General features: G+C 37.3%; 3 protein-coding genes and 1 long non-coding RNA gene across 11 annotated transcripts in view; 1 reads left to right on the top strand and 3 right to left on the bottom strand.

Annotated features, from left to right (window-relative positions):
* Window positions 1–14,741: 14,741 nt before the first annotated feature.
* On the bottom strand, window positions 14,742–15,931 carry LOC148845940 (uncharacterized). The gene is made up of 2 exons (XR_016102545.1): window positions 15,727–15,931; window positions 14,742–14,993 (listed from the first exon to the last, which is right to left on the bottom strand). It is a non-coding gene; the product is annotated as an uncharacterized LOC148845940 (long non-coding RNA).
* Window positions 15,932–22,636: 6,705 nt separating this feature from the next.
* Window positions 22,637–94,375, bottom strand: LOC148845939 (Rhodanese/Cell cycle control phosphatase superfamily protein). Of its 5 annotated transcripts, XM_088954442.1 has the most exons (15): window positions 93,958–94,358; window positions 93,778–93,833; window positions 84,689–85,744; window positions 83,949–84,049; window positions 83,709–83,823; window positions 83,301–83,378; window positions 65,658–65,750; window positions 65,467–65,550; window positions 64,132–64,230; window positions 55,785–55,847; window positions 55,634–55,664; window positions 33,976–34,022; window positions 32,299–32,357; window positions 23,066–23,357; window positions 22,637–22,926 (listed from the first exon to the last, which is right to left on the bottom strand). In XM_088954442.1, exons 2-14 carry the CDS (start codon window positions 93,820–93,822, stop codon window positions 23,123–23,125), a joined length of 2,106 nt encoding a protein of 701 aa, XP_088810568.1. In that variant the 5' UTR covers window positions 93,823–93,833; window positions 93,958–94,358; the 3' UTR covers window positions 22,637–22,926; window positions 23,066–23,122. The 5 variants fall into 5 exon arrangements, with proteins under 5 accessions (XP_088810568.1, XP_088810567.1, XP_088810571.1 ...); XM_088954441.1 differs by having other exon boundaries at window positions 22,637–22,944; window positions 93,778–94,375; XM_088954445.1 differs by lacking the exons at window positions 22,637–22,926; window positions 23,066–23,357; window positions 32,299–32,357; window positions 33,976–34,022 and adding an exon at window positions 44,572–44,727 and having other exon boundaries at window positions 93,778–94,358.
* Window positions 94,376–100,815: 6,440 nt separating this feature from the next.
* GRX4 (glutaredoxin 4) lies at window positions 100,816–124,040 on the bottom strand. Of its 4 annotated transcripts, XR_016102162.1 has the most exons (8): window positions 123,922–124,040; window positions 117,346–117,503; window positions 115,719–115,847; window positions 115,478–115,577; window positions 111,205–111,271; window positions 105,106–105,206; window positions 101,173–102,036; window positions 100,816–101,091 (listed from the first exon to the last, which is right to left on the bottom strand). XR_016102162.1 is itself a non-coding variant. In XM_088954439.1 (7 exons), exons 2-7 carry the CDS (start codon window positions 117,418–117,420, stop codon window positions 101,044–101,046), a joined length of 498 nt encoding a protein of 165 aa, XP_088810565.1. In that variant the 5' UTR covers window positions 117,421–117,503; window positions 123,922–124,040; the 3' UTR covers window positions 100,816–101,043. The 4 variants fall into 4 exon arrangements, 2 of the variants coding, with proteins under 2 accessions (XP_088810565.1, XP_088810566.1); XR_016102161.1 differs by lacking the exon at window positions 105,106–105,206; XM_088954439.1 differs by lacking the exon at window positions 105,106–105,206 and having other exon boundaries at window positions 101,173–101,251.
* A 10,238-nt stretch (window positions 124,041–134,278) lies between these two features.
* Window positions 134,279–135,375, top strand: part of LOC148845937 (large ribosomal subunit protein uL18-like) — a 3,682-nt gene continuing 2,585 nt past the window's right edge. Inside the window, exons 1-3 of the mRNA XM_088954438.1 lie at window positions 134,279–134,335; window positions 134,999–135,068; window positions 135,157–135,248. Coding sequence (XP_088810564.1) covers window positions 134,333–134,335; window positions 134,999–135,068; window positions 135,157–135,248 — 165 coding nt within the window. The 5' untranslated portion in view covers window positions 134,279–134,332. The remainder of the gene's footprint in view (window positions 134,336–134,998; window positions 135,069–135,156; window positions 135,249–135,375) is intronic.

Here is a 135,375-nt window from a genome sequence, read left to right as displayed (position 1 = left end):
TGAAATGTGTCAAATAACGGAGCACATAGTGGAACTTCACCTATGTGAACATAAAAGTGGTGCCGCTTCTCATGAGGGTTTGGGTTTGCTCTTGGGATTATTCATGAAACCAGGAAAGAAGCACATGGCCATAACAACGCTGAGCAAAATTTGAAACTCTTGCAGAAACTAAACATTTTTATGTGTATAGGTGTCTCCGGTCTGTCTTGAGAGTAGTTGGTTTAAGGTCTTACCACCAATAACTTTGACAAGGCTCTGAGATAACTATACTAACAAGAGGTTTAAGTTGATAAACACCTTTTATATGCATAACTGTGTCATAGTAGTTTGGATTGAGAGACAACTATGTAATTGATCAATCAATGTGGGGGATTGTTGGATTTTAATAATCCAATGGGTTTGATTGGTCAATTACATGAGAAGTTGCACCTGTACACTTGTTTGAAAAAATTAATTTTTCTCTTACAAAACTCAGTTTTGAACTTGTCCCACATTGGAAAATTATAAGTTTTGTTTTCATTATTTCAATAGGAGCTGATTTACACTCCTTAGAATTAGTAGAGGAGAGTATGGGGATTCGATACCGCGCAACGCGCGCGCACCCGTGTGCGCGCGTATGTGTGGCGCAATGAGGCGCTTTAGAGGCGCACCCGCATGGCTTGCGATGGGCGGCTCTAGTTTTGGTACGTTGATGACTGTTGATCACCATTGATGAGATCAACGGTCACGATTCGATCGGGTGTGATCAAGAGGCACAATTCAAAGTTAACAGTCACCAACTGTTAACAACTTTTTAAACAGTCACAATGGTTGAAATTGCATTGTGACTGTTCAAGGTGCCTTCTCTAAACCAACACCTACCTTTTCCTCATACCTCTTCACAAGTTATTTAAGGAGCATGAATCAGACTCCAAAAACACAATTTCGAATTCACTATCTCTCTCTCTCAGTCCGGTCTGCTACAGTCTCACAGAAGGTTTCTTTGGAGACTCTTCAACTTTGCTGGTTGCAGATTCTCGCCCAAGGCTTTGTTGTATCCTGGGAACAAATTTTCCTGTAACCAACAGCAAACTTAGTAAAACTGAGTGGGGGCAAATAACGTTCTAAAGACAGTGTCTTCAGACGCGTCTCAAAGCTTCTCCTCCTAAGTTACAGTGACCCCATCTTCCCAAACAGTAGGAGATTTGGGCTCTTCATGTTAAAATGGCAACATAGGTGTTTTGACATGAAACTTGTTTGGGACTAATGCTGATAAGGCATTGAAGAAGTGTTTTGAGCAATATAATATTATGATACCTAAAATGTTTAAATGAAATGTTTACATCCAATGTGGACCACCATATCAAACTGACTTCCATCCAATGGTCAAATTTAAGAATAAATTTCCTGATGATTGACTCATTATTTACACAGATTAGCATCTAGATGCAGATCTAACGATTCTAGAAGCGTAGAACAAAAGAAGAACCTTTGTTTTGGAGGTAGGGTTTATTGGTACTTGATGGTGTATATACATTTTTTCTAGTATGCATGCACCAGATGTAGGAAGCCTACTAAGAGCCAAGTCATTGGACAGCTTTTTCATACGGGCAACTAATGGAAGAAACATCAATTTGGCATTTCTCTCAACACCCTCAATTTATATTTCTAGTAGAAATGTTTTATTTATAGGCATTTTAACACAAAATAATCTCAAGCAAATAAAAAATTGATGTTTAATCTCAAAATTCCAAGGTTGTTCTGATGTGGTAATATAATGTTCCAAGTAGAAATGACAATGGAACCAAACATCACATTGGTTAACAAACCAAAGGACCTTACTGTTTGAACTACTTACCTATTTAACCTAGTCAATGAGCCTTGGGTAAGACATTAATTGTATATTTTTTTGTACATTTAGCCATTTCCATCATTAATAACAATAATTCTCAGCTTTTTACACAAATTTTTGTTTAACATGACAAGTACATAATATTAAAAACATGCTCAAAATTTTCATAAATTTTATAAGATTTTTATATTTTATTTTAATAATTTAATTAATGACATTGCAAGATTTTTTAAAACCCAAACTTTACCCTCGGTGGAGGGATGGTCACCTAAAATTTTATTAAAGAACCAAAAAAGAATACCTATGGGAGGAGGAGGGACATAAATACCATACCCCTCTAAGAATCTATACAAAGTAGGGTCCAGCTCATACGTATACAAGTGTTTATAGTCTCCTGAAGTTCAAAAAAAAAAAAAAAAAAGAGCTAGGTTATTCAAAGCAAAGATAAAAAAGGGAAAGTAAATCATAAAAAAAAACTCTAATATGCACGGTTTTTAAAACCAGATCGGACTGGAAAAATCGATCACCCGATCGGTTCCATTTTTCCCCAAAACCATTAATTTTGGTTAGAAAATTGTTGAACCGGCCGGTTAACCATTCGAATGGTTTTGACCATTTTTTAATTTTTTAATTTTTTGTTAGAACGGGCCAACCGTTCGACCCGGTAACCGGACCCCTAACCGGTTCGGTCGCTGGATCGGTTTTAAAAACCATGCTAATATGCATAGAAATCTCTGATCCTAAGTTGAAATGTGTTTTCCAAGAAAGCCACAAGCATAATTAGCAATTGTCTTCAAATATAGTTTCCTCTGCACAAAATATATGTGAGTCACATGGCGATCATGAGAGAGAGCATGACCCTTCTCTACCCAATGAAGAGTCCTCCAAGGCGGCTTGTCTAAACCATCAAGTATGAGAATCACCTTCTATGTAAATGCTATAGAAGTCCATGGATATCAGCAAAGACTACCCATCAAATACCCAGTTACCCCAATAGGCCCGGGTTACTCAGGCCCCCATCAACACTTACCTTGATTAATCCAGTAGTTTCTTCTCTCCACCAAACCAATCTCATAGTTATGACATCATAAGTAGACTACTTGCATTAATTGGGAAGAAATGAAACACAATTCAAATCAATTTTTAGAATAATTGTCTTTCATCAATGTTTTTTATCACCCGACCAAGATTTTGGGTCCTTTTACCACCACACTGCTTGTCTATAAAAAACCATTAATTCAGTCAACACATCATGGCGATCTAACTAATAATAAATCATTGAACATTTGACCAATTTAATGAGGTCATGCGTTGGACATTAATTCTCTTTTTTCTTAAATTTTGTATTTCATTTTCGTTATTAATAACAATAATTCTTAATTATCACACTTATTTTTTAATTTGATGAATATAATATTAGATAAGTGTCCAACATTTTCTACAAATTTTCTATGTTTTTATAAATTTTGCGTATTTTTATCTATTTTTTTAATTTTAGTAGCTATCTAATTATGACTTCATGGGTTAAACCATTTGACCTAAAAGTAGGAACATTGACCCACTACCTAGACAAGAAAGCAAGTTTCATTTGGTATTTCATTTGCATCATTAATAAAAATAACTATTGTTTATAACATTTTCTTTAACGTGTCAAAATTTTTCTATATTACTTTTTGTACTTTTTGTTATCCCTTCTATTTTATATTTATAAAATTTATATTGTTTAACTATGACAATTGATTTTATCCATTTGACCCAGTTGGCTGAGCCATTAACTCATCATGTAACCTAAAAAGAAAAATGCTTTCACTTCTAGGTTGGCTTTCAATATTGTACTCTACTTCCGTCATTTATAAAAAGAATTCTAATTCATCACACTTACTTTTGTCTATTATGCCAAAATTTTCTATGAACTTTCTTTATTTTACAAGTTTTTGCATTTTTATCTATTTTTAAATTTTTATTATTTAATTATGGCATCATGGGTTGACCCATTTTGACCTAAATGGTTGAATTGACTATCTACCACTTGGATAGAAAAAATGATTTCGTTTCTAGGATAGTTAAAATATAGATTTTTATACTATCAAAAGTATTGTATATGGATTCAGTTAGTGGGATTAATAATGAGAAACAAAAGTACATTAAATATAGGGTTCAATAAGAGAATTGGGAGTTAATATTAATACCTTGAACATGGGACTTAATAATAGGAAATAGAATGAACAGAAAAGTATTATTCAAACATTTTCAGCCCTCACAATAAAAGGGACCAAATCCATAAAAGAGTGGAATGTTAGTCATTGATTATGCGCTGAATGTGAAACTGTTCTCAAATGCTCCAACAGCTTCCAGGTATTCTATTTCCAACTCGGTCCTGATTCATTATATTATTGGTGGTCTGACTTCCAAGTATGACACTTTTGTCATCTCAGTCACTACTCAATCAGATAAGCTCACGCTTGTAGGTGTTCAAAGGCTCTTACTCACCTTTGAAAAAAAGACTAGCTTGATATTCTCTCCTTAGTGATGGTCCATTTGCAAATCTTTCTAGCAAGAAGGAAAACAATTCATTGACTCAGCATGATAACAACAAACCATAGCTTCCACCCAAGGTTCAAAGTATCGACACAGGCCGATACACTGGTACCTAGGGCGGGCGTATTGGCTTGTATCGGTGCTCTTTTTATGCTTTATTTTTTTTTTAAATTGGTTTAGAGGGGTTGGTTTAAGTCTAAGCTACCCTCTGAACCATGGTCTGACCTGATACAACCTTGTAGGGGCGTATTGGGAAGCTCCCGTCACGACATGTATCGGCCAAAACGGGCTGATACGTATCGATACTTTGAACCTTGCTAACACCTCTTCTAATGATGGTAATAAACCTTGTTATTCCAATAATCGCAAAACTAATTTCAAAGATTCTCCTATTGTTTGCCAAATCTGTGGTTACAATGGTTATACCACTAATGCTTTTCTTTTTATCTAGAACTTTTAGTGTGAAAATCCTTCAAAGAAAGACTCAGCTCTTACTATTGCTTTTGCTAGCTCTAGCTATAATGATTGAACTTGGTACCTAGAATCCAGTGCCACTAATCATCTAATAGAAAATCTCAACAATGTTTTTATTCATGACTCTTATCATGGATCAAATGAAATTATAGTTGATGATGGTACTAATCTTCCTATCTCGCATATTGGTTCTACTCATTTTCACACCCCTATTGGTTCTTTCTTATTGATCGAAGAATATTTTATGTATGCCACATATTAATAATAATATTCTTCCTATGAGCCAATTTTGCATGGACAATGATGCAACCTTTGTTTTTCATTCTCTTGGGTTTCCTGTTAAGGATCAAGAGAATGGGAAACTACTTTTTCAATGACCAATTGAAAATGGCCTCTATAATGTGCTTCCCACTTGGAACTCCTACTCTTACGCTTTTCTTGGTTAATGAACTAGTAAGGATGTTTGGCATCAACAACTAGGCCATCCTAGTCAATGCATCATATTTCATATTTTTCTACCTGTTTCTAGTTCATGATTCACTTTTTATATTGCCTAACCATGTGGCAAGAGTCATGTGTTTCCATCTCTATTAGTACTTCCTATTGTTGCTTACAAAAATATTGGTCCCCCTCCCCATGCAAAAAATATTGTGGGAAACCATTGGGTATTTAAAATTAAAAGGAAACTTAACGGGTTTGTTAATCGCTTCAAGGCATGTTTGGTTTCCAAAGGGTACACACAGGAAGAGGGAATTGACTTTTCTATGAGTTTTAATCCTGTTGTTAAGTCCCCAACTATTTGATTGATCTTCTATGTAGTATTATCTTTTTAGTGGGAGATATGTCAACTAGATTTAAGCAATTCCTTTCTCCATGGAATTCTCAATGAGGTATTTATGCACTAGTCGATCGGCTTTGTTGACCCACGTCACCCTAGATACATGTGAAAACTGAACAAGAGCCTCTATGGTCTTAAGTAAGCACCCTAGGATTAATTGGCATAATTATGAGTTTGCATTTATTATTTTCCAACTGTTATAATATTTGTCTAACTCTTTCTATTCTTTAATTTGTTTCAAAATTTATGTCTATTGCTTCAGAAGGAGATGGGAAATATAGTGCCGAAAAAGATAAATAGTATAAGATGGAGTAAATTTAGTGATCACTCCCAAAACAAGCCAAGAAATGCTTGTTTCAACTAAGCTGTGAAGCTTAGCATGTTTTTAGGTTTAGTTGGCATAGTTAATTTAGGTATAGGTTGTTTATTTTATAACTAATATAATGTTTATCCTCTCATCATCTGATTTTCATATCTATTTGTTATATAAGCTCAGTTTGGAAAGAGAACAAATACAAATTTGTAGAGTGTAAAACCTTGTATTTTGCATCATTTTGTATGTATTTGTACTATACATATTTGTACTTGTACTCCTTCCAAACTGAGTCATAACTACGTGTTTTGATGAGATGGAAAAAGAGAAGGATGCCATATTCTAAGCAAGGCGTTTATGATAGGGAGAGCTTAAGCTTCCAAGCCTCAAAGCATTCCAATGCTCAAACCAGTCAAAGTATTTCCCTTGAAAAATCAATTTGAATGGATTATGATTACATGTTTTATTCTTACAGTTGATATATTATATGAGTGGCTTCTCACCTGAAATTAACTTGTTATATATTGTGATGACAATATCTTACTTACAATTGGCATGTGTTGATCCTATGTGTTTTAATGATAACAAACACATTGATCGAGAGTACTAATAGTGTATCTAATTAAATATGCAGAAATCTTTAGTAAGATTTTCTATGCTAAATGAGTATCAAAGCTAGAATGCTACAAAAGATGAGTGAAAACTCTATTGAATTGGATACCTATGCTTCACACTCATCTACACCATCATCATCAACTCTCCAACTAAGGAAGCTCCAAGCAAATCAAGGTTACTAACTTTATGGTTTTGGAGCTGCTCCAAGACGATCTACTACAACATCTCAACAAGGAAATGACTACATTAAGTTCTACTTAGTTGTATTTATCATTTTAGGATCTTGATGTAATCAATTGTATGATGCACTCTTTAGATGCTCAACAAGACTAAACTCAGTAAATCAACCTTAGAAACCATAAACTTTTATGGGTTTGTTTCCATGTCTTTCCTAGCTTAAATAAGAAAGTCAAATCAAGAAAATACTTGTTAAAAGACATTGGAAGAGTTTACAAACCTATGGTCATAATGAGCCAAGGTTTATAATTGTTGGGCTATCTATCAAGTTTGTTTTGACTGAAAAAAGTAATCAACTACCCCAATAAGATGTATTGATTAACTATGACAACAAAGGCATGCATTGCCAGGCTTGTGAAGATTACTTGACTACCTTAGAAAGATGTGTTAACTAATTGTGGTAGTTGATACATGCAAAATGCCCTATGTAAGAAGATGTGTTGGCTACCCATAAAGGTAGAGTTGACTACTAAAATAAATTGAGTTCAAAGCTTATCATTCAACTGATAAGGAGTAAGAAAACCAAGAGAGAAAAAGATTCCTCCCGAACAAATTAAGTAGACGACTAATATGAAGAAAATTGACTATTTGAAGGATCCAATGGCTACTATTATCTTTGGAAAGCCTTTTAACATGTTAGGGGGTATTTAAATCATTTTCAAAGAGAGTAAAACCCATCAAATGGATAGAAAATGGTCACTTACACTTACATCCTCTATAAATAGAGCTCACCTTGATTCAAAATGAAAGAAATAATAAGAGATTTTGAATCAAGGCTTATAAACAACCTATGCACTACTTGTACACATTATAAATAGTTGCTTTCAAGAAAGCAAGCCAAGTCAGAGTCATTTTTTGAAGTAGATATCCCTATGGTCAATCTTTGATAAAGGGAAGTCATCCTTTCGGTTAGGCCTTGTTCTAGTTGGTAAAGTCAATGCATATCCTCTAGTATCCATTTGCATTATTCACCATCACCATGTTTGCCAACCAATCTGGGTAATCAACCTCTCTGATGAAGTCTTCTTCGAGTAGATTTTCAACCTCCTCGTGTATTACCTACCACCTCTCTTGGGTGAAGATCTTCTGTTGAACAAGGTGGTAGCGTGGATCTACACATAGTTGATCAGTTATGATTTTGGGTTTAAACCTATTTGGATGGTTTTCTCTAGTTAACCATCAAATATATAAGGGTACCTGAATCTAACCCTCAATAGAGTCACTACACTAAATCTAACCCTCGATAGGGTACCATCAATGACAAGAGCAAGAGCTTCTTAGGAGATCACCTCCCCCTCTTTAGGTACAACATAAAACTACAAAGACATTTGATGTTTTCCGTAGACCACAACACAAAGGTGGCATAGTCAACTGAAAGCTTTAAGGCCAAGTGGTAGGTGGAAATCAAGGCCTAGAGTGCATTCAAGGTCAGTCTGCTAAGTATGACACTGTAGGGAGAGGGGACCTTCACTACCATATAGTCCACTGACATAGTTGCCTTTTGGGCCATTTCCCCCACCTTGAGTAGTAGAGTAACCTCCCCTTCCAATTTTATGCCATTTCCAAAGAATCCGCCAATGAGGTGTGGATGCATTGTAAAAACTTGTGGATGATGATCATTTTGTTGAAGGCTTCATCAATGATGATATTTGTTGATCTACTTGTGTCGATGAGTACTTGGTGCACCTCATAGTTGGCAATGGTAACTGTCATCACGAGTGTGTCATGATGAGGGGACTATACCCCTTTCAAATCATCCTTGATGAATGTAATGGGCATTGATTAGACTATTATTTAATTGTTACATGGCTTAACCAGTTAGGGTTAACGGCTGAATTAAAAAAAAAAAAGAAAAAGAAAATCAATCTAAACTTGGAAACTAATTTCTCAAAACTTGGAAAATCCAATTCTCTAGGGATCAATCTAGCACTATACTGAACCATATTTGAAAACTAAAATTAAATTGAGATTACCTAATCTGGAGTCCACAAATTGTAGTTCCCAAAGTGGTTTTTCACACCCAAAACTCAAACCCAAATCAGCCTCCTAACTGAAGATGGTGCAGTTGAATCTAAAGGCTAGTCCTGCAATAATCCTTCAACCGAATTTGATCTCTAATAAGTGTTGCTTATGCATCCCAATTCAAATATGATGTTTTTCTTCAAAAACACAAGTAACGATGGAAGAACAACCTCCTCCTTGGCTGGTTCAAACTAGGGTTTATGGGAAGCAAGGGAAAAGAGAAAAAGTGCAAGAGAGTGACTAGAACAGTGAAGGTCGACCTCCTTCCTAATGTAACTAGGACTAGTCCAAGTCTAATTTGGGTTAGGTCTCTAATTACATTAATAATATGGAAATCCAAACCCATATCCATACTCATATTCGACCCATATCACATGACTAGTTTAACTAATCTTACTAGTCAATGGGCTAAGGCCAATTTCTTTAAGTGGTTTATTTACATAACTATTGCAAGCCTTGTTTGGTTTAAATAATGTATGGAGTTGTCTCATATCAATCCATATGGCTTCAACCCATGTCTAGAAACATATGAGTCGAATTCATTGTACAAAGATAGTGAACCCCTAAGTCAATCAAATTAAACTCAATATGGGCCCAACAGTTAAGTCTAAGTGATCATTGGTTTCAATCACTCTATGAAGCCCAAGGATAATGGATTTATGTAAAATAAAACCCACCAGGTTTCAACCATGTAATGGTCTCTTGTCCTTAACCCTAAATGACAAAAAAAATATGTTTATAGGGAAGGACATCTTCCTTGACTACAAAGTACAATGTCACACCCTCTGCTCAGATGAATCCTATGATTAAAACCTTTTTCATAAAATAATATAATATAGATATAAATATATTTCAAAATAATTGAAATCAACTTCCAATAGTTTTATGTTTCCATTAGAAAGAGTGTAAACTCTGGTGTTCACTTTGCTTGACAAAGAGGTTGATCTTATAACAATGATCACCCACTCAAATAATATCATAAGCTACTTCAACATACCTAGGTATTTGACCCTAAGAGAATCTCATTGGTTGGCTTATCAAAAGTAGCTTAGTCCAAGACCTAGAACAATATCATTATCAAGTCTAGGGTTAAGTGTAACTTTCCAATTTTTGCCCATCTACCTCTAAGGTGTAGAGCATAAATAGAATTGATCCATATTCAATGCTTCTTCCATACACCCACTGGTTGTGCATAAGGTCTAGCCTAACAGCTAAGACAAGCTACTCCACCATTTCAACAATACATCAGTGTTAACTTTATTAAGATAATCTCCCCAAATTTATCCAATGGCTAAGAATTTCTAAACTAACATAAGTCTCATAGGTGTCCAAATTAATGGGTAATTCATAGAAATATGTCAATCTAAATAGAAAATCAATAATGAATTAATTTTATTAATACATAAAATTCAATATACATCAATCTGACTAGATCTAAGAGCATGGATTGTCTAACAATGGAACCATCCACCTTGGTCTTCTTTTAAGGTTGATCGTCCACCCAATTAAGCCAAGAATAAGCCTTTTTGTCGAGGAGCTCTCTCCCTCGCTATTGTCCCCTCAAGAATGACAATGATGACTTTGCAAGCAGGAGATCCCAATCATCTAGGGTGTCATTGTAACTGTATCTAGCTTTGTAGAAACCTTAGCAATCAACAACATACAAATCAATGTATCTTTGTTGAACAAGGTCTTCAATCTAATTGCAGAGGTTCCAACAATCTTCTATGTCATGGTCATGGTTGCGGTGGAACCGACAATACTTGTCCTGACTTCTCTTGTTGCCTAAGGACTTCATATTCTCAGGCCACTAAATATAGTTTCTATCTTTCCCATGCATCAGGATCTTGGCCTAAGAGGTTTTGAGCAATGTGTAGTTGTAGTAAGTCAAAAGAGAAGACCTTGGCCTACGGTCCTAGCACTTGTTTCACCCTATTCCTTGTGCTTCTGATCATGGTGCTCATTATTGAATTCCCTCCTTCTGGCCTGAGCTTCATCAACATTCATACACTTTTCTATGCAAGTGAGGAGTTTAGACATATCCTTGGGGTGTCTTCTTAAGTGAGGAGTTGAAGTGAGAGGTGCATCTAGGTCTTGCGTGCACCTAGATAGACTTGACATTAAATCTCACCAAGATTTCTCGAAGGGTCTTGTCCCTAGGGAGTGTCGTTAGTCTCCTCACATGTTATGCTCCGAGGTGGCCACCATGCACGCCGTTGGATGTGCTAGCACTGAATCTAGCGGTTTACTAGAGCTCAGCCAGCATTAGCCACATGTCCTCACCTCGTCTGGGGTCGTGATGTACACCAATGTTAGCCTCTCAGCTGGATGGGAATGCACCACCATGTCACTACTGCTCATTAGTTAGCCTTTCAACCTAGGCCCAATTTGCAACCTTATCAACATCCAAATGTGATCTTTAATTTTTAAAATCAATGAAAATTAAGATGATATGGATGGGTTTGAGAGATTGAATTTAACTCTTATTAGGAGTCTAACACATAGAGAGTGTTGAACTGAGAAGAGTTTTAATTGTGGAAGGCACTAGTATGAAAAGCTTGGTGGACAACAAGTTATATTGGTTTAATCCTATATAAAGCCTAGTGCCCGGGCAATGGGATTTTTTTGAGAGATCCATCACTAAACATCCCAACCAGTGAAGGAGTGGAACTGAGGTTTAAGACATAGAGATGAACCCACTTTCAAAGGAGAAAGATGGAAATTTCTGATTTGTTTCTTCATACAGTCATGTGTAGAGTTGATATGTTATCGTTCATGTTGTGATTAGATTCTAATTAGCTTAGAATGTTTACAATGGTATATTTAGAAATTTAATAGACATACATATGGTGTCCAACAATATTAGAGTATGATTCGAGCTAGTTTGAGGTAGAAAATGAACCTACATTTGAGAAGTTAGGCTTTTCTAAGCTAGGTTTGCAAGAACCTGATCAAGAAAGGCTTGTACATTGCAACACCCTTGCTGCAACGTTCCGGTCCAAATAGGGCTATCAATTGGACTGGATTTTGTCCAATATGGTCCAATCCAATATCAGTCTATTTACAAATGGATTGGACTAAATTCAGTCCAAATTCATACAAGCCAAGTCCAATCCAATCCAAATATAATGCAAATGGACCATATTGGGTCTAATCCAATCCAAATAAAATGCAAATGGACCATATTGGGTCCAATCCAATCCAAATAAAATGCAAATAGACCAGATTTGGTCCAATCAAATCCAAATTGAATCAAACACCAAATAACATGAAAAATCCAGAAATATATATAAAAAAACTACAATAGTTGTTGCAATCCAATCCAGTCCAATTAAAATGCAAATAGATCGGATTGGGTCCAATCCAATCCAAAGTGAATGAATACGAATACTTTTGTAAAAGCGCTTTCATAAAAATACTTTGATAAAAAATTTTCATTAAAGTGCTTTTGTAAAAATACTTTTATAAAAGTACTTCCGCAAAAGTTTTTTTATAAAATTACTTTCATAAAAGTGCTTTCATAAAAATTCTTTCATATAAAAGTACTTTTACAAAATTACTTTAGTAAAAGTACTTTTGCAAAAGTATTCTTCATAAAATTACTTTCACAAAAGTATTTTTTTAAAAGTGCTTTTGTAAAGGTGCTTTCATAAAAGTATTTTTATGTTGGCTTCAATTTTGGTCGGTTTCAAATTGGAAAAGTGTTTGGCCTCATGATCGAATTATTAAGAATTTGGCTTAGGTCCATTTCAGAGTGATAAGAATATGGACCAATTTATTTTGGTTTGGCCCAATCCAATAATTATAACAGATCATTGACAATCCCTAGGTCCAAATCAGGTATACTTTCGGGTAGTAAGTCCATAATTGATTAAATTGCATTGATATATTAATTCTTTATATTTTGAAAAGTAAAAGTTGATTTATCATGAGCATGTGGGGTACCTAACACTTTCCTGTAACTTAATAACTCTATGAAATCTTCAACATTTGAGATTCATGTGTCTCTCCAAATCTTTAAATCTTGGGCCATCTTGGCCACTATTAGCCCATTCTGGATCTCCTACTCATAGATTGTTTTCACATCTTGTCATGGTCTTAAATTTTAAAGTGCTTTGTTTGAGGTATTATATCAGTCTTAAGGGTTTTGGTATATTTGTCAAACACACAACATTTGATATCAAAGCCTACCATCATGTCTCAAGTTTGAATCCCAGAAAGAGCTTTTGGTATATTGGTCAACTCACAATATTTTGTATGGAAGTGTGGTGGTATGTTATGGTCCTAAATGCTAAAACGCTTGATTCTAAGTGTTTCATTAGTCCTAAGGCTTTTGGAATATTGGTCAAGCACACAATACATCCATACCCACAAGACACTACTGATGCGTGTTGACAAAGGAGATAATACCAATTAGGGGTGAGCATTTAATTTATTTGGTTAAAAACTTAGCTGAATAAACTTGATTTAAAAAAAAAAAAAACGAACTTGTAAAATATAAAACCAAACCAAATCTGTATTATTGAAAAACAATAAAAAAAAAATTTCAAAATTTTTTATTCGGTTTTCAGTTGTTTCGGTTATATATATACCAAACACACTGAAATCGAAATCTTCGATTCGATTTTTCAATTTTAACCAGACAAAGCTCACCCCTATTCCCAATGCACACCTGTGTAATGTGGGAATTTGTGGGTAAGAGATCCTAGCTCCTATTTCCTTCTCTGCCAACACACTTCTCCAACCAACGAGCCTTTATGGTTAAACTAATCATTTAATAGATTTCTATCGTTAATGTATTGAAATGGGAATTTCTTATTGAATCGAAAATGGATATACCCGTCTGAATTCGCTCTAATCCAACTGGACAAGTACCTCAATATAATTTTCATGATTTTCAAAGTCGGATCAGATCGGATGGTTGGATCGGAAAAACTAGAAGCTGGTCAGATGATCGGTTTTGTTCTACCACAGAACCGTTACTTCGTCAAAACTGTTGATTTGTCAGTAAATCGCTGACCTGGTCGGTCAAACCATTTGAACCATCCAATGATTTGACTGTTTTTTATTTTTTAAATTTTATCAGAATAGGCCATCCATTTGATTCAGATGATCGGACCATTCGACCTAAGAATCGGACTCCTATATAACCGATTTGTTGTCCAATTCGATTTTAAAAACCTTGATAATTCTGATCAAAGCTCGACCTAAGAATCGGACATTTTCCTTGCATGACATTAACCATCCAGAGCTGAAACTTTTAATTAATAAATAACCATCCAGAGTTGAAATTTTTAATTGATAAACTACTGTCGAAAATGGACCTATTATAGGCAAAAGATGGTTTCATGCAACTGAAATCATGCGGAAATTTGTTTTGTCAATTGTGGGTTAAGAGCAGGTGAGAGGTGATGAACATCAAGAGAGATTACATATATATCCTATGACCAATACTTTCTTACTACCAACCAATAAAAAAAAAGGACACACATCAGAAATTCAGAATTAGAATTAAAACGCATATTATGAATCTGTTTTGAATTAAAAAAATAATAATAATAAATGGGGGATAATTAATTTGTGTCGTATTTTATGGGTGGTTGCACCAGATGTGGGCTTAAGATACAGCATTTTTTTGGGCCTAAAATCAAAGTTCAAAATTTTGATACAATACACTCCGTATTGGGTGTACCATATTGCCTTAGGGGCTTAACAATATACCCCTACAGGGGATAGACCATCCTTAGCCCAATCCTTTTGAAACAGTTTCAAAAAAAAAAAAAAGATGGGTGAACAGAACATATCGGCCTCGGCCTGTATCGATATTTTAAACCTTGCCTGAAACCCTATTAATGATCAACAATCTTGCTTGATTTGGAGAAAGAGAGAGAATCTGCATTCCTTTTATTTTTCCACTAATGAAGTAAGTAATGATCGACAAATGAAGACACAAAGACCATGACTAAGTCTCGTATCGATCCCACTTTATTTAAGCTTTATGGTAGAGCTGTTGAGGTATGTATGCTCATCATCATCTCAGCAGCAGTGCAAGCATAATAGGGTCTCACACTTCTTGCCTGGGCCTACGTCACAACACCACTGGAGTGGGCAGTGCAAGTCGCACACTGAAATGGAAGAAATTACTGACAAGTTAATTAATAAAAGAAGCTTTGGTTGAACTGCTTTCTTTGGAGAAGTTACTAAAAGAAGCTTCAATAGAAAGCCGGTTTTTCCTGGCTGAACAACAGCGGAACTACTTAGGGTTTCTGGGTTTTTCATCCAACATTACTTATAAGATGTCTGAATGAGGTCCACCCTGCAAAGCCAAAAGCTGCTACAGGAAAGCCCTTCTAAACAGGCATTAATGGAGTGAGGACTTTCATGCAGTGGCTTCTGGCTTTGTAAGGTGGCCCTACACAGATAGGGGTGCAAATGGACCGGACCATGATCCAATTTAATTCGAAGTCCGATCCTATATTCTCCAATTTGGATCATTTTTCTATACTATCCGAGAAGATCTAATCTGATCTATATGTTATTTATTTATTTATTGATTTAGCTATACCCTGATTCAAATCTGATTCGATCCATTTGCTTCCCTATACACAGAAAGCCTAGAACCTCTGTTAGTTAAAAACCCAGAAAATCAGAATATACTTTAATAAAACTAATTTATCAACATTCCGATAAAATTAATTTCAGTAGCTTCTACAAAGCTGAAGCCCTACAAAGGACTGTAAATTTATTTGGTGCCCTAAAAATGTTGAAAGAATGGAGTGAAAATAAAAAAGTTGCCTATAAGGCCTCAAATTGTGCACTTGGACCAAAAAAATTGTGTAATTGGAAATTGGATCTTACCCTTATCTTTTTGTTCAAACTTGAGGCTGTTGCCATCAACAAGAACTGGGAGGCGTCCGGCTACAGACTGAAGTTGCATAGAAGAAATATAGAGAAAGAGGAACATGCAAATGAGAATTTTGAAGCAGCCCATTTTGCTGAAGTTTTAAAGATGGAAGAGTTGGACGATTTCAATGGTGTGAATGTGTGATTTGGAGTTTTTCAGAATTGAGAGTGTTTTGCTATATCTTAAATAAGGTGATGATTTAAACAATTTTAGCATTGATGAAGTGTATCTTTCTTTTCTTCCAGCAAAAGACAGTGTTTAATGAAAATTAATGACAGAGGGATGTCTAGAATTCAATTCCCCCAAACGGCCAAACCTTTTTAAGCCTTTAATTTGTATCAGTGTCTAACACAACTTTCATAATTGGATTGGGTTTGGCCAATAAATATACATGACAAAAACCTGCATTAATTAGATATTAATTAATCTGTTATAGGCTTTTAATAATAAATTCAGGACAAAACCTGTAAAAGTTAACCAAAATTGTCTACAGCATGTCTGTCCATACTGGTTAATGGCCGTCCTGATCCTACTTTTCATCTTTTCGGGGTCTCGGATGGTTTTTGAACAGCAGTTGAACTGGATGGTTGGACCACACCGCCCGGGAACCGTTCAGGCAATTGGTTCCGTTTTACTTCAAATTTGGTCTTTGTCCAAAAATCATTAAATCAGTCAATGGCTCATTGATGTAGGCGGTCGAACCATTGATCCGTTTGACCCATTCAATGGTTTTTGGCCATTTTTTATTTTAATTATTATTTTTTAATTTTTTGTCAAAACAGGTCATCTATTCGAACCTAATGATTGAATCATCAACCTGGAAATTAGTAGCTAGAATGGTTCTGATTTCAGGTCTTTTTTTTAAACAGTGTTTTGTGCACAAAGGTTCTCTCTCAACTGTTTATTTTCCACTTGGATAATGGTTAACAGAACTAGAATTAAGGTGACTCATTAAATTGTTTTTCTTTTTTTTCTTTTTTTTTGCAAATAAGTTGATTTTTGGTAAATGTTGTACAATAACTTTTATACCCCTTCTCAAATAAAGAAATAGAGGGTAATTTTAGTATGTATTTGGTTTCGCTTACATTTTTTCATTCAACATTTGTACTTTATTTGCTTGCAAAACTAAGAAATGTAATAATTACAACCATTTATGACAATTAACTACCACTAGGCTCCACATCAGCATAACAATGAAAAAATGTAATCTAACCGTTTGTGGAAGCTTTAAAAAATAAATTCCACAAACGGTAGGCGTGCACCAAAACCACAGTTAACTTTTGCCATTCTCGATGCGTACGGAAGAGCAAGAGAGGGGAACTGCTGAAGTGACAACTATGTGGTAGCATTTATTGAATAAACGCCCATGGAACCAAACACCTTGCTAGTCGAAAAAACTTTTACTCTTCATCCACACTTTTATATAGAGTATAGATTTACCAGGTAAATGTATCTTGTGGGATCATTTTTTACCACTTCAATTTTTTTTGTTTACTCTCCACTTGGGAAACTCAATTTACCCAAGTCTGAGAAAAGTATCACTTACCCGAGTAAATAATATATAGGAAAATCAATTTTGCCATGAATCTCACATGTTTCTGAAATAAGAACATAGATAAATTAGTCAACCAAAATCCCATTGACCGACTCCCCCTCCCCTTTCAAAATATCAAAAAGTGGAAGGAAGATGAAAGCTTTGTCACAGGCTGGTTGGGGTCAAGCCATCCCTATTTATGCAATGCAAAGGCATCTATTTGTAATAAATTTGATGAAATTTGTAGGGATTTTTTTTGTGGGAACATAATACTGAGAAAGGAAATTCCACCCAATCTCCTGTTGTAAAATGTTGAAACACAAGATGAAGGTGGTTTTAATTTTTGTAGTGCTGAAGTCTAAAATAGGACCCTCTAACCAACTTATATATTACGGAGATTTCTAATGGTCAAGAGGGCTCTTTGGGTGAAGAAAATAGTTGAAGCTAAAGAATTTAGGAGTCCACTATTTGGAGTAGTAAGAAGACTAACAATGTTACTACCATACGGGCTGGGATAGTAAGTTGTAGAGAGATTCGACAGGGAGCTCTTCATTGGTTAACTAGTAGTGCCCCGTGCGATGCACGGGAAAAGCCACCGTCCAATACGATGATGGAGGGGATTAAAATTAAAGTGAAAGAGCAAACTAATATTGTTTTTATTAGGAGAAATTGAAGCAAAAGGATTCCAATTGGGTTGTACTGGTCCAACTACAGTCCAAGTATTATTTTTTGGTCAGATGAGCTTTGTTAATTGTTATTAATTATTAATAAAATTAAAATTTTATTAATATTTTAAAACTTATTAAATTTTAAGATTTGAATTTATATTTATATTTTATTAATGCAGTTATTTTTAATCAAACTTATTTGAAATAATTAAGAGTAATTTAAATTTACACATATTATAATTAATTAGATTTGTTGTGATATTATTAAGTAAATTTTGTTAATGCAATATGTGCTAAAGTTTTGTTACTTAATTTTGAATTTTTATTAATGAATTTGTAAATTACTAATTATAATAAAATTATTTCGCGCTTGCAAAGGACATGGTTTAACTCACACCCCATTGTATAGCCTCGTGAAGCTAAAAAGGGAAAAAAGAAAAAAAAGAAAGAAACTCACACCCATATACCATATGGATAATTATGTATAATAAATTAAGTTACTACATTTAATTAGTTAATTAAGTTATTAAGTAATTTTTCTTTTCTTAACAAAAAATTAGTTTTGAAAGTTTCCTTCACATGAATATGGCTATTGAGTTCAACACTTCTAGGTGTAAATACAACAAACAAAAAGAAGATTTTACTTGACAAAAATCTCATGTCTTCCCTCCACCACCACCATTCTTTGGACATTTTGAGTCTTAGCCATCAACTTAGCCTTCCTCTCATCCTTTATTTGTCTTCGTCACATAGTGCAAATATATAAAAATAGTACTATTTGGCATTCATTATCAATAAAAATAAACATAATATGAAACAAAAATAAAATTTATCATCAAAGAAATTTAATTATAACATATTTGCATCATAAAAACATGTACAATTTCAAAAAAAAAAAAAAAAAGTTTCTATGACTTACTTGTCGATGATGGCACAAAGCTTAAGGTAGACAAAAAACTATATAATAGAAAAAAAAAGCAAAAACAAACGTAAAAATATATATTTAATGGTCATTAATGTATAAATGCATGTTATGCACATTTGCTGACAATTTTGTGTATTATTGTATATTTTATTGCAAGTATAAAATTTTTTGTCAAAATATCTATGATATTCAGCAAATTCTACATTAATTGGAAACTTAGCATTTTTCAACAAATTCTATCCAAATGTTTATGATAAGTACCATTAATCTTAAGTAAATATCAGTAATTTTCATTATTTATTAATTCTAAATTATTTCTTTAAGCATTGACTAATAATTATTTGTGTAATTAACATTAATGATAAGTAAATAGATAATTAATGATATTTATTTGAGTAATAATTTCAGTAATGATATCAATAAATAAATAAATTTATCTGAGTAAATTAATTTTCAAAAATATGTGTATTTATAAATAATTAATTACTAAAAAATATAAAAATAAGTTGATATTTTAATTATTTTAATTTTTTATCAATAGTAGAATTTCATTAGAAATATTAAGAACTACAAGATAGTGAGAGGTAAACTATTTTAACTCTCTACGTACAAAAGCACTATTACAGTTGAGCACAAAACAATTGGTTCCTCCCCACCCCTTGTTTTACTAAAACATCAGCAAAACCATTTGCTACCCTTTTAACCCAACTGAATTGTACTTCCATATCTTGAATCATCCACTTGAAAATCTTTTTTCCATTATTAAACATCCAGAATCCTTTATCATCCTTTTGCAGCCAATCCAAAACCAGCTTTGAATCACCTTCTACAATCAGCTTTCTGGCATTCAAATCTGTTGCCTTTTGCAGACCTTCCATAACTGCCATAACCTCGTCCTCTTTTCTTTTAGAAGTTTCCGCCCTTGTTACGATAGTGAAATGGGAGGCAGGGTGACATGGCCAGAGGCTAAGAGGCCGATGATGAGGCAAAATGAGGGGCCTAGGTAGGGTGAAAGCAAACTTGTACTGAACTGGATATGTTGTATTTATTTTTCATTATTTTAAAATTAAATTTAAATTCAATTCAAATTAATAACTTTTACTTTTATTAAATGTTAATTTTTTAATAAATTGTTGTTGATGCATAATTTAAGTTATGATATTATGCTAAGTTTATTATTGTTTAAAATTTTTAATAATGCTAGAATTTTTATTATAAATTAAGTATAACATTATTGTAATTAATTTTAACAATTATTATTGTTAAAATTAAAAAATAGTAACTTATTTTGAATTTTCTATTTAATCATTTTTAAATTGAAATTAAATTTTATTAATTTATAATTATAAAATTATTATAATTAATTAATAAATTTTATAATGGAAACATGAAAAGATTATTTATAATTATAATAATATTTTTAACTAATTATTTAAATTTTATTACTTTAGTTTTATTATTTGTTTTATTATATTATTTATTTTTCTCTTATTAGTATTTTAAATATTTTTTACTCATCATATTTCAATGTTTAATTTTAACTTAAATTGTTTTTTAGGTTTGGACTTAAATATTAATATTTTAATACATTGATGAAAAATTATATGCATGTATAATTAGAAGGTAGAGAGAGAGAGATATAGGAGTGGAAAAGAGGTGTTAGAATTGGATTGCTCATTGTGAGATAGATTAAGAGATGTTTTAGGAGGAAATTTTAGGTGGGAGAGGTAGTTTAGGAGAAATGTCAAGAGATGAAATTATTTAGGTTATTGGGAACGTGTGTGGAGAGAGAGAAAGAGAGAGAGAGAGAGAGATTTATGGGGAAAGGAGAGTCTCTCATTGGTTGTTTAAAAAATGACATGGAATAAAAAGACAAAAAAAAAGAAAAAGGGTATATATATATATATATATATATCAATGCTTCGCTCGTTTTACATTATTCAGATAAGGCATTTTTCCAGACAAGTGATTCTTGGGAAAATGTTACCGAGACAATCACAAATACATTGTTTGACTTGACCAAGGATTATCCAGATAATGCACGAGAGACATGGTGACTAACATGTTCGATGGATGAATAACTCCAAAAGAGGTAACCAATACTCTTCGGAAAAAAAAAAATTACCATGGGCCTCATTATAATAGTGGATAAACACGGGATTATTGTATTTCCATGAGACCCACCTATATATATGTGCATTTATATATATATATATATATATATATATATATATATATATATATATATATATATATTGTGCGTGTGTGTATGTATATATGTATGTATGAGTGAATATGTATAATCGGGCCAGGCTCAGGTAGGGACAAGATCAAACTGGGCTCAGGATACCTAAGAGTTAGGCTCAGCCAAACCCAAAAATTAAAAGCCCAAATTCTTGGTCCTGAACCCAAAGCCTATATAAAATCGATTCGGGCTCAGGGGCCCGCCCAATTTGCGCCCCTACTTGTCAAAGTCCTCCACACATTTGCAATGCTCTCTTTCTGGGGTCATTAAAATCAATATGGATGCCGCTGTTACTCTTTCTAAAACAGAATATTCTTGTATCAGACTTACAAACCCTGAATGAAAAATGAAATTGCCTACAGGTTATTTTCTGAAAAAGAAAATATCGAAATGAGCCAATCATTTAATAACACTTAAAAAAGATAATAATGGAGATACAATATTCTCTATCAATGTTTCAAAACTCCGACCAAAACAGATTGGATGGTCGATGGTCCAAAAATTCCTAGTCTCTGTCTAAAGTTGTGAGTTGGGTTGGTCCAGTCTCAAGTTAAGTTCGCCTAATTTGCATTCATATGGACCATCAACCACTAATAACATAGAAAAATAATTTTCTTGTCATTTGTTTTATTTTTTATTCTTTTTTCATCATAATGACTCTTATATATCACACCTATATTTGTTTAATATGATAAATACATAATATTATAGATGAACCCATTTTTTATACTTTCAATAATTATTTGTCTTTTTTTAAATTTCTGTTATTTAATTATGATATCATGGATTGTCCCATTTGACTTAAAAGGATGAACAATTGACCCATTGCTTATTTTGTATTTCATTTTCATCATTAATAAAGTTACTTCTTATTTGTCATACTTATTTTTATTTAATATAATATCTATATAATATTAGGCATATGCCTAAAACTTTTCACAGATTTTGTAATTTTGTAATTTTTATTTATTTTTAAATTTTATTATTTAACTATGAGACCATTGGTTGGCCCATTTTGAAGCAAATAGATGAACTACATACTCGCCACCTGAATAGGACACTTTAGCTTTCATGTTAGTCTTGAACATAGGTTTTATATTAGTAAAATTATTGAATATAAGATTTAATTAGTAGGGTTTATTGGAGAGAAACGAAAACAACTGAAATAAAGGATTTAAGGAAAGACAATTAGAGTTAACACCTTAATAAAAAGGGAATTGGATGAAGTGAAAAGTAATAGTACTTCAAAAGTTTAAATTACATTTTCTGCTGTCAAAGTCAGAGATGGACCAAATTCAAAAGTTTGGGTGTTTTAATTAAAAAAAAAAGCTCTACATAGCTCATTTATTTAATATTGCTTAAATATAGGATTTAATGAGGGAATGGGAACTAATATATTAAATATAGGGCTTAATGAGAGAGAATAGGGTGAATTTAATAAAAATAGTAGTTAAAAAATACCAGTATTTTAGTTAAAACAAAAAGCCCCATGAAACCAAAAAAATATCATCGTGATATGACTCTTAAATTGCCTTTCAATACTCTGTTTCTGATACATTGAATTTTGGTCTGCAGTCAAACAGTCTTTGAGCTGATTCTTAAGTCAGGGAAAACATTTGTTTTCTTCAAATTTCTTTTGGATTAAGATGGATAATCCCCAAATATGTAACAATATCAGTGACTTTTAATAGTTACAATAAATAAATTCAAAATTCCATGCTGATAAACGACTTTCATTGGTAACTCCCTGAAGTTGGTCCTCCCAATAGACTTATATTTCACCTGCATTTTAACCAAATCCTGTAAGAAAGTCAGATGGTTATAGGGGTAACGTAATGTAATTATTTACTAACAAGATTAGTAACAGTAAAATTGTGGATGCAAAACTCCACGACTAATTGAGAAATTGAACATAACTCACCCATGTATTGCATTGTGAATCTTAAAACCATAATTATACAAGAACAGAATCACAAATTTATGCTTCAGAAAGATCTACATTCTCATTCATGGGGGGTGTTGCTTCACGAGATGAATCCTGAATTTCCCCAGCATCAGATGGTTGGGATTCATGTTTTGCTGCTGCCTGTAGAACCCGATCTTGAACAGCTGATGATGAAGGTGATGTTGGCAGGCCAATGCGATTTGGTTCTAATTTGCCAGTAGCCCATGAAAATGCCTGAACACCTAGTCTAACAGGAGCGAGCAAGAGTCTGGAAGACCACAGTCAAAACAATAAAAAACAGGACTAATCAACATGTCATCATCACCAGGCAATCTTGCAAATGTGGTTATAGATGTGAAAAACAGTTATCAGATATGACTCAAACACAATCAGATCCAAGATTTTATGTTGTCCAGAGAACATCCTCAGTTTTCCCCACTTTAAATTAATGAAATTGAGAACAATAAAACAAGCAACAAATATGACAAAACATTAATTTGTTTACTACTGAGAAATATATCATCAACCAAAAGAAAATAACAATAAAACAGAAATGAAAAAACTCTCACTCTAGTCAATATATTAAAAACATACACGTAGGAATTCACTGCCTCCAAGAAAGTATGAAATTGTATACAACTGGGCATAGCAGAAAACCATAGAATATAAATATGGCATGATGAAACCAAAGAAGAGAGTCTAAACTTGGTTATTTTCTTGGTATGACATAGAGAGAAAATAATGATGGACATATAATACTTGGACTCAGTTGTTGTAGCAGTACAAAGCTCACACCCGTTTATCCTCACCATTCAGTGCCTCGGTACCTCCCTAACCCCCAAAATATTTAAACACCATTCATAACATTCCAACCCAGATTCAAAGATGGCAATGTGTCTGTATGACTACTTAGATGAAATATTAGAATGTTATAGGTACATGTAATTCAACAACCACATGTATATTTGCTAATCTTTTTTATCTGAGATTTAATCAATTAACTAGATAGTTAAAAGTCATACCCGACGATTTCTATATATTATCAATAGAATATGACTTCCCAGAGATCTCAAAAATTTCCTATAGAATAAACGTCCCTTCCAGAGAAAAGGTTTTCAGCACCATTTCTCATATAGTAATGAACAACTTTTCTTAAACGCAGGTAAATTCTCTTCAGACGTCAAGTGGCCACTTAGGTGTGTCCAGTTGGTATGCTTTCTACGTAATACCCATCAAGGTACATGTACATAATTGATTAAACCATGGGCTGTTTCTATAGTAAAGATGTAGGTAGAGATAATAAACATCATAACCAATTAAGTGCTCACAATCAATAAAAAAAAATACATAAATAAATAAATACCAGCCCACTAATAAAAATGAGACAGATTAACACCATGATAAAAATACAAAAACTCCTAAAATCAGAACGGTAGATGGGTCAGATCCTGAATTCAATCAGATTAATTTTTTTCTGCCTTTTTGATAAGCTATATCCAAACATATAAATTGAAACAAGAAAAAAGGGGAGCAAGCCATCCCAGCTAAGGATGTCATGTTCCTGAATATAAGACACCAGTACAACATTTGCATATTATGGTATTATACATCAGATGACTCCTGACGTATTACTGCCTGCTTCCCAGTGATTACAAAAGGATGAGAACATAAACCCATGGAATTGAACAAGAATGGAGGACCAAAAGAATATAATTCTTTGTTCTTGCTAACAGCCTTTCTACTGATAATATGTAGTTTTTGTTTCTATAATTTATTAGCAGCAAAGATATATTTTGCCATTTTGATTTTGTACATTTAGCAATACTGCAAGCCCCAGAAGAAATATATATGAATTTGGTACCTTCACTAACATAAGTGAATGAATGAATATCAGGTGTGATGCAACTCCCTAAGAGTGATTCATTTATGCAGGCATGAAAGCACAGAAAGAATCCATGGAGAAATCTTTTCTCTCTCAATACCTTACCCAGTGGAAATTTTGTAGGTTCTGGTAATTCTTAATTTTGGTCAACTCGAGTCTTTTGATAGTTATCTTATAATTTGTTAGTATCTCAGAGTAGGGTTAGTCATTGGATCAATTTAATTTATAGTCATTCTTTAGAATTTTGAAGAGTTTAAGATGGAACCATCCAACTTTTTATGTAAGCCTGTTGAGTTGGGCCTAGTTTTTTATTCTTATTTTAAGCTATTTAGTTAGGAAGTTGTTGGGCTTTAGGCCCATTAGTTTATGTTTTTAAGTTGTGACTGTTCAGCTACATTAGTAGCCGCCCCACTAAGGGCATCCTTGTAAAATCTCATCCTTCAAGTAAAGTATAAATATAATGAGGGGTTGGCGGTTAGGGTTAATTCAAGAATCCTGGTTGACTTCCTACTCTTTTCTCCCTCTCTTTTTTTCTCTACTACTGAAATCTTTATCTTCCTCCCCTTTTCCTTTCACAAGAAATTCAACTAAATCTACAATCAGTGATTTCTACTTGGTATCAGAGCAGGCCGAAAGTTCCTTGAGTTGTTTCCTCATGCAGCCCTAGATCGGCTGACTGCATGGTGATTTAAGAGGCTGATCGAACCTCTCAAGTAAGCCCAATTGTTGGATTTTTTTGTGGATCTGTGCCCTGTAGATGGTTTAGGGTTTCTCATCAAAATCAGGAAAAACTAGAGAAAGGGGAAGAGTCCTATTTCTGTTGGACTCTTCAATTTTGACCTAGGAAGTGGCACCCTAATTTTTTAGGGTTCCTTGGAGTTTTCTATAAGGGGCGGCTCAATTTCTACCTGATTTGGAGGCTTCTAGAGAGAGCGGTTGCCTCTTCTCTCTTCTCTCGTCCCACAGAAAAGGAATCTTTTGTGGGAAGACAGTCTAGGACACCATAAGGTGTTGTTGGTTCCAGAAGTGTTTCGTTTGATCTTGTTACATATTTCAGTTATTTTCTTTACATTTTTTGAGAAGCATGGAGGGTCACGAAGTTGAAAATAAGCCCGGGAGTGAAATGGGACCAGTGAGAGGTGTTGGAGACCTTTTCGGGACTGGGACCATTACTACAGTTAGGTTGGATGGTGCAAATTACTTAGAATGGTCACAATTTGCAAAGATGGCCATTGGTGCTCGTGGGAAATTAGGGTATATCACTGGTGAGGAAGTGAAACCCGAAACTAGCAACTCCCGGTGGGTACAGGAGAATTATATGGTGATGACTTGGTTGTGTAATTCCATGTTGCCCCATATAGGTAAAAATTTTTTATGGGCAAATACAACTAAGAAAATATGGGATGGGGTTGCAGAAACCTATTCATAGAGGGGGAATGTTGCTAGGGCTTATCAGTTGAGAAATCAGATTATTTCTACAAAGTAGGGAGATAGACCTGTTGCAGCCTATTTTTCAGCCCTTAAAACCCTGTGGTAGGAGATTGACCATTTAGAGACATTTTCTTGGGAAACCACTAAGGATGCAACTACCTATCAGAAACATCTAGAGAAGTATAGGGTGTTTGAATTTCTTGTTGGCCTTAATCCTGAGTATGAGATTGCAAGACAACATCTTCTTTCCAGGGACAGTGTTACCCTCTCCCAGGCATATGCCTTTATGTCAGGGGAGGAGAGCAGGAGAGATGTTACGATGAAAAATCATGTCTCTAATCAGTCTGCCATGGTGAGTACTATGAAACCTAAACAAAGTGGAGATCGGGGTGGCAGTGAAATCAAGAAGGAAGATAAAAGAGAATTGATATGTGACTACTGTAAGAAGCCTAAACACACAAGAGATACTTGCTGGAAGCTTCACCCACATCTTGTGCCGACTAGACTGAAAAATAAGAAGGGAAATGCACACATGGCAGTTACTAGTGACATTCCGGCCCCTCCTACTACAGCTGCTCTGGAGTCTGTTGCAGCTGTTGCAGTAAGGACCGTACTTGGGAGGTATGGGCAACTTTTGAACCAGCGGGATACAGCCAGTTCCAGTTCAGCAGCAAGCGGACAACAAGGTACAGGTGGCACTGGTGGAGTCCACTATACTGCCTTTGCTCACACAGGTAGTTCACACGTCACTGCAAATTATGTTTCTACTTCAGGTAAGGAGGGACCTCCTTGGGTTATAGATGATGGAGCCTCAGAGCACATGACCCATGGGTCTACTATTTTTTCTTCTTACCAGCGCTGTTCTGGCAGAGATAGGTTCTCCACAGCTGATGGATCCCATGTTCCTATTGCTGGGAAGGGATCTGTCAAGATTAGTGATTCTATTTCTCTACCCTCGGTCCTTCATGTTCCTAGATTGAGCACTAATTTGTTATCTGTTAGTAGTTTGATTAAGAACCTGAACTGCTCAGTAATTTTTTCTCCTGGTCATTGTATTTTACAGGATCTGGATTCAAAGATGACGATTGGGAGTGGTCATGAAGTGAATGGGATCTACCTCCTAGATGTTCTTCCTCCTCATCAAAGTCATCATGTCAGCAGGGATAGTGAGTCAAGGTCTGTAGGTCAAATTATGCTTTGGCATAATTGTTTGGGCCTTTTACCTTTTTCTTCTTTGAGTCTTTTGTTTCCAAAACTTTTTGAGTTTGTTAGTTTGTCAGGTCTGGAGTGTGAAGGTTCTCAACTTGGAAAGCATTGTAGCCATTCATTTAAACCTAGTAATAAAAGGGTGTTCTTCTTCTTTTGATGTTATTCATTCGGATGTGTGGGGACCTTTCCATGTTCCTTCTATGGGAGGCTATCGTTATTTTCTCTTATTTGTGGATGATTTCTCACGATACTCTTGGATTTACCTGATGAGATCCCACAATGAAGTACCATCCTTGGTGAGGCAATTTCATCAGATGGTGCTAACACAGTTTGGAACAAGAATAAAGGTGTTCAGATCAGACAATGCCAGGGAATATTTTGAAAAACACCTTGCTTCATATCTGTTAGAATATGGTGTTGTCCATCAAAGCAGTTGTCCTTACAGTTCACAGCAGAATGGTGTTGCAGAAAGGAAGCATGATGAGCACATCTATAGTTCCAATTCGGTTTTGGGGTGATGTAGTTCTCACAGTAGTATATCTAATTAACAGGGTGCCCTCTCGTATATTTGGATTCAACACCCCATTCAGTCTCCTTTTTCCTGAGGGGGAGATGTTTCATATTCCTCTCAGGGTGCTCAAAGCTTGATCCCAAGGCAAAGAATTGTGTCTTCCTTGGATATACAGAAAATCAGAAAGGGTATTGTTGTTATGATCCAGTCTCTGGGAACCGGTATGTTACCATGGATGTCACTTTTTTTGAATCCACATACATCTTTTCAAAGAATCCTTCTCAGGGGGAGTGCTTTGGGGAAGTGAGTCAGCAGTCTATTCCTCTCCCAGTTCCAATCCCTGTGTCTACTATTGTGCTTGACCATCCTGTGTCACCTACCTTACCACCTCCTTTGCATCCTGCTTCTCAGCACTACTTACGACAGAGACTTCACAAGGAGGTTGATTCCACTGCAACAAAACTCACATCACTTCCTGTCGATTCCTTGGAGACTCCAAGTTCAGCTGACATGGATTCAGGTATTCCACTTGGTCCCGCTACTATTTCAGTTCCCATTGATTCTACTAACCCTGTTACAGATAACCTTGATCTTCCTATTGCTCTCAGAAAAGGGAAGAGAAAGTGTATTGCTCACTGTATTTCACAGTACCTATCCTACAGTGGACTTTCTCCTTCCTACCGTGTTTTTCTTTCCTCCCTTGAATCAGTGTCTATACCCAAGGGTGTTAGTGAGGCTCTCTCCAAACCTGAGTGGAAGACAGCTATGTAGGAAGAGATGGCATCTTTGATTAAGAATCAGACATGGGACATTGTGGATCTACCAGAAGGCAAGGAGACAGTTGGATGCATATGGGTTTACATGGTAAAATATAAGGCAGATGGAAGTATAGAAAGGTACAAGGCAAGACTTGTTGCAAAAGGGTACACACAGACCTATGGTGTTGATTACTTAGAGACCTTTGCACCAGTTGCAAAGATGACCTTTGTTCGGATACTTTTTTCTCTTGCTGCCTCATACTCTTGGCCCTTGTTTCAACTTGACTTCTTTCAACTTAAGAAGTCATTTTATGGCTTGAAATAATCTCCCAGAGCATGGTTTAACAGATTCAGAAAGGCCTTGATTGCTTTTGGAAACACTCAGACTCAATCCGGTCATACCTTGTTTGTGAAGAGAAGGGGATCTTTGGTGTCAGTCCTAATTGTTTATGTGGATGATATTGTTGTCACGGGGAATGACCTAAGTGAGATTAATTGTCTGAAAAGGAATCTACATAAAGAATTTGAAATTAAAGATCTTGGAGAACTGAGATACTTCCTAGGCATTGAAGTTGCAAGATCAAAACATGGAATTTTTATCTCTCAAAGGAAGTATGTCGTGGATCTTCTTCAAGAGACAGGGAAGCTTGGAATGAATGCAATTAATACCCCTATTGATCAGAACCATAGAATCAATGCATCAGAAGGTGAACCAGTAAAGGACATTGGGAGATATCAGAGACTTGTGGGTCGGCTGCTATACTTGTGTATGACAAGACCAGACATTTCCTATGCAGTAAGTGTGGTAAGTCAATACATGCATGCTCCACGAGTCCAGCATTGGGAGGCAGTTGACAGGATTCTTGCTTATCTGAAGGGACACCCGGGCAGAGGCATATTGTTTACTAATCATGGACAGTTGAAACTTGAGGCTTATACATATGCAAATTGGGCAGGATGCCTTGATGACAGGAGATCAACTTCAGGAGTGTGCACCCTTGTCGGGGGTAACCTTGTCTCTTGCACATGGCACATGGAGTTTCAGAACTTCTCTGGATTCGTTCCCTATTAAAAGAAATTGGTGTACAGGCGGAAGAACCTATGATGTTATACTGTGATAACCAGGCAGCAATTAACATTGCCCATAACACAGTCCAGCATGACCGAACTAAGCACATTGAAGTGGATAGACATTTTATCAGAGAAAGAGTAACTTCTAGAGAAGTTTGTCTTCCATACATTGCTTCTAATCTGTAGCTCGCGGATGTTCTCACAAAAGGTGTTGCAAAGAATAAGCTGGAGCATGATCTACGCAAGTTGGGAATGTGTGACATTTACTCCCAACTTGAGGGGGAGTGTTGAGTTGGGCCTAGTTGTTTTTTGTTCCTATTTTAAGCTATTTATTTAGGAAGTTGTTGGGCTTTAGGCCCATTAGTTTATGTTTTTAAGTTGTGACTGTTCAGCTACATTAGTAGCCGCCCTACTAAGGGCATCCTTGTAATATCTCATCCTTTAAGTTAAGTATAAATAATATGAGAGGTTGGCGGCCAGGGTTAATTCAAGAATCCTGGTTAACTTCCTACTCTTTTCTCCCTCTCTTTTTTTCTCTACTACTGAAATCTTTATCTTCCTCCTCTTTTCCTTTCACAAGAAATTCAACTAAATCTACAATCAGTGATTTCTACTAAGCCAATTTTTTGAGGATAAAAATTTTCTGTTTTACATGATTTTAGTGTCATTAGATGGGTAATGGAGTTAGCTTTCCACCAAGACCAATATCTTGTAAATCCAACATGTTTTGAGGGAGTTATTGACATTTTAGTGATGTGACAAGATTTGGGTCTTCGTATTTCTTAGGTTAACTTTGGAGTTTCTTTTGGTTTGTTTAGATGTACTAGGATTAGCAGTATCATTCGATTTTTTTAGGGAGAGTCCTTTGGGTACCTCTATGGATTTGCCTTAGTTTGAAACAGTTAGAAGTTGTTTTGGGTCAGTTTTTGGGTCTACGTTAGTTTCTAAGAAAAAAAATTCAAACCCTTAGATTGAGTATAAAATATAAATAGAGCCAATGTAATTGGAATTATAGAGTTGAATGAATAGAATGAAAGTTAAGTTGTTTGCATTTAGAGTTTGATTTTCTTTCTCCCTCTTTTTCTCTCTCTTTGTATCTAACTACAAGAGTGCAGCCTTTCTTTTCCACGTTCTTTATTTCAAATATAAATCTCTTCCTCCCATAACTCAGACCCTTAATTCCCCTTCTCTACACTATGTTCATGACAACGGGAATTTTCTGCTTCCAATCCTACATCAATTTTAGGAAACTTTATGGTGACTCTAAGACTCTTATCTCTCTCTATTTGCTTGTTGAAAGATGCTTTTGGTGGTGATTTGAAGCAAAACCTTGGAACAATCTTAGTACATTGGATTGTTTTCCATCACATGAGTAGGTAACTGAATCAAATTTGCAATTTTCTACTAATATGCTATCAAGCCATAGAGAGAGAATTCACTCTTGAAAACTGTCCTTCATGGTAACCTCCAATTTTTTTATTCCAGTTTCTCTCCTAAATTAACCTCTCCTTGGATTACTTCCATCCAAAGATTCCTTTGGAGTAGGTATCTGAATCAAAATTGCAACTTTCTACTAATATGCTATCAAGCCCTAGAGAGAGAACTCACTCTTGAAAACTGTCCATGGAAACCTCCGATTTTTTTATTCCAGTTTCTATCCTCCAATTTTTTTTATTCTAGTTTCTATCCTAAATTAACCTCTCCTTAGATTACTTCCATCCAAAGATTCCTTTTCAGCCATTTGCTTAAACTCCATCTAATGTTCAATTTATCTCAATTTTCTCTAAAAAAGTTCTGCATATGCAGGATTTTTAACCTCTTTTTTAATTTAACCAACTCTGTTTTCCCTACATTCAATATTCATCTATAATCCTTCTCTTAATCTGCTGCCTACATCTTCCCTAACCCTGCTTTTATTTTCCTTACCTTTTAAAATAGTCCAAACATAACACTTTTGGGACAAATTTTCCAACTATATGTCAACCAGACTCTGATATTAACTAAATAAAATTGAGATTAGATGTCTTCAATTGGTTCTGAACCTACAACCATGTAGTTTAAAAAATAGTACCCAAACTAATTTTTCCAATATGTTCATTATGCATATACACATAAATATGTGTGGATGGGTATTACCGGATCCTATTTAACCCATCTGGCTAGGGATTCCAAAGCTCTGATAATAATAATAATAAAAAAAAAAAAGATCTACATCTAAGATTTAGAATTTGACTTGATTGGATTCAGATCATGATCCAACCCATTGACGGCCTTATCTATAGAAAATAAAAAAAATAAAAAAATAAAAACTTCCCAAGTATCTTCAACATATGAAATACTAAATTACCTCACATCTTCCTTAAAATCTTCAGAGTCCTCATATGAAGAAAACCGTCGATAGATAGTCTGACAAAGAGTAAAGAAAGTAAGTATAAAGAAGATGGAGATCTGTTGATATTAAAGAGCATCCTATTCTTTATTAAAAATGGAGGATTTATGTTGCCAATAACAATCAATGAGATGAAGAGGGTGATCAAAGACCCTAGCACATTTACTGACTACAGATAGATCATAAACATTGGTAGGTGTAACTTTGATATTAAAAGCAAAAGAATTCAAAAAAAAACAAAAATAAAAGAAAATGAGTTCGTGCTAGTGCACATGATAAGCAATCATTTCATTTAATAGAACTAAGAAACAACTAAGTAATGCCAAATGCTAATCTGTGAACACAATTTACATCTTATTTACATATTTTCAATATTATTATAAATTTGATACTTGAAAGGACCATTTCCACCTTCCAATTTGAAGAGGACACTGATATTGGATGAAGAAAGCAATGGACCTCAAGAATTGACAACCAATGGCATAAACATACACATGGCGGACATGCACTGAGGTTGCTTGCACAAAGTCAAATCAGCCTGATAAGTTTTGGAGATATTTTGTAGGCCATTGACCATAATTTCTGGCAGTGCAGTAGCAGGATTTGCATATAAAGGGCCTCAACATATTGGCATTCTACAGACCAATATCACATTGGTAAACCTCGTGTAGACTCAAACATAACTGGTTCTCACATTTTGAAATGCACATATGATGGGTAGAACCACTTCATGAGAACACAGGACAAAGTATGAGAATGAGCAATTCATGCAAGAAGATGCCAAATATTATATCCATATCCATCCCACTCTCAAAATTCCCTGGATAGTTGGGACCAACATTGGATAATAGCCTTAAATGCTGGATAGGACTAACTGGATCCAAGCCCAGACAGGATTAAGTCAAGGACTTAGGTACAGTATACAAGAGGATGGAATTTGGACTTTCAGTTGTCAATGATAACAAGATAAACCCAACATAGTTAGTTACCAATAAGGAAATCCCACCATGGTTACCTGGTTTTGACCTAGACTTGGGCCTAACATTTCTGCCTGATAATATAAACCAGTCAAGCTTAAACTTACCTCAGTTCAAACCATGTGCACACCTAATCACAATTCCTCTTCCTTTATCATGGATCCATATCCTTTGGAAGCTCTTTAGCTCTATCTTTAGATATTGTGATCTCATCCTTCACAATGTGGGAAGCAATTAACTCATGGCCTTCTGGCTCTGTGGGACCTAGGGGTGCTTTTTTATGGTCTTTGGTTCCTTATGTCCTTATGCATATGTTGGGCTGTTTGGAAGGAGAAAAATAGAAGAGTTCTCAAAAATGCTCATAGACATTTATCATATCTTTATGCTTTTTTATTAAATGTCTGGACACTTGCTCTTAAAGTGTTTAAGGTTCTAAATTGAAGATAGATAGTACTATCTTTTGGGTTTGGAAGGTGGTATATTGTAAAGCATTAGGCTAGGGGTCTTTTTCATGTCTATAAAAACTCTTCTCCATTAATATTTGTTTTATCCAAAATGCCAAACCTTTGATAAAAGAAACATCTTTGGCATGAAAGAAGGGAAAGTGTATTTTTAGAGAATTATTGGAAATGACCAGCTGAGAATAAGGAATAAGTACCTGACCAAGGCCAACAACACCAATAAGTTGCAGTGTCTTCTCCCACTCTGCAAACAAAATATATCTCTTTAATTGGCATCAGTTTATAAAAGATGACCAAGCTATTATATTACAAGTTCTCTAGGAAAATAAACAACATGCAAATTTTCTTTTGTTTACTTTCTTTATTGGGGGCAGGGAGAAAAAACTGATTGATGAACAAATATGACAATATCCTATAGAAGAAGTGAAGAAGTAAAGTTGAAAACACAAGTTACACTGTTTAAATCTTACTATCACAACTTTGAAAGGGTAGATACTAGGTGTCACATATTTGGATCATATAGAGCTCAATATTACACTATAAATGTGATGCCTATTCCCATGTGCATATCCATGGAAGCTACCTGATGTAGGAAGACAGATAGCAAACAGGTGCTTTGATACCAATTGATGTAGGACAAGTATCATCAATATTACAGTAATAATAATTTTGAAGGAAAAATGAAAAGGAATTGATGTTTATAGAGTTTAGATATAGGATTTGGGCTTGTGGATCTAGGAACAAGTCTATGAAAAGGAGGGCTCACATAGGGTTATAGTGCAATTTGATTTGATCAGAATTACCTGATGTAGGAAGACAGATAGCAAACAGGTGCTTTGATACCAATTGATGTAGGACAAGTATCATCAATATTACAGTAATAATAATTTTGAAGGAAAAATGAAAAGGAATTGATGTTTATAGAGTTTAGATATAGGATTTGGGCTTGTGGATCTAGGAACAAGTCTATGAAAAGGAGGGTTCACATAGGGTTATAGTGCAATTTGATTTGATCAGAATGGGGTTTTAAGGCTGAAACTCTTCAACATGCAGAAATCTTTGGGGGGGGGGGCGGCTTGTCAATTCAATTTTTAGGGTTTTGTTTAACAAGAATACCTGTCACATCAGCATAAACAATGTTATCATAATGGTAAATGTATAAATTTGCTAATATTTCCACATCATATTTCCATTTCCACACATACCAACACAATATATTATTGGAATCAACATACTCTGCAATAAAAGCTGCCAGTGCTATGTGGAGTACAAAATATAGTATTATAACATATTCGTCAACAATATTTTACATATGTCGAGTAGTTTTATTGCTCACAACGAACATGATATCAGAGCGAGGTTCCTGACCTGCTTCAGTTTGTAAAGCATCTCAGCTGTGTTCGTGACACCTTCTTCTTCGTTTCTGGTTAGTTAATGGAGAGAACTGGTTCGCCCTAGGTCTGAGACATCACAGCTCGTTTCTCTCTGCTGCGCACAGTCTTCTTCATCAAGGAAAGTGATTTCAGCAGTGAATGGTTGGTTGATACTCTCAAAGGAAGGTTGGTTATCTAGTCCTTTTGTGTTGCTGGTATTTCTGGGTAGAAACCCTTCAAGAATCAGTTAGTACTAGTTAGAACCTAGAGAACTAGGTTCATTGTTGCCCTAGAACGGGCTGTGTACAGTAGCCGAATGGTGTAGGGGCTGCTGTAAGTGGTTGAGTGGGTTAGGGCTGCTGCAGGTGGCTGAGTGGTGTAAGGTGTAATGCAGTGGCCTGCCGAGTTCTTTGTGGTTGTGTAATGCCCTCTTAAATGTGTTAAACAAGTCTGAACTGGGTGTAGCAGATTTGACTGTGTTATGGTGCTTGTGGTGCACAACTTTTATTGAGTGGTTGTAAGAGGGCCTACATGTGATTAGTGAGTGCTAAATTGATGCTTATGTGGTTCGTGGGTTTGTGAAGTCAGCAGTAGTGTGAATAAGAACAAGGTGTGGGCTCTCACTGTTGTGTTTAGGGGCTGCAATAGGTGCTGAAATATCAAACTGTGAATAACATCAGTCAGCTTGTAGCTGAGAAGTCAAGTTAGAGGCAACTGTGAAAGAGTACAATGGCAGTAATAGGAGATGGGAACAATGATCAGAAACCTAGTGTGGTGGTTTCCCCCGACTACCTAGGGGTACGGATGACCTCAATTAAACTGAATGGGGAAAACTACGTTCCATGGGCTAAATCTGTGGAAGTTTTTCTCAAGGCAAAGAGGAAAGTGAAGCATGTAAAAAATGAGAAGCCACCGGCTGACTCTACAGGGTTTGATGATTGGGAACAAGAAGATGCTCAAATCATGACTTGGCTGTAGAATAGTATGGAGCCCAAAATTAGTACCAACTTCATATTCCTTGATATGGCTAAGGATATATGGGAGCATGCTAAGAAGCTATATTCTGGACAAGATAACACAACAAGAGTATATCAGCTTTATCAGTACTTTGATTTACAACAAAGAACCATAACACTAGAAGAGTACTATGCCTACATGAAGAATATAAGGAATGAACTCAATGTCTATCATCCCCACTCCAGATATTAAAGTTCAGCAACAGCAAAAGGAACAACTAGATGTTACAAGATTTTTAATGGGGCTGAAGTCGGAGTATGAACCAGTTAGAGCCCAAATATTAGGGGGCTCTTCTCTTCCTACAGTTGAGGAAGTATTATCAAGGCTTCGTAGAATTTCTTTGGAACAGACAGTGAACTCCACATTATCTGATAGATCAACACTTGTGACAGTTAGAGGAAGTGGACATAGAGCAAGAGGGGGAGTTCATGCTCCCCGAGGAGGCCATGGCAGTTCCATGATTGGTCGGGGTGGTCATGACTCAGGGGGAGGTTGTGGCAGAGGGAAGAATAACTCTACAAGGAAGTGTACTCATTGTGGTAGGGAAGGACACTGTAGAGGAGATGGGCCGAATGGCCCATAGACTGTCATTTCATGTTATATTATGTTTCTCTCTGTTATGGGCCTTATTCTGGGCCCATACTCTGTAATGTTCTGTTTTTTTGTATTTTCCTGCCCACTCAAGGGCCTCTCTATAATTTGTCAAAGATTAACTTCTTAATAAGATGTTTAGAGTGTTAAAGGGAGGTTATGTTCGAACCTCTTACTCTCTAACACTCATTGCCGCCAACTCTCTCTTCTCTTCCTCTCTTGTTTGTTTATTTTCTGGTTTGCATCTAATCTCAAACAGTTCCATACATCAAGTGGATTCTTTTTCAACTTGGTATCAGAGCGGGCCATTGCTTGGCGTGTCCCTTGTGTGGTTCTAGTTCAGCAACTGCATGAGGAGGTTCTAGGGCTGAAAGTTTACGGTCATTCGCCTGGTTCTTGGAGGTCATTGGAGGGTGCCCAAGTTTCTACACACTTGGAGAAGGGTTCGGTGACCAGGAAGAATCAGAGAGCAAGGTGTTCGGCCTGATTTGAAAACAGAGAAAAGGATTTCGAAGTTATCTCAGAGAGCAAAGTGTTCGGCCTGGTTTGAAGTTCAAACCAGATATTCTCTTGCTGTAAGTTTTTTTCTCAGTCCTTTGCTGGGTTATTTTGTTGTTTGGGAGGACTATTAAAGCATTCAAAGCCCACCTCCATTCGGCCCATTGTTGCTGGACTGATTCTACTCAAAAATTTCTGGGTTATTTTGGAAGTGTTGTTCGGCTGTTATTGGACTACCAAACTGCTGAAACTGATCTAAACTAAGTGGTACCAGTCTCATCCTCATCCCAGCCCCTTCTTGGACCTATACTGAACACTTTGAAGTGGTTTCTTCTAGTTAATAGTAGGCTGTTAACTACTGCTCACTGAGTGTTTGACAAAAGGTCCTTAAGGACTGTGGCCTTTTTTCTTTCTCTTTGGGACAACGGTTGTTGGGAACCTGAAATACCTTGTGATTGGAGGTTTGCTGGTTGTCCTTTGAACGCTAAAACAGTATAGAAAGAGCTACCACCGAGCTGGACTATCACAGTTATCAATATTGAACTGATTCTGTGAGCTGGTTGTTGTTGCCTATTCAGATCAAACTAAGCTCATCAAGACCCCTAGTACTTTGGAAAACCTATTAAAATCCTAATTGGAGCCTTTACATGATGGATTTCTCAAACCTTGAAAACAAGAATGCTGCTGAATATGGACAGATTTTGGGAACCCCAACCGATTCTATGTTGGCTGTAACTACAATTAAACTTAATGGGACCAATTACTTGGCTTGGTCACAATCAGTGAAAATCCATATTTGTAGTAGAGGAAAATGGGGTTTTATTTCTGGGAGCAAGAAAACTCCTCCAGAGGATGATCCATCTTATGAGAGATGGGTGCAAGAAAACTACACAGTGATTGGGTGGCTTGTGAACTTAATGCAGCCACAGATTAGTCAGCATTATCTGTGGATGAACACGGCTAAAGAAATCTGGGATAATGTCGCAGAAACTTACTCCCAGAAGTTGAATGTTGCCAGAGCCTACAAACTGAGAAGTGATGTGAAGAATCTAAGGCAGGGGGAGAAGTCACTTACAGCATACTTCTCAGCCCTGAAATCTCTATGGCAAGAGATTGATTTGATAGAGGTTGTGACATGGGATACCCCTAAGGATGCTGAAACATACAGGAAATTGGTTGAAAGGAATAGGGTCTTTGAGTTCTTGACAGGGCTGAATTCTGAATATGACATTACAAAGCAAAACGTCTTGTCCAAATAAAATGTTTCATTGTCTCAAGCATATGCTTTGGTCAGTAGTGAAGAAAGTAGGAGGCAAGTACAGGTTCAAGGAGTCAGTATCAATGATCATTTTGCAAATATGGGAATTAAAACCAAAGGGGTTACAGGAGCTCTCAGTGGCACAGGAAAGAAGGAGGTGGTGTGCGAATATTGCAAGAAGCCGAAACACACCAAGGACAAGTGCTAGAAATTGCTTCCCAGTCTTGTCCCTATCCAATTCCAGAAGAAGAATGATAGTAAAAAGACAGGAAGTGCACATGCAGCCACAAGTACAGATACAGAGGTTGAGTCAGCCAGTGCACAATTGGCAGCCATGAAAGCTGAGTATGAGAAGTTTGGAAAGATGATCAGCCAGCTTGAAGGTGTAACTTCATCCTCCAACCCTTCTGGAAGTCCAGCCACCACCACATTTGCTCACTCAGGTATAAGGGCTTCTGCTAATCATGCATCCACCTCATGTAATCCCAAGACCCCTTGGATCATAGACTCAGGTGCTTCTAATCACATGACCAACCTTTCCGCTTTGTTTATTTCATATGATTTGCTTCCTGGTCGTGACAAAATCACCTTAGCTGATGGTTCTCTTGCCCCTATTTCTGGCAAAGGAACTGTCAAGCCTATAGACTCCTTACTCTTATCTTCCACTCTTCATGTACCTAAATTAAATACCAACTTATCATCTGTAAGTAGCTTGACTAAGTCATTGAATTGTTGTGTAACATTTTTCCCTTCTCACTATGTGTTTCAGGACCTGAAGTCTCGGAAGGTGATTGGGAGTGGCCATGAAGCGAATGGAATATACTTGTTCGACACCCCTGGCCAATGCTTTGATCATCCCAAGAATGTTGCTTTTGGTTCTACTTCAACAGAGTCTGTCAGTCAAATTATGTTGTCATTGTCGGTTGGGTCATTTACCTTTTTCTGCTTTAAGTCATTTGCTTCCCAAACTGTTTAAGGGAGTCAGTGTGTCCTGTCTCAATTGTGAGTCATGTCAGTTGTCAAAGCATTGTAGAAACAATTACCCTGTGAGCAATAAAAGATATTCTTTTCCTTTTCATTTTGTGCACTCTGATGTGTGGGGGCCTTACCAGTTATCCTCTATGGGGGGTTACAGATATTTTATCCTGTTTATTGATGACTTTTCTAGATTCACTTGGATGTACTTAATGAAATCCCGGGATGAAGTCCCGAGACTTGTGAGGCAATTTCATGAGCTTGTTTTAACTCAATTTGATACCAGAATTAAGGTTTTCAGATCTGACAATGCAAAAGAGTATTTTGAGAAGAGTTTATCCTTGTATCTCTCTGACATGGGCGTTATTCACCAAAGCTCCTGTGTTAGAACCCCTAAACAAAATGGAGTTGCTGAGAGGAAAAATAGACATTGTTGAAGTTGCAAGGAGCCTTTTGTTTGCCTCACATGTTCCCACAAGATTTTGGGGTGATACTGTACTTACTACTACCTATCTCATAAACCGTATGCCATCCGAGGTTTTAGGGTTAAAATCCCCCTTCAGTCTTCTTCATCCAGACAAGGATCTCTTCCCAATTCCTCTTCGTGTGTTTGGTTGTACATGTTATGTTCACATTCCAAGTGTGCAGAGACATAAGTTTGAACCAAAAGCCCACGAATGCATCTTCCTTGGTTACTCCCCCACACAAAAGGGTTATTGTTGTTTTGATCCAAAGACCGACACCCGACATGTCTCTATGGATGTTACCTTTGATCAACTTTCTCCTTTTTATGGTTCCTCTCAGGAAGGGCATTGTCAACAGGGGGAGAGTTTGTCACAAGTTTTTGCTCTTCCTCTTCCTGTCCCAGTTGAGTCTCTTGACAAGCCTGTATCCTCACCAAATGAATCAAAGGAGGATCAGCCACTTCATTCCTCTTGTCCTAGTGCCCCTATTTCTTTACCTCTTCGTCCTACCCATAATCCCAAAGTGTATCAAAGGCAGAGATCCAGGAATGAGAAAGTAGTTTCCCTTACAACAGCTGAGGCTCATACATTCCCAACCACAGATGAGATAACAGGCACTGCTTCAGCTCCCTTGGAATCATCCTTCCCAGATCTTGATGTCCCCATTGCTGTTAGGAAAAGAAAGCAGAAGTGTACTGCAGATTGCATTTCCAAACACCTTTCTTATGACCTACTTTCTCCTTCATACTTTGCCTACCTCTCTTCAGTTGCTTCTAACCCCATTCCTAGGTCTGTATCAGAAGCTTTTAGGATTCCAAAATGGAGAGATGCCATGAAGACTGAAATAGATGCTCTACATGAAAATGGTACTTGGGAGGTGGTGGATTTGCCTGAAGGGAAGGATCCAGTTGGGTGCAAGTGGGTTTTTACCATTAAATACAGGGCTGATGGGACTATCGAGAGGTACAAGGCCAGACTTGTTGCAAAAGGCTACACACAGACATATGGGATTGACTACCTGGAGACTTTTGCCCCTGTTGCCAAGATGACATCTGCGAGGGTTCTTTTATCTCTAGCAGCTCACTTTGATTGGCCTCTCTATTAGTTAGATGTAAAGAATACATTTCTGAATGGTGACTTACATGAGGAGGTCTACATGTGTCTTCCTCCAGGAATGTATGGGAAAGATATGCAAGGAAAGGTATGTAAATTGAAGAAATCACTTTATGGCCTCAAACAATCTCCTAGAGCCTGGTTTGAGAGATTTAGAGCTGCACTTGTTAAATTCGGCTATGTTCAGACACAGTCAGATTATACTCTTTTTGTGAAGAAAAGTGGATCTCTAGCAGTGTATCTCATTGTGTATGTTGATGACATTATAGTGATTAGTGATGATGCCTCAAGCATTCTGGCCCTTAAGTCTTTCCTCCGTACAGAATTTGAGATTAAGGATCTGGGGGAGTTGAGATACTTCATTGGCATAGAAGTTGCTAGATCCAAGGATGGGATTCTTATTTCCCAGAGGAAATATGTCCTTGATTCGTCGTCTGAAACTGGAAAAATGGATGCTAGACCAGTTGCAACTCCCATTGATATGAGTCACAGACTTTCAGCTTCGGATGGAACATTGTTGGAAGACAAAGGGGTATTTTAGAGACTTCTTGGGAAGCTTCCGTACCTGTGCATGACTAGGCCAGATATTGCGTATGCTGTCAGTTGTATTAGCCAATTCATGCATGCTCCTAGAGATACTCATATGGCAGCAGCAAAACGGATTTTGTGCTATCTGAAAGGCTCTCCAGGAAAAGGAATTCTATTTATCAAGCATGGTCATCTGAAACTTGAAGCCTATACTGATGTTGATTGAGCTGGAAATATTGATGATAGAAGATCTACTTCAGGGTATTGCAGTCTGGTGGCTGGTAATGTTGTCTCTTGGAGGAATAAGAAACAATCAGTTGTGGCCCGATCCTCCGCAGATGCAGAGTATAGAGTCATGGCACATGGAGTCTCAGAATTGTTGTGGCTAAGGTCCTTAATGGAAGAACTTGGGATTGATCATGACAAACCCATGATGTTGTACTGTGATAATCAAGCTGCCATCAACATTGCTCACAACCCGATACAACATGATAGAACCAAACATATTGAGGTTGATAGACACTTTATTCGAGAAAGAGTCTCCTCCGGTGAAGTGTGTCTTCCATTCATTACTTCTGAAGGACAATTGGCAGATTTCCTCACCAAGGGCATTTCCAAGGCAAGGCTTTTCGACATGAAACTGGCAAGCTGGGCATGATTAACATCTATGCTCAACTTGAGGGGGAGTGTAGAGGAGATGGGCCGAATGGCCCATAGACTGTCATTTCATGTTATATTATGCTTCTCTCTGTTATGGGCTTTATTCTAGGCCCATACTCTGTAATGTTCTGTTTTTTTGTATTTTCCTGCCCACTCAAGGGCCTCTCTGTAATTTGTCAAAGATTAACTTCTTAATAAGATGTTTAGAGTGTTAGAGGGAGGTTATGTTCGAACCTCTTACTCTCTAACACTCGTTGCCGCCAGCTCTCTCTTCTCTTCCTCTCTTGTTTGTTTATTTTTTGGTTTGCATCTTTGCATCTAATCTCAAACAGTTCCATACATCAAGTGGAATGTTTTTCAACTGACACACAGTGAATTTCTGTTATGACCTACATGGCCCTCCCTCTAAATGGGATAATCATGCTGTAGCAGGTGAGGTTGATATCAGTGACAGTAAACAGGCAGACCGAACTCCCCCTCCAGCTTCTACCTCATCTGCGGATCCTCTCATGGCTCCTATTGTTGAACCTTCAGACCTTGACCTACCCATTGCCTTACGGAAAGGTAAACGCAATTCTACCCTCCATCCCATTTCCAATTTTGTTTCATTATCTCGTCTTTCTACTTCACATCTCTAGTTTGTTTCACTTTTGTCCTCTATTTCCATACCTAATAATGTTCAAGAAGCTCTTAGTTCACCTGGGTGGCAGCGGGCAATGGAGGAGGAACTTTCTGCTCTTCAACATACTCAAACATGGAAACTTGCTACTCTCCCACCTGGTAAGCATGTTGTGGGCTGTAAATGGGTGTATACTGTGAAATACTTTCCATATGGTAGTGTGGAGCATCTGAAGGCCAGATCTATTGCTAAAGGTTACTCACAGTTGTATGGAGTGGACTACATGGAGACATTCTCTCCGATGGCTAAGATCGGTTCTGTTCGTGTACTAATTTCCCTGGCAGTTATGTATGATTGGCCTCTGTTTCAACTTGATATAAAGAATGCCTTCCTCCATGGTGATCTTGTGGAGGAGGTATATATGGAGCAATCACCTGGGTTTGTTGCTCAAGGGGAGGATGGTAAGGTATGCAGATTGAAGAAGGCAATTTATGGGTTGAAACAATCGCCGCGTGCTTGGTTCGGGAAGTTCAGTGAAGTGGTGAAGAGTTTTGGAATGAAGCAATGCCAGGTTGATCACTCAATGTTCAATTATGACTCAGAAGCTGGGAAGATCCTATTAGTGGTCTATGTGGATGATATTGTCATTACTGGCAGTGATAAATTGGGGATTGGCAAACTAAAGGTATTTCTGCAAAATCATTTCCAAACAAAAGATCTTGGAACATTAAAGTATTTCTTGGGAATAGAAGTTGCTAGGTCAAAACAAGGTGTAAATCTGTGTCAAAGAAAATATGTTCTTGATCTATTGGAAGAAACAGGACTGTTAGGTGCAAAACCGGCTGAGACTCCTATGGAACCAAATGTTAAGTTGAGCAGTGATACAGGAGAAGTATTTGAAGATTCTAGAAGGTATAGACGACTAATGGGGAAGCTAAACTATCTGACTATCACGAGACCTGACATATCCTTTGCAATCAGTGTAGTGAGCCAATTCATGCAGAACTCTCGTATACCTCACTGGGATGCGGTTCTTAGAATTGTAAGGTATCTGAAAGGAGCTCCAGGCCGTGGGCTATTGTATAAACCAGGAGGAAAACTTGAAGAAGTGAGGTATATAGATGCAGACTGGGCATGCTCAGTGAATGATAGAAGATCTACTACAGGCTATTGCACATTCCTTGGAGGAAATCTTGTGACGTGGAAGAGTAAAAAGCAGACAGTTGTGACTAGAAGTAATGCTGAAGCTGAGTATAGGGCCATGGCACATACTACCTGTGAATTAGTGTGGTTGAGGAATTTTCTACAAGAAATTGGGTTTCACATGGATAAACCTATGAGACTATATTGTGACAACCAAGCTGCACTCCATATCTCATCCAATCCTGTATTTCATGAGAGAACAAAGCACATAGAGGTTGATTGCCACTTTGTGAGGGAGAAGGTTCTTTCTGGAGAGATAAACACAGAACATGTGGGCTCGAATGATCAATGGGCAGATTTGTTTACAAAAGCTCTAAGCTCAGGGAAAGTGAACTATCTACGTAACAAGCTGGGATTATATGGCATATATTCTCCAGCTTGAGGGGGAGTGTTAAAGTGAGCCGAATAGGGGTAGTTTAGTCATCTCATGTTTGTTAAGTACTTTGCTTATGTGGCAGTTTTATTAGAGATACTCTGCCCCACACTTAAGTAAGGGCAGTTTAGTCTTTGTAAATGTTATTAGAACCTAATAAACATTAGGGGGTCGAATGAATGGGGAATCAATTAGTTTCGACTAAACCCTCCTGTTCTCTCTTTCTCTTTTCTTCTTCTTCATCTTCTTCCTTCTCTTCTGGTTCGGGTTACTGTAGCTGCATTCGAAACAATAGCATTCTGTATTTTTGCATATTTAACAATGTTTCTTTAATTTTACAACATTTCAACATGTTTCCTATATTTGGATGACCGATATTTCCACTGACATTGACATGCTAGATGTTAAATACAGGTACTACACGTTATCATAGTCCTAAGAGGACCGTTTTACAGTGAAGAACACTAATACAAAAAAGGTTCCAAACTCCCTAATGCATTCAGAACAAAATGTTAACAGATAAAAAAGAGCTAAAAAGGATCTATCTACGATCATTGGTTACAGAAACCAACCAAAGATCTTACACAGCACAATCTTTAACAGTCGCATCCTCCTATCACTTCTTTCTATGGAAGATTCTCCTATTCCATTCTCCCCATATTGACTATATGCCACCGGAATGGAGTGCTAGATCAGCATTCCCCTCTTGTTGTTTTTAATCCACCAACTACCAACCATATCTTTCATTGAGAGGACAATTCATGTCAGATTTATGGTCAGTTATGGTTGTTATAGTTGTTTTACAATGTTCTTTTTGTTCTTTTTTATTATGGGTGGCTAGGGATATAATGGCCATTGTACCTTAAGACTTAAGTTATGTCTTTGATATGTGTGTAGTGTTGGCAATTGGGTGGGTTGGCTTGGGTTTGGTTTGGGTTGAGCTTCAGCCCAATCCATCTAACCCGCCAACCCATTAAAGACCCAGTTATATAAAACTAAATGGGTTGGGTTCAACCTAGTGTTTTAAAAGCACAAGGCGCAAAAAAGGCACAAGGGCCATTTTGCGCCTGAGGCACGCGCCTTTTTGAGGCAAAGCACACAATTTTTTTTAAAAAAAAAAAGCTAAAAATTCAAAAAAATGCAAAAATAAAAAAATAAAAGAAAAATATAAAACATAATATTAATAAAAATATAAACTTAAGTTTTAAAATAAATGTTTTAAAAAACCCATTATCTAAAATTAAAATACATAAACATAATATGTAAAGCATATTCAAATGAGAATTTAAAAATGAAATCAAACATATAAAACATTTTCAAGCATATAAAACCCACAATCTCTTTTTTTTTTCTCAATGGAATCAAGTAGCTAATATGACATATTACATTCCTAATTCTACCAGCCGCCTTTGTGCCATGACCCTAGAGGCAAACCCAAACAAGTCCACATTAGGGTCTTAAATTCTTAGTTTTCACACAAAAAATAATAATTTTATAGTTTTAATTGCTTTTAAGAAGATATATTATTAGGATGAATGAATGGACAATGTTACCAAATAGGGGATTCTTGAAGCTTCGGTAAGCGAGCAAACCCGGCCCAGCAGCCAAACTCAAAAAAAATGAAAAAGCAGCAAATTTTCAAAAGGTACACACCTGGGCTAAGGCACAAGGCACACTAGGTGCACGCCTAGGCACACAAATACATAAACATAATATGTAAAGCATATTCAAATGAGAATTTAAAAATGAAATCAAACATATAAAACATTTTCAAGCATATAAAACCCACAATCTCTTTTTTTTTCTCAATGGAATCAAGTAGCTAATATGACATATTACATTCCTAATTCTACCAGCCGCCTTTGTGCCATGACCCTAGAGGCAAACCCAAACAAGTCCACATTAGGGTCTTAAATTCTTAGTTTTCACACAAAAAATAATAATTTTATAGTTTTAATTGCTTTTAAGAAGATATATTATTAGGATGAATGAATGGACAATGTTACCAAATAGGGGATTCTTGAAGCTTCGGTAAGCGAGCAAACCCGGCCCAGCAGCCAGACTCAAAAAAAAGGAAAAAGCGGCAAATTTTCAAAAGGCACACACCTAGGCTAAGGCACAAGGCACACTAGGTGCACGCCTAGGCACACCAAGTGTGCGCCTTTTGAATGGGTTGTGCCTAGGACCTGGGTGAGGCACCTACCCTAAAATGCGCCTCACCTTTGCGCCTAGGCACGCCTTTTAAATCACTGGCCTTCAACCCAAACCCGCTTTAACCCAATCCAACCCGCCCAAACCAATTAATCTTATACTTATGTACTTGAAAAAGAAACTAAGGGCCTGTTCGTTTCTTCTTAACTCTTAACTCTTATCTCTTAAGAGGAAATGAGGAATCTTTTAACTTTAAGAGAAAAATGGTTGTTCGTTTCCTCTTATCTCTTATCTCTTAAAGTGCAATCATACAACTTTTTGTTTTCCAACGATGCCCCAAAAAGGCAAACAAAAGCTCTAATATATGGGGTCAAAATAGATATTTGATAATTTTCAGAATTCAAAGTTCAAAGTTCAGAACAACATTCTCTGCATTCAGAGTTCAGAGGAAAGAAAAGTTCACCAATACCAATATACCTCTTAATGTAATTATTGCACTTTTAGATGTTAGATTTCAAAGCAAACGAACAGGCCCTAACTCTCTCTTAACAAATAAGTTGGTCATAGCTTGGTGGTAATAGTAGTTGCTATTTACACAAGTGGTGAAGGTTCAAATCACGTTACATGCATGTTATTTTTACACAAGTGGTGAAGCCATTTGACTATGTTCGGATTTTGGGTTTGACCAACTCGAACTATCTAATTGGATTATCTTCGAGCTAATCACATCAAGGGTGATTGAACCGTTTAGATCTAGATCAGTCCAGTCAGACCGGACCGGTTCAGTCAATGGTGGATTGACTTGGACCGGCCCATATTAGGTTTGTCCACGGGTTTGGGACCAAACAGCTGGCCCGAAGCGGGTCAAGAGAATTAATTGGACCGGTCCATATTCAAGTCGGGTCACGCGAATATTGGTCGGACCGGACGGTCCAAACCAGGAAAAGCAACCGGGTGTCGAACCATCTCACACGAACCCGTTCCGAATTCAGGTCGACCCGGATCGGCTTGTTCTAGGTCGGGTTAGGTCGGACCGACTAACCGACCCAAACAAACCAGACTAAGGTGATCGGGTCTGTTCATATTTAGACCAAGTTGAGCTGGTCCGGACTTAGATCAAGTTGATTTGGATTTATGTCGAATTGGGTGAAGTGTGTTGATTCGAGACAAAACTAAATTTAGTCAATATAATTAATAGAAAATTAATGCATTAATTATAAATATTTCATTCAAATGAAGAAAATTAAACAAAAAGGCTAAGGAATTAATACTTATTTTTGTAGTGGTTAACCCAATGGTTATCCACAACCCAACCCAACCAATTTAAATGGGCGGGTTGGGTGATCAACCCATTTCCAACCTGCCAAGTAAATGGGCGGGTTGGGTGGGTTAGAAATTGGGTGGGTTGGGTGAAAATTTGCCACCCCTATGTGTGTGTGTATGTGTGAAAAAGGGGAACTCCCAGTTTTGCTTCTCTTCCAAAAGATGTCTCCTCTTTCTCTATTTTTTCCTCTTCTTTTGTGCTTTCTCCTATTTTCTTTGGATTAAACTAGCAAATAATTGAGTTTCTCATGTCTAGAAAACAAGATGATAAAGATCAGTTCAAGAAAGTTCCCAAGTGAAGAAGCCTTTGTAATTTTAGGACTGGTGGACCGCATGGAAAGTTGAAGAGACTAGTCAACATAGACTAAATGACCTGGTTCTAGATGAGTTTTAGAAATCTTATATTCCTATTAACTAATCACTTACCAAGGAAGACTATTGGAGTTTTTTCCCAAAATTAAATAACTAAAGAAACCTTAGAAAAGTTTTTTGGAGATCAATTAGGCCTCTTATGGAGTGGCTCTTGGCCATTGAAGGATATATTAGTGCCTATTAATATAGGGGGCAGTTTTGATTGGAGATAGTTCAAGGACTTTTGGTGTGAGCACCCCATGTTTCTCCCTTTTTCCTAGTGGTGCCACTAGAAGTTTCTACCCTAATTATGATCTAGGATTGAAATCTTAATCTGAAACCCTAAGTATAAGAGCATAGACTTGCAAACTGCCTCAGACCCATCTCAGGTCGAAACCAAATCAACCACCTGGTTTTGTGACCAGCCCAGTTTGCTAAGCAGTAATTAAAAGCAATTATAAGAATAAGTTTATCATCTGATGGCTTTCCACTTTAGTTGATGTGGCATGGAAGGTTCTAGAAACCTCTCCACTTGATAATAGTTGTAAAACACACCTACAATAATTCAGAAAATATAGAAAAAGAGAAGAAAAGGAAGAAGAAAGAAAAGTTTCAGCAGAAGTCTGTGAAAGAAGAAGGAAAGAAAAGGGAAGGGAAAAGAGAAGAGTTCAATCCTCTCTCTAGCCCTCCCCCCCCCCCCCAAGATATCTTTTATTTTCTGAATTCTAAACTGAGTAAACTTCCCTGGATGCTCTTAATGGGGTGGCCAGCACTAAAGAATTAATAAAACAAAACGAAAGAGGCCCATAACTAAAGGAACATACAAAAAAAAAAAAAAAAACACAACTTGTGACATAGGGTCTTTAGCTTGGAAACCCAATTCAAGTAAAAGGTTCTTGATCCACAATAGCTCTGCAACTCCATGTGACATGGCCCTATATTCCGCCTCTGCACTAGATCGGGCAACCACACTTTGTTTCTTACTCCTCCAAGTAACAAGATTTCCCCCTACAAAGGTACAGTAACCACTGGTGGATTTCCTGTCATCTACGGAGCCAGCCCAATCAGCAACAGTGTAAACCTCAACTCTCATACGCCCATGCCTCTTGAACAATAGGCCTGTCCCTGAGAATTTCTTCAGATATCTCAGTACCCTATCTACTGCTTCCAAATGTGCTACCTTAGGAGCATGCATAAACTGGCTGAGAACCCCCATAGCATATGCTATGTCAGGCCTAGTCATGGATAAATAGAGCAGTCTTCCCACAAGTCTTTGGTACTGCTTTGGATCCTCCAAAAGCTCACCACCACAGTCCCTAAGTTTATGATTCACATCTATAGAAGTGTCAGCAGGTTTGGCCCCAAGCTTTCCTGTCTCTTTCAGGAGATCTAGGGTGTACTTCCTTTGAGAGATGAAGATGCCCTATTGGGAGCGGACAACTTCAATTCCAAGGAAGTAACGCAATAGACCTAGATCCTTCACCTCAAATTGTGTAGCTAGGAACCTTTTTAACCTTTGTATCTCTAAGACCCAGTCACCGGTAATGACAATATCATCCACATAAACAATCAGGGCTGTTGTTTTCCCTTGTTCATTCTTTACAAAGAGTGTGTGATCAGATTGGCATTGTCTGAACCCCATTTGTTGAACTACCTGGTGAAATATGCTAAACCAAGCCCTTGGTGATTGTTGCAGTGCGGCTAGCTCCAAAGTGTCCTCCCGCTTCTTTATCATGGCAAAATTGGAGTACCGACTCCATCTCCTCCTCGGGGACACATCTCCTTATGATCTGATCTGCACACAATTTGTACAAAAAGGGTTCCTCCCACAAGTAGTATTTTATATCAGAAATGAATTTCTTTTTCTATTGATATGAAAGGTTAGGAGGAAGGTCTTGTGCAGCTAGATAATTTGCAAAATCAGCATACTAAGGAGATGAGTATTACTGAATTGAGTACAGCTGTTCATCCAGAAATTCTTCTCGAACGTTGTTGGTTATCTCCTCTTTTGAGCTTACCTTGTCCAACTGGGAGAGATGATGGCTTCTCTTAATGGGCCTGTTATTTCTTTTTGTTTGATCTCTTTATGTTACTGCCTAGCTGGCCGCCCACTTAAGGGCATACTTGTAATTATTTTAACATTAATTTTTAGTAAAAGGAATTAGAGAAGAGAGGAAAGGATTATTCAAACCTTTCTTCTTCTTCCTCCTTTTTTCCCCATCTTCTTATCTTGTACTGCTGCTCTTACTTTTCTTACTCCTTTTTCTCTCTAATTTTTCAAGTTTACACCTATTTTTGAGGACTGGTTTACATCTTGGTATTAGAGCAGGTTTCTTTCTTCCTTCTTTTCTTCTTCCTCTTTTCCCATACACCCTTCGATTAAGAGAGTGTATGGAGAGATAGGTTCACTATAACTCAGAGGATCTCTGGCCTACTTGGTAGAGGGTTTGGAGAGTTTAAATCTAGCTGGATATTGCCAAAAACTGGTGATGTTCTATTGCTGCCCAAAACCCTAGCCGACTAGATATTTTCGAAGGTACAGGTAAAAATGAAGCTTTGGGTGTGGCGCTCTGTGCTTGGGAGGTGTCTTTTGACTCCTAAAGGAGGGCGGTTCAGGTTTGGAAGAGATTGGGAAGCTCTGGTAGGAGGGCTGCATCTTCTCTCTTCCTCTCCAACAGCTGGACGGAGTAAAACCCTAGTTTTCAAGCATCTGGTTCTGGTTTGACTTCAAGTAAGTTTATATAGACCAAATTTCTGGTTCTTTGATTTTCGTTTGATTAATGGAGCCATACGGAAGTGAGTTCAAGCAAGTGTCGGTTTCCGGCCTCAGCTCGGTAGATTCCGTTTTGACTGGTGTGACCACAATCAAGCTAGATGGGACAAATTATCTTGCTTGGGCACAGTCTATAAGAATTTATGTCTGTAGTAGAGGAAAATTCGGGTATCTCACAGGTAGTAAAGTGAAACCCGAAGAGACACCCTGAATTTGAGAAATGGATGCAGGAGAACTATACAGTCATTTGATGGTTGGTCAACTCTATGCAACCTCATATAAGTCAGCATTATCTCTGGATGTCTTCGGCCAAGGAGATATGGGACAGTGTTACTGAGACCTATTCACAGAAGTTGAATGTAGCCAGAGTCTACAAGTTGAAAAGTGACGTGAAGAACCTAAGACAGGGGGAGAAGAGTGTAGCAATCTACTATTCTATACTGAAATCCCTATGGCAAGAAATTGATGTTATGGAGACAGTTGTATGGGAGAGTAAGAATGATGATGAAATGTATAGGAAGTTGGTGGAGAGAAATAGGGTGTTTGAATTTCTTACTGGACTCAACCCTGAGTTTGACATCATTAGGCAAAATATCCTGGCCAAAGATGAGGTTACTCTTTCCTATGCATACGCTATGATAAGCAATGAGGAGAGTAGGCAGCAGGTTCAGTTACAAAGTCCACCTACAAAATACTTTGCACATGCTGGAATAAAGCCAAAGGGTCCTATTAAGAAAAAGGAGCAGATATGTGAACATTGCAAGAAACCGAAGCATACAAAGGACACTTGCTGGAAGCTTCATCCTGAGCTTCTTCCTGACAGGTTTAAGAATAACAACAGTTCTAAGAAGGGCAGTTAGAAAGGAAAGCCTAAGACAACTAATGTTGCTACAGTACTTGAAGGAGGAAATAAGGAGAGTGAAGAAAAATCAACCATTGAGTAGTTGGCAAAAATGAAGGCGGATTTTGAAAAATATGGGAGGCTGCTAAATCACTTGGAAGCTATTGTTTCTTCATCTCACTCTTCCAACAACACATCATCATCAGCAGCATTTAATCACTCAGGTATTCGTGCTTCTGCAAATCATGCTTCAGTTTCAGGTAATCATAAAATCCCTTGGGTTATTGATTCCAGTGCATCAGACCATATGACCAGCCTGTCTAATCTCTTCTGCTCATACCACCTTCTCTCTGGTAAAGAGAAAATATCCCTTGCTAATGGTTCTCTTGCTCCCATTTCTGGTAAAGAGGATATAAGACCTCTGACACCCTTTATTTATCCACTATCCTTCATGTCCCTAAACCTAATACAAATATTTTATCTGTTAGCAGCTTAACTAAATCCATGAATTGTAGCATAACCTTTTTTTCTCACTCATTGTGTTTTTTAGGAATTGCAATCTCAGAGGATGATTGGGAGTGGCCATGAGGCGAATGGAATATACTTGCTGGACACACCGGATAGAGCTTTTGGACCACCTCATGGAGTTGGCTTAGAGTCAGTTTTGTCAGAGTCTATTGACAAAGTCTTGTTATGTCACTTTCGGTTTGGTCATTTGTCTTTTTCTGCTTTGGGTCATTTGTTTCCAGATATGTTTAAGGGAGTGTCTTTATCGAGTCTTCATTGTGAGTCGTGTGAACTGCCAAAGCAGTGTAGACATTCTTATTCAGTAAACAATGAAAGATCTCTTTCTCCTTTTCATATTGTTCACTCTGATGTGTGGGGACCATGTCATTTGTCAACTATGGGGGGTTACAGGTGAAGGGATGGGAGATCCATCATATAGATGGCCGAACCCTACAGGAATGTTGGGCGAAATTTCAAAAATTTCTTTACTCCCATCCGGGAATCCTATTCCCAATTTAGAAAACTACATTTTCAAGGTTTGTTCTTGTAACCAAACCAGACCAAATCTGAAACCAAATTAAGGGAGGGATATACCTGATACAGAATCTACGCAAGAAAGCTCTTCCCAACGTAGGTTTTCACGCCCAAAGAGAGTACAAAATCCTTCCTCCACTGAAGATGACACAGCTTAGGGTGAGGCAGGATCAACAGGTAGTTCTTCACCAAGAACTAGTGATTCTTCAACAAGAATTGAATGGAACAGTGAGCATAGCTTCTAAATTGTTTCTTCTGGCAAGAAACAATATCAAGATCGAATTTTGATCCAATCCAAGAACTGGAGATTGAACAGGGTAGGGTGGCAAGAGCAGAAGGCAAGAGCAGTCTAACTGTATTGTCTTCTCTCTGTATTCAGTGAATGTCTCTTTGGAGGTTCGCCCTACTCTCTTATTTATAGCCTTAAAGATACAATTTCCTAATCCAAATCTTTTATTTGGATCTGGACTCTTTAAGTGATAAGGATAATCCCTTATCTTATCTGCAAATAAAGATCAGCCTTCCTAATCAAATTAGGAGTTTAGGTGGAACTTGCCTTTGCAGATGAATAGCTTATTTGACTCATCTATCTTTGCATGGCATAAGAGAAGTGGAAGAATCAAGTGGAAATGTGTGAGGGAATGTATTTTGAATAGGGTAATGCATTGGGCATGGATATCTTCTCTTAATTATCCTTTGATGACACATGAAGGAATTGGGAAATAGTGGTAAAGAGTTTAGCTTCTAAGAAAATGTTCTCACTTTTCAGTTTGGTCACCATTTGAAGCATATTTTATAAAATTAAACTTTGATGGAAATTGTTACGGAAACTCGGGACCTTTGGGAATAGGGGGAGTATTCAGAAGCAATGAGGGACATGTCACTGCTTTATTTTTGGGTCTAGCAGTAGTAGGAGACTCCATTAGATCAGAGTTTCATGCACTGTTACTAGGGAAGAAATAAGAGATTCAAATGGCTTTTTAGTAATGTTATTGAAAGGGTCCAATGGGAAATATGATCAACAAATGGTATGCAGACTTCCTCCCTAAACAAGGCATGAACAGGGATTCCTCACAACAAAGGATAAAGCAACTCATAGCAAAGGTACAGCGGAGGAACTCTCTGTTATCTTAAAGGTGAGGGCTGATGCTCTGTTTTAGGAGTTGAGGAGGCTGTAGAGGTTGATTGCAAATCAGAAGAGATGATTCAGGACGAGGAATATTCAGAAGCACAAAAGAATGAGGATGATCAGGTTATTGATAGCACGAGATCAGTGGAAATGAACATTGATCTGGCCAAAATTGTAGAAGAGGTCAGAATCAGTAAAATTATGGGGCTGTATTTTACTGGAGAGGAAGAATTTGCGAGGAAAGCTTTTTTGGAGGTGGAGAGGGTGAGGTGGTTAAGCTTGGAATATTTTGGGGTTTAAGAGGAAGTGTTAAATTGAGCTTGTGCTTTGAGGTTGGGATGGGATTTGTTGAAATGTTGAAAGGGTGGAATTTTGGTTGGTTTTGTGGAGTTTGGTCTCAGATTTGATTGGCTTAATGATAAGGATATTAAGAAGATGCCTAAGTTTGTGGTTTTGTTTTCTTTTGGTCTTTTGTTGGGGAGGTGGCCGTTTTTCTTTTTTTTTTGTATTATTTGGGTTGTGGGTCTTTAGGGTTTATTTTGGAGTTGGTTCTTTTGTTTTTGTTTCTTTTTTTCCTGTGGTTCAATTTGGTGATCTCTCATCACCGGTTGATGTCTCCTTCTTATCTTTTAATTAGTTTTATTTTTTTATTTACCTTAAAAGAAAATAGGGATCACTTGTTTTGGGCTCAGTCATAATTTTATATTTGTGTGGGAGGATGCACTTCACACCTCTATTTGGGATTCTTGTCACTCTTGTACTATTTCTATTTCGAGACTTGATTAATAAAATTTCACAGGAATAAATAGTTGTACTGCCACCCCTCTCTCACATTTATAGTAAGGAATAAAAACAGGCACAATAACCAAGTACCCCTAGCCACCCATATATAAGAATAAAACTGGAACCAACAACTATATGTAAATAAGAACAGAAATAAGAAATAAGAAATAAAAAACAATAATAAGGTCTAAATTAATTTATCAACATATTCCAAATTACAATTGTTAAAATTTACGCAATTATGTCTTTCGATTGTAGCCACTTTGCCAGAGGTAAGGTAAGTATCATGTCTACCCCTCCCAAGACCCTAGATAGTGGGAACCATCATTAGGTGATAACCTTTTGATCCTAGGTGGAAAAATTGAAGCACTTAATCCCAAGTAAATCCAGTTTCTGGATCTCCTTTATGAAGAACACAAATAGAGGAATGAAGACAAGTTACATAGGTTTTACCAGCCTGATCCATTAAACTGCAGACATGTGGATAAAGTGAAAAAAAAGGAAAGAAAAGGATCTATCACTAACAGAGCAAAAAACTTCAGTTTCTTTCAAATAAAAGGAATCCCTTCTACACAAAAGGGCCAGAAGAAGAATAAAACATAGTTTGCTTTCCAGAAAACACCACTGTTTGCATGCAATGATAATGCTTCATAGAATTCAAAGGCAATGTTAGACAAATCACATGGCTGCTTATCAAGTTAAGATGTATCAAATATTATGTTGATAACATCCCAGTAAACTTGATCATTTTTCATTTACTTTTTTTCAAATAATTGATTTAAAGAACTAACCCAGTAATGCATAGAGGGCTGCAACAAAACCCTGTGCAAAAACCAAAGAAGAATCAGTAAAAGATAAATTTGAAAGTACCAATATCCACAGTAACAGATTTTTAATGGCAATGGCAGGCTTCTAATAGCATACAAGGGATACAGATCTTACCACACCATACCCAAAAACTTCTAATGGAGAAGGTTTGATGTCCTCAAGGATTGCCTCAGCTTCCTGCAATCAATTCAAGGTTAAAAAAGTAATACATGTAATTTAGACTATGATACTCGAATAGCTGTACAAGGGTGCCGTATCATGTTGAATACTTCAATTTATAGTGTAAATATCATATCTGATCCCATATCCAGACGTGTTCAAGGTCTAGAACTAGGAAAAAAATGTTCACTGGTGTTAGGAAATTATAAGGTAATCCAACCACAAAGTACACAATCTGGATGGAATTCATCTTTGCAATCGGAGAAAAGGCCTTAGTGTAATCAATCCGATAAGTCTATGTGTAGCTTTTAGCTACAATTCATGCCTTATCTCTCTACAGTACCATCAGCTTTATATTTTACCTAGAGGTTTCTTCCCTCTAGGTAACTCGACCATCTTCCAAGTGTTATTCTTCATGAGGTCATTCATTTCATCTACTATAGCTGCTCGCCACTCAGGTATTAACAATGCTTTATTATGACTGCAAGGAACAGACACAGAAGAAAGAGTAGAGATAAAAGAACAATATGATGGAAACAAGGAATAAGAAACAATGTAAGAAATGGGATATCAAGTAAAGGGATGAGTCAAAATTTTTCCTTTCCTAAGGGCTATAGGAACATCAAGGTCATCAACGGCAACATCAACTATAGTATCCAAAGAGGAAGAAGGATCAATACCTGGTTGATCTATACCTAGGAGTCCAAGTTGGGTATGGGGAGTGTCATCAATAGTCCCCATGCCAATTCTCTTCCTAGCCCTTCTGGTATACACTTGTAATGGCTTAAGAAATAGGGAATCAAAGGAATGATTATATGAATTGGAAGCAGCATAGAAGATGACCACTCTACCATACGACTCTCCCAAAGTAGGTTGAGATTCAATGAAGGTAACATCAATTGCAGGCTGCATAGATATCATATAATTTTATGATAATGGATCAATCAGAGTCCAACACATATTATATAGAATTTTACAAATTAATACATGCATAAAGCCATTATTTTGTTATTTTCTATTCAAGTCCAAGGCACAAAACATATGCAACCATTATTTTTTAATTATTATATCAATTATTTTTTTATTTCTTTTTATTTTTACTTTTTAACATTAATGAAAAATTCAACTAAATATTAAATTCCCAAATGTTTGGTGAATAATATCTTTATTTTTATAAACAATAAATATTTTTTAATTTCTATTAAAATTTATAAGATGTATATCATATGAAAATTCATAATTTTGAATTACTACAATACATACTCCATTATTAATATTTGTTCTATAATTTTTCTGAAATAAAAATCATTTTCAGATATAAATGTAGATTAGTGGATTTGATAGATTCAACTTAATATTATATACTCGAATATTTTTAAAACAATATTTTTATTTTTGAAAATAATAAATACATTGTTATTTAATTTAAGTTAAAATAATAATTAATAATTTATAAAAAATACATAAAAATTTTAAGATACTTATCATGTGAAAATTTATAAACTTTAATTACTAAAATAATTATTCTATTATTAATACTTTTTGTATAAATTTCTTGAGATTAACAATCATTTGTTGACATAAATGTGGATTTGATAGATTATTTATTCCAATAGTTTATAAAATATTAAATTTGAATATTACTTTTTTAATATTTAGTCAAAGTTGTTGAATATAAACATATGTTATTTGTTTGGATTGCATGTAGACACAAAATTTAATAAAAGTTACTATATTTAATTTATTATCACAAGAAGCAATGTGGTTCAGTGGCTTAAAAGCACATTTAAGATTTGGGAGTAGGGTGACAGGGGTTTGAATCATGTTGGAAGCATTTTTTAATAGAGAGGCACTAGATGCAGTATAGTATCGATGCATATTGGTCTTGTATCAGTGTGTATTGGCCCGATACAATGTGGTACACATATCGGCCCAATATGCACAACTCAAGAGATACACCCTTGTTTTTAGCATATCATATATCCACACACACCGATACCAATACAATACACCCCGTATCTAAGGGTATTGTATCGGTATTTTAATCCTTGATTCTAGCATTATGAAGTAAGAGAGAGAGAGAGAGGTCCCTTTACATTTTTCATAGGGGTAATTTTGTTCCACAAAAAAATCTTTTTCAGTCTTTCACTGATTTAAACATTATTTTCTAAACATTGCCAGCTTCGTCAAATTTATAGACTTAATTATTTATTTTGTAAAAGGTTCATATCTGTATACATATGTATAAAAGCTATATACAACAAAAAAAAATTGTAGAGAACATTGATGTGGGCCCCACAGCTGTGGTCCCACTCTGTCCGTAGGGTAGAATGTATCTAGTCACAGCTGTGGTTATTTTGTTGTTCTGTTATTTCTAGTTTCAGTTTTATATTGATTGTTATTTGTTAGCAGTTATGATGTAAACACCAAGGGCAGATATGTCCTTTCATGTAACTAGCATAACCTATATATATTAACTTAAAGTGGCGGCGGCAGAATATTGACGTTTTGTTCTTCTCCTCAAAATCTGTGTTCTATTGCTCTTCCATCACTCTTTCTTCTACATCTTCACTTTCTCTTCTCGTCGAACCTGAAATCTCTTAGTGATCAAGACTGAATAGCAGTCTTGAAAACCTACATGGTATCAGAGCCAAGTTAGGGTTTTTCATGTGAGTCTAATACCAGCTGACCACATGAGAATCTCCTAAGACTGAAAGCTGAAAAGGAGGAGTTCGCAAACTGATTTTTTCCTTGTAAGTTGTTACTTTTTAATAGAAGTTCTTTCAGAGAAGATAGGTTGGACCTATCTGGAGGGGAAGGCCGAACCATTCAAGCTCTCTCTCTTCGATTTCCTAGGGTTTTACAGCAAACCCTGGACCGAACTGTGTTTCTCTCTACTCTAGGGTTTGAAAGTGATCTGCGGCAAGCCCTAGTGGTTGACTGAACCCTGTGATCTACCTAGAGCTACTCTTAAGTTGATTGGTAGGTCCGATCAGATTCTAGGGTTTCTTATTAACCCTACTGCAAGCTTATCTATACAGTTTGGACTGTGCGACTGAATTGCTTCCTTTTAGGACTGATTAAAACCCTAACTTTCCCTAGCATACAGTTTTTGTTTTAAAGCTGTTCTCAGAGTTCTAAGGGGGTTAGAGATCTACGGACAGCTATTGTTGTGTTGGCTAGTTGGTTTCAGATCAGAATTACTTTGGTTTTGTGCACATACACTGAGAATACAGATCAGGCCTATACTGTTTTGAGACTTGACAGAAATGGAGTCTAAAATTCAGGCATAAGGCAGTCTTGGGAACATCAGTTATGGTGGTATTTCTGAGATGGGTGGTCAGATTACGACCGTAAAGTTTGATGGATCAAACTATTTGGAATGGGCCCAATCAGCCATGATGGCTATTGGTGGAAGAGGTAAATTAGGGTACCTCCTGGGAGATATGAAAGAACCTTCCAAGGGAGACGCGACATATACCAAGTGGATGCAAGAAAACTACTTGGTTATGACATGGCTGTGTAATTCTATGCAGCCTCATATTAGCCGGAATTATTTGTGGGCAAAGACAGCGAAAGAGATATGGGATGTTATGAAAGAAACTTACTCCCAACCCCTTAATGTTGCCAGAGCATATGAATTGAAATGTGAAGTGAACACCCTTAAACAATGAGAGAAACCGGTATCGGTCTACTTCTCTACCTTGAAGTCCCTGTGGCATGAGATTGATCACTTAGAGACTCTTGAGTGGGAGAGTCCCAAAGATGCTCAGACCCATAGAAAGCACATCGAGACAAACAAAGTGTTTGAGTTCCTGGTGGGACTGAACTCAAAATATGATATTGTGAGGCAGCAGATTTTGACTAGAGACAGTGTGGCTCTCTCTCAGGCTTACTCATTTGTATACGGTGAAGAAACCAGAAGGAAGGTTATGATGCAACCCATATCAGCCTTTGTAGCGGCTACACCCAAATCAGGGGGTGATTCAGAGAAGGACAGGAGGAAGGAAGACAAGAAGGATGTAGTATGTGAACATTGTAAGAAACCCAAACATACAAAAGAGACATGTTGGAAACTGCACCCCCACTTGGTTCCTGCGAAGTTAAGAAACAAGAAAGGCACTGCTCATGTAGCCATGAACACTAATTCAGCATCCTCATCTGGCACAAAAGGAACATCTTTGGAGACCTTAGCTGCAGTTCGGGCTGCCCTAATACAGCTAGAAAAGGAGGTTGGAAATTCAGCTCAGCCACCGCAGCCTCCATCAGCCCCTGTCACATCTGCCTTCGCCCATTCAGGTACTCGAGCTTCAGCCTATCATGCCTCAGCTCCGGGTACTACTGAACCTTGTTGGGTAATAGACTCAGGTGCATCTGATCACATGACTAGTTTGCCTTCACTGTTTACTACTTACCATTTGTCTTCTGGTAGGGATAAGGTATCTATTGTTGATGGCTCCCTGGTTCCTATTTCTAGGAAGGGTGACATCAAACTTTCAGATACTATCTCCCTATCATCTGTTTTGCATGTGCCTGAGCTTGATACTAACCTTCTTTCAGTCAATAGTATTACCAAGCATATGAACTGCTCAGTAACCTTCTTCCCTGACCGATGTGTTTTTCAGGACTTGGAGACGCAGAAGGTGATTGGGACTGGCCGTGAGATGAAAGGGATCTATCTGCTCAGGGAGCAGTTCCGTCAGGGAGAGTCAGTAGAGAAGTTGTCTTTTGTTTCTCAGAGTGTGAGTCCAGTTATGCTTTGGCATAACCGATTAGGTCATTTGTCTTTTCGATCTTTACAGAGTCTGTTTCCTACTTTATTTGAGTCTATTGAGTTGTCTCAGCTACAGTGTGAAAGTTGTGAGTTTGCTAAGCATTGCAGAAAGCCTTATTTATTGAGTAATAAAAGGAGTGATAATTCTTTTGATATTGTGCATATTGACGTTTGGGGGCCTTATCATATCCCTTCCATGGGTGGGTACAGATATTTTTTGTTATTTGTTGATGACCATACCCGCTTTTCTTGGGTTTATCTCATGCATTCACGAGATGAGGTACCTTCCCTGACCCAAAATTTTCACCAAATGATCCTAACCCAGTTTGATGCCAAGATCAAAGTTCTCCGATCTGATAACGCAAAGGAATACTTTGCTAAATCATTGACATCTTATCTTCTTCATCATGGGGTTATCCACCAGAGCTCTTGCCCTCATACACCTCAGCAGAATGGAGTTGCCGAGAGGAAGAATATGCACATTTTGGAAGTGGCTAGAAGCCTCATGTTTACTTCCAATGTCCCTATTCGCTTCTGGGGGGATGCTATCCTCACGGCGGTATACCTTATTAATCGAGTCCCTTCTAGGGTCCTTGATATGCGATCTCCTTTTTCACTTCTACACCCACGTGAGGACTTGTTTTCTATTCCCCTTAAGACATTCGGTTGCACTTGCTTTGTTCAGCTTCTCGGACCCCATCCCTCCAAGTTCGAACCCAAAGCCTCCAAATGCATCTTCCTTGGTTATGCACAAACTCAAAAGGGTTATTGCTGTTATGATCCTGTCTCCAGGAGGAAGTTTGTCTCCATGGATGTCACTTTCTTTGAAGGGACACCCTATTATCCTTGGGTTGCCCCTCAGGGGGAGAGTAGTGAGAGTGGGGGTTTGAGTCCTTGTCTTCAGGGGGAGAGCAGTGAGAGTGGGGCAGTTCCTTTACCTATTCCATTGGGTGATGAGAACTACAATGGAAAGGGTGGTCAGATGGATCAAGAATTGAGGGAAAGCTGCAACGGTGAGGGTGGTCAGAGGGATCAGGAGTTGAGGGTTTATCACAGGCGGTGCAGGTAGGTTGATCCTGATCATCAGCAGTCCTGACCAGCTCCAATCTCATCTACAGCTCCAGGTCCAGATACCTCAGTCCCAGAGCCCACAGAGACTTACCCTACAGATGATCTTGACCTTCCAATTGCAGTCCGTAAAGGGAAACAACATTGTACCACATCCACAGCCCATTGTATTTCCCATTTTTTATCCTATGATCGCCTATCTCCTACCTACAGGTCCTACCTTAGCTCCATTTCCAATGTCCCTATTCCAAGAACAGTGCAAGAAGCCCTATCCGTCCGTGAATGGAAAGATGCAATGCAAGTTGAGATGGATGCTCTGTTGAAGAACAACACCTGGGAGGTAGTTGATATGCCAAAAGGAAAGAAACTAGTTGGATGCAGATGGGTATTTACGGTAAAGCATAATGCAGATGGATCTATTGAGAGGTATAAAGCTCAGTTAGTTGCAAGAGGGTTTACACAGACTTATGGCATAGATTACTTGGAGACATTTGCACCGGTAGCCAAGATGACTATTATTCGAGTTCTCTTGTCCCTTGCAGCAAGTCACACTTGGCCTTTATACCAAATGGACGTGAAAAATGCATTTTTGAATGGAGATCTGCAGGAAGAAGTTTACATGCGTTTGCCTCCTGGATTCTATGATGCAGAAGTAGGTAAGAAGATCTGCCGGCTCAACAAGGCTTTGTATGATTTGAAACAGTCACCTAGGGCTTGGTTCGATAGATTCAGACTAGCACTTGTGAAATATGGATATGTACAGACCCAATCAGATCATACCCTATTCATCAAGAGGGTGGAGTCCTCTTTGACACTGTTGGCAGTATATGTTGATGATATTGTGGTCACAGGGAATGATAGCCATGAGATTGAGTCTCTTAAACAGCTTCTTCACCAAGAATTTGAGGTGAAGGACCTTCGTGTACTCCGGTATTTTTTGGGTATTGAGGTTGTTAGAGCCAAACAGGGGATCTTTATATCTCAGAGGAAATATGTCCTAGACCTGTTGGCAGAAACTGGAAAGTTAGGTGTCAAGCCTGCAGATACACCAATTGAACAGAATCACAGGATTAGTGCCGAGAGTGGGAAGCTTCTTGAAGACAAAGTTATGTTCCAACAACTGGTAGGAAAGCTCCTATATCTCTGCCTCACTCGGCCAGATATTACTTATGTTGTTAGTGTTGTCAGTCATTACATGCATTCTCCTAGAACCACACATCTTCTTGCGGTAGAAAGAATCTTAGCCTACTTGAAGAGATGCCTAGGTAAGGGTATACTTTTCAAGAACAACAATCACATGAAGGTGGAGGTTTATACTGATGCAGATTGGGCTGGGAGTGTTGATGACAGAAAGTCTACCTTGGGATATTGTGCCCTTGTGGGAGGAAACCTTGTCTCCTGGAGAAGTAAGAAACAAAGTGTTGTCTCCCGATCAAGTGCTGAAGCAAAATACAGGTCCATGGCCAATGGAGTGGCTGAAATCCTATGGCTAAGATCTCTACTTGAGGAGTTGGGTATTGAGTATGAGAAGCCCCTGATGTTGTACTGTGATAATCAAGCCGCCATTAATATAGCACATAATCCAGTACAGCATGACAGAACGAAACATATTGAAGTTGACCGCCATTTTGTGCGAGAGAGGGTCTCATCTCAAGAAGTATGCCTCCCTTACATCACATCCAGTATGCAACTAACAGACATTCTTACTAAAGTTGTATCAAGAAAGAAGCTAGAGGCGGATCTATCCAAGTTGGGAATGATGAACATATACTCCCAACTTGACGGGGAGTGTAGAGAACATTGATGTGGGCCCCACAGCTGTGGTCCCACTCTGTCCGTAGGGTAGAATGTATCTAGTCACAGCTGTGGTTATTTTGTTGTTCTGTTATTTCTAGTTTCAGTTTTATATTGTTTGTTATTTGTTAGCAGTTATGATGTAAACACCAAGGGCAGATATGTCCTTTCATGTAACTAGCATAACCTATATATATTAACTTAAAGTGGCGGCGGCAGAATATTGACATTCTGTTCTTCTCCTCAAGATCTGTGTTCTATTGCTCTTCCATCACTCTTTCTTCTACATCTTCTTCACTTTCTCTTCTCATCGAACCTGAAATCTCTTACTGATCAAGACTGAATAGCAGTCTTGAAAACCTACAGAAATAAATAGTACAAACTATGCTTTGCAATTAAAGGTAGAAATGAATTTCTTATTTATCTTGAGCAGACCAAGGTAGAAAAATATATAATATACAGAAGTAGCATATTAGCCTGTGTTGGAACTGCGTCAATCTTACAAAATCAGAAAATTGAATCTATTTCATGTCCAGATCAAATAAAGAGAAAAAAACAGCAAGTAAAAAAGAATCACAATGAACACTTAATGGTCTTCATGACATAAAAAATTACAATTTCATCTAAGAAAGTGTGAAGAAAATTCAGTGTTGTTATTATAAATACCTCATTCAATATGGTAAGTGTAGTCTCAGGTTTCAGCTCTTTAATGCGGAGATCACTTCTCACCCAAGAACGAAAGCCACCTTGAACCAGGTATGTTCTCTGTCATACAAGAACAAAGTCAAATAGCTATAGATTACAATGAGCTTTCCAGTTCTATAAGACCTGAAAACAAGTTAGCTGTTGGGGTTTAAAAAACTTTTCATTTGACAGGACACGCAGACAAATATGTTACATACACCGCAAGTTTGCATTACCTAACTAATGTTTTCAACCCATGGTTTAACCAGCTAGTTGGACTAATCAACCCATCACCAAACCAGAAATCCAGGTCACATTACCACCAAACCGCTTGCATGCAACAAAAAAAGAAAAAAGAAAAAACACTGACCCGATCAATGATCCGGTGATCCATCTAGTTGAACCACTGAACTTTTGACACAGTCAGCAGGTCATGGGTTATATATCAGTTCACTTTTCTTTTTCTTTTCTTTTTTTGTATTTTTATCCATTTCCACCATTAATAAAAAATTCATTTATCACAGTTATTTTTGTTTAATATGATGAATATATACTATTAGAGATATGCCCATTTTCTACAAATTTTTGTACTTTTATGTATTTTGTATTTTTATTATTTAGTTGTGATGTCTATTAGTATTTAGAAGCTTGGTATTAATTGAGATTTCATATTCGTGACATACACGTCTGAATTTGGTTCAGCAGGGCAAAAAAACCGGTTCCCAATAAAAATTGCAAAATAAAATTAAAAACATAAAACTAGCCAAAAAAACAAACAAAGAAAGGAAACACAAAGAAAATTTGAAAGAAAATACATTCATTCTTCGTTTGACAAGAATCATAACATGACTGAGAGATTGAGTCCATATTTCCAACATTAAATGGATCAAGGATGAATAAAGTACCATTATCAAGAATGAAGGTAGCCTCACTTTGTAATATGATAACATCAAGATTTCTAGCCACAAATCCCGCCTTCCAAAATTTCTTGCAAATGGAACTTTTTTTGGATATTCAAGCAATATTTGCTTATATTAGGTCTTTAAAAGATTGTGGTAAATAAAAAATTATAAAGGAAAGAAATGATATTCTATTTTCTAAGCATATAAACATCATCAGGTGGCTCAGTTATGGAAAAGAAAATCCATCATTTTTTGGTATTTTAAGAAAAAAAAATCTACCTATCCTCATAATATATTTGAGTGTTGTTATCCTCATAATATATCTACTTTTTCAGAGACTTATTTCTTATTTTCTCTGTTCGCAAGAGTTGCTTCTTTTCTTAGATGGAGCCCAATGGGTGTAGGTAATACTTGCCTTAACCCCGAATTTCCTCAATGATCTTGCAATGCCTTTGGAGCGAGTACCATCATAATCCATAATTAGGACCTTGGACCTGTCCTATAGGTGGGAGAACATAATGATTATGAGACATCATTTGTAAATCTAAATACAAGCATCCATATCTTCAAGAGCAAGAATCCACATATAAATGATGAGCTACATACTCTAACAATCTTTAAGTTTCGAATGACCGCAGCAACTATGGCATCATCAAGCTCTTTTCCACTCTTCACTAACTTCCTTTCAGAACCACCAATCTGAAGATTCAACAATAAATGAACTCAGAACAATAAAAAAACATAAATAAACTCCATATAAGACAGCTTCTCTTTTTTTCTCTTAAATCGATTGTAAGTTCATTAAGAAAATAGATATACTTAGGTGGCATGAGGAGTAAGGATATAAATGCAATTCTGGGTTGTGTGCGTGTGTGTATAGAGAGAGAGATTAAGAAAGCAACTCATCAGTCAATTTCATGAGTTTTCTGTTCTTTCTGGTTCTACGCTTCTCTTTTCTGTTTTCTCTGATATTCAGCAGATCCACTGTCAGAACATGGTAGAATAGCAGGTTTAAAGCCTAAGTTCTACAAGACACAATTCCACATGGAAAGTTAGTCTCCTGTATTTTGAGCTCCATTGTGCCTCACATTAGTGTTCCCATGAGAAGACTAAGGACTGCCTATGAGATGTATTCCTATTTGAAAAAGGTTTATCATTAGTCCAATATGTCACGGCAATACCAGATTAAATCTGAAATCTTTGCCTATTGCCAGGGGGACAAAAAGATACAAGAATACTATGCAGGCTTTATTGATCTCTAGGCTGAATATGAACTAGTTCATATTGAACCATCTGATCCCGTTGAATGTGTCAAGTATTTATAGAAACATTTTGAAAATAGAAAAGTGAACCAGTTTCTCATAAGGTTAAGACCTAAGTATGAAATAATCAGGTCAAATATTTTGAGTAGAGGAACTCTTCCAGACTTAGACTCTGTGATGGGAGAGTTGTTGAGGGAAGAAACTAGACTCCTAACTGCTGCAAACATAGAAGGGAAAAATCCTGATTCAGGGATTGATACTGTTTTTCTTGCATGAGGGAATAAAAAATCTGGTGGAAAAGACCCTTCTAAAACTCAATGCTATGAATGTAAGGGATATGGACATATAGCTTCTCATTGCAAAAAGAAGAATGTCTACACCTATTGCAAACAACACGGACATATCATTCCAGATTGCCCAATTCGTCCACCCAAGGGACCCATGAAGAAGAATCAGCCATGAGCTTATCAGGCGTCTAAGGGATGAGTGTCCAATACCCCTATTGCCAAGGGAGAATCCTCTGCTTCCATGAATAAGGAAGAGATACAACAACTGGTATCCTCTACTATCTCATTTGCCTTTTCTACTATTGACCTATCTGGTGAGTTCTCCGGTTATTGCTCTTCTCCCTCTCACGTTTGGATAATTGATTTTGGTGCTACAAATCATATGACTGGAGCCTATCCTGAACCCTCAAACAGACTGTTTGAGACCAACCATAGACATATTGTCACTACTAATGGTGAGAAACTTGACATCATTAGGAGTGATGACTTGTGTATCAAACTTTCCCTCTCAAACTCCTTGTCCCTTGATAAAACTTTCCTTGTTCCTAAACTTACTGCCAACCTTATTTCAGTTGATCAACTAGTTGATGAAGTCATATTTTAACCTTTTCCTCTGATGGTTGTTTGATTCAGGACCAATGCACTAGGAAGGTGAAAGGGAAGGGGTGTAGGATGGGCCGCTTGTTTGCATTGGAGTTTGAGAAATCCCAACCAGCATCATCCTCTGCTTATTTGAGTTCTTCTACATCGAGTCAGAAAAACTATGTCTGGGATTTGTGGCATAAATACTTGGGCCACCCAAATTTTAAAAAACTTAAATACTTATTTGAGTATGGTTTTATTAAAACTAAAGTTCCTTTTATGAAATCCTTTGATACATCTTGTGTTTCTTGTTGTTTGAGTAAGAGTCATAACTAACCGTTCATTCACCAACTTTAACATGCTACTTTGCCTTTTGAAATTATTCATAGTGATGTTTGGACTTCATCTGTTGTTTCTTGGATGGGATACAAGTATTTTGTGTTATTCATTGATGACTGTACCAGGTACACTTGGATCTACTTTCTCAAACACAAATCGGAAGTTTTCCCAACCTTTCGGTTATTTCATAACATGGTTCGAGTTCATTTCCAAGCGAATGTGCAGAGCTTACGCTCAGACTCGGGGGGAGAATACAGTGACGGAGAATTTTTGGCTTATCTGAAACATCATGACATACGAGTCCAATGATGTTGTCCAAACACTCCTCAGCAAAATGGTGTTGCAGAAAGAAAGAATGGCCACATTCTCGGTGTTGTAAGGACTCTTCTACAAGAATCACATGTGCCTCCCACGTTCTAGGTAGAGGCCAATAGCATGCCAACTAACATATCTCCTCACCAAAAGATGTTTGCATCCCCCCCAGATCTTTCCCATCTTCTTGTCTTTAGGTGTCTATGCTCTGTTCATCTCCCTCCTCGTGAACGCTCAAACCTTTCAGCTCAATCTATCATGTGCGCTTTTATGGGATATAGCCCTAACCACAAGGGATTCCTTTGTTACAATCCCTCAGCACATCATATTCGTATTTCTCAAAATGTGATTTTTATTGAGCATATCTCCTTTTTTTTAGGAATTGTCAAGTTATCTACACCCTCTATTTCAGTTTTGCATGATTTTGAACCACAGGATACTCCATCGTCCACTTCTGAGAAGGATCTTCTTGTCTTCTCTCGCAAGCGGGTTCATGGTCCAGCTCCTACGCCTACAACCCCTCTTCCTCTTAGTCCAGATCCCTCGCCCATCACAGACAACCCTGTAAGTGATGCCCCAGTTTCAGATTCCTCAATTATTTCTCCCGTACCTTTATGTCGTTCTACTCGTATCTCTAGACCACTTGATTGCTATGGTTTTCCTTCAAACCATAGCTCATTCTCTACTGTTATGACCTCAACAGATATTCCCCGTTCTTACCAGCAGGCTCGTAGCAGCCCTCAGTGGAAAGATGCCATGGATGCAGAGATTCAAGCTTTGCATGAGAATGACACCTAGGACCTTGTCCCATCACCTTCAGATGGCTCTATTATTGGGAGAAAATGGGTCTATTCCATCAAGCTAAAATCTGATGGATCTTTGGACCGTTACAAAGCCAGGCTGGTGGCACAGGGATATACGCATGAATATGGCATTGATTATGAGGAGACTCTTGACAGTGTAGCCGGCCAGAGATAGGTGGAAGAGGAGAGAAGAAAAGAGAAGAGAAGAGAGGATAGAAGAGAGAAGGTTTGCAATGTAACAGTACTGGCGGCGCTAGTGTTTATTTTACTATATATAGGGCGATAGAAATAACAAGGGAAAAAGACCCTTGTGCCCCTGAGTACAATAACAGACATAACAGAAATAAAAAAACGAAATAAAAAACACTCTAATTAGCCAAACAGGCCCTAACAACTGCAACTAAGTTATTTTAACATTATTCCAACACTCCCCCTCAAGTTGGAGCATAGATGTCAATCATGCCCAACTTGTCACACAAATCTTTGTGTCGCACATGATGAAAACCTTTGGTGAAGATATCTGCAAGTTGCTCTTCCGAGTTGACATATGGTGTGCACACTTCTCCACTTTCAAGTTTCTCTCTGATAAAATGCTTGTCCACTTCAATGTGTTTCATCCTATCATGCAGAACTGGATTAGCAACAATATTGATGGCTGCTTTATTGTCACAGTAGAGTGACGTAGGATTGCTTACTACGAAACCCAATTCACCAAACAGATTTCTTATCCACATGATTTCCGCAACCCCATGAGCCATCGCTCTATACTCTGCTTCAGCACTAGATCTAGCCACCACACTTTGTTTTTTGCTTCTCCATGTGACAAGGTTTCCTCCTACAAAGGCATAATAACCACTGGTAGACTTTCGGTCATTGACTGCTCCTGCCCAATCTGCATCAGTATATACTTCCACTTTTAAGTGACTGTGTTTCTAGAACAACAAACCAGCTCCAAGAAACTTCTTAAGATATCTCAAGATCCTCTCTGCAGCCTCAAAGTGAGTTGTCATCGGGCTGTGCATGAATTGACTAAGGACACCCACTGCATAGGCAATATCAAGCCTGGTCATAGACAAATACAAAAGTCTCCCCACGAGTCTCTGGAACATCTTTACATCTTTCAAAAACTCTCCCTGATTGTCTCCCAGATGGTGATTAGGTTCAATAGGTGAATCAGATGGTTTTACCCCCAACTTGCCTGTATCTTCTAGTAGATCTAGTACATACTTCCGTTGGGAAATAAAGATGCCCTTGTGAGAGCAGGCAACTTCAATTCCAAGAAAGTATCGTAAGGGGCCTAGATCCTTCACCTCAAATTTAGTGGCTAAGAATTTTTTTTAGTCTCTGGATTTCAGCCTCCCAATCTCCTGTGATCACTATGTCATCCACATACACAATAAGAGTTGCAATTTCACCTTCACCTCTTTTTACAAACAAGGTATGATCTGACTGGCATTGTTTGAATCCCATTTGTTGGACTGCTAAATGGAACTTACTAAACCAAGCCCGAGGTGATTGCTTCAATCCATATAGGGGCTTTTTCAACCTGCACACCTTTTGTTCACTGCCTTTGGCACAGAACCCTGGAGGTTGGGTCATGTACACCTCCTCTTCCAAATCACCGTTCAAGAAGGCATTCTTGATGTCCAATTGGTGAAGATCCCAGTCAAGATTTGCTGCCAAGGAAAGGAGAATCCGGATGGAGTTCATCTTCACTACAGGAGCAAAAGTCTCTGCATAGTCCACTCCATATACCTGTGTGAAGCCTCTTGCTACCAGTCTAGCCTTGTACCTTTCAACAGTTCCATCAGCCTTGTGTTTCACTGTGAATACCCACTTGCACCCCACTGGTTCCTTCCCCTCGGGAAGACCTACCAACTCCCACGTACCATTTTTGTGTAAGGCATCAATTTCTTCCTGCATTGCATCTGTCCATTCAGGTTTTGACAAAGCATCTGCCATGGTCTTAGGGATGGGAACACTATCCACAGAGGAGAGGAAGGCACCGTACGAAGGTGAAACATGCTCATAGGACACAAAGTTAGAGATAGAATGATTAGTGGTACAAGATCTAACACCCTTTCTCTTAGCAATAGGAATATTAAGATCATTGGGGACATGTGAATCAACATTTAAAGGAGCAATGGGAGCAAGTGTACCTGGCTGATGAGACGGATCTGCCTTGGGTGAATCTGCTGATGTTAGTTGCATAGTGTCCGGCTCCACGGCTCTTGAACTCTACTGGCTCTTATGGCGACAATGGAAAACCCGAAACGGAGGAGGATCGGGTAAAGGAGGTAGTTGAATCTGGGTCGTCGCCTGTTTCTCCTCAACCCTACTCTCCCCCTGAGGAGAAACCGAGAAGAACGGTTGGCTCTCAAAGAATGAGACATCAATGGAAACATAGTACTTGCAGGCAATGGGATCATAGCAACGATACCCCTTTTGAGATGAAGGGTAACCAAGAAAAACACAAGGACTAGCCTGAGGGTCAAGTTTACCACGAGTAGGTGGTAGGTTGTGGACAAAACGACACTCAAAAACACGCATCGGAATGGTGGACAGCGAGGCTGTAGGGAACAGGAGCTGATGTGGGACCTTATACTCTAGTAGTCGATAGGGCATGCGATTGATGATATATGTCGCACACAATACTGCATCCATCCAGAACTGTTTTGGCACATTCATATGAATCAGCAAGCCACGAGCAACTTCAAGAAGGTGACGATTTTTTCGTTCAGCCACACCATTTTGTTGGGGTGTCCTGGCACAAGAGCTTCGCTGAAGTGACCCACTCGAAGCAAAGAACTTCGTGAGATCACTATGGAAATATTCATTTGCATTGTCCGACTGGAAAATATAAATTTCCGTTTGGAACTGAGTGAACACCATGCGTTGAAAATCTTTCACAATTTGTGGCACTTCATCTCGAGATCACATAGGGTAAACCCAAGTGTATTGAGAATAATCATCAATCAAAGTAACAAAATACTTATAGCCAGCCGCAATAGGTAGAGTAACAGGGCCCCAAACATCAGAATACACAATATGAAATGGAAATTCAGATATTTTATTTCTTAAAGGTAAAGAACTTCTACAATGCTTACTCAACTGACAAGTTTGACACTGTAACCGACTCACTGACAAGGATTCAAACAACTTTGGGAACATAACTTTTAACGACTCAAAAGAAAGATGACCTAAACGACTATGCACCATGCTTCCTCGACGAACTTGTGGACTTAGTCGCCACTAGACCAGCATTATTCTCCAACACGTAGAGACCATCCACCATGCTTCCTCTACCAATCGTCTTCCCCGAGGTCAAATCCTGAAACACACATGAAGACGGAAAAAAAGTGACTGAGCAGTTCAAAGAGTGAGTAATACTACTAATGGACAACAAATTAATAGGTAATTTCGGAACATGCAGGACATTAGGAAGAGTAAGGCCAAGTGGGAGAGATATGGTGCCTCGGCCAGTTATGGTAGAAAAAGAACCATCAACCAGTCTTACCTTATCTCTCCCAGAGATAAGGTTATATGTCTGGAACAAATTTGCTTACCGGTCATGTGATCTGAGGCTCCGGAGTCAATAATCCAAGGTGAATCAGTAGTATGAGATGACACATGGAAGGCTGTGGCATTACCTGATGTAGACGCAAATGAGGTAGGAGTAGGCCCAGAATCCACCTGGCGGAGAGTCCTACCATACAATTCCAAATGTTCACGGAAGGAGTTGATAATATCTTCCTTAGGGTCAGAACCGGGATGTCTCTCCTGAGTTACGGAAGGACTAGTCTCTGTCGATGCCAGATTAGCTAAGTTATACCTTTTTTTATTCTACTGGCCTGGTTTCTTGCCCTGATCCGGTGCTGACTTCTTACCCAAATCCTGTGCCCATTTGGGTTTTCCATGGAGATCCCAGCATGTATCTTTAGTGTGTCGTGTCTTCTAGCAGTGAGTGCACCAAAGCTTGCTTTTATCTTCTGTTTTTTTCTGAGTGTCACCCCTTTTAAAGCCACCTCCGACATTTGTATCTGAATTTCCCCGGACCGCTAGGGCAACTGACTCCCCTTCTACACCATTCATCACACTTCTTCTGCTTTCTTCTGAATGCACCAAGGCATACACCTCCTGAACTGATGGCAAGTCTTTACTACCCAAGATCTGTACCCTGATGGACTCATATGACTGATTCAGCCCTAGGAGAAAGGCAAACACGCGTTGCTGTGATACAAGTGACTTATAGGCCTTTGCATCTTCATCACATTTCCAATTCACATTCTGATAGTGATCAAGTTCTTTCCATATTGATGTCAAATCAGAATAGTACATCGAGAGACTCCTCTCCCCCTGCTTGCAAGTAGAAGATTCAGCTTGTAGTTGATATATCTTGGCATAGTGTCTCTGTTCTAAATAAGTGGACTCGCTTGTTCCCATATCTCATAAGCAGTTTCAGCCCACATAAAGGTCTTCCTTACTTGTGGCAGCATTGAAACCAAGAGCCAAGACATCACCATACTGTTCTCTTGGTTCCACCTATCATGCTCAACACTTCCATACTTTGGTTCCTTTACTCTCCCATTGATGTATCCTATTCGCCCCCTAGCAGTGATGTAGAGTTTTATCCCCCTAGACCACTCAAGGTAATTCAAACCATCAAAGGGAATGACAGCCATGGGAAAGCTCATATCCATTCCCCCACTCACTCCATTGTGGCTCCCTGAGATCTCTGAAGTAGCAGAATTCTCAGTCGATATGGTCAAGCAGTTAATCAGTCCCACACACCGGACTTAGGACCCCTCCTTACTCCACAAAGCAATGCTCCACTCAGTTCACACCCACACACTCGGGTTTACCAACTAGATTGAGCACAAACAGTACCAAATTCTGGACAAAACTGAGGTAATATTCGGCAGTTTCAGACCTGTATGGTTTTATCAGTCCCCACCTACCAGAATTCCAGAAGGGCTAATAGCCACTAATCAGCAGGAGAGATCCTTCTTGCTTATAGTCAACTCAAACCATTGAGAAGACAGGTCAGCATTGACCTACAGTTGTCTTAACACATGAACAGAATCACACGATCCAAGAAAACTAGGATTACACAGGTTCGACAGCATTCAGCCGCCCCAGATTCATAGGGTTTTCACTCGGCACATGACTAAGGAGAGTAAAGAAGAGAAAAAGGGAGAAATGTACCAGTCATAGCTATTCTGTAGTCCAGAATCAGATTTCCTTTCTGCTAGTCTGTTCGATCTATTCTTTGGGTTGATCGATCTTCTCTTGCACTATCTTTCAACCGGATGTAAAAAATGCCTTTTTACATGGGCATCTAAAGGAAACAGCATATATGAAACCTCCTCCCGGGTACTATAGTGATCTCTCCCTTGTCTGTCAGCTAAAGAAGTCCCTCTACGGGCTCAAGCAAGCCCCTCAAGCTTGGTTTGAAAAATTCAGAGATGTTGTGCAAGCTAGATATAGCCAAAGTGCATCAGACTACTCTCTTCTTTGTCCGAAAAAGACCCCAGGGCCTTACCATTCTCTTACTATATGTGGATGACATATTGTTGACTGGAGATGATATAGAAGGAATTCAGGACCTCAAATCTCTTCTCCACAGATCCTTTCACATGAAAGATCTCAACCCTCTTAACTATTTCTTGGGACTTGAAGTTCAACAGAGCTCCCAGGGTTATTTTGTTTGCCAACACAAGTATGCCTCTGATCTTGTTAAGTTGGTCAACCTCACTGATGGTAAACAAGTTGATACTCCCTTGGAGCTGAATGTCAAATTATCCAAATCAAAGGCTCCTTGCTTCCTGATGCTTCCCTCTATCAGCAACTTGTAGGGTCTCTCATCTATTTGACCATGACTCGTCCTGACATCTCACATGCAATTCAAGTTGTTAGTAAGTTTGTCTCTGCCCCTCATCAACCTCATTTGACTGCAGTGCATCGAATCATCTGCTATGTTCGGGGCTCTTTATCACAAGGTCTTTTCTTCTCTTCATCTTCTTCTCTCCAACTGAAGGCCTATGCTAATGTAGATTGTGTTGGATGCCCTGACACACGCCGCTCCACTACCGGGTGGTGTGTCTTCATGGGTGACTCTCTAATATCATGGAAATGCAAGAAACAACAGACTGTTTCCAAGTCCTCTACGAAAGCAGAGTACAGGGAAATGTCATCTGTTTGTAGTGAAGTTGTTTGGCTTCAATCTTTATTTCAAGAGTTGGGTCATTCCTCTCCTATGCCCATTACTCTGCATGCGGACAACACTAGTGCTATTAAGATTGCCTCTAATCCTGTCTTTCATGAAAGGACAAAGCATATTGAGGTGGACTACCACTTTATCCTCAACCTGTTTCTTGCAAACTCTATCTCTCTCCCTCATGTTGCCTCTGATATGCAAGTTGCTGACATCTTCACAAAGGCTATGATTAGGTCCAAACACTTATTTCTAGTAAGCAAATTAATGCACATGCCTCTGCATCAGTTTGAGGGGGAGTGTGAAGAAACTCCCTGATGTACCATTTTACTGTAGTTCTTATTGTATTGTTTCTCTTATTTTATTATTATTTTCTCTTCAGCCCTGCAAGGGCCTCTCTATAAATTCTCTTATTTTTGTTGCCCTACAAGGGCCTCTTGTAAATTCTTTAATTTCATTTTCTATATAAAGGACTCTTGGGGTAGGGTCGAGGTATCCATTCTTCATCCCCAGAATTTTGTATTCTGCTCTGGGTCTGTTGACACAAGATCTACTACTGGTTGGTGTGTTCTCTTTGGTAATTTCTCATCTCCTAAAAATGTAAGAAACAATAGACAGTATCTAATTCATCTACTAAGAAGAATACCAGACCATATCTTCAATTTGTAGTGAGATTATAAGGCCTTGTTGCAAGACTTGGCCATGGATCATTTCCTTATTTGCTAATAACACAAGTGCCATCAAGATTTCTGTTGGAAAACGTGGGGTGTTGGAAAACATGGGGTTATTGGTGCAGATCTATATTTGGTAGTTGTGTAAAAATAGAATTGTATATATTCCTAGGATTGTGGAATGATTGATTTAGAAAGTTTTTCTTTCCATTACTTTCCTTCTATTCTTGTACTTTCTATTTTTCTACTTTCTATTTTCTTTTCTTTCTATTTTTTTCTTCTTTCTATTTATTGCAGCAGCTTACTGTATAAATATGCCGATTGGCAATAGAGTGAAATACATCAATATTCTACCATTCCAAAACATGGTATCAACGCTCTAGGTTTGTCAACCTTGAGATTTTTTTCGGCCTTCATTGCCAGTTTTTTGCGTCTTTCTCTTCTGGCCTTCAGTGTTGATCTGTAACCAGAAGTGTTCCTTTATTCTCCTTTATTCCGGCCAATTCTTCCCTCCTTTATTCTCCTTTCCTGCTGCCCTTATTTTTCCTCCATTAACAATGTCCGACATGACTGCAACAAGTGCTCCCGTCCAAACCGATGAAAGAGCAACAAATTCCCATCCTCACACTAGTGATTTGCAGAATATTCGGACAACATATAGACTGAATGGCTAGAACTACTTGAAGTGGTCACAACTAGCGCGTACCTATTTGAAGGGAAAAGGAAAAATTAGTCACCTTCTTGGAACATGGCCAAAGTTGGGCGAGCCAAATTTTGATGCTTGGGACGAAGAGGACTCCATGATCATGTCATGGTTGTGGAGTTCAATGACACCCGAGATCAGTGATACTTGTATGTTTCTTCCCTCTGCAAAGGCTATTTGGGATGCTGTCCGACAAACCTATTCCAAAGCCCATGACGCTGCTCGTGTCTATGAGGTCAAAGTGAAGACAATGGCGGCCAAACAAGGGAGCAGAAGTGTTACAGAGTATGCAAATCTGCTGCAAAATTTATGGCATGAGCTTGATCATTATCGGGTTCGTGAGACAAAGTGCCCCGATGATACTGTGATCTTGAAAAATTTTATTGAAAGAGATAGGGTGTATGATTTTTTGGTCGGACTGAATGCTGAATTTGATCAGGTCCAAATACAAATTCTTGGCAAAGAAGAAGTGCCTCCATTGAATGAAGTCATAGCCCTTGTCAAAGCTGAGGAAAGTCGTCGTGGAATCATGCTTGAGCCTAAAGATCCCGAAAGCTCAGCCATGGTGGCAAGGGGAGGTAATGGTTCAAAGGGTGAGAACAATCACAACTTGGCTCATGACACAACTACCCGTGACTCTAACGATAACCTCTGGTGCACCTATTGCAAGAAGCCCAGACACACAAAAGATCGGTGCTGGAAACTTCATGGGAAACCTCCCACATCCAACAAGGAATTGGGAAATCGAGGAGTTTCAAAAGGAGTTCAACAGGCCCATAATGTTTCCACAACCCCACAGCAAGAACACTCAAGTCAGGGACCATTTAATGATGAATAAATTGAAAGGCTAAGGAGCTTCCTGAAATCCTTGAAACTAGGAAGTGGTTCTACGTCTCTTGCTCTCTCAGGTGAGTCTTTATCTCTAGGATTACATGCCTCGGCTAGTGTTTTTCCATGGATTCTTGATTCTGGTGCTACTGACCACATGAAACCCTCTTCACTACATTTTCTCACCTATACACCTTGTCCTAGTAATAGAAAATTTTCTATTGCTGATGGTTCTTTCACCACAGTGGCAGGGATTGGGAATATTCAAATTACTCCATCCCTATTGCTTAAAAGTGTGCTTCATGTTCCTAAGTTATCCACTAGCCTTATCTCTATACATAAACTCACCCAGGATGTGAACTGCAATGTTGTGTTCTTTCCTTCTCACTGTGTATTTCAAGACCAGGTTTCAGGGAAGAAGATTGGACTTGCTAAGGAAAGGGATGGACTCTACTACCTTGAAGCAACCAGCAAACCATCTCACACTGTTATGCATGTCACACACGAGTCATTCTTATCTACCCCCAGTAAAGATTTAATTTGGCTTCATCACTTCTGTTTCAGTCATCCTTCATTTCCTATTTTAAAAACAATGCTTCCTTCCTTGTTTAAAGGAATTGATGTTGAAACCTTTCATTGTGATGTTTGTGAACTTGCTAAGCACAAAAGGGTTTCTTTCCCAATCAGCAATAAAAGATCTTCAACTCCTTTTTATTTGATTCATTCGGATATATGGGCTTCTCAAATTCCCAACATTACTGGTTCTAGATGGTTTGTTACCTTTATTGACGATTGCACTAGGGTCACATGGATCTTTCTTCTTAAGTCTAAATCTGATGTGGGTACCATTCTTCCCAACTTTTATAACATGGTCCAAACTCAATTTGGTGTAAGAATTAAAAAGTTTCGATCTGATAATGCTACAGATTATTTTAAATAGAATTTGTCCCCATTTTTTCAAAAAGAAGGCATTGTGCATGAATCCTCCTGTGCCAACACTCCCCAATAGAATGGGATAGCTGAGAGGAAAAATGGCCATCTTTTGCAAAGCACCCGAGCCTTTCTCTTTCAAAACCGGGTGCCAAAACAATATTGGGGGGAAGTTGTCCTTACTGTTGCATACACCATAAATAGACTACCATCTAAAGTTCTTGACAACCGAAGCCTAATACAAGTCCTTTCTCAATTCTAGCCTGATATTCGAACCTCAAATAATCTCACACCAAGAATTTTTGGCTGCATTGCCTTTGTTCATGTCCATAATAAGGGAAAATTGGATCCACGAGCAATCAGGTGTGTCTTCTTGGGATGTTCCCCAACTCAGAAAGGTTATAAATGTTATCATCCAGCCACCAGAAGATTCTACACCTCCATCGATGTCACATTTGAGGAGGGATAATCCTTTTTCATTCAACCTTATCTTCAGGGGGAGCCCTCATTAATGGAAGATAAGGCCTCGGATCTACTCTCCTTAGATGTATTACCCTCCTCACAATCATCCAACCATCAAGAATCACATCCCTCTAAGTCACAATCCTCTGAGCCCCACATTCCTGAGTCTCAACAAGAGTCAAACAACCCGACCATTGAACCAAATTCAGACACTGTTAACCCCACCAATGATGTGCATGATGATGTGAGATATATGCAGGTTTACTCTAGGAGAAGAAATCCAGATCCTCAACTTGTGCAAGTCCAAGATTCAACTCCTAATCCTAGAACTGAGGGATATGCAGAACCTGAACCTGCACCTTCACAGTCTGAGTATGACCTACCTATTGCACTGAGAAAAGGAACCAGAGAACGTACCAAACGCCCATTGTACCCTTTATCCAAATCTATGTCTTCCAAAGATTCTCTAAATCCCATAAAAGTTTTCTAGCCAACCTTAACACCATTCCAATTCCTAATACTCTCATCGAGGCACTTTCTAATAAGGAGTGGAGAAAAGCCATGAGAGTGGAAATTGAGGCACTAGAAAAGAACAACACATGGGAAGTTGTGGATCTACCAAGAAACAAGAAGACTGTAGGTTGTAAATGGGTGTTCACAGTTAAGTACAAATCTAATGGGTCGTTATAAAGGTACAAAGCACGACTGGTAGCCAAGGGATATACACAGACTTATGGGGTAGATTATCAGGAAACTTTTGCCCCAGTAGCTAAAATGAATACAGTAAGGGTGTTGTTGTCTTTGGCTGCTAACTATAATTGGGATTTGCTACAGATTGATGTAAAGAATGCATTTCTCCATGGTGATCTAGAAGAGGAGATATACATGGACATTCCACCAGGTTTTGGAGAAGGCATTAAGGGGAACAAAGTTTGTAGGTTGAAGAAAGCACTATACGGCCTCAAACAATCTCCGAGAGCATGGTTTGGAAGGTTTACAAAGGTGATGCTTAGTACAGGTTACAAGCAAAGTCAAGGTGACCACACATTGTTTATCGAACACACAGCCTCAAGGGAGTTACTGCACTATTAGTCTATGTGGACGATATAATCGTTACTGGGAATGATAAAAAGAAGAAGGAAGCATTGAAAAACTGTCTTTCCAGAGAATTTGAGATAAAAGACTTGGGGAGACTAAAGTGTTTTCTCAGAATTGAAGTTGCACATTCTAAACAAGGCATCTTTATCTCTAAGCAGAAGTATGTTGTTGATCTTTTGAGAGAAACAGGAAATATGGCATGTAAACCAGCTTCCACGCCTATAGATCCCAATCATAAACTTGGAGAAGCCAGCGAGAATGCAAGTGTAGGCAAGGAGATGTTCCAAAGACTGGTTGGAAAACTCATTTATCTTGCACATACACGGCCAGATATTGCATACATTGTAAGTTTAATAAGTCAGTTTATGCATAATCCTAAAGAAGTTCATCTACAGGCTGCTCTTCGAATTATGCACTATTTGAAAGCCAATCAAGGAAAAGGAATTTTATTCAGAAGAAATGGGGGACTGGCTCTTGAAGCATATATAGATGCCGATTATGCAGGATCTTCAGTAGATAACGGTCCACTTCCGGTTACTGTACCTTCTTGGGAGGAAACTTAGTCACTTGGAGGAGTAAGAAACAAAATGTAGTGGCTCGGTCAAGTGCAGAGGCAAAATTCAGGGCTATGGCACAAGGAGTGTGTGAATTACTCTGGTTGAAGATAATTTTAGAAGACCTAAGATTCCACGAGAAGAGCCTATGAAACTATATTATGATAACAAGTCAGCCATCAATATTGCTCACAATCCTGTTCAACATGACAGGACGAAGCACATCGAAATTGACCGACACTTTATAAAAGAGAAACTGGACAGCAAATTGATTTGCACTCCCTATGTGTCTACAAAAGAACAACTGACCGATGTACTTACTAAAGGGCTCAATAGTACAGACTTTCGAAGAATTATAGCCAAGCTGGGAATGGAGGATCTCTATTCACCAGCTTGAGGGGGAGTGTTGGAAAACGTGGGGCTATTGGTGCAGATCTATATTTGGTAGTTGTGTAAAAATAAAATTGTATATATTCCTAGGATTGTGGAAGGATTGATTTAGAAAGTTTTTTTTCTATTTCTTTCTTTCTATTTTCTTTTCTTTCTATTTTTCTACTTTCTATTTTTTTCTTCTTTCTATTTATTGCAGCAGCTTACTGTATAAATATGTCGATTGGCAATAGAATGAAATACATCAGTATTCTACCATTCCAAAACAATTTCCATTAATCTTGTCTTCCATGAATGTATTATACATATTGAGGCCAATTGTCACTTTATCAAAGACCAATTCCTTGCAGGCCATATCACTCTTCCTCACATACAGTGTTTTAAAAGCGCAAGGCGCAAGAGCCAATTTGTGCCCGAGGCACAAGGCACAAGGCGAGGTGTACACCTTTTTGAAGCAATGTGCAAAAATCCAAAACAAAAAAGCTAAAAAATCAAAAAAATGTCAGAAAATTCAAAAAATTAAAAAAATGCCAAAAAAATCAAAAAAAATATTAAACATAATATTAATAAAATATATAAACTTAAATTTTAGTAAATGTTTTAAAAAACCTATTATATAAATTTAAAATACATAAACATAACATGTAAAGCATATTCAATTGAGAATTTAAAAATAAAATCAAGCATATAAAACATTTTCAAGCATGTAAAACCCACAATCTCTTTTTGTTCCTCTATTGCATTACTTCAAGTAGCTAATGTGATGTAAAACATATTACATTCCTGATTCCATGAGTCGACTTTGTGCCACGCCCCTCAAGGCAAGCCCAAACAAGTCCATGTTAAGGTCTTAAATTCTTAATTCTCATATAAAAAATAATGATTTTATAATTTTAATTGCTTTCTAAGAAGATATTTTATTAGGATGAATGAATAAACAATATTAGAAAATCATTATTTTTTATATGGGAATTAAGAATTTAAGACCCTAACATGGACTTGTTTGGGCTTGCCTTGAGGGGCAGCATGGGGGTCCGGGGGCGGATCCCCCAACCCAGCTGCTAGGTTCAAAAAAAGCAAAAAATGCATCAAATTTTCAAAAGGCGCACGCCTAGGCTGAAGCACAAGGCGTATGCCTAAGGCACACCAGGCGTGCACCTTTTGAAAGGGCTACGCCTAGGACCTAGGCGAGGCGCATACCCTAAAATGCGCCTCACTTGTGTGCCCAGACGCACCTTTTAAATCACTACTCACATATCATCCGGACTACAGATGGTAGACCTCTTCTTAAGGCTATGATAGAAGGCAAACATGCCTTTCTAAGTCAAACTAATGCCCACTTCCCAGCATCAGTTTGAGGGGGAGTACAAAGAAGCTAAGGGTTAATCTTGTCTTTTTATCCCTAGGTAATATTGTTGCATAATATGTGTTATGTACTTGATCATTTTTGCACATATTCTTGTAATCTTTGATTAAGGACAGAACTGTCCTTTTACATTCATTAATATATATTTCATTTTATGGATGAGGTTAACACTTAGACACACCCACACAAACACTAGTGCATGTTTTTCCAAATTGTTCATTGTCATGGACATGATATGTCATACAAGGCTAATAGTCACCTACAGGTCAAAGGCTATACAAATGCTAATTAAGCTAATTCAATGATTGATATTCTAGTACCAAGTATTGTACTTTTCTGCAAGGTAACCTAGTTGCTTGGAAAAGTAAGAGTGTAGTTGCAAGTAGTATTAAAGCTGAGTATAAAGCTATGGCCCATATTGTGTGTGAATTCATTTGGTTGCATAGTTCAAGATATTGGATATTCTGTATCAACATCTATGACACTATAGTATAACAATCAAGCTGCTACCCATATTGCATTGAACCCAGTTTCTCATGTGACAACCAACCTATAGAAGTTGATTGTCATTTAATGAGAGAGAACGTGCTTCATGGAGTCATTACTATTTTCTTTGTGAACACTAAGAACCAATTGGTTGATTTATTCTTTAAGGATTTAAGTTAGGGAAAAGTTCATTACATTTATAACAAGACGGGATAGTACAACAAATATATACTCCAGCTTGAGGGGGAATATTATGGGGCATTAGGAGAAAGAGTATAAATGTAATTCTGTCCTACATTGTTAAGAGCATAACAGTAATATCCACAAAGGTTTAAGAGGTTATATGTGGATATGTGGTCTCCAAGATCTATCAAATAAATATTTTCATCTTGTCCAGTTCTGAATGAGAATAAAAAACTAAAATAGTTTGGTCTTGTGTGCCATTTGCAGTTTGTTGGATGTTTGGAAAGAGAGGAATAGAAGATTATTTGAAGACAAGTCAAGAAGCAAAGAACAGCTGTGCTAAGTTATTGGGAAGAGAATCTTGGATTGGATCTTGATCCACCCAGATTTTTTGGGTGCATCAAGAGATTCATTTGGGATTAGTTTTTGGTCATCATTGAAATTGGATTGGGGGGATTGATGTATTATATCTTTTTTCTCAGGATTGTCTTTTGTTCTTTTGGGGGGGTTAATTTCTCTTCACCTCTTCTCAGTACTCTGTTCTGATTTAATGATTTTTTTTTTTTTACTTCAAAAAAAGAGATGTAAATTTCATCAATCAATTTCTTTAGTTTCTCTTCTCTTTTTTTTACAGTTCTACTTTTTTGTTTTCTCTAATATTCATTGGATTGCATGTCAAAACAATAAGCATACGTCTTTCCCTTAAAAATAAAAATAATCAAATAAAGAGTCTACTCAGCATGAAATTACATAATAGCATGAAGTTACCACCAACCAACCTCAGGTAAAGTAATACTTGCATATCTAAACCGAGCTCTTCGCCGAAGATCAGGAACACCATCTCTCTCCCTCAAATCCTTCACAAGGATTAGATATCATCAACAAAAGTCAATGGCTTTTGAAACTTGACTAACAATGCATCCATTAATATTTCCTTACTGAAACTTTCTCCTACACTTAAAAGTAAAATAAGGCTATATTTACAGACATCAAAATTAACCATAATAGTTCTACAACCATATTCTATAATAAAAGAAGGAAATATTAAAAAAGTAAATAATGATTAATAATAATAAAACAGCAACTGTTGTAAACAATTCAGTAGTTCTAAGCCATATATCATATTAGAATTTCATAATAGATCAATTCCAGAAAAGAAAAGGCTAGTGAAATTTACAGTCTCTTGCCTCAGGCCGGACATCAATAAGTACAGCATTCTCTTCCCCCGTCAAGAGCTCCAAAGTCAACTTAGGAGACAAATCTCCAGAATAACCACCATAGTTAAATAACCAATAAGAAACCCTGCAAAAGTCTAACACAATATAGATTCTCATGGGAAAAAAAAAGAACACAAAAGGAATGGCTTGTTTCCACAGAATCCTACTAAAAAATAAATCTTTAAGAAGAGAACCAGTAGACAAACATACCCTAATGTGGCTGAAGTACCAAGGAAAAGAAAAAGTGGAAGAATAGGATCACTTGGGTCCAGCCCAAGATTTCTTTCCAAGCCCTCAATGGCAACATAGACCTGATTCAAACAAACTTACACAGTGAATCTTCTTTGGATTGCTAGAAAATTCATGAATATCAACAATTAACATTCTATAGACATGCATATACATACTTCAGAAGATATATCCATAAGTATTCCGGTAAATGAATACATATAATAGGACATTACCATATCTGTAAAATACAGGGTTACCAGTCTCTATGGTGCATATGAGATTGGATCCACCATAAGGTCTCCATTCACCAACTAAATAGCCAAATAAATTGTAAATAAATGAAATCCAATCATCTTATCTTAACCATACAAAAGATAATGCATGGAACTTTTTCCCAACCACTAAGAAAAAATTTACAGATTCATATGGTTAGCCAACCAAAAAAGTTGTTCTTTTTTCTTTTTCCTTTTTTTTGTGGGACAGTTGATTGGGGCCATTCAACTTCAATGATCCAATGTATAGGCCAGAGTCAATAGCATTACCTACTAGTAGAGTTTTGGAATAATATTTCGTGCATATTATTAAATTGAAAGTAACGAAAATACCCTTCATAGAAAACTAATTACATAAGAAGTCTTTAAAAAAACAAGGGAACAATATCACAAGAAACTTATTGACAGAAAATTAAGACAATGATATAGAAGACAAGAATAATAAACCTGCTTAAAAGCAGTCCCAGCAGGCCTCAGGACGACTGCAGCTTTCTCTTCAGATAAATTTAGGACATCCCGGACTTCTGGAGGAAGCAAATCCTTAGCAACTCCATAAGAATAAACAACAAAGTCTGCCCCTCTGGTTAAATAGTCCTCCACAGTGACAATTGTTTGTCTAAGGATGTCAATAGAAACAACACCCACCCTAGTTGTAGTTTCCTTTAAGTCACCTGAGAAGACCATCAATCTATTAGTAGCTGATTCTCCTGTCTGATCAACAGAAGAGACCACATTATTGATAGCATTGTCAACAGCTCCAGTAGCAGTCTTAGCAGTATCTGTTAGAAATGATTGAATTGCATCGAGTGTGTTTTTCAGGGCAAGTTCACCCTTATTTACCGATGCATCTATGGATGCATAAAACCCAGATAAAATATCTTCAACTTTTGATTTCATATTGGATAATGTATCTGCCTCATTTGGAGAATTAAAAACCAAGGTTGGATTCTCTGGCATGGTACCAACTGTACCATCAGCTGTTGATATGGTTTCAGGAGCATTAGATCTTGATAATACACCTGCACTTTGACTAAATTTGTCTGGAAGGATCAACAGACTTTCACTTTCTGGTACAGGTACGCTTGAACTTTCCAATCCTGATGGTGGATCTATACTTTGCATAAACTGGTCAGGAAGGTTCAATAAACTGTCTTTTTCTGGGGCGGATACACTTGAACTTTTTACATAATTCAGATCCTCCCTGCCTATGGAGTATGTCTCATTAACTGCTCCCATTGAATAACTCCAATTATTTGAAAGGCCAACATCATTGTCATATAATTCATTTGAGCAAGGAGGGATGTTAAAGAACTCAGTCGAATCTCGATGTCCTGCCCATTCATTTACATGGGAACAGAGAGAATTTGAAGTTTGCAGTTTAAAGGAAACTTCTTGAGGATAATGTTCATGAGGTGTACCCAAAAGAACCTTGTCTTCAAAAATATATCTGACTTCAGGAGATTTCCAGGATGAGAAGGGTCTCAGCCCTGCATGGTAATAAATCTGCTGGATCCAAAATGTAAAACTAAGTTGTTAAACTATACATGGAAATAGAGATCAAAAGCTTGTGAAACATAAGGACAATTCTATCAAGAAAAAGGTACAAAAATGAAGAAAAGAAGCTTAATTAATGTCCCTTGCTTTTAGTATGTTATTGTTTAGTCATTTTTAATGCTAAAGTTGTTATCATGTAGTCTCTCATCAATAACTGGTTAATTTATTAAATGAATAAAAGACTGAAGTATATAAATGTTTGGTAAGCAACTCTCAGGAGTGAGCTAGAAACTTCTACCCTCCCCTGGTTGCTAATCTTTTAATTACAAGTTACAAACCTTCACCTTGGCAAGTTAACCCCCAAGTATCGATACTTTGAGCCACAGTTGTCAAGGCGACAAGGCGCCCTTTGAGGCTCGCCTCGCCTAATCGCCTAACAGTTTTCTACTTCCTACTATAAAATACTTTTTTATTCACTCTTTTTTGAGATTATAATTATAAAATAAACATTATTAAACTAAAATAATCATTTTGTGTGTTAACTACTAATTTCTTTTTATTTTTTTCTTACTTATTAGGGTTTAATCAACACAAACATTGCTAAATGCTGTATTGAACCCTCAAAGACTTAAAAACCTGAACCAATAAGTAAGGAAGAACTAAAAATTTTATCTAATCAGCACATTTTCCACTTCCATATATTCTTCTTCTACTTCTACTACTACTACTACTACCAATACTTTTTATTTTCTTCTTTTCCTATAATAAAAATAAGGGTTCAGCCCCTATATTTTTTTTAATTCTATTTTCCTTCTTCCTTTTCTTCTCATGAATATATTGATTTTCTATACTTTAATATGAAATTTATACTTTTCTTATGAAAATCATGAATAATTATTAAAGAAATATGGTTATGGTACCTAGAGAACTACCCTAGGATCTATGTTTTTAACATAAAAAATCCATCGCCTAGGCGACTAAGCGCCCCCCCCAGTCACCTAGCCTCGCCTTGGCACCTTGAAAACTATACTTTGAACCTTGGGCAGATCTGTTTACTAAGTGTCTCAGTCGCATGAGAGTAGACTACCTATATTAACAAGCTAGGATTATATAAGCTTGAGGGGGAATGTCAAGTAGCACAAGAACAGGGACGTCTACATCTTTTTCTCATGTTTTATGTGTATAAAGATAGGGATTCTATATGTTTAATATATACTCCTACTTGTAGTGGCTGACTCGGTTAGAGAAACTAACTTTTCTCCCATTGGATCACATTCAAACTTTTTGATAAAATTGCTTTGATAAGTAAATCAGTCTAAGTAAAAGAAACTCATAACCTACAATAAGTTACTTTTCAATGAGTAACTTACAATAAACTTATTGGCAAACCAAGTGCCTCCCTAGTGAATCATTAACTACAGAGAGGTGCTTATGAAATTAAGTGTTGAATCCAGAATGATAGTGCAAGATCTATGCTTTCCTAATATCTATAAAAATTAAAAAGACATAAATATAAAGTTAGGCTGATGCCAAACCAATTTAGGATGATGGAGGAAGAAACGAAATCCCTCTTGGTGGCAATAGAAAACAGATGGCTGGTAGAGAAAGCGAAGAAGAACAGGAGGAAATCAAAAGAGCTCTTGAGATTTGCTTGGAGCCTAAATGAAAATGCAAGGAGTGCAAGCCGGAGTAATAAAGCTTCACAAAGATAGTTCAGATGGAAAGTCTAAAATTAATATCGTGGAACATCCGGGACCTTGGCTCTGGTAGAAGAAGAATAGTGCTAGGTGGTTTCTTGAGAGACAAGAAGATTGGCAACCTAACTGTAGGAGACTAAGCTTCAGAAGTTGAAGCACAATGTGATTTGAAGTGTGTGGGGGGTCTGAGCCTTGTGACTGGCTGACTGTGCCAGCTGAAAACATAGCAGGGGGATTTGCTCTAAGCTGGAATAGCAGGGTGTTTAAGTTGGTGGACAAGGTGGTGGGTCTATTCTCAATCTTAGCAAAGCTTTTGTGGCGGTAGAACAATGTATCCATTGTGGTGACAGGGGTGTATGGGTCGGTCGTCTCTTCTCTAAAAGATGCTTCTTGGGAGGAACTGAACCATGTAAGGAGGAAATGGGATGGCCCTTAGGCTATTGGTGGGGATTTTAATGCAATCTTGAGACAGGAGGATATGATGAGGTGCAGAGGCACAAACAGGGGAATGCAGATGTCTGTGGATTTCATCCAAAGGTAGGAACTACATGATTTACCTTTGAGTGGAGCAAAGTACACTTGGATCAACAACTAGGAAGCTCCCTCTCTGGTAAGGTTAGATAGGTTTCATTATCTCAACAGATTGGGATGAGCTCTTCCCAAATACTTCTTAGGAAGCTTTGCCGAGAGTCTTGTCTGATCACATTACACTATAGTTGACAACTACAGTTCCAAGGAAGAAGGTTCATGTTAGACAGTTTTGTATGCCCTTAGGTTCAATCAAAATTGATGTACTTTATGAGTTTATTGTAAATGAATAAAAGTACATATTTGATTCATGTTCCCTTGGTATGTTTCTGTGTAATACCCTTAAACTGGACACTTATTGAGACTCGTGTTAGTTTAGAAAGTTCACAGCTAGTGGGTCGGTCTGGGGAGACCTATCCTGACAAGGCTGACACTGTGGTGCCACCAAGTCGGTTGGGGTGGCTTGTCTCAGCTACCGGGGTGAGACCCTAGGCACATACAGTGTGGGATTAATTGAATCTTTGAACTGGACCAGATTTCCAGTATTGCCCTGGACCTTGGAGATTGATGGGCAAAAACTGGAAAGTTACACCCGACCCCTAGACTCGATTATGATACTGCACTAGGTGTCGGATCGGGCTGTCTTTGATGTACCAATCAGTGAGATCCTTAGCGGGGGTCAAAACCTGGGTATGTTGGAACAATCCGAGAATTCATCTGAGTGGGTGATCATAGTGACAGGATCAGCCCCTTTGTCGAACAAAGGTAATGATCGGGGATGCACTCTCACTGTTGGAAACCAAGACTGCCGGCAGCCGATTTCAACCGTTGAAATTTGTTTTGCAAAATATATTTTATATGAGATATAAAAGTATATATATTATGGTTTTAAAATGTTTGCAAAAGGGTTTTAATTCCCGGGATCCATATAAGTGGAGAGTGCAACACTGTTCCTTGCAGCCGAGGGAGAGGTCCTCTCTTGTCGGGCAGTGTATGATCATTATGGGCTGAGAGGTTAAGTGTAAGACCATTGAGGATAATACCTGATGGGCTAATCTTGCATCTGACCACAATCCCTGGGTGTTACAAGGTGGCTTGGCCCAGGGACCACTTAGGGTAAGTGTTGGGCCCATAGAGCCCATTTGATGGGTTTCAGGGGGTGCACTGTCTTTAACAGTGTATTCGACCAGGCCTTGTAACAAAGGCTGGGCCGAACTCATGTGGCTGATGTGTAGATCAATGCTTGGGTCCCACGCCATACAAGGAAGCCCAACTGGGCAGCAGTTAGGAAGGTTAAGTGAGCACATAAGCTTAATGGGCCTAAAGCCCATTTCGAACTGGGCTATTAATTTAGTTAATTAAAGGGGCGAATTCTGAGATGGATTAGCAGTTAGGATAGGGTCTTGATCCTATCCACTCAGAGAGTCCAGATCTGAATGTGATTCAGATCTAAAAACCTCCTAATAAGATTAGGATAAAGCTAATCTAATCTGCAGATAAGATAAGGGTTTATCCTTATCACTAGAAGAGAAGGCTGATCCAAATATGATTTGGATAAGCACCTCCTAATGGGATTAGGAGCTGATCTTTTCAAGTTAACAAAAGGAAGGAGGGGGCGGCAGCCTTGAGAGAGACTAAGAAACACATCAGATCCTCTTTAGTGCTGAAATCAAGAAGAGAGAATTTTGCACCCTGCGAATACTCTCTTGCCGCCTCCCTGCTCTTGCCGCCCTGTTTGCCAGTTCGATCTCCAACTGTGGGAGAAGTCAAGATTGGATCTTGACATCAATTCTTTGAGAAAGGATTGAAAAGGAAGCTGTGCTCACGTTCCATCCTGTTGTTTCTTGCGAAGGACAGAGTTCTTGGGGAAGAACACTGTTGATTCTGCTCCATCCTGCACTGCGCCATCTTCAGTGGGAGCAGTCTTTGGATCCTTCCTTGGGCGTGAACACCTTCGTTGGGAGATATTGCTTCTCCGTATCAGGTATCATTCTCTCCCATTCCTTTTGGTTCAAATCTGGTTCAGTTTAAGGTTCAAGATTTATCCTTGAAAATGTGATTTTCTAAATAGGGAATGTGATTCCTAGTTGAAGGGAGAGAAAAATTTTTGAAATTCGCCCCTTATTCCGCAATCTTTGGGCATCCATGTGATGGATCTCTCAACCCTTCAGTTCACCCCTTCCGGCTAGAACACTGTTGACTGGAATCGAAGGAGATCAAAACGAAAATAAAATCCTAGTTGGCTGAGGTTTCTTTTGAGGGGTAAACTAGTCACATCTTGAGCAAGAAGTTACAATGGCTGAAAGGAAATATCAACAATGGCAGAGGGATAGGGTGTCAAAAGATGAAAACAGGAGGGCTGAATGCTTGAAAATTATAACTGAGATTGATTCAGAGGAAGGTGGGTATCTTAGGGGAGGCAAGGAGAGTGGAAAGACTTAAGGCTAAGAAAGACTATGATTCTCTATTATCAGGAGGAGGTGAAATGGAAGCAGAGATCCAGGGCTTTATGGTTGAAATCAGGTGACGATAACACCACCTTTTTCACAAGTTTGCAAATGTGAAGAGGAAGAATGACATCAAGAGGCTGCAAGTAGGAGAATCTGTAGTGGATCAAGAAAAGGAGATTGAGGAAGCCATTGTTAAATTTTATGAGCAGCTTTATAGTGAACCGTGTAAGGTCAGACCAACTTTGGGTGGACTCCACTTTGAGAATCTAATTGAACACCAAGTTGCTAAGTTGGAAAAACCCTTTTCAGAGGAGGAGGTGAAGAGAGCATTAGATGAGATGGAGGGGGACAAAGCTCCAGGTCCTGATGGCTTTAAAATTCTCTTCTATAGAAAATTCTGGGATGTTCTAAAGCTTGATCTGTTGAGTTTTGGAGGCGTTTCGTCATTCTGCAGCCCTTGAGAGAAGCTTGAATGCTTCCCTCATTTCCTTAATCCCCAAGATGAGTGGTGTTGTGGAAATGAAGGACTTTTGGCTGATTAGGGCCCGTTTGGCGTGTCTTTCCATGTGGTCTTTCGGCTGCTTACAAGCCGGGAAGACCGAAAATCGGTCTATTCCCGTTTGGCACGCGGAAGATCTAGCTGCCAAAAGATGGGGCGCCAAAAAGATGCGGGAAGCCCATTTTGGGCTGATTTCGGGAAACTCCAAATGAAGCTTCCCGCGTCTTCCGCGTTTTAATCTCGCACGGAAAGACCCAAAACGATGCACGGAAAGATGTGCATCTGCCAAACGGTCTTCGGGCTGCCCAGATCTTATGTCAAAAGCTCAATGCGTCTATTGACTGTCAAAGCTACGAGAAGATCTTCTCAAAAAGACTTGCCAAACGGGCCCTAGTTTAATGAAGTGTGTACAAGATCTTGGCTAAAATTTTGGCTTCATGGTTAAGGTGTATCATGATTCCCACATATTCATCTATCAGGGGGCATTTGTGCATAGCAAACACATTCAGGATGGGGTGTTAACTGCAAATGAGTTAATTGATTCAAGGAGAAGCAGCAGGAAAGTTTTGGTGTGCAAAATTGACTTAGAAAAGGCCTATGACCATGTCAATTAGGCCTTTCTAGACTATATGTTGGCTAGAATGCATTTTGGCATCAAGTCAAAAACAATGGTACAGAAATTCCTCTTCTTCAATTTGCAGACAACACACTATTCTTTTGTGATGCCTCGTCAGTTCAGGTAATTAATTTAAAGTTCTTGCTGTACTGGTTTGAGGTGGTGTCTGGCTCAAAAGTGAATCTGGCCAAGAGTGAGTTAATGGAAGTCGGGGAAGTTGAGAATGTGGCTGAGTTAGCAGGGCTACTGGGTTATAATTAAAAGTGTGCTAGCAAGCCTCCCAGCTTATTACATGTCTATTCTAATCCCATCTGAGGTAGTTGATGAGAGACTATCTGTGGAGTAGTTGGAAGGACTCTGCCGGTAATCATTTGGTGAGCTAGGATCAGGTCTGCAAACCTGCCTTTTGGAGGACTGGGGTTAAGGAAGGTCAAACTGTTTAACAAAGCTCTCTTGGGCAGTTCTTTAGAGATTCGCAATGGAGCCAAACAATTTGTGGAGGAAGGTTATTGCTGAGAAATATGGCTTGTGTAGCAATGGTTGGGTTGCAGAAATGTCCCTTTCTTCCTACGGCTGCAGCTTGTGGAAGGACATATGAAAAGCTTTCAGTAGTTTTAGTGAGGGGCTGCTTTTCAAAGTCGGGGATCGGAGGAAGGTGAGATTCTGGTTGGACTCTTGGTGTGGTGATTTTGCTTTAAAAGACAGATTTCTCTCTTTGTTTAACATGGCCGATAACAAACTGGCTTGGGTGGCAGACTGCTATGAGGTGAATGGTAGATCAATTTGCTGAAGCCCTTCCTTTAGTAGGAATTTGAATGATTGGGAGATTAACCAAATTTTTTATCTGTAAGCTCTACTGCAGAATCAACATATGGATGTGCAGATTTAGGACTCTAAGACTTTGGAAGTGGACTTCTACAAGGGTTTTCACAGTCAAGTCTTTTTACAAGGGTCTAGTTGGAGCTTCAAGGAACCCTTTTCCCAGCAAGGCCATTTGGGGTTCAGCTGCACCTTCTAAAGTGAAATTCTTCACTTGGGTTGCTGTTCTAGAGAAGTGTTTGACTAAGGAAATGCTCTTGAGGAAGGGGTACCCTATCCAAGACAGATTATGTGTGTTTTGCAGCAGGGAGGATGACTCAGTAAGCATTTGTTCTTACATGGAAGCTTCAGCTCAACTGTGTGGAGTCACTTTTCAAGGGCTTTTAATTTGCATTGGTGCTTTCCCTTCTCAGTCAAGGACCTTTTGCAAGAATGGGGCATGCAGGGTCTGTCAAGGAAAGGGAGAGTTTGTTGGTCAGCAGTTCCTCTAGCAGTCTTGTGGGTCATCTGGTCAAAAAGAAACTTGAGGATTTCCAAACAGAAAGCATCACCAGAATCTGTGGTGATTAATAGGGCTGTGGAGAACTTGAGGAGTTGGTTATCCATACATACTGTATTTAAAAATGATACTTTCTCTTCTTTTTTTGGATGTAGATTTTTTTGGGGGGCTTAAAGTTTCTTTTTGGTACACAATCTCATGTACAGACTCTTAATACTAATGAAATTATACTTTACCTGTTCAAAAAAGATAATGTGCTAATAATACACATTAATTTGGTGATATGAGTATCAAAGCAACCCACTAATAAGTAAAAAAGAAAAATAATGGCATTCCTCTGACCATAAAATTTTTCCTATTGTGCTTTTACGATTAAATTATAGAACATATTGACAAACGTTAAATCTTTGTCATTTCATTTCTAGGATATCCTTGTGCTTTTACTGATTAGTTGCAGGTAGTTTTCTGTGACAAGTACACATACATAATCTAGTTAAACAGCACCATCACTAACTCATTAAATATCAATACTAACAACTTGAGTGGATCATATAATTTTTTTCCAGAATTTGTTAAAATCAATTTTTAACAACATTGTGAGGAATGGTAACCCGTAGTTTTCTGTGACAAGTACACATACATAATCTAGTTAAACAGCACCATCACTAACTCATTAAATATCAATACTAACAACTTGAGTGAATCACAAGTCACCTATTTTGTTTGCGTGTTACAGATGATCCTAAAACAAAATTTCTTGTGAAAAGAACGACAATAAATTAAAAATAATAATAATAATCAACTTGAGAAAAAATAAAGGTGATTCTGAGCTACAGAGGATTTCAACATAGCAATATAGTTGTAAAATAAACTACGTAGTATAAAATCAAAGGACAGCTCATAATCCGAAACTTGAGTTTAACAAAGCTCTCACCTGTGAATAAGAACACGATTGGGTGGCCGAGCAAACAGGTAACATTGTCAAATCAGCTAAACCAATCCAAGAACCTCACCAGTCACCACATTGTCAACATCCACTAAGAAACGACTCAGTGAATACAAAATTCAATCGAACAGCATCTTAAACTCAACTTTTAAGTGGAAAAACACGAACCCGTATTTGAGAACTCAGAATAAACGAAGACACCCAAAACAATTCACGCCATTTCAAGCTATTTTCCAGCTGGGTTTCTGAAATTCAAACTCCTGTAATAGGAAAATCACCATATTGATAGGAAACTTGGGATTCTATCCCTCCAAAACCAGGTTCAAAGCTGGCTCCAACTCGCAGAACACAGAAATCTGGAACTGGTGTTAGATATAATCATATAAAATCAAATAAGACTGCGCAAGTGAGAGAGAGAGAGAGAGAGAGAGGGAGAGAGAGAGAGAGAGAGAGAGAGAGAGAGAGGGAGAGAGAGAGGATATGATTCGGAGAATCGTGTGGCTTGTCGAAGCCGTTCGCGAATTGCGAGATCTCCTTGGCCCGTCCTCTTTGCCTCTCGTTTTTCTGCCGGGATAATTTTTGTATTATCTAATTTCTATCCATCTTTCTGTCAGAAAAACTCCGACTGCGATGAAACCCAATTACATATGGACACGCGTCCGAACTTGCTACATTTAAGGGCTGTATTAATATCTATAACAATAATAACGCCCCACGTCAAGTATATATCCCCACAGAATCAGAATCTTCATTTCCTCGCACCCGCACATTGAAACCATCTTGCCATGAATGACAACATACAAATACACCAAGATATTCGGGATGTGTGGCTGCAATTTTCGTCGTAAAATTAAGGTTTTGTGTTTTTCCGGGCCTTAAATAAGGACGCAAGAACGAGAAAAATTTTTGCCCTGAACTGGAAACGGGGCAAGGATGGAATTTACAGTAATTCTCGGAACCTGCCCCAAATTCTATGATAAATTTGTAAAATATCGATAGATTAATATTGATTTTTAAAATATTTTAAGTTTTTTAATTCATAAAATCATAGCATCTTATAATTTTATTTATAAAGTACTTTCAAATTGTTATAACCTAACTCTTAAAATATTTTTAAATTCTCATAATCTTGTTTTTAAATTATCGACAAAATAGATTAAGGAAAAAATTCGAAGATTCTCCATCTCCCATGAGGAATGAGTGTCTTGCCCTTAATCTGTCCCACCACCAAAGATGGAAAACAAGTAGAGTGTCTTGATAATGGGGCGATGATGGAGAGGGGGAGCGGGGAGCCCTGCTCCAAACGCACCCCGCCCCATTGCCATTTCTACGTTGGACGTTATTGTTGGTTAAACAGTTGAAAAATCAGCCATCAAGTGCAGTTTATCTGATTTAACACAAAGTTAATTCCTTCCACAAGACTTAATGCCTCAAAATTAACAGAAATAAAGCTTCTGATAGAATAGACCGGTGTTATCTAATCACATTCTCGCTATATGGGCATTCCCTTTGTTTTCTTTTCTTGTCTGTTATATATACCACTAACCAAAAGGAGACCAGATCTCCTCCTCACACATGGTGCATCACACTGATCTCACAGGTACATCCCACCATTCATTGGGAACATTTTGTTAGACAGTTTTGTATGCCCTTAGCTTCAATCAAAATTGATGTACTTTATGAGTTTATTGTAAATGAATAAAAGTTCATATTTGATTCATATTCCCTTGGTATGTTTCTGTGTAATACCCTTAAACTGGACACTTAATGAGACTCGTGTTCATTTAAATGTTCACAACCAGTGGGTCGATCAGGGGAGACCTATCCTGACAAAGCTGACACTGTGGTGCCACCAAGTCGGTTGGGGTGGCTTGTCTCAGCTACCGGGGTGAGACCCTAGGCACATACAGTGTGGGATTAATTGAATCTTTGAACTGGACCAGATTTTCAGTATTGCCCTAGACCTTGGAGATTGATGGGCAAAAACTGGAAAGTTACACCCGACCCCTAGACTCGATTATGATACTACACTAAGTGTCGGATCGGGGTGTCTTTGATGTACTAATCAGTGAGATCCTTAGCGGGGGTCAAAACCTGGGTATGTTGGGACAATCCGAGAATTCATCTGAGTGGGTGATCATAGTGACAGGATCAGCCCCTTTGTCGAACAAAGGTAATGATCGGGGATGCACTCTCACTGTTGGAAACCAAGACTGCCGGCAGCCGATTTCAACCGTTGAAATTTGTTTTGCAAAATATATTTTATATAAAAGTATATATATTATGGTTTCTAAAAGGTTTGCAAAAGGTTTTAATTCTCGGGATCCATATGAGCAGAGAGTGCAACATTGTTCCTTGCAGTCGAGGGAGAGGTCCTCTCTTGTCAGGCAGTGTATGATCATTATGGGCTGAGAGGTTAAGTGTAAGACCATTGAGGATAATACCTGATGGGCTAATTTTGCATCTGCCCACAGTCCCTGGGTGTTACAAGATGGCTTGGCCCAGGGACCACTTAGGTTAAGTGTTGGGCCCATAGAGACCATGAGATGGTCTTCACGGGGTGCACTGTCCATAACAGTGTATTCGGCCAGGCCTTGTAACAAAGGCTGGACCGAACCTATGTGGCTGATGTGTAGATCAATGTTAGGGTCCCACGCCATACAAGGAAACCCAATTGGGCAACAGTTTGGAAGGCCAAGTGAATACAAAACCTTAAATGGGCCTTAAGCCCATTTCGAACTAGGCTAATTTGATTAGTCACTTAAAGGGGCGAATTCTGAGATGGATCAGCTGATAGGATTGGACCAATAGCCTATCCACTTAAAGAGTCCAAGATCTAAATAATATTTAGATCTGGAAACCTCCTAATTAGATTAGGAGATGGCTAATCTGATCTGCAGACAAGATAAGGGTTATCCCTTATCACTTAAAGGGACTTCTTATCCAAATATGATTTGGATCTCCAACTCCTAATGGGAATAGGAGTTGATCCCTTTGAGATTATAAAAGGAGGGGGCGGCAGCCTTAAGACACACAATCACAAGCAACAGATAGTCTTGTCTTCAGAGCTGAAATCACAGAAGAGAGAATTCTGCTCCCTATAAATACTCTCTTGCCGCCTCATTCCTGCAGTCGCCGCCTACAGCAGTTCGATCTCCAATTCTTGGGAGAAATCAAGATTGGATCATGATTCCAATCTTTTGGAGAAAAGATTGGTGGGAGTTGTATTCACAAGCCGTCTAGGTGATTCTTGAGAAGGATCAAGTTCTTTTGGAAGAACACTGTTGATTTTGCTCCACCCTGCACTGCGTCATCTTCAATGGGAGCAGATTTTGGATCCTTCCTTGGGCGTGAACACCTCCATTGAAAGATATTATTTCTCTGTATCAGGTATTATCTCTTCCTACTCCTTTTGGTTCAGATCTGGTTCAGTTTATGGTTCAAGAATGATCCTTGAAAATATGATTTTCTAAATAGGGAATTCGATTCCCAGTTGAAATGAGAGAAAAATTTTTGAAATTCGCCCCCTTATTCCGCAATCTTTGGGCGTCCATATGATGGACTTCCTATCCCTTCACATTTTTATGTTATTATTTATGGGAAATGTTCCTAATGCAAAGTGGAATGTGCCTGTAAAGAAAATTCAATTGTTTTGTCTGAGTCTAGACTGTCAAGTGAGTTCATTGATTTGAGAGATGGTTGCAATGATGCATTTAAGGGAGAGCTGGATACTCTTATATCAACATCCCACCAATGTGACGGCCAATCATCAAGGTTCCATGATGGGTGATCAATCAACATGAATGGTCACACATGATTCAAACCATACTGATTTCGTGGGTGTTTGGCATCGATGACATTTTTTTTAGAAAATGGTGTCATGTAGGTGTTACATCGGATAAAACGGTGTTTCAAACAATGCCCTCTTATTTAGTACTTTTTTTCTGGAAAAAACATTTCTCCAGGTCTGGATCAATGCCAAAGTTAGTGTTTTTTGAGAAAATGGTGCATTGCTGCTAGTGGTGCAATGATGTGGCATCATCATCTTAGACATTGGATAATATCATCATGTTAATAGGACCAAACAATCTTATACAAGAGAATGAAGAACCAAATGGGAGATCTTGAACACACTATAAGAGCCTAACCATGCGATTAGACAATGGAGAAGCTCTATAGGTCACCTAGGATGAAGAAGAGCATGGGGATGGAGACCTCCCTAATGAAGCAGGGATGAAAATTGATCGAATCGGATTCGAATTAGGGTATATTTGAATCTGATCCAAAAAGGAAATATAACTGTTTAAATAAAGAAAATAAATATATATAAATATTTTTCAACTATTTTCATCAATATATATACATGTTTTTATAAAAATAAATAAATGATATAAAAATTTTACAAAATTACAATATAAATAACATATTTATATATATAAATAACATATACAAATATATAGCATATATAAATAAATGAATACATAACATATATATAGGATAGGGGTTGAATCAGATCCAATTATCCAATCCGATCCTGAAAATCCAGAACAGGTATATCCAAACAATATAGGATAGGACTTGGAATCAGATCGGATGATGATATATCCATTTGCACCCCTACCATCAAGTTAACCCCTTAGTGTTGGCTATAAATTCCATGAATGGGCAGTTTCAAAACTCACCATTGCAAGATTATTAAACTTTGCAGTTTCAAGCATTTTAATTCTAACAAATAGAAGTTAGGAACGCTCAAATTATTTTTATGGTTGATTATTTTCTTTTTTTTATTTTTGGCATTGTGGTTGATTATTTTCATACCCTGCAGGCAATGAGCTCGAATTTCCCAAGTCTAAATTGTGTATCAATTAAGGAATCAAATTTTAAGAAGTACTTTAGGTATTCCACATAATGGATTATCAAGTGATATAATCCAGGGTTAATTATTGATATATACCTTGTTAACCTTTTAAAAACAACTTATATGTATCTTGATGATCTTTTCAAGGTTTAAGTCTAACAGATAAATAACTGATTATTTAACGGTTCATTAAGTTTTCAGAATTTGCCATTTTCTCTCTCTCTTTTTTCTCTTCTTTGCTCCTTTCTCCCTTATTTTCTTGATGCCACAAACCAGGGGTGTTCACGGTTGGTTTAATCGAACTGTGGGATTATTTTTGAAACCGAATAGGGGTTATCAGTTTTTGGAAAACTGGTAATTGAAACCGAACCAAAGCCGATCAATTTTTTGGAAAACTGGTTATCAGTTTTTGGAAAACTGGTTATCAGTTTTTTGGTATTTTATTATTTACAATATATATTATAGAAAAATATATAAATATATAATAGAAAACTAAAAATATATATAAACTATTATACTTTAAATAATAAATAATATATCATATATTATAAATATATATTTATATATAATGTATATTTATTAATTTATAATGTATAGAAAATATAAAATATATAATATATATATATAAGTATACATAAAATATATATGAATATATGAATACCGGTCAGTTTGATTAATCGCTGGTTTTCTATTTTGGTTAACCAAAACTGAACCGATACCTTTGGTTTTTTCAAAATACCGAATCAACTATTTCAGTTAACCAGATTTTTAGTTCGATTTTTTGATTTTTCTTGCTCACCCTTATCACAAACCCAACGCTGCTTGTTCATCAATCATGTTATCAAACTCAAAACGAGAATGAGTGAAGAAAAGGTGGAGTCACCAAAAAAAACTGGGGCAGTTTACAAAAAAGAAATAAAGGTGTTCACAGACTGAGCCTCGCTTTCGGATTCATTGTATGATTAGATTATGAGGCCAAATAACATTCTTGATTAATGCAGGGGTAAGTAAAGTCAATCCCTGATTTGGAGAACGATCCGCCGCTCCGCCCAAACCAGCACCGGACTATAATTGGTAGACAGTTGGACGACAACAATGGTGTAGGCATTGGTTAACGAATTTGGTGGAGGGTCAGAAGTTGGTGTGATTTGTCTAAACAAAATTGTACTGATGCAAAATTATGGTAGCGCAAATGATTTGAGTGTAAATTCTAACTTATTTTTCTTTTAAATTTTATCTTATTTTATTTGATTACAGTATAAATGAAGAAGTAAATTAAAACATGAAACAGAAAAAAAAAATAAAACCCAAAATAAAGTTAAACCAAAATTTGCTTTTTTTATCCTTTGCACTCATGCATTTGTGCTAGTGCAAATAAAATTGCACTGCAACCAAACGCAACCTAAGGGCAAGCTACTGACATAGGGTAGAGAGCAAAACAGGGTGGAGAGCAACGAGTAACAATCTACTGTTCTTTGCCATGCCAGACTCCGAAGGGTACAGTCCAATGTATAAGATATACAAAGGTAATTAACCCTGATTTTAACATTGAGCCACCAGATCTTTTTTTTTGCTCAAGTTGTTATGCAAGGTTCAAAATTTTGATTAGTTACGGGCCATATCGGCCGATGCGCATCGTATCGGAGGCTTCCTGAAACACCCTTACAAGGGGTGTTTTAGGGTTTAAATCGGTTCAGGGGATAGACAGGCCTTAAACCGACCCCTCTGAACCAGGTTTTATAAAACCTAAAAAATAAAGAGAAATGAGGTTCGATACAGGCCGATACACCAAAAAAAAAACAAAGAGAAATGAGATTTGGGGTATCGGCCGTATCAATATTTTGAACCATGCTGTTATGGCTCCTCGAATTGGAAGGCTTATTTTTTGAAGATACAATTGGTTTACATGTTCATAGTATTAGATATGGTTCTTGATTCATGGTTGTATTTTTAATGATTTTTTGAACACTGTTTTATTCTCATTTTCCGTTAGATAATGGTTAATAAAATTTTGAGGTCAGTGTCCCTCCATCCAGAATTTTTTTAAACAAAAACTTCTTAAAGAATCTTAGTTTACAATTACCAAATGGGGTGGACTTGGATCTAGACTCTATAACTCATTTTTGTCACCAATGCGTTGAACATAACCATGCTTAATGCTTTTAGCCTTTTATAAAAGAAAATCTAAGCAGCCCAAGTCTTATTATTGAATTCTGTGAACTTTAAGAAATCACTTCTCTTACAATAGAGTGCTGCCAAATAAGGTGAACAAATATGAAAAGGAAATTATAAAAGATCCATGCACCCCCCTAGAGAGCCCACACAGCGTGGCGAGCAGCAGATCCCAAGTGCCCCCTAGACTCTTATCGTCAGTTGTAATAGCTTTCACCTGACTCTTAATTGTCAACAGAAATATCCTTGAGCTTTTCCTTCAGCTCCCCAGACTGCATTGGATGGACAAGGAAATTAGAGCAACCAAATAGAAACCAATTTAGGTCAATACACATTTGATGTAGGATCTTTACCTGATGCATGTTGAGAATAATATCTGAGCCTCCAATAAACTCCCCCTTAATAAATATCTGTGGAAATGTAGGCCAATGGCTGCAGGGACAGATTTCCGTATTTCACAATTAAAACAAGCACTACATGTAAAACTTTTGATCTTATGATGCACAATAGATGGGATTTGTCAGATAATGTATTCTCTGAACAGTTGAAACTAGACGAATTTCCAATCTGACCTTGAATTTTCTGAAACTCTGGAATTTGCAATCCCTACTTCAAAGAATTCATACTTTCATCTACTTTTTTTCCTTGGGCAATACTAGCATCATGGACTGTGTCCACCACCATGGATGCCTAAAATCACAAGACAGCCTAAAGATGCATCTTAATTCTTAATTCAATACATGGGATTATTAAGTGTAACATTTTCTTCCGTTGGTGATACAAGGGCTACTTGGCCCAAGAAAAAGCATTTACCTACTCTCTTCCAACAGTAAGAATATAAAACAGGTAGCATCTCTTTTTTTCTTTTTTTTTTATCATTAACCAAGTTGCATTTAGTTTCATCAATGGACGTCATACTTCAATGGAGGTTGAGGCTGATAGCTTTGGCTCTCTGGTAACTGGGGGGTTGAACAAGCTCGAAGCTCCCCCATTTCCCTCCCATCTGTTCACTGCAAATTGGGCATAATGTTCAGTTTCTGAACAGGCGCCTCTTGAGAATTCCTTTCAAGTGAGGCAGATGAGGCAGCCCACAGGTCACAATCCGTTACCAATTTCAACCCGCAACCCGTTGGTGCAACCAACAGTTAGTCCCTATCCGCTTGTACTGCTGCCCAGATTGTAGTCTTTGGTTTCTCTGCAATCTCAAGGCTTGGTTCCTGTGAATAGCATTTGCAACAACAGGCTTGTATCATTCATGGAGAGAGAGAGAGAGAGAAAGAGAAGAAGAGGAAGATATGATTGAGAGACAAAAACCTACTACTACTGGCTGCCGCCAGTTTAGTTATTTATATTAACTTAATATAAAAGGAATGGGAGATTACAAGTATGCCCCTGGCGGCACTCCCTAGAAACAAATTAATAAGAAAGAAAGAAAAAAACTGACTGACAGCATCTTAACACTAACAGCAACTATAAAATAACAATTAAATAATCCTCACAACACTCCCCCTCAAGTTGGGTTGAATATGTCTATCATGCCCAGCTTGTCACATAACTCATTGTGCCACGAGTGTGGAAGCCCTTTTGTGAGGACATCAACGAGTTGTTCCTTGGAGTTGACATAAGGGATGCAAATTTCCCTTTTTCCCAATTTTTCCCTTATGAAGTGTTTGTCCACCTCAATGTGCTTGGTCCTCTCATGTAGGACAGGGTTGCTGGCGATGTTTATGGATGCCTTGTTGTCATAGTAAAGAGACATAGGATTGTGAACAACAACTCCAAACACCCCTAGAAGATTTTTTAGCCAAAGAACTTCAGCCACCCCATGTGCTGCTCTATATTCAGCTTCAGCACTTGACCTTGCTACCACACTTTGTTTCTTGCTTTTCCAGGTCACTAGGTTTCCTCCCACAAATGTGCAATACCCACTCGTGGACTTTCTATCATCCACAGCACTTGCCCAATCAGCATCTATAAAGACTTCCACATTTAGGTGATTATGTTTACTGAATATTAGACCTGTTCCGGGATACTTTTTCAAGTATCTAAGAACTCTCTTTGCTGCCTCCATGTGTGGTTTCTTAGGAGAGTGCATGAATTGGCTTAGAACCCCAACTGAATAGGTAATGTCTGGACAGGTCATGGACAAATAAATCATCTTTCCCACTAACCTTTGAAACTGTTTCATATCTTTCAGAGGTTCACCATCACAGTCACCCAACTTGTGGTCAACATCCATGGGAGTATTTACTGGCCTTGCACCTAATTTGCATGTGTCTTGTAATAGATCAAGGTTGTATTTCCTATGAGAAATGAAGATACCCCTTTCTGAGCGAGCGACTTCAATTCCAAGGAAATACTTCAGGGGACCTAAATCTTTCACTTCAAATTTAGATGCAAGGAATTGTTTCAATTTTTGTATTTCTGAACTCCAATTTCCTGTAATGATGATATCATCCACATACACTATCAATACAGCAACATGTTCCTGACATCTTTTCACAAAGAGTGTATGATCAAACTGACATTGTTTGAAGCCTACCTGCTGAACTACCATGTGAAACTTACTGAACCAAGCTCTGGGAAATTGTTTTAAACCATAAAGAGACTTTCTCAGCTTGCACACTTTATTTTTACTTCCCTTGGCACAGAATCCAGGGGGTTGAACCATGTATACTTCCTCCTCTAGGTCATCATTTAAAAAAGCATTATTTATGTCCAGTTGATGCAATTCCCAATCAAGGTTAGCAGGTAATGACAGGAGAACCCTAATTGAGTAAATCTTAGCTATTGGAGCAAAAGTCTCATCATAGTCAACCCCGTACACTTGAGTGTACCCTTTGGCTATTAATCTTGCTTTGTACCTTTCAATTGTCCCGTCTACCTTGTGTTTAACTGTAAACACCCACTTACACCCCACGGGGTCTTTCCCCTTTGGAAGATCCACCAATTCCCAAGTTTGATTTTTATGAAGAGCATCAATCTCATCTTTCATGGCATTGGGGCATTTTAAGGCTTCTACAAAATTTCTGGGAACAGGGATGCAATCAACTGCAGATAGAAAGGCTCGGTATGAGGGGGAAATGTGATCATAGGAGACATATTAGGTAATGGGGTGTTTGGTAGTGCATGACCTGACTCCCTTTCTTTGAGCAATAGGAATGTCAAGGTCATCCACAGTAGTAGGGGTATCAGTAGGTGCAACAGGGACTGGACTTACCTCCTGGGAGCCTAACGGTGTCGGTTGCTCAATGTTTGGCTGCTCCACATATCACATTGTTGATCTCGACGGCATGTACATTGGAAGACACAAAAGGGAGCAAGGTCTGGAATAGAAGGAAGGGATACTTGGCAGACCTGAACCTGCTTCTCCTCTTCCACACTACTACTCGAGAAGAAGGGAAGAATGGCTCATACTCAAAGAAGGACACATCCATAGACACAAAAAACTTATGACTAACGAGATCAAAACACTGATACCCTTTTTGAGATGAGGGATATCCAAGGAAGATACAAGGAATGGACCAAGGGTCTAACTTACCTCGAGACGGAGACAGATCGTGGACAAAGGCACGACAACCAAAAAATCTCATAGGAATGGAAAATAAAGGGGACTGAGGGAACAACAACTGATGAGGGGCCATGTAGTTCAACATTCTGGAGGGCATGCGATTGATGACATAAGCAGTTGCAAGTATAGCATCCATCCAAAACCTTTTTGAAACATTCATGTGTAACATAATCCCGCGAACTACCTCAAGAGGTGTCTGTTTTTTCTTTTTGCAACACCATTTTGTTGTGGTGTTCTTGCGCATGAGATCCTATGAATAGATTTGGGAGGCAAAGAACTCGTTGAACTCACCATGGAAATATTCTTTTGTATTGTCGGATTGAAAGATTTGTATTTCAACATGGAATTGCGTAAATACCATCCTCTGGAAGTCTTTCACAATCTTTGGAACTTCGTCTCTACTACGCATAGGGAATACCCATGTATAGCGAGAGTAGTCATCGATCAATGTGATAAAGTACTTATATCCACCCTCAGAGATTATAGTAATAGACCCCCATACATCAGAATACACAACATGAAAATGAACACTTGATCTTTTATTATTTGAGTGAAAAGTTGTTCTACATTGTTTGGTCAACTGACACATTTGACACTGGAACTCTGACATTGAACATGACTTAAATAAAACCGGGAACAAAGACTTTACTATTTCAAAAAAAACATAACCTAACCGACTATGCCACAAAAAAAAATTGACTTTTATTTGACTGACCATGTGACTCTGAGGATGACACCGAGAGACCAGCTTTGTTGTCGAGAATGTAGACCATCCACTAGGCTCCCTCTACCAATCGTCCTCCCAGAAGTTGGATCCTGAAAAACACATGAACCAGGAAAAAATGTTACACTACAGTTTAAAGAGCTTGTGATACTACTAATTGAAAGCAAATTTATAGGAAGTTGAGGGACATGCAATACACAATTCAGGTTAAGGCCATGGGGAAGAGATATCGATCATTGGCCTGCAATGGAGGAGAATGATCCATCTGCAAGTCTCACTTTATCCCTTCCTGACAAAAGGCTATAAGTCTGAAACAAGTTCGGCTTACCGGTCATGTGGTTGGAGGCCCCTGAGTCAATGATCCAAGGGGAACCAGTGGGAGTGACATGGAATGCAGAAGTCGCATTACCTGACGTAGATGCAAATGATGTAGAAGTACCAAACTATCCATCTGTCACAAAGCCCTACCATGACTCCAAGTGGTCTTTGAAGGAATTCATTATATCTTCCTTGGGGTCAGAATTAGTAAGGTGGTCCCGGGTAGTACCGGCAACTTGAGTATCTTGGGTTGCCACATGTGTTGCATTATGTGTTGTGTTCATCTTCTTCTAACCTTGCCCTTTACCCTGTTCTTGGTTCTTCACTGCCCACTTGGGCTTCCCGTGAATGTCCCAACATGTGTCACGTGTATGTCGTGAGTGCCGACAGTGGGTACAACTTGTCTTTATCATCAGCCTTCTTGGTGTCACTTTTCTTCCCCATGTTGTTATTACTCATTGCAGCCAAAGCAATTTGTTTCTCCCCCTCGGTTGTAACCATCACACTCCACCTACTTTCTTCCGATTGAATAAGGGCGTATACCTCGTGAACCGACGACAACTCTTTGCTTCGTAAGATCTGAACTCTCAAGGGTTCATAGGCAGGGCTCAGTCCCAACAAGAAGACAAACACACGCTGCTGAGAAACCAACTTCTTGTAGGCCTTAGCATCGTCATCATGTTTCCACTCTATAGCCTGATAATGATCCAATTCTTTCCACACGGAGGTAAGGGCTGAATAATAGGAAGACAAACTGCGATTTCCCTATTTACAGGTTGAGGATTCAGCTTGCAACTAGTAAACCTTGGCATAATGCCTTTGCTCAGAATAGGTAGTTTTGGCCTGTTCCCAAATCTCACTAGCGGTGTCTGCCCACATAAAGTTCTTCTTCACATCAGGTTCCATGGCTGCAAGGAGCCAAGACATCACCATACTGTTTTCTTGGTCCCATCTATCATGTTCAGCTGTCTCACTCTTGGGTTCTTTCACCCTCCCATTTATGTAACCAGCTTTTCCCCTTGTCGTTACATAAAGTTTTACACTTTTAGCCCACTCCAGGTAGTTTAGACCATTTAAAGGGGTAATGGGCATGGGAAACATCATGTTTTCACCTCCCATACCAGCTGTGCTACGGGTTGGTGTAACCCCAGATGAAGTTGAATCATAGTTTGCCATTGAGGAAGAGAGTCTACACTACAAGAACCAGAATAACAAGTGTACCAGACTAGATCCCACACAACTACACCACAGCCACAATCAAAGTGCTAAATCCCCAAGAATTTTACTTCTGAAAAAAGAAAAAAAAATGTTGAAACCAGCCCAGTGCTAGTTTGGCTATCAAAACAGCCCAGTAATCAATCCAGCAACCAGTCGTTAAAACAGTCTACTAGCAATTTGACTACAGTGCATGCTTACTAACAGTCCAACGTATGTACAAAGGTGTAAACCCAAAAACAAGGCCTTCACACCATTGACCACAGGAAAAAACAAGGAACACGTACCCTGTCCAACACCTGTACGAAGGTGCAAACCCAGAAATCAATTCTCACAGCATTGAACAAAGAGAAGAGTCTTTACAGCATCGCCCCTCTTCTATTGAGATTTCCTTGGTGTTATGACCAAGTGTTAGACAGTTTTGTATGCCCTTAGCTTCAATCAAGATGATGTACTTTATGAGTTTATTGTAAATGAATAAAAGTTCATATTTGATTCATATTCCCTTGGTATGTTTCTGTGTAATACCCTTAAACTGGACACTTAATGAGACTCGTGTTCATTTAGAATGTTCACAGCCAGTGGGTCGATCAGGGGAGACCTATCCTGACAAGGCTGACACTGTGGTGCCACCAAGTCGGTTGGGGTGGCCTGTCTCAGCTGTCAAAGTGAGACCTTAGGCACATACAGTGTAGAATTAATTGAATCTTTGAACTGGACCAGATTTCCAGTATTGCCCTAGACCTTGGAGATTGATGGGCAAAACTGGAAAGTTACACCCGACCCCTAGACTCGATTATGATACTGCACTAAGTGTCGGATTGGGCTGTCTTTGATATACCATTCAGTGAGATCCTTAGCGGGGGTCAAAACCTGGGTATGTTGGGACAATCTGAGAATTCATCTGAGTGGATGATCATAATGATAGGATCAGCCCCTTTGTCGAACAAAGGTAATGATCGGGGATGCACTCTCACTAATGGAAACCAAGATTGCCGACAGCCAATTTCAATCGTTGAGATTTGTTTTGCAAAATATATTTTATATAAAAGTATATATATTATGGTTTCTAAAAGGTTTGCAAAAGGTTTTAATTCTCGGGATCCATATGAGCAGAGAGTGCAACATTGTTCCTTGCAGTTGAGGGAGAGGTCCTCTCTTGTCGGGCAGTGTATGATCATTATGGGCTGAGAGGTTAAGTGTAAGACCATTGAGGATAATACCTGATGGGCTAATTTTGCATTTGCCCACAGTCCATGGGTGTTACAAGATGGCTTGACCCAGGGACCACTTAGGTTAAGTGTTGGGCCCATAGAGACCATGAGATGGTCTTCACGGGGTGCACTGTCCATAATAGTGTATTCGGCCAGGCCTTGTAACAAAGGCTGGACCGAACCCATGTGGCTAATGTGTAGATCAATGTTAGGGTCCCACGCCATACAAGGAAACCCAATTGGGCAACAGTTTGGAAGGCCAAGTGAATACAAAACCTTAAATGGGCCTTAAGCCCATTTCGAACTAGGCTAATTTGATTAGTCACTTAAAGGGGTGAATTCTGAGATGGATCAGCTGATAGGATTGGGCCAATACCCTATCCACTTAGAGAGTCCAAGATCTAAATAATATTTAGATCTGGAAGCCTCCTAATTAGATTAGGAGATGGCTAATCTGATCTGTAGACAAGATAAGGGTTATCCCTTATCACTTAAAGGGACTTCTTATCCAAATATGATTTGGATCTCCAACTCCTAATGGGAATAGGAGCTGATCCCTTTGAGATTATAAAAGGAGGGGGCGACAGCTTTAAGACATGCAACCAACACACCCTTGTCTTCAGAGCTGAAATCACAAGAAGAGAGAATTCTGCACCCTGCGAATACTCTCTTGCTGCCTCCTTCCTGCAGCCGCCGCCCCCAATAGTTCGATCTCCAGTTCTTGGGAGAAATCAAGATTTGATCTTGATATCAATCTTTTGGAGAAAAGATTGGTTGGAGTTGTATTCACAAGTCTTCCAGTTGATTCTTGCGAAGGGTCAAGTTCTTTTGGAAGAACACTGTTGATTCTACTCCACCCTGCACTGCGCCATCTTCAGTGGGAGCAAATTTTGGATCATTCCTTAGGCGTGAACACCTCCATTGGGAGATACTGCTTCTCCGTATCGGGTATAATCCCTCCCTACTTCTTTTGGTTCAGATCTGGTTTAGTTTATGGTTCAAAAATGATCCTTGAAAATATGATTTTCTAAATAGGGAATTCGATTCCCAGTTGAAGGGAGAGAAAAATTTTTGAAATTCGCCCCCTTATTCCGCAATCTTTTGGCGTCCATGTGATGGATAACCTATCCCTTCAGGAAGAACCCAAAGAAAGCAGTCGCAAGTGACCTGACCAGTACGATTAGGTTTCTCTATCTTCCACGTCCAAGAGATCAAGAGAAAAAAAAAAGAAACTGAGAAAAAGAGCTTGGTTTAGATGAGAGTAACGATTCTTTATAGCCCAAAATTATGCTCTGATACCATGTAATCATTCATGGAGAGAGAGAGAAAAAGAGAAGAGGAAGATATGATTGAGAGACAACCTACTACTACTGGCTGCCGCCAGTTTAGTTATTTATATTAACTTAATATAAAAAGAATGGGAGATTACAAGTATGCCCCTGGCGGCACTCCCTAGAAACAAACTAATAAGAAAGAAAGAAAATAACTGACTGACAACATCTTAACACTAACAGCAACTATAAAATAACAATTAAATAATCCTCACAACAAGGCTTAAATGCAGTATGATGCCTAGGGGCAGGGGGGCACCTTCAAGACAGGCCCAGGTTATCAGAAAGGAAGGTGCCTTGACCACAGTCACAGAGCTCGAGGACCATGGCTCCTCTGAGGTAGGTGTTGGGGAATTGTTGTTGCCCAATTCTCAGACCGCTTCCCACTCTTTTGGGACTGAAAACCAGGCTGAGCCTGTGGCTGGCCATGTAGGAAACCCGAGGCCAAAGGATGAGATTCCAAGCCTAGTTCAAAACTGTTCATAGTAGTGTTGGGAACAGGCAATGATTTTTGGCAAATTTCTTGGGGTGCCTTTAGCAGATGGTTAGGAGGCTTAAATATGCAATTGGTTCAGAGCTATGGAATGCTCAGCCATGATGTCTGGTTCACACAATCTGGCTTGTAGTTCTAACTCATAATCTGATTTGGATTTGGATAGTGTTATTTCAGGTTGTTCCTCTCAACTGCTTAGTAGATAGTCTTGTAGGGGTGAGAAAATGGGTAGGTTCTACCCAGAACCAAATGGAGCCGACCTCAAACCGGCCTTGAACAAACCCGACCCGGTCTTTACAGGGTAGGGTTTGGCTCCAAATTCTTGGAACCGACCTCGGTGGGGGTCGGTTCCAGGGTCTAGAGGTTTACCCTACCCAAACCGACCTGATGAACCAACCTTGATTGGCCTTGGTGGAACCGGCCTTGGAAACGACCTTGCTTTGAAATAAATCCCAAAGTATTTTTAAGGGTGTGAAGATTTGAGCCCAAGCACTCATGGTTATAAAAGCCATGGTCTCAATTGACCATCGAGTTACTTGAGTGATTTGATCATTTGTTTTCATTCTAATATTTGTATGTGTATAATAAATAATGTAAAAGGCATAATTTAAATAAATAATGTAAAAGGCAGGCAATATTTACCAAATTTAAATTATAATGGCAAATTTTAAACCATGTATTAATATATTATGATAATTTGCATATTAGATTATTCAATTTAATCAATAAAGATAATATAAGTTTTAAACTATATATTATCATTATTGAAAATCAAGTTTTTGAAGGACATGTTTCATTTTTTTTCTTGAAGGGCGAGAGTAAAGAAAGAACAGGTTCCACGGGTAGACCCTGGAACCGACCCCGGAACCGCCAAGACCAGAACCCACCTTGGAACCGACAGGGTAGGTTCCGGTTCCAAAAAACCTGGAACCGAGGTGAGCATGAGTTTTCGGTCCAGTTCCATGGAACCAAACCGAACCAAGATCAACCCATGCTCACCCCTATAGTCTTGGCTGTCCACTCTTGATTGTTTTGGCTATGATTAAAGTTTGAGGCTTGTCTATCACTTTGTTTGCAGAGTTTATGTTCAATTCTTGCTTTTACTAGCTTTTGTTCTTTACGCTTGGCTGTTCTGAAGGACCTAGTCCCAATTCTTTGTAGGTTCAGGTCTAGGCCCCTTTTTATAGTTGTTGCATAGTCTTTGGTATTAGGTGTTGTCTAACTTGTCTCTCTTTGAGGCTCTATTCGTTCTGCTCATGTGTATACCTCTCCTTTTAGTTTCTTAATACATTACCTTTGTCAAAAAAAAAAAGATGGGAAAAATAACTTTCAATCGGTTAATGATAGCAAAGACAACTTCCTAAAGAAAAAAGGTTCTGTAGATGAACCTATGAAGAAACATAATTGACTTACCTGAAGGCTTTTACCATAACTTTTAATCTGTTAATGATAGCGAAGACAATTTGCTAAAGAAAAATGGTTCTGTAGATGAATCTATGCAGAAAAATAATTGACTTACCTGAAGGCTTTTACAGCATTCTTCAATTCAAGATCTTCCAAAATGTTTCTGGCACTTAAAGGAACATCTGTGAGCAATACCCATTGCAATAAATTCATTAGTGTTGGTAGACTTTGAATCAAATTACACTGGAAAGAGCCCCCCCCCCCAAGAGAAAGAGAGGGGGGGAGATCTATACAAAGAAAGAAAATTAAAAAAGAACCAGAAACATTTATTAATCTCCTGTCCTCTAGTGTTTTGCATTTAGGAATATTTCTGCTCTCTTTGATTGCAGATGGGTCCCCTCACAAGAAGTGGTGAACTTATTCAACCCCAACTTCCTGAGGCACAAGGAAAAGAGAGGAAAGGTCATGTGAGAGGACAGTACAAGATGCATTGGTTTGAACAATATGGGAAGAAAGGAACAATAGAATCTTCAATGAGAAGAACAGGTCTAAGGAGGAACTAGTGGAAGCTATCTTAGTGAGAGCTGCACACTGGGTAAAAACATTGGAGCCATTCCAAGTTTTTTCAGTCAATGACATTATTACTTATTAGAACTTGGTCTGAAGTAGTGCAAACAGGTAAACACATTGAGGAGGTGATAATGGATAAGAAGCCCCCAGCTGTAAATAAACTGAAAATGAACTTTGATAGTAGCTCTATGGGCAACCCAGGAAGAGCAGGCCTTGGGGGAGTGATTAGAGATCATCAAGATTTGGTGGTAGTGATGTATTCAGGTCCAGTTGGCTTAGGAAATTCAATCAAAGCAGAAATCTTGGCACTTCTACAAGGTTTGAGATTAACACAACAGCTTGGTCTCAGAGATTTGGAAGTTGAAGGTGACTCACAACTAGTAATTCATTGGACAAAGCAACTCAAAGCAGCACCTTGGAAATATAGACATGCTTCTAGGGAAATTGATGTTATTGCAAAGCAACTAAATTAAAACTTCAGCTGGGTGAGAAGATCTGCAAATGGGGTAGCAGGAGTTGACAGGCCGAGTCTTTTCTAGGCAAACTTCTAAACTTTGTTACCAAAGGGTGTTGGAATATTCCAACATTTGTATTAAGTTTTAATCATTAATATGAAATCCTTTCGCTGATCAAAAAAAAAAGAACCCAGAAACATGAGACCACCAAGTTATGAATCTGGGAAATAAATTGTGGTACTATCACTCTTTTTTTTAATCTATAAGGTAAAGTATTTCATTAATAACAAAAGGCCAAAATACAAAGGGCCACTGTACAATGAGAAACTGTACAGCGGAATAGACAGCAAAAACTAAGAAAAGCCAGTCTCCAAAGCAACCAAAAAACACTATAAGCTTCTTACAAAAAGGAAATCAGGCTCAATAAAAGAACAAGTGTGTCTAGCTTTAAAAAGTGGATGATTTGTCAGCCACAAAAACACCATCCCCATAATCCTGTTGAGCACCTCTTCTTTTGATTTCTGCCTCCTTTCAAAAATTCTATTATTTCTTTCACCCCATACTGCCCAGAAAACAGTACAGGGGAGAATACTCCAAGCTACTTTTCCAGCCTTGCTGAATCCTCCTAAGAACCAAGCCTCTAGGAAACCCTTCACATCCGCCGGGAAGCACAATTTAACTCCAAAAAGTTCTACCAGTCTTGTCCAAACCCAGTAAGTGAAGCCACAGTGCAGTAACAAATGGCTAGTATTCTCCACACTACCATTACATAATGAGCAGTCCAGATTTTCCACTTCTAAGCCCCTTCTGGCTAAACTCTCCTTGATTAGAATCTTATCCAGCACTACAGACCAAACAAAGAAAGCTAACTTTGAAGGTACAGGCCTGATCCAGATCCTGTTACTCAAAAAGTGAGAGGTATCCTCCCTTGATAGACAGTTAAAAAAGGACTTCACTGAGAAGGAGCTTGATTTCTCATACAACCATTTCCTTTTGTCCTCCCCCGTTCCCAGGATCTTGGCATCATACAAAATCTGCAGCAAATTGACCAAAGACTCCACTTCCCAGTCGTTCATGTTCCTCCTGAACAGAGGGTTCCAGGTAAAATGACCATTTTGCCTCTCCATATAATCAGCCACTGATGCATCCTTATTTACAACTATCTCAAACAGATCAGGGAACAAGGTCCTTAGGGGGCCATATCCACACCAATAATCCTCCCAAAAAAGTGCCCTATGGCCACTTCCCAGTTCCCACTTCATATTTTATGCCCTTCAAGAACTGAGGACAAATTCTCTGGATAGCCTTCCAAACTGAACATCCATAGGGGGATCTTACCTCTTCTGTCTCCCACTCCCTGCTACTAGAACCATACTTTGCTATAACTAATCTTCTCCGCAAATTGTCAGAAAGCTCATTAAATCTCCATAGCCATTTCCCTAGCAAGGCTGAGTTGACATCTTTCACTGATCTTATCCGTTATCCCTAAGCCTCCCTTTGCCCTGGATGAGCAGATTCTCTTCCAGTTTACCAGGTGACATTTAGATTCCTCCTTCCAACCCCTCCACAGGAAATCTCTCATCTTTTTTTTCTAAAGCTGCAGCCCATCTGGACTCTGGCTGGATTTTTTTTTTTTTTTTGATAAGCATCTGGCTGGAAAAAATTGATCACTCTTCCAACGGCTAAATATTTTTTTACATTAAATTTATCAAAAAAGTACAAGAAATTCCCTGTACAATGAGAATCTGAAATATATTTGTTAAGTTGTCCGAGGTTGGGTGGTTCTCTCAAGTTTCTTTAATGGAGAAAGTTTGTTGTTTGCAGTGATTGTAGAAGGGTGTGGTGGTGTTAAGGGGTGTATTGGAGGGTTTTTTTTCTTCTCTCAAGTGACTTCTGGTCATCTTTCTTGTAATCTCTTATTCCTTTTAATAATTTTTTTATTCCTTTTAATAAATTTTATTTTACCTTCACGAAGAAAATCTGAATAAAGGGTATATAAACATATAATAGACATAATCAAAAAACTCAACTATGATTTACAAAAAGATTATTATCCTTATCAGAAAAAAAAGTATTGTATGGCTTCCTTTTGAAAAACTTTGAATTTGTCATCCACCTGTGAAGCATATCCAGCATGCTTCTTAAAAACCTCATCCACAGAAACCTGTTTTGCTTCAAAGATTCGGGCATTTTCTCATTCTCCACACAGACCAAAAAATAATAAAAAAGAAATTGCTGCTGGAATGATGCCCCAATCCGCTCTGCCACCTTACTCAAACGCTTCAAATACCATGCTCCAAGGAAACTGTAATGCCTCCTGGAAAACACATCTCTAGCTGAAAACAGATTCATCATTCTACACCATAACCCATATGAAAAATCATAGTGCAGCAATAGGTGGGCTGCTGTTTCCAAATTGCTGCTACACAGAACATAACCCAAATCATCCATTTCTATAACCCTTCTCATCAGGTTCTACACAGAACACAACCCACATCCCCCTATCCTCCCTTTCCCCAACCTGACAGCCCAATCTTATGGATTTCCACTATGTTCATGTGCAAGGGTAAATAACTAAATAAAAAATGTTTTACAAGCAGTGCTAACAGCTGTTGTGATAAGATCCAATAAATGCTATGAGTATAAAATAGCCATTATGAACCATAATATACATTAAAGCACCCATTAGCAACCCACTTTGAAGTAAGATAATTTCGTAATTTTTACTGATGAAAAAAAGGATAGTTTCATAATTTTGTTATGAAATGAAGAGCGTGTAGGGGGTGCTAGAAGAGGAGGTATTAATAAATAGTGCAAAAAATAACATATACCTTCATAAAACTAGAATTACTGAAGCGAAGGAGGTGATAAGCAAGATGAAGAAGAGGAAGGCATTAGGACCTGATAGTATCCCAATATATGTGTTGAAAGGTATGGATAAGGCATCTTTTATTAAGTTCTAACAGATACACCATGAGAAACAAAATGTTGGGGCATTTTTGTCATGTGCTAGTGTGTGTGTGTGTGTGTGTGCGTGTGCGTGTGCGTGTGCATGTGTGTGTGTGTGATGCAAACCCAGAACTGACCTTATTAATAATTGGGACACATAATACACCCAGACTGTGTGATAAGGTCAGGTTGGATGGGGTTTGGCCAGACCATTGATAGCCCTACCTAAGGTTCATTTCTCAACAGTGTAACATTGTAAAGTTTGAAAAATGAACTAAATTAAGGATGGAAAAATTAGTTTGGGGTACAAATCAAGCATATAATTATCATCATCAAGCATATGATCAAAAAAGAAAGAAAGAAAGAAGGAAGAAAAAATAAGAGTAAATCCAAATCAAGAACATGGAAACTTACTGTATTGTTTCAGCACTCTAACTGCCAGTGAGCTGAATCCGCATTGAGGAGCCTCAGGAATCCCTTTCATATAAATCATCACTGGGTTTTCCTTGACATCCTGTAGATTAGAAACTAGCCATAATCCATAAACAAGAACCACGAGCAAAGGAGTGAACCTCAGGCAGTAATATCTTAATCCAGCTTAACTAAGAAAACAATGTAGAAGACTAGTTTTCACAAGCTGATAGGAAAAACACACCTGCTCAACAATGTCCTTTGTGGAAAGGCCAGAATTCACAACTTTGGTTGTAGGTCTGAAATCTTCATGACTTCCTGGATCATCTGTAGTTGAATATCTCATGCCATGCTGGTATAAAGATCCCGACACCTACTTGGCATGTTTAAATCAGGAAATGAATTTTGCCTCCATAATCTAGGTAAAAGAAATAGGATACTTGGAAAACAGAAGTTTGTGTTATAAGTTTATAATGATAGTCATAAGTCTATTTCAAGCCTAAGCAAACAAGCATTCATATTTCATAATAGCTCTCCAATCATGATTTTCTAGCTCAGTGCATTAGTCTTTTCCTTTCTCATAATAAATTATTCTGGTTGTGCTAATGGTCAAAAAACAAGCAGTGCATAAGCATTAAAGACTGGTTATTATAAGCTTAATCAGCAACCCACTAGTTCTGTCCCATTAATGCACTCATTTCATAAATTAACAATGAGTGTTTCCTGCATCTATACATTCTCTGCTCACTAATTTAACAGACACAATTTCTTTTCTAATCTTTTCAACTCCTAATGTTTATTGCATAGTTGGCAAGATGCTAAAGTAGCAAGTATAAAAAATAAAGGTGATATAATATGAAAGAATCAAATATTAGAAAGTAGATAGCAAGTATCAAACACTAAAAGTGATAAAACATGAAAGTGTTAAACATTAAAGGCAGAATGGAAGCAACGTTACACAGCCTATGGGAAGAAAACAAAGGGGATGGAGCTAGGGCTGTCAATGGATTGGACTTGAATTGGATAAAATCCAATTAAATTGGATTTGGATAATCCATTATGATCATTGGATTGGAGTAGACCATACCAAAAAAACATATTATACTATTGGATCAGACTGCACCAGTAACCAATTGGATCAAATACAATACAATCCAATGTTACCTCCATGATTTAAATTAATGAAATTATCAGTCTTTTGTAATACCAATAAATGGCATAGTAGGACACCATCAATCTTAGTAAAACTTTTCAGCATCCACCATGTAAATGCCTTGAATAACTGAATGCCACAGTGCCTCCCTTTCTTTTGGGAACCTAAGAGTCATTTACCCAAGAAAGCCTTACTCCTTTCTCGTATCCTTCCTATTCCAAGTCCACCTGCCTCCCTTAATTAACACACCTCCTCCCATCTCAAGAGATGACTGTTACCATAATTACTTTTAAAATCCCACAAGAAATTTCTACTTATCTTCTCAACATTTTGCACAACTCTCATCAGGACTTTGAATACTGACAAAAGTAAATTGGAAGAGAAGATTGGAAAGAGTGGATTTAATTAATATGACCATCCCTCTTTTAGTCTTTAATGGGTAGCAGATTCTTTTTTACAAACACAAATTCAATATTACCAATAACAAGTGTGGTACTTTGATTATATCGTTAGCCTCTTATCTCTGTTATTCAATGGACCTTAAGTCTCCCTATTACCTCTTTCCAAATTATATTAATACTAAATAAAAACGTTAACAGACTATTTGAGTGGTAGGTTTTTTTTTCATTTACAAACTCAAATTCAGCATATAGACCTCAACAAATTTTATTTTCAAGTCAAACAAAAAATTAAAATAACTTAAAGTTCATGTTCATACCACTGTTCTCAAAGAATGTGAGGCATGTAGACCAGTAACACCTCTGACAAGTAAATTAGACAATGACCTAGCCATGATATTATATACACAGGTGCGTGTTCTTCAACCTTGTAAATATGATATGTTGGAGTTTGAAGCAATATCTATATGTAATTTAGCTGCATGGAATAATATTAGTATCAAGAAAAACATTTAGAAAAACACAATGTATTCAAGTGAAGCAATCTTAAGCAACTAATAGCATGCCATATGACTCCATTGGGATATCATGCATAAACCATCCGAGAAGGGGAAGTCCAATAAGGTACAATAAGATTAAAGATCGAAATTTGAAGCACCACTAATCAAACAACTATAACAAACAAATGAATCCCCAAGTGATTACAGAATACAGATACAGGACAGAGTGAAGAAAAACAATGTCAGCGTTCCCATACACTATCAGTCTATCACAAGATCATAATCAAGATTAAAAATACTGCAACATATTGGTGTGTATCAGCTGATATGAATCAATTTTCAGGGTCACCAATGTGCTAAATACAACAATTTAGGATAAATGGTCTTATAGAAAATAGCCTTCCCAAAGATGGCCTGATCCAAAGCTCTTATTTTCTATGTGTTCCATTCATTTAATCACATTATACACAATTATTGTGTAGAATGCATATCAATACTTTGAACCATGAGTTTAGAATTTCAGCATTGTAGTGACCCAGATTACTACAGATTACAGCTTTGCCCAGAATAACTATATATGGTTATTATGAAAAAGTTCAAATGGCTAGTTAGAGACATGACAGTTCTTGTGAAATGGGAAAGGCGGTCTGCAAATGGAATGGGTGATTATTTTGCGAAGATGGGGGTGTTTAAGTCTGAACTGTTTTTGGCTCAGTTGTAATTTGGGTCATTGTTGAATGGGATCTCACCTTGCGTCCCTATTGGGATAGTTTCTCTTCTAAATCTTGATGTAATCCCTCTTTATTAATAAAATGCTATCATTTATCAAAAAAAAAAAAAAAAACTATATATGGTTACAGTTTTTTTTTTTTGATGAATGTATATATGGTTATAGTTATTTCCATGCTTGGAAAACTTTCTTTGTGGATGTTTTAACATTTTATTTTTGACCATTGAGAGGTTGTAACATATCATACAAGAAGACCTGTTGAGTAAATCAAATATAATGTTATGTGTCAATCCCAATAAAAGTAGAAAAATTCACTTGCATAACCTAAAATAAGTAGTTTAAAGAAACGAAAACACCAATTGGCCTTTTTATCAATAACACAAATTGGATTTTCTTTCCAATAAATTCAAAGTAGAGCATCCAGATGAACTAGGTCATACATGTCCAAACTTAAAAATAATACAAAACACAAAAAATACTCCTTGGTTATGATTATAAGTTGCACAACAAAGTAAAGCCACCTAAAGAACCTACTATATCTACTCCAACTTATGCAACAAAATTATTGGTTTAATTTTCCACTCAGATTTTGAGGCCAAATTAAAATCAAAGGGTTTTTCTTTTTTTCCTATTTTTCTTTTTTATTTCCTTTTTGTTTATTCCTGGTTCTAGGTTAATGCATGATTTTCCCTTTTTAGTGCATGTATAGGTTGTATATTCCTATAAACAAATGCAGTTTTGCATGTTCAAGTTGTAGAACCCCCAAAACAAGTGTATTTGCAAGTTTTCTATTTATAAATTTGTGTCCAATTATTCTCTAGTCTTAAAAAAAAAAAAAAAAAGAACAAGTGCTCTAGAAAGGAATAAATCTCTAATCTAGAAAAAAGAGACATATCAAAAACAAATAGGAAACAAGGATTCAACTATGTTGCCGGAAAGACATGATACCAGAAAAACTTATAACCAATGAACCAGCATCATGAAAGTGGTAACCAATCGGGTGGGTTTTCATCAAAATTCACAGGGGCTTTTGATTGATTAAAGACTTCCCGGTATCATGTCTTTCCAGCACCATAGATTTTTCCGGGAAACAAACACTCAAAATATCACCATCGTTGCACAACCAAAGTCCTGATCATCAAGCATGGGAAACTTTCCAGGTCAGCAGGTTCTTTTCTGGTTTACAGATCATGTAGTCCAGAATCATGGTTTTAGTTAGGCAAGCCCTTTATGCATGGAACTAAGGCAAATGAGCAGGCAAGTAATTCCATCCAATCTATGAAAACAACAGAGACTCAAATTAAAATAAATTAAGTAGAGTTCAATAAGAAGTTAGAAAGAATTAAAATAAGTCATAATGCAGATTATTTGGTCCTAATCTCTTTGGTTACCATGGACATTAAAGCTAGTATTCTGATGCATGCTTACATCTTGACCAGATGATCTAAGAGTGAGTGGGATGACTAGACTTTGGTTTTTCAAAATTGACAACAAAAGTTATGTATCCAGAAAAGTTCTATAGAAACATAGCATGAAACCTTCTTGCAATTTGTGAACACGGACAAATTTTATCCACCCCTTAGTGCCTGTTAGGGAGGGCTTTCAAGCAGCAGCTTCTGGATTTGCAAGGTGCACCCCGCTCCGCATAGAAAACCTAGAAGCTATGTTTGGTGAAAACACCAGAAGTCCTAAATAGGCTTTAATTCAGCCTAGAAATTGGCTTTCTGGTGAAGTGGGTTTTAGCAGCTCAATGAAAGCAACTCAATCAAAGCTGAAGCCCTCCCAAGCGAGCCCTTAGTAATCACATAGCTTTGGCTTTGCAAGCAATTCTTAAACTTCACATCCTACATTTTAGTTTGGTCTCCAAGCAATGTTAGCATCTGCACTTTGTAAATATTTCTCTCTTCAAACTTAGAAAGTAAGTCTTGGATCAAGTTGCCTCACCGTTGGTTAGGACATTTTCAAAGAGAAACCTCCTCACTATGGGTGCTCATGGGCCAGGCTGGGCTTAGCACATACAATATGTGTGTAAAATATATGTCACACCTTGTGTGTGTGTGTGTGTTAAAAATGAACTCATTTGAAGGAACTAGGAGTAGCTTTGATAGATGATAAAACGAGTAGAAGTAAACTAAGATGGTTTGGTTGGAACAGAGAACTATCTACAACACCCATAAGAAGTGATTTATTATAAGTTAAAGGGGCTAGCAGAGTTGGGGACAGACCAAAAAAGGGCATGGATTAACGTAGTAAGAAATTATTTAAGGGCTCATATTTAACAATGGATATGAAACTGAACAGAACATAATGGTAAAAATAGGTTTCATGTAGCTGACACCATATAGTTAGGATAAAGCTTGGATTATGGTGATGGTGACATATTACATATATTACAAGCTCAGCCCCAAGCTGAGCTAGACACAAAACCTAGGACTAAGTCTAAAAATTTGTGGGCCAAGCTAGAAATAATCACCCCTAGTCCCCTACTCATCAAAATATTCCGGTATTGTCCATGGCACAGCACCTCTTACTAGGCCAGGAGCCAGCCATGACAATATTCATTAGTCAAACAATTAATATTGCAAATTACATTTCATTCATTCTCTACTTCAAATATAATTTCTCCAACAAAAAATTAACTTCAAAAAGTAATTAAATAACTTCCAGAAATATTAGCATACTAATGATTTGTACGTTAAATAATGGAGTTTATAAAAATAAACAATCCAAAGGGGTGGGAGCTCACATTTGCTAATTACAACATTTTCTTGTAGCTACTCAATTTTGGCCACCCTATCCTATCTCAATCACCTAATCTGAGGCTCTGAGCCTACCCTCTGTCCAACCAAACCTGTTACAAAACCCCCAAAGAGACCCCATTAGCCCTAGGCCTCAAAACCCCATCCAAAACACAAATTTAACCTTCTTTTTTTATCAGCAACACAATTGATTCATTAGATTAAAAACTAGAGATACAACAAAGAGTTGTGGGCACAAAACAAAGCACAAACAGTAACTATTCACTATTTACAGAATTGCCCAGAACACAGATTGTCTTTGAGCTCCTTGCTTTGCAAGACCATCAGCCAAACTGATTGCAGATCTCCTTATCCACCTTATTTGGACCATCATGTCTTTAGAAACCTGCTTGAAACCCCTGAATTCATTCCTTAACCTCCATATGATCCCTTCCCCCTTTTTTTCAGCCAGCCCACAACTACATTTGAATCACCTTCAATAATCAGCTTAGTAATCCCCATTTCTTTAGCTTTCTCTAAAAACACAAATTTAACCTTCCAGCCACTAAAACACAAAAACCCCTTAAAATGCAGTCCATTTGTCCTAAAATATACACCTTGAATGGCTCAGGCAAAACCTTAAAAATCAGCCTTCAAAGCCTAAAATGAAACACTGAGACAACACGAAATTAAACCATGAAAACTACTTCAAAACACTGAGTTCCGATCCTCAAAACCCTCTTCAAATCTCCAAAAACAACCCCAAAAATTGCCTAAAAAACTCATCCAAACCCATTTGATTCCCTTTTGATGTCCCTATTCAATAGAACCCTAGCCAGACTCATATGATTTTCTTTCAATGGCCCTAATCAATAGGACCAATGAAATTTGATACCCCTAACCCCCAATCAATTAACAAGACATCACCATTTAAACCAAGGAACCAAAATTCGATTACACACCAAATTTCATAATTAGACTCCAAAGATCAACTGTTAAATCTTATGCCATACCTTTCCAAAGATCAAGATCAAAAAAGCCAATAAAAGATCAAATTCACATCATGTGGCTTCAAATCTTCAGATCATACCATACCACTATCACTAGGACATTGAAATCAAGTCCAACATCAACCCACACCCAAAGATTACCATATCCACCATATCCATCTTCCATCATTTCTCTCATTAGTTTCCGATCTGACAACCTTGATCAAGCACATATCTATCACCTAATTAGGCCCAACCACTTGATATAGAACCTCAGAATACCCCTTCATACCAAACCTCAGCCCCAAATTCCAATATCTTACACCCTCTTCACCTTAGATTCCATTATAGTATTTTTTTATAAAGATTCCATTCTAGTAATTCTAATTAGTTAACACTTTGAGACCCTAAAACTACCCATTCAACAAACCAATGACCCAACATCTACCATCCTACAAAATCTCATGTCAAAGCTCCTTCATTTGACCCATGAACCAACCCAGATTTCATTTCAAGACCCTTGATTGGCCAATCAATTTTAGCCTTAAACCCTTTAACCTTTATATAACCACATCAACCATCCTACCCACCTGATTGAAAATCATTCTTTTTCATCAAGTCCCATTCAACACACCAATGACCTAATATCTACCATCCTATGAAATCTCATGTCAAAGCTCCTTCATTTGACCCATGAACCAACCTAGATTTCATTTCAAAACCCTTGATTGGCCAATCAATTTTAGCCTTAAATCCTTTACGTAACCACGCCACCCATCCTACCCACCTAATTGAAAATCATTCCTTTTCATCAAGTCCCAGACACCTTAAAATACCTTCCACTAAATTTCACTCAAGATCTTCCCCATTTGGCACCCTAACAAGACAAGATACCATTCCAGTCTTCTTCATTAGCCAAATTGGAGCTTTAAATCTGCGTTTGTATGACTACTCCATACCAATCAGACACTATTAGTGAACTCAAATAACTTAAAAATATCCACCCATTAAATTTCATCCAAAATCTCTCTAATTTGGCCCTTCATCAAACTAAGAGTCCATTCTAGCCTTCCCCATTGGCCAAAAACCTGAAACTTTAATTCTACCCATATGACACACCTTTAAACAAATCAAACATCACCACCAAGTTCCAGATGCCTAAAACTATCCGCCCATCAAGTTTCATTAAAAATATCTCTTATTTGACCTTGATTAAACCAAAATCCCATTTTGGGTTCTCCCATTGGCCAAAACCCACCAACCCCTACATCCCCCTTACCCAAGTCTTGCTAAAGTACTACATCTTGTTTCCTTTCACTTTCTTTACATTGTTTGCAATTTGTTCTGTAATTAGTTTCTTACTTGTACCGCTTAATACAACAGTCAAGTAGCTCTTGACATGTTCTTCCTAATGAGCTTCATTATGAGATAGTGGCCATGTTTACTAAAGAATTATAAACTACTACAAAAAAGAAGCACACATTTAATGTCATTTTACTCATTTGGCTACTGATTGAACATAGCAAACTTAACGAAACTCATCCGATGTCATCTCATTGCTGAACGGTACCAAACATTGGCTAGAAAAAAAAAAAAAAAAAAAGATCATATTCTCCAAAAGACAATTGCAAATTAGTTTGCAAATAAGTACCTCCGACGTTCAATACGTTGTGCCCAAAATATTCATTAAGATGGAAGCGACATTAATCTAGTAAGGCTTTTTTTTATTGTAAATAGCAGCAAAATATAACTGCCCAACAGGGCATCGTAGTCATGAAAAAAAAGAACAAAACTGCCGAATCGGTTGTTTGAATCAGCAAGGGTTTGGTTCAATTTCAATATACTATAGAATATTTAATCTAGCAGAGCTCTACCGAACAGAACATTATGAATGAGAAGAAGAACGAAAAACCGAAGAAGAACAAGAAGAGGGATCTACCAGTTCGTCTCTCACAGTCTCACCCTAAATCCTTTGCGCAGCTTTGTCTTCGTCTTTTCCAGCGCCCATGTTAATAAGTACTAGTGGGACCCGTACGATGCACCGGCTGTGTTGAGTGAGTGAAATAATGAAAATACATAATATTAAATATTTTTTTTTCTATTTTCCATTGTAATATTATATGAACTAATCGCATTTACTTCTTGAAGATTATTAATAATTAGTATATATTTTCAAAAAGTAATTTAAATGGTTATATTTTTAAATTTTTGGTAATTTATAATATTTATTGGAAATCATGTTAATCCATTTTTAGTAATGTTTTGGATAATTTTTGGTAATTATGGGTACTTTATTTTTGGTTATCTTCTTGGCTAATTTTCATTCGTTAAATGTAATTTTCTGCGATTTATATCTTAAATTATATTTAAATAAATAATTTAGATAAAACTACTTTTAATTAAAGTTTCAAACTACTTACAGTTTCAAATGTAATTTCAATAGTATTTAAAATATAATTTAAATTAAAACTTACATTAATAACAATTTAAAAACTGTTAATTAATGAATTAATAAAAAATATTAATATTTTTAATAAATACAGTATTTTAATAAACATTCTTAATTAATAATGCTACAATTATTGAAAATAGTGTAAAATACAGTTAATTATTAATACTGTAATTATTAAAAGTACTATTAATAAAAAATACATTATTTTTAATAAATAATGTTAATTAATTAAAATACTGTAATTATTGAAAGTACTATATTAATTAAAAATACTGTTAATTAATAAATTCGATATTTCAATAAATACTTTTAATTAATTAATAATATTGTAATTATTAAAAACATTGTATTAATTAAAAGTACAGTTAATATTGTTAATGAATAAAATAATGTAACTATTTAATTATTGTTAATTAATAAATACTGTAATTGTTAATACTGTTTTTTAATAAATACAATATTATTGGTACTTTATTTTTGGTTATGTTCTTGGCTAATTTTTGTTCATTAAATGTACTTTTCTGCTATTTATAGCTTAAATTATATTTAAATAATAATTTAAATATAATTACTTTTAATTAAAGTTTAAAATTTAATTATATTACTTACAGTTTCAAATATAATTTCAATAATATTTAACTTTTTTAGTAAATCTAGTATTTTAATAAACACTATTAATTAATAATATTACAATTATTGAAAATACTGTAAAATACGGTTAATTATTAATACTGTAATTATTAAAAATACTGTTAATATTAAATACAGTATTTTTTTATAAATAATGTTAATTAATTGAAATGCTGTAATTATTAAAAGTACTGTATTAATTAAAAATACTGTTAATTAATAAATTCAGTATTTCAATAAATACTTTTAATTAATTAATAATAATATAATTATTAAAAATAATGTATTAATTAAAAGTACAGTTAATATTGGTAATGAATAAAATACTATAATTATTTAATTACTATTAATTAATAAATATTGTAATTGTTAATACTGTTTTTTAATAAATTATAGCTTCATTATATTAATTATTGTAATTGTTAATACTATGAAATACAATCATTTAACATACTATATGTAGAATTCCACCTATGTTGAAAATCTAATACAATTTTTTTTTATCCCTTATTTATTACATAAATATTTATATTCTTGTTTTCTTATTCTAGAAGTTCTTATATATATATATATATATAATTTTAGAAATATGAGGTGAAATAATATTTAAAACTTCTTGTACACAAATTTAAAATGTGATATGCACATTTAATATGGAATAAATTTTCATTTAAAAATGGTTTAATTGAGATTTAAAAAATATTTATAGTTGAACCATTATTAATGGCATAACCAAAACTAATAGAAAAAATTTTGCTTTCAATATGTAAACTATTTAAAAATCTTAAATCAATAAAACTTCCTTTACCAAAAAAAGTCAATAAAATGCCCTATGACACAAATATAACTAATATTATATTTGGAAGTCCAAATATTAGATGTAAATGAAATTTCATCATAATTAAAAATTGACAAAGTAAAAATAAAATGTTGTTTATATAAATAAAAAATTTAAAAGCATCTACTATGATAGTATATTAGAAATTTTATTGAATTGGAGATTTATGGATTGTTGTAAATACTTTTCAAGGCTAGGGTCTTCAACTAATAAAAGGGTTGTTTAATATGTATAATATATTTTGCTAGTTCTTGCCTCATTTTTTGTGAATATTGAAAAATATCAAAAAGCTCACACCTACTTTGGGTTTGATTTTCATTATTATTTTTCTTAAATGACTGGCCATGTGTCTGCATAAAGAGCTAAGGCCACCTTTGTTACTATAACTAAAATCACTTTTACATTTTGTTTTCTCTTTTACTGTCAACATTTTCTTAAACATAGTCTAGACTTCATTAGTTTTTTCTCTTGCCACCCTGACATAGTCTAAACTTCATTAGCAACAATACCAATCACACCCATATCGGTGGTATTGTAGTATGACGACATCATCTAGACTAAAGCTATAAAAAAAGGGATTTTGAGAGGAATTAATCATTTATAATTTTGAAATATTGAAACCCTATAAATGAAAATTAATTGCCACTTACCAATCTTACGATCCAAACTCCCAACTTGATTTCAACTGATGAAACTTTCAAATCTTCTAAATTGCTAACTTATGACACTTTAGCAAGCATTTTCCTTGTTGAAATATGAATAAAATTGAGAATTATGCACTGGGAAGCAAGAAACAAATAGATTATAAGAGTGTATGAGAGAATACATGAGCATATGTAACTACATGAAAGTATGGGAGAGTATGAAAATTGGTGTGTTTTTCCCAAATAGCCTATCCCAAAAGGGGTAAATTGGATACTAAAAAGGATTTCCCCCAACTAATGCCTTCTAAAACTAATAAATGCAAACTTGGTGGAGTGGAAGATTGTGTGTATGTGTTCTAATCAATGCAATGCAAATAACAATCAAATAAATAAAGATGACTAAATAAAGTAAAAGATTGTAGGAAAGTAAAACTAGTACACAAAGACTTTAATAGAGGTTTGGTCAAACCTAGGTATCTTCTCCTCATGGAACCTCCTTAGAATTCCACTAAACCCAATTGGACTTCTAGGTGCCTAAAAGACCATAGCCAATTAAACTTATGAGTGTTAACCAACCTGAACAATTGGCTTACAAGTCATGATTCATAGTCGTTTCTTACCTCAGCCAAGTTGAATGTGATGATGTCTAGTATGGGATTAGTGGTATCACCAATTCCAAGGCCTATCAACTTTGCATTGGGGTATTTTTTAAGGTGTTCATCTTTACGCATGCCAATCTGTTTTCAATTCCATACAAACACAATTGGTAAGAAAGATATGTTTAGATGGTTTCAAATAGTTGGAATTTGAGTGGGAAGATTAAAACCCATTTATGGGAGCATATACAACTGGGCCAAATGAACTTGGACTGAGCTGATCATAGCATAGAAATGGTTGTTGGGCGAACAAAGGCTCATTCCTGTTAGTGCTAGCCAATGTTCAAAGTATCGATACGATACGAGTTTCGATCGTATCATATCGGTACTTAGAAACGGCCGATACATACTTTTTTTTAGTTTTTTTTTTAAGTTTACTTTTTTGGGAAGCTTATAAGATATTTTTTATTATTAAAAAAAAATTGGGGATCTAAAACACATGGAAATAGGCGTTTCATACCGTATCGTTTTCAAAAGATACGATCGTATCGATACTTTCAACCATGTGCTAGGCTACCATTTAAGGATGAGTGGTCAATTGGGCCTGTATTAATGCAATAATTGATCCAAAAACCTCAACCGGTAGTGCTAGGCTACCTTCTAGCTTAATGAACTTTTGGGAAACAAATCCTTTTAGACACTCTAATCAACATGAAATGTCCCTTTCTTAACCTCACCTCTTATGTATTAGGATTGTCGATTGATTAGTGATTAAATATAAATAGGGTTATTAAACCAAGTTACTTGAGAGCTTTAGCAATAACCTAAGGAAGATGGTGATTAAATAAAAACAATTAGATTAACATAAATGAGTCACAATAAATTTGACGGGATTATACACTCTTTGTTTCTTTATAAATTATAATGTAAATGCCAATAAAGTCTTATTAGGATCTTATGAGCTTTGTTGGAACTAGGAATATCCAATATACATTATAAAATATATAATAAAAATTATAAATATATATTTATATATATATATAAATGTGTATTTATTAATTTATAATATATATATAATATACATAAATATATATAAAATATATAGAAATATATGTATACCAGTTGGTTCGGTTAACCGCTGGTTTTCTATATTGGTTAATCAAAACCTAACCAGTACCTTCGATTTTTTAAAAACATCGAACCAAAACCAAATCGGTCGATTCGATTAATTGATTTTTTGGTTCAGTTCTAGTCGGTTTTTTCGGTCAATTTGGTTTTTAGGTTTTTTTTCCTTTTTGCTCACCCCTAACTATATCACCAACACTGATAACCAAAGTGGCCCCAAATATCGGAGACATTTTCCCCAATGCCCCTTGCACATAACTCAAAATAAAAGGTGATGTTGTAGAAATAGAATAACATATGGTTGTGCACTAAACATAAGAGAAATAAATGCAGTTTTCCTCCATCAATCAATTGTATTCAAATGAACAATAGCATTCATCCTTCGAGACAATTTCTTCAGATTGATGATGGAAGTAAATTTCCATCAAATACATCAAAGCCATGTCCATATCATGCATCATTCAACAAAATTTCAAGCCCATCCCTCACTTGAGAAACATGAAATAACAATACAACAAAAATTAAGAACATTATCTGAAAGCATGATGAATTCTCCAAAGCTAGATATTGCAAATTCAAGCACAATTCTTTTTAGGAGAGCTCACAACAATAACAATTATAAGGAATTCAAGTTAAATGGAAAGTTTTTTTCCTAGTCTAGCTCATGTTTGTAGCTGATATGGGTTTTTAGTGTCCTTTGGATGACCAGTTTAGCATCTTAAATTGTGCCTTTTCTTTTAATGACATGTTACCCTTTTTTAGAAAATTTGAAGAAAATGGGTTGAATGAGATTTACCTTGTTTTATTTGACTTAGCTGTAAACAAGGAAGCTTGGGAGGCATATCTATTGACCTTTCAGGAGGAACTTAAAGAATTGGGAGGTGAAGCAACTAGCTGATCTACTACAAAAGTTCTATAGTTTTATCCCAAGTAGATCAGGGGAAGTTGACAAAAGAGAATGGAGATGGTAGAGGGGAGAAAGTAGTTTCCCATGGAGTAGAGTTTGATGTACCTCTGTTGCAAAGGTGGATTTTCTTGTGTGGACAACAACACTAAACAAATGCTTAACTAGAGAAAATTTACTGAATAAAGGTTTTTTGATTGATAACTTACTGAACAAATGCATCACCAAACACTAGACCTCTCTCAAGATTTGTAAACAAACAAATCTGAATGTTTTCTAATCGATTTTTTTTCTTTCTATTTTATCATTATAGAATTATTTATTGTTTGGGAGTGGAATTGGATGGGGCTGTTAAATTATTCGATTAAACAAATAGATATCCCTCTTGCCTTTGGTATAGCAAATCTGCTACAACATGACCTGGTCCATCTGTAACAAATTTATATTGGATTGGGTTGGATTAAGCCAATATCTGGTCCATTGATATAAGATAAGAATATATGTGTCGATGAACCAGGTTTGGATTGAAACCAATCTAAATCAACATGAATTTGAACAGATTGGATGGTTCGGACATTGAATTGGACCGGTCCAAACTGGTCCAAAACATTCATTGGATTGGATTAGACCTGGTCCATTTATAACAGACTTACATCGGACTAGATCAGATTGGACCAAATCCAGCTCAATTGACGCCCCTACTTACATTTATTTCCAAGGAAATGTAATTTGTTTGTCAAATAACAATAAGCAACTGTATGAATGGGCTAGTCTGGGTCCATTAGCCCAATAGTAGAGCTAAAGCCTATGTGTCATAAAGTCGTTGGTTGTTTTTAGTTTGAATTCTACCTTATTGACTTGAACAAATAGAGAAAAAAACCCAACATTTGGAGATTGCACTACTTAAGTAGGGGAAATTAGGCAGCTGGAAGCACTTGGTTATTTTCTTTCTCTTACTTGAGGAAAGATATATGTGAATTTTTTGGTGAAACAAAAAGATCTCTAAACAACATTGATCTACTAGGTTTTACTATCATATAAAGTAAAACATGTAGGGGAAAAAGTGCATAAGAGAATAATAGGAATTTCATGTTTTAGTGGATTTCTTTAACTATCAGAGGAAGAAAGGGCTGCAATAAGAGAAAAAGATATAGAAAATCACAACAAGTGGGAATGGAGCCACAACAACAAAAACCAACCTCTCCCCCTTATATAAATATTTACAGATGGGAACAACATGTAAAAGCCTATTTCTTATTATTAAGGGTGAGATATTCTCATCATTCATATGTGCTAGTTGACCATGTTCTTGTATTGACTAGTTTTTATGACAATCCTTGTTATTGTTTCAGAGAATTTATTTAAGAAATCATTTCTCTACTTTTTCATCTTCCTCGTGTGAGTTATGAATGATATTCTTGGTATTGGTATTGGTTGTAGAATTAGAGAAGAGTATTCAGAAGAAAATATATTCTCTTCTTGTTCCCAAATAGATGAGAATTTTCACTTTGTAATTTGGACAGTTCTCTCTCTTTTTTATTTTCATGTCAAAGAAATGGAATTGTTTGCTTGTATGTTATGCAAAAGAGCTATCAACAAAGGAATTGGTGTGGACAACATGCATTATCTTCCCCCTTCATATCTGGGATAATGTGGTTTTCCTTAAGGTAAAGCAAAGCTCGTTACAAAATAAGTATGGGAAGATGTGATTCATGCAATATATTCTCAAATATAATGTTGGGCATATTATCATACACTTGGATTATTAGTAGTTAATTACTCATTGTCCACATCCTTAGAAACTTAGAGATATTGGTTCCAAAGGTCTATAAATCATTTTCTTAGGCCTCCATTTTTAGATTTTCTATTGTGAAATTTACAAATGAGTCTATGAACACCTAAGAGCCAACCTTATTACTAGTCATCCGTCTTTAAGGTTAGGTTAGTTAACCAAATTTTACCAGTTTAAGCCCGTAGAATGCATTTTCATGCATATGATTTTATCGAGTCTTAGAAACATGACACACAATGTAGAACTTGGAACTTAATGCTCCTTCTTTTTCAGTTATTTGGTAGCAACCATTTTTTTGTTTGGAGAGTCATAAGTAGATTGTTAGCTTTCTAAATCACTTCATTCAAACTTTGATTCCTTTTAGTGATTTATTTGCTATTTTGGCTTAATGGGATTAACTTGGTACTTTGATTCCTTTTAGACCCCGTTCGCTTTTCGATAAATTACTTAGATACCCGGGTAAATGCAATTACCTGAGTAAGTTTTTCCTAGGAAACACTTATTCGGGTAAGTACATTTACCCATGTTCTTTTATTTCTCATTTAAATAAAGCAATGACAATTTTAGCCATAAAAATCCATTATTAAAAGGGGCATTTTTGTTCCATTCAAGTGTTGGCAACTTTCCCCCTACGTGGAAAAGTTATTTACCCACCTAGGAGATGTGGATAAGTGATACCTAGGAAAATAAACTTTCACTAGTCCACACATAAATATGAAAAAAAGAACAGGGGATTCTTGGTCAATGGGAACCAAAATCCCATTGACCAACTTTCCTCCTCTCAAAATCCAAAAAAAGAATGCCCCCTCAGTGATTTATTCGCTATTTTGGCTTAATAGGATTAACTTGGTACTATTGGACACTTAGCACATTCACTAGTACTCTTAATGAGTTTGTTATCATCAAAACATATAGGGCTAACATTGTGATGAGAGTGCTGGATGGCAAGGGTATTTATAGGAGTTAGAAATAATTCAATTAACCAAAATACCCTAAAAGTAGATCAATGTTGTGTCTAGCGCTTTTCTCTTTTTTTTATGTTTTTCAGATTTTGGTTTTTTAATCCTACATAATTCCATGTTATATGCATTAGTGGCGAATCACAAGCAATGAGGGATGTGAACACCCTCATAAGAAGGGAAGCAATTGGTGATCAAAGAATTGGATGGGACTCCCTGATATGCAATTGAGATCAAATGAAGACCCTCTTTGCTTTTTAGTACCATACTAGGGATGTTAATGGACCAGTTTTGGACTAGACCCATCCAAACCAAAATCAATTTAGATGGATTGGATGGACCAACAAGACATATTGATTTGGACCAGTCTAAACTTAATGGTCCAAAGTATTTATTGGATTGGATTGGACCTTGGCCCATTTGTAATAAATTTATATTGGATTGTGTTGGATTGAGCCAATATCTAGTCCATTGATAGATGATAAGAATATAGGTGTCAATAGACCAGTTTGGATTAGAATTCATCTAAATTAAAACAAATTTGAATTGATTAGACAGTCCATACATTTTAAAATGACAAAAAATATTCATTGGATTGGACCTGGTCCATTTGTAATGGACCAAATTCAATCCAATTGACACCCCTACCTTCTACTCTTCTTGATGAAGTTTACATCCTTAGTTTCTATATGTTGCACATCTTGTTTGTATGTTGTTAATTTCTGTTTTATATTTTAATGGTTTCTATGGTTTTTAAGGACATGGTTCCACTTTGAATGTTACAAAACCCAAAAGGGTTTCAACATTTGCTATTTCAGATTAGGGGCTCTAGGATTTGCTGCAAGTTTCTCATTCTCTACTTGTGTAATATAGTTTGCACTTGGTCTTCATGCTTTGTGAAAGAGAATAGAGTGTTGTAAGTTGTGACATATCATTTAAACGTGAATGTGAAAATGGTTTAAAATGTCACCCACAAAGTAATGACTTCAACATTTGTTGTTACATTGTATTCCATATGGTTTCAGAGGAACTCGCATTCTTAATCGAATGAGGAAAAGGAAGTTAGTGGATTGTTGTTGACCCATTTCCAACAACCCATAGACTATCAGAATCGGGATCTGCTCCGCATGGGAGATGTTCTTGATACATGATGGGATGTGTCTATGAGACCGGTGTAGGTTAATAGCCTATTGATAATATATGGAAAATGAATAATATAGAATATAGTGCATAATATTATATAATATTAGTAATTATTTAGTATTCGTAAATAAAAAAAGTTTAGTAATAATTAACTTGCTAAACTTGGTTGACTTATTTAGAAATATATTAATATATTAGTGAATAGAGAAAATCCAAAATAGTAACTAAATACTTAGCTAATTATACATGTTCATGGGCCGGGCTTCAGGCCTGACTTACACTATGTTCAACGGTCTTCAGGCCGGGCCCCATTCAAATTTTGGCAAAAGTCAAACTTGACGCCAGCTCATAAATAGGTTTATAACTAACTAATAAAATGATTAACTAATTAACTAATTCACTTAACTTGGTAGACTTAATTAATTTAATTAGAGATAAGTAAAAGCATTAATAAATAGATAAGATTGGTGGGTAAAAAATGGAAAAATGCTTCAATTGTAAGAGGTTCTCGAGGAAAACAAGCATGGATTTTTAAAAGAAAAATTAATACATAAACATCTAACAATAACGAAATTAGAAACTAAGATAAATAAGTAAACAAAAATGTAAAATAATGTAGATTTATTAATTTGAAAATCATTTTCGCATGGGTCCCAATTAATATTCTTATATTTGTCCAGGTATTCTCGATTTGGGGAATAATAATGGCATAGTGACATGTTACCAACAGACTCTCAACACTTACCAACAGGCCATTGCACTGTACATTGGGAACATGTTTTGAACACTATCAATTTGATCTAACACCACACATCTCACTATGAATTTGAGGTCTACCATAAAAGTGAAATCTGTCATGTACAGATAAAGGGTGGTAGATGATATTGGTAGGGTGTTGGGGGATATATTGTTGGAAGCTTTTGATTGGTAGCAGATCTGAGGTGTGTTAAGCGAATCTGCTCTCGAAAGTCAAAACGGTTTTTCATCCTATCCGAGTTATACTCGGCAAGGTATTCATGGTTTTGTGTTAGGTAAATTTGATAAAAAGCGGAGGATAAAGTGGTAGTTTGACAAAAGTTGTATCTTTTATGACCAAAATGCCCATCGTACCATCTAAAACCCTGAGAACTTTGAGTAGGCAAATCGTAGCCGTCGATTATTCTCTCTGATCTGATTCTAGGGTTTATATTTATATACCTTCGCTCTCTCTGCCGTCGTTCTCCCTCTCTGCGCGAAAAACCTAGCTGCACATCGAGGAACAACAGCAATGGTGAGAACCACGGAACTAGATGTCTTTATGCTCTTCACTTGTGCCTTTCCAAACGCATTTACTTGTTCTTTCAATTTCCTTGGATTTTATCTACGTTGAATCTTAGAATATTCTACTGTTATTCTGAATGATCCATGTTACATGGTTTCTGGTTTCTATGGATCATATATTTGGTTATCAGCTTTTAGACGATTACTAGTTATATTATATACGTTAGATTTGAATTGCTTTTTTCATCTAGATTGCTTTGCAATTTTAGACGAATACTGTGCATATTTCTGAACCTAACTTCATTGGCATGAGTCTTGGCATGCTTGCCCACAAAATATTTCTGTGTGTAACCACATTTGTATGATTTATCTGTTTAGAGGTCTGATGTTTTCCATAGCGTCTTCTATAGTCATAGTGCTTGCTTAGAGAGTTGAGCTTGGCTCAGTTTGCGAAGAGTGCAAATATGCACAGAACAGATACAAGGTTTAGAAATACCATTTATAAGGTTTTGCACTGCACATATTTGAATTTACACTCTTCCTAAACTGAGACTGACGAAACGGGCCTATCTTTTACTTGCTTTATTGTTTTCATGTGTGGATGTGATGAGATGCATTTATGCGTTTATCTTTTCTAGCTTTTAGACTCAAACAACTTATTTTTGCATTATAGGCCTTTGTCAAAGCTCACAAGACAAAGGCGTACTTCAAGCGTTTTCAAGTTAAATACAAAAGAAGGAGAGGTATTGTGTTTTGATTCCATGGTTCAATTCATGGCATTTAGTGCTTACCTAGTTTCTCTCTCATGTATTTGATATCGTTGATATGCAGAGGGAAAGACCGACTACAGGGCGAGGATTCGCCTGATCAACCAGGACAAGAACAAGTACAACACCCCAAAATATCGTTTTGTTGTACGATTTGTATCCTCAAAGATGTTTGTCTATTATGTTTGTGCCATTATTAGTAATCCTTTTTGTTCTTGAGTCAAGCATTACTGATGTGATATGAATCTTAGTCACTTTTGTTAGGTCAAGATATTCACATTGC

Source organism: Nelumbo lutea, chromosome 7 (genome assembly GCF_056320005.1).
Source record: "Nelumbo lutea isolate HS-2025 chromosome 7, American lotus-T2T, whole genome shotgun sequence".
In the NCBI taxonomy this organism is placed as follows: Eukaryota; Viridiplantae; Streptophyta; class Magnoliopsida; order Proteales; family Nelumbonaceae; genus Nelumbo; species Nelumbo lutea.
Note: the sequence above shows the minus strand (reverse complement) of the source record. Positions and strands in the feature narration are given on the sequence as shown.

Excerpts from the sequence above, each read along its gene's own strand:
- LOC148845939 (XM_088954441.1), bottom strand. The coding sequence starts at position 93,822 with ATGTTACCTGTTTGCTCGGCCACCCAATCGTGTTCTTATTCACAG. Across the intron at positions 65,751-83,300 it reads CAAGTATTACTTTACCTGAG|ATTGGTGGTTCTGAAAGGAA; the intron begins GTTGGTTGGTGG and ends TTGAATCTTCAG. Across the intron at positions 64,231-65,466 it reads TGAGGAAATTCGGGGTTAAG|AGAACATACCTGGTTCAAGG; the intron begins GCAAGTATTACC and ends CTTGTATGACAG.
- GRX4 (XM_088954439.1), bottom strand. The coding sequence starts at position 117,420 with ATGGCTAGGTCATTGTCTAATTTACTTGTCAGAGGTGTTACTGGTCTA. Across the intron at positions 115,848-117,345 it reads CACATTCTTTGAGAACAGTG|GTGTCGGGATCTTTATACCA; the intron begins GTATGAACATGA and ends CATGCCAAGTAG. Across the intron at positions 115,578-115,718 it reads CAAAGGACATTGTTGAGCAG|GATGTCAAGGAAAACCCAGT; the intron begins GTGTGTTTTTCC and ends TCTAATCTACAG.